This window comes from Barbus barbus, assembly GCF_936440315.1.
Source record: "Barbus barbus genome assembly, chromosome: 24".
NCBI lineage: Eukaryota > Metazoa > Chordata > Actinopteri > Cypriniformes > Cyprinidae > Barbus > Barbus barbus.
In genome coordinates, this window is record NC_136752.1 from 8,262,136 (window position 1) to 8,377,982 (window position 115,847).

Sequence of the window (115,847 nt, forward strand, 5' to 3'; positions counted from 1 at the left end):
TTAATCAAGCCAAAACAAACATTAAATATAGCAGATATGATTTATATTAGCTAGTATTAACCACAACCTCCCTTAAATGCAACTAACACAGTCATCATTGCTGTTCATGGCATATTCTTATCAATTAACAAATATCATTTATTTCAGTGTCATGATCAATTGTCAAATCATTATTTATTTATTTTTTATAAAGAGTGGCCAAGAAAAATATGATTTTGATCACATACTTTACATGTAAATGAAAGAAATGCAACCCCTGGTCCCCACTTTACTTTATTTCTTCAATATTTTGTAAATTAAGTTAGTAAGTAAGTACTAATTAAGTAAGTAAGTTTAAAATGCCAAAAAAAAAAAAAATATCATTGATATACTAGCTTTTGGTAATATGTTTTATTATTATTATTATTATTTTCTGTATTCACTATAATTTTGGTTTAATATTTAGTAATTTTGTTTTGTTTAGTTTTATTTTATTTGGTTTTAGATATTATAGCCTACTTAACAAAATTGAGAAATGTTGCAATGACAAATAGATGAAATAAATGTTTTATTATTATTAGTAACAACAACAACAAAAACATATGATCCTCGATGTCAGAGTATTTTTAATAATATTAATACTATTTTAAGGGTGTCCCTTTTACTTTATACATTTGTTCACACATCTATTCCATTTTTTATTTTTTTTATATATATTAGTAAGTGATACAATGTTGGTATGTTCCCTGTCTTGCACTGTAAATAATAATAATAATAATAATTTACAATAAAATTAAGGTGTGTTGAACCCTCTTTATTAAAAAAAAAATGCATTTTGTAGGTTAAAAAGATAAATAGTAAAACAAACACATAAAAACAAACAAACAGCTTTAGTTGCATCATAAACTACATTACCCACAATCCCCACGCACTACATTTTTTCGTTTGTTTCCGGGCGCTTCGCTGTTTCAAAACTCATAATGGCTTTTTTTTCCATGGAAAAGTTTAATCTCAAAGCTCTCTGTATCATGTGTGCAATCGTTACGGAAGGGTGTCATTTATTATAGTTATATAACGATCGCATAACTCGTATAAGGGTTGTTTTGTGTCAATGGCAGGTAAGAAGTTACGGAGGACGGGCGACTCAAGCGCCATCAGCTGGAAACCTGCCAGGTGCGAGACATGGAATTTTGACATTGAAAACCTGAAATGGTATTTTCTTGTAAAACATAATCTAATAATTTTAGTTTGATTTACATTTCAAACAGACTTGTGCAATATTTGATTTAAGGGCTAATTTATTTTCCCTACACAAAGCTATTTTATGTATTCAAAAGACAAAATGTAGCACACAAGTACTTTTATGGTGCTTTTATGATGCTTTTTTTTAGCTTGATCAGTCCATAGTCACTAGTTAGTTTTTTTTTATATTTGGAAAAACAAAATTATATTTATATTTGTGTATGGCCATGTACACACTGCAAAGTTTTGGGAGTGACAACCACATTTAAATGCATTTTTTTTTTAAAGCAAATCTTGTTTAAACATTCTGACAGAAATAAAGTAAAACAGAACATTTAAGCTGCTCATTTTTTGAAAATAGGAGTTCAAATATATCTTTATCTTCATAACATTATAAAGGTTTGGAATGACATGAATGTGCATAAATGATGGAAATCATAATTTCTGGGTGAACTATCATGACATGTGTGTGTTGTTTGTCAGGTGACTGGCCCATCAGGCTGTGGAAAGACTCGGTTGTGTATAATGCTCAGTGTGTTGGCCACACTGCCAAGGAGTATGGGAGGTCTGGACAGTGGAGTCATCTACATCGACACAGAGTCAGCATTCTCTGCTGAAAGGTGAACGTTTGCTCACTCTCTCTCTCTCTCATGTGAACTTTTTGTGTTTCCTCTCAAATTAACAATCTACCTCTCTAAGATTGGTAGAAATGGCACAGGCCAGATTCCCAGGATTCGTCTCGGTGAAGCAACGTCTGCTGGAGATGGCGTCTCGTGTTCATCTCTTCAGGGAACTGACCTGTCAGGATGTCCTGAATAGGTTGGAACACTTTTATTTTGTATGCGATTGATCATGATTAATCGTTTGACAGCACTAATATGTATGTATATATATATATATATATATATATATATATATATATATATATATATATATATATATATATCTTGTGATGTCAAAGCATATTAGAATGATTTCTAATCAAAAAGCATTAAAAATACAAAACAATTATTTTAAATGGGACTAATATTATACAATATTAGTGTTTTTACTGTATTATGTGATATAGTACTAATATCACTGTACTTTACTGTACTAATATCAATAGAGTTGGTTTTGTTTCGTTTTTATCTGAATTATTCCAAACTTGTCACTGGTAGTGTATACCTTGAATACAGTTGAAGTCACTTTGGATTAAAAAAAAAAAAAAGAATCTGCTAAACATTTTTTTTTTTCTTGGTTTAAGTCTGTTAAGTATGTAAATTTAAATACAAAATGAAATGCAATGAATACAAGTCTTGAATTTAAATGGATTGACTATAGCGTTATTGCATAAATGAATATAACGGTCATGATAGTCTCTTTTGTATGCCAGGCTGTATTTAAGCTTGTGAACACATATTAGTGGGGCGTTTTATTGATGTTGCACAGGCTGGAGCGTCTGGAGGAAGACATAATTGCATGTCGAGCGGGGCTTCTTATTTTGGATTCTGTGGCTTCTGTTGTGAGGAAGGAGTTTGACATGTCACTCCCGGGAAATCTAACGATCAGGAGTAACTTACTGGGCCAGGAAGCCGCCGTACTGAAGTACCTCTCGCAAGCGTTCTGCATCCCAGTGAGTCTGTTTACATGGCTGTGTGCATATCTGACTTTTGCTGAAATCTGACACTTTTAGTACATCCGATTAACCACAAGGTGTCGCTACACATTTATGAGTTTCAGTGCTGTATTTTAGGTCAACTCTATACTTTAAACACCAGAGGGCAGCAGAGAGCCCATATGAATTAGAAAAACACACTAGGCCCATTCACACAAAACCTGCTCCTTTTCCATGTTATCTGATCTTGGGAATTTCCGCACTTGTCTAAGATGTTCAAAAATGCATGCGCGAGTCACGCCTTCACTCACCTCCTGCATCAGCAGCACTTTTATCTTGAAGAAAGGTAGGATTGCACCGGAATATGGTTTTCTGCTTCCTGCTTATAAAGAGTATAACAGCTAGAGGGCTGATCCTGGATCAGGTGTTGCTCTATCTACTCCTCTTATCCACTTATTAATGCATACAGTGGGGTCCAATTTTTATTTATTTATTTTTTAAATTTAATACATATTTTGAGCAAATTACATTTTAAGCATTTACATTTTAACATATAAAATAACAAAGAAAGTCATGTTAATTGCTGTTATGTTTCTATTTATTTTTGTTTATGTTCATTACATTTTTTTCCAGCAGATAATTAAACATTTAAGTTATTATTATTAAATAATATTATTATAACAACAATAATATTATTAATAATAATTATTATTGTTATTAAATTATTTAATAGTAATATTACTATTATATTTATAAATATTAATAAAATATAAATATTATTATACTTTAATAATAATAAATAATACTATAACAACAATAATAATAATAATATTATCATTACTGCTGTTTTTGTTGTTACAGAGAAACATAAAATGCTAAGAAATTCATGTTAATTCATTAATTGCTTTTGTGTTTCTGTTTATTTTTGTGTTTATTTAAAAATATATTATTTATTAATAAAAAGTATTATAGAGAAAGATATAAAATACTAAGAAATTCATAATTTTTAATTGATTCTATTTAATTTTGTTTGTATTTAATACTTATTTTCAGCAAACAACAATTTAAATATTTAAATTATTAATACTATTATAGAGAAACCTAAAATACTAAGGAATCCATGTAAATTTGTGCTTATATTTAGCCATTTTTTTTATTTAAAACATAATACATAATCATTACAGTTTTATTACAGAGTCAATAAATTATTAATAATAATTATGATACAATTTGCTGAAAAGGCAAAAGAATAGCAATTAACATAAGCTTTTTAGTATTTTGCATGTCTCCCTTTTGCTTTAATGGCAGCAGCATAACTTATTTACAGTATTTATCAAACTTTATTTTAAATTCCCGATTTTCAGACTTTGTTTGGACTCTGCTGTATAGACAAACAATGATTTATTATGTGTTGCATTACAAATACGGTTACAGGTCATGTTTATAATTACTTAAGGCAAACTAAAATGAATTTATCATTGTATTGACTATTTTCGTGCTTTGTTGATATTGGGATCAAGTTTAAATAGTGTGCTACTGTACAGCAAAATCCTGGGCATTCACTGATTTCAAAATAACTACTCGACTTCTCAGAGGACATCCTAGGCTGTAACCCCAAACTCATCTGATCTGCAGTTTGCCTGTGGTCCCCCTCCAGCCATGCTCAATTTAAAGATAGCTTTTGTGTTTTAAATCAGTGCAATAAATGTCTGCTTGACACTGCCAGTGGCCACAAGTGGGTTTTAATACAGCTTTCCACAGCAATAGAAATGGGCCTCAACATGAAACCACATGCTAGATAACTCCTAGAGGTAGGTAACTATGTTATAGCCCCCTTACACACATAAAAGCTCATAACCATAAAATAGGTCAACCCACTACCTTTCCAAAATAAAACCTTACACTTTAGCACCTGGAGCCAAACCGTAATGAGGTTATTAAGTTTGTTCTCCCAAGCCTTATACATATAAAGGAATGTTGAAATGTTTTAGGTTTTGGCTGGCTGTTTTTATTTGTGTATTTTTGAGAAAGAGAGCTATGTAAGATATACACCAGTGCAAGTGCTGCGTTTAATCAAATCAGAACATTGACCTAGTTACAACAATCTTCGCTCTATCTTTTAGTCTTTTTCAGTGCAAGCTTAAGTACTGTGAATGACATACTGCTATATTTTAATTAACTCCATAATTAATAGTTAAAATAGATCATATTATAAGCAACAGTCTGTAGCCCTTGTGCATATTTCTGGAAAAGCCTCTGAAAATCATGCAATTAATAAATTATATTTATTACAATGTAAATACATGAGGAGACATTTGTACTTTCATATTAAAACATTTTAATTATTTTTGTATATATATATATATATATATATATATATATATATATATATATATATATATATATATATATATATATATATATTTAGTGAGGAAAAGAACTACAATTTTGAAAGCTAAATCTTGCGATTATGGAAAGGGGCGTTACATTTCCGACGCGGCTTATGGTGTTCGGCCAATCACAATGCACTGTGTCAGCTGGCCAATCAGAGCAGACTGTGATTGTCGGAAGGAGGGACTTTGTAGAAAACGAAGCCTTTGAGAGAGGCGGGGCATAGAGGACTTACAATAATGTACAGTATTTGAAAAATTATGTGTTTTTTGAACAATAAAACATGTCTACATAATCTGTTACACCAAATACACAAACTAATGATCTTTAAAAAAGCATCATATGACCTCTTTAAGCAAACGTTTGGTTTAGTTTACAGTTCCTGGTTCACTTGCAAAAAGGGCAGTGTGAACGCGAACCACACCAAACTAAATAAAAAAACAAAAAATTGAACATTGTATTTGGTCCGGACCAAAGCAAGTGAACTAGCAGACTTTCCTGGTGTGAATACGCCCTAAGTTGAATTAATGTGAACAGATGGGTCCGACAAAAACATATACTATTGATTAACAACCTTAAAGCTCACAACAGGTCTGTTTTTAAAGGTTTATCAGTTATTGTTCAAATCTATTTCCCTATGGAGAAAATGAATAGCCGGTTTACTTCCGGAACGCAACTGTTGCGCTCTATAAAGGCCAGTTCTTTCTGCACCAACAGATGCAGACAAACAGCAACGGGCACATTTGTTGGGTTTTGTTGAATCAATGTGTTACCCCTGTTGGTGTTTGCCGGCGATTGATTGAACATGTTGAATCGCATTTGGCGGGTCGTATAATATCTGAGAAGTGACGTACTGTCCTTGGTTGGCTGTCGACGTTGACCTTAAAGGATTAGTTCACTTATAGAGTAAAATTTCCTGAAAATTTACTCACCCATATCACCCAAGATATTCATATCTTTCTTTCTTCAGTTGAAAATAAATTAAAGTTTTGGAGGAAAATATTCCAGTATTTTTCTCCATATTGTGGACTTCAATGGCAGCCATTGGGTTGAAGGCCCAAATTGCTTTTTCAATGCAGCTTCAAAGGGCTCTACACTATCCTATCGTCTTATCTACTGAAACGCCATTTTTGGTCAAAAAAAAAAAAAGGATGTACTTTTTAACCTCAAATGCTCATCTTACACTATAGCTCTGTGATGAGCCTGCATGACTTCACGCATTACGTTGGAAAGGACAAGTGTTATTAGTTTTTCGTCTGTGTACTTTGGTGAAAAAAGTACACAGACGAAAATCTAATTTTCTCCTCAAACTTCAAAATCATCCAACATTTTTGTTTTACCTTCTTTTGTAAGGGTGTTTGACTTTCTTTGCGAATACGCAACTACGTAATGTCGAGCAAGTGCAAGACAAGCATTTGTGGTTAAAATGTATTCAAGTTTTAATTGTATTTTTTTTAGAAAATGACAGATCGTTTCACTTGCCCATTGAAGCTGCATTGAAACTGCAATTTGGACCTTCAACCCGTTGGCTGCCATCTAAGTCTACTATATGGAGAAAAATCCTGGAATGTTTTCCTCAAATTCTTGTCTACGGAAAAAGAAAGACATGAACATCTTGGATGACACCTTAAAATCCTTTAAGTTCAAGTTTATTTGTATAACGCTTTTTACGATACAAATCGTTGCAAAGCAGCTCTACAGGAAATTAAGTTTCCACAATATATTTATACCTTAATATATTTAACTTATGGCAAAATTTTTCAATTCTGTATGTTGTCTGAGCGTTGGCATCCTCTGAGGTCCTCTGAGGGGTTGGCATCATCTTTTCTCAGGTGTTCGTTCATCTCAGATCATTTAAGGGTTGGATCCAGACTGAAGCTTCTGTCATTCCTAGTTTCCGCGGGATGTTAATCAGAAACAGAGAAACAAATAGAGACATAATTAGCGTAGCTGCTGTTCCATCTAAGCAAAACTGATTTGTTCAACCCAAGCTAAAGAATAATAATAATGTACATTTGATCAGATATAACTGCAGTACAAGATTATAAGATGCATTATGTGAATGCTTTGCTAAAGAGATGTCTTTAATCTAGATTTAAACAGAGAGAGTGTGTCTGAACCCCGAACGTTGTCAGGAAGGCTATTCCAGAGTTTGGGAGCCAAATGTAAAAAAAGCTCTACCTCCTTTATTGGACTTTGCTATCCTAGGTACTACCAAAAGTCCAGAGTTTTGTGACCTTAGGGAGCGGGTTGGATTGTAGCGTGGTAGAAGACGAGTTAGGTACACAGGAGCTAAACCATTTAGGGCCTTATAGGCAAGTAATAATATTTTGTAAATGATACGGAACTGAATAGGTAGCCAGTGCAGAGACTGTAAAATTGGGGTAATATGATCATATTTTCTTGACCTGGTAAGAACTCTAGCCGATGCATTTTGGATTATCTGTAGCTTGTTTATTGAAGATGCAGGACAACCAGCTAGCAGTGCATTACAATAGTCCAGTCTAGAGGTCATGAATGCATGAACTAGCTCGAAGCTTGGCAATGTTTCTAAGATGGAAGAATGCTGTTTTTGTTACATGGGAAATATGATTTTCAAAGGACAGGTGATAAGGTGTGAATACACATTTAAGGTGATGCGTGTTAAAATAATGATCATGCTGGAGGCCCTGCTAGAATGTGTTTGCCTGTTCTTTACTCGCATGTATATACCATGAGTGATGTCAACAGTTGTTAAGTATTGTGATTACAGCAGACTGTTTATGCTCATCTTTGTGTGATCCATTCAAACTGAACTGAACTCAAGTACAGATGTTTCCCTTCTGTCTCCCTCAGGTGGTTTTAACTAACCAGATCACCACACATGTGGGCGAGAAGGTTCACTGTCCTCAGTGGAATCAGGCAGATGGTAAGAACAGACTTCCATCGTCTACTGGAGTCTACACTGATTTTTGTGGAGAATGTTTTTGTGTAAAAGGGGTTCGATGGTGGAAATTTAAACCAGATATGAGGCTCTTCTGTTTCACCCCTCCCTGATGAGCTGTTCTCTGATCTCGCTAATGGAAGCCATCATTCCAAGCCTTTCTGAGATGGTATGTGGGACAAATGAGCATCAGTTATGACCTTCCACACAAGCAGCTGTTATAGGTTCTTTGAAACTACATCATTGACCTTGGAGAAGATGGTATTACTCTAACCAGGGGGCTGAAACTGCAATCCTCCCGCTCTACAAACCTGTCTGGGCCTTATGCGAATCCCACGAGATTCCATGGCTGTGCAGCGACCTGTGTCTTCTATCACTGTATATATGGACATGAGCAAGTATCCTATGGCGTACAACCAGGTGTACAGTGGGAAAGGGTCTTGTTTTGGGGCAAAGCTTTGAGGAAAGAGATACAGGCTCTGTTCTCATGTTATCTAACAGGCACATGTTTGTGGCCTGTAACTTTACCCCCAGACACCTCTTTCTTTACATCTCACTGTTCCACTCGGCAAGGTGGGGTTACCAGTAACTCTTTCTCCCACTCACTCTCTGTATCTTTCTCTCACACATGCACACAATCTCTGTTTTTCTATCCCTTGGGATTATGTGGGGAAAGAATGGCCCTTATACAGCCTCACCCTGTTTATCTCTTCTTTCTGCCTTTCTCTCTCCATCCTTGGTCTTATCTGAAGCTTAAAGCGATAGTTTACCCAGAAATGAAAACATTGTCATCATTTATTCACCCTTATGTTGTTTCAAATTCATATGAAAAGAAAGAAGAAATTCTTTCTTTTGTATGAACACAGAGTCAGATGTTTGAATGTTCATGCTGCCCTTTTCTATACAATGACTGTGGATGGTGTCAAGTTATGTAAAAACCAGATAATATTGCAAATAATTTATTGCCATCTTGATTTGTCACAAGACATAGGAGAACCAATAACTTGAGTATCTTTGAGATGCCATATTTGAATGGGCACAAGTGAGAATCTTGAAATGAAATAAATGCTTTTTGGGAATTTTTTAAAACATAGCTACTCAAATTTTGTGTCTGCTCTATTATGATATCTCATGGATTAAAGATATCATGGACTAAAAAGACATGAAATAAAGCATAAAAGTCAATATGGACTACATTTATGGTGCTCTTTTATCATTTCTGGAGCTTCACAGTCGATATTATTTATAGAAATTTTGAAAAGAAAAATCCCGCCATAAAATCACGTTAATTCACGTTAACAACATTAATGTAATATCCATAGAAAAGAAATGAATAACTACACTATAATTCATGTTAACAATGTGATTTATATTTGACATTAAGAAAAAATGCATGATAAATAAGTCCAATGCTGTGATTCATGTTAACAGTAATATTATTATAATGTCTATAGAAACTTTGAAAGAAAAACGTCATGATAACTAAATCCAATGCTATGATTCACATTAAAATATCGTAATAACAATATATAGAACTTTTAATAAAATGCCATGGTAACTAAGTATAATGCTCTGAATGACGTTAACAATATTATCACGAATTTTGAAAAGAAAAAAATACCATGATAACAAAATCCAAAGCTATAATTTAAATTAACACTATTATTACAATACCTATAGAAATTTTGAAATAAAAATGGCATAATAACAATATCTGATGCTATGACTCATATTAAAGGGTTAGTTCAGCCCAAAATGAAAATTCTGTCATTAATTACTCAACCTCATGTCGTTCCAAACCCGTAAGACCTTCGTTAATCTTCGGAACACAAAATATAATGTTTTTGATGAAATCGGAGAGCTGTCTGACCCTCCATAGACAGCAACACAACTGAAATGTTCCCAGGTCCAGAAACGTAGTAAACACAACGGTAAAACATGTGACATCAGTGGCTCAACTTCAGTTTTGCGACGCTACGAGAATACTTTTTTTTTGCGCAAAGAAAACAAAAATAACATAATTTACTCAACCATTCTTCTCCCACGAGTTACGTCATCCGCCAATTTGGAGAGTACCGAAGAACGTATTTGACGTAATCAGCATTGTTTACGTTTGTGTGGAAAACGCGCGCATGAATGTAATCTTCGTATTAAGCATGGTTTACGCTCAGGCGAAAGCGTGCGAATGCATTGTGATACTCTCTAAAATGGCGGACGACGTAACTCGGGGGAGAAGAATGTTTGAGTAAATTGTTATTTTTGTTTTCTTTGCGCAAAAAAAGTATTCTCATAGCGTCGCAAAAATGAAGTTGAGCCGCTGATGTCACGTGGACGTTTCTGGACCTGGGAACATTTCAGTTGTGTTGCTGTCTATGGAGGGGCAGATAGCTCTCCGATTTCATCAGAAAAATCTTAATTTGTGTTCTGAAGATGAACGAAGGTCTTGCGGGTTTGGAACCACATAAGGGTGAGTAATTAATGACAGAATTTTCATTTTGGGGTGAACTATCCCTTTAACAATATCATAACAATGTCTATAGAAATTTATAGAAGAAAAAGCCATGATAACGAAGTCTAATGCTCTGAGTGATGTTAATAATATTATCGCTATATCTATAGATATTTTGAAAAGAAAAAATGGCATGATAAAATCGAACGCTATGATTCACTTTAACAAATATTATTGCCATATTTATAGAAATTTTGAATAGAAAAATGTCATGATAACCAAATCCAATGTTATGATTCATGTTAACAGCGGTATCACAATGTCTATAGAAATTTTGAAAAAGAAAAAAATACCGCAGTTGTCACTATATTGGAACGTCCCTACTTCAGAGTCTCTGTTTTTTGTTTCACAAAAGAAAGTCATGTTTTCTTTTGTAGCTGAGGGTAAATAAATGATGGCAGAAAAAATATTTTTGAGTCAACACCTACTTTAAATGTTTACATTTGCATAATATTGTAAAATTAGTTTATAAATACTGATTGCAACTTGGACGTCTCTTAGCACCTCAAATAAGGATGTCTGCTTTTCAAGCTGCTGTTGTATTTTGTAGCTAAGAGGAACTGATTAAGACTTATTGTTGGTTTTATTGGTTCTCAGCCAGCCAGTTATTGAGAAAATGTGTTTTTCTTTGGCCTTGGGAATGGAAACTCCCTTTGAGGTCTTTTGTTGAAGTTGTAGACAAGAGACCACACCTTACCAGTTTGTATCTGCTTGCATCCTTGAATCTGAGATGTTGACTATGGTCCAGAATAGTACAGTAGTTGCTCTTCACGCTTGTTATTTATATAATGCCATTACACATAAATCATAACAGATCAGCAGATTTACTGACCATTTCCTCTTTGGATCTAATACCATTTTTTTTCTCCATTAGACATCAGCTACTGGGTTTAGATTCATGTGTTTTCTTTCGGGGTCAGATGTGATTCGATTGCTTGTAGTGTGAGCAGACAGTAGTTCAGTGGTGGGTCCCTGGGCTCTCCCACTGTCTGTGTGTAAAAGAGGTCACAGTGACTCACTTCTGAGCTCTGAACATTGATAAGATGGCTATTTTGTGTAGCTTACTAACAAAAAAGCAAGGCTTTGTTTCACTTCACAACGTGAAGTCGTATTTATTTTTAACGTGCGAAAATTTCGGACTCTAAAAGTCATAGTTAATGGTTTGTTAATGCCGAGAATTGGAAAAAAAAAAAAGTCTGACCAATATTTTTTTTCTAGGTATTTTCTCATTGTTTTTAAATTATGAAGATGCTTTATGAACATATCACAAATCAGAGGTTTAAAAGTTGTGGTAAATTTAGGTTAGGTTTATTCTGCAAGTAGCTACGGTGTAAAAATATCCTGTTAAATTTACCATAAAAACAGCTGCTGTGGTTGCCAGAAATTCACCATAAATAATACAAAATGACAGTGTTTCGGAATATGACATGATGATAAGATATTGATACCTAATATATTTAAATGACCAATTTACTTAAACTACCAAAATTTATATTTTACCTTAAAATGTACTGATGAACACCATAATGATACAGTAGAAAACAACAATGAATCAGATTTCATCGTAAGTAGCCTGTCTATAAATCATAGCTAATACTTATATAGTGCACAGGGTCAAATGACAGACAAAACACCATCAGATCCTAGACACTAAAATAATGCAAAAATATTAACTAAATAACAGAAAATGTAACAAAATGTACATTACTGATAACAAAAATGAAAAGAAACAACATTATTTATATAAAACGTGTTATGCGGGGATTTTTTGGTGAATTGCAGCTTTCATATTTCATGTTTATTTGTAAAACCCACAGATTTGACAATAGTGAACAGTAAAATTGCATCTATTGTTTAACGATGTTAAAATGTTTTTCACCATATATTATTAGGTATCTTTTTAAAAACATGTTACTGTATAAATTGGCATATGTAAGTAGCCCTTTTGCAATGAGGAAAGTAACTAGATTATGCACTGCAGGGTTTTGACGTGACTGTATCGCATAAACGATAATTTACGACTCTTTCTACCCCTATCCAATGCAAACTGACGATTGTGCAAAGTTTAAAGCCGTTTTTAAACACAAAAATGAATCATCTGTGATCACCCCCTGAAAAACGCATCTGATCAATGTGCTGGACCTGACCTTAAATCAGTGTAATTACATAGGCCTTCTTAAACCCGACTAGTCATTCAGACAACCCACTGATGAAAGCATAGTGTTTTGCACATTCTACTTGTGACTAAGAAGTAGAGTATGAGTAAAACAAATCAGCAAGTGAGCTTTACAACATCAATGAGACATTCATAAATATTTTCCCAGATGATGGAGAGTTATTCGAGAGAAGATTGTTGGAAAAACTGCACGTCTGCATGATTATTTGCTCAATTCATTTGCCAAACACTACAGCCTTTCAAACCAAATCAGCCCAGAGGACAACAAACTCTCCAAATTTTGTAACCACATTATTTTTGAATCTGCATCAGTACATGAGAGCCACTCCCTTGTCTATATCCAGTCCAAGTCAACAACTTTCCCATTCCCCTGTTTGACAGTTCATCAATAAAAATATTTGGCCATGCTGAATTTGGTGCAAACAAGAATCGGATCCTATAATAACTGATTTGTGGGTTATTAAAAAGACAGCTGATTGAAGTCTGTGAATAGCCCTGCTGTCACGCAGTGTGGGAAAGCACCCATCGCTTCTGTAGGGATCGGAGAGTGTAGGCGGATTCTTCTGGAACCCAGAGCATTGATTTAAGAAGCTGGGTCTTAACAGGGCGTCACATTTTTTTTTTTAGTCTGGCCCTCTCCAACCTTATTACCATGAACCCGCATTAAAACGCATGCTCATTAGTCTGTGTTTCTTTCAGACATCAGAATGAGTTGTGCCTGTTGATAGTGCTGTTTATTTGCACACGGTTTTAAGGCCTGAGTCTCTATAGTAATTATGCAAATAAGGTAACAGCACAGACGTGCCCACAAAAAAAAGGTGAATGCAATTCACACGGTGCAGTTCCTCATCTTGCTGGTTAAGGATCCAGCACACTACTGCTATCTGGTGTATTTTACTTGCACTTGTTTCTTTAAAATGTTTGAAAAAAAAGTTGGGCAAATTTAAAAGTTTAAGGCAACCAGCGTCTTCGTTAACAAGACAAGACGGGACTAGAATGTTATTTGAGGACCACCGAACATTCAAAATACATCCTATAAGTTAACTATCTTGTCTTTCAAAATGAGCATCCCTGTCATTGGATTGCAATTGGATGAGGGGCGTTCGCATATCTAGTGTCAGTAGCTATGGGAGCTATCGCAACGGACAGATAGGCTACCAAAACGCGAACTAGTGATCTGAAACAATGGCCTCAGCACCTGAAGGGTTAGTGATTTGGTGACCAGATGTCCCGTTTTTCCCAGGAGTCACAATTCGTTGTCTAAGGCATGATTAAGTTAAGGCGCGATAGGTGAAATCGTGCTGATAGAAGTGCTCTCTCGCACTCACGCTCCACTTCTTCAGTTCTCACACAGCGCGCGATCAGTTCTCAGTGCTCAAATACACACACAGCAGTCCAAATGTGTCTCGTGTAGAGCAGTGGTTCCCAACCTGAGGGTCGCTAAAGATTTACAAGGGGTCGCCAAGCTCACTCTAGTTTGACCACAAGATGAAATTCCCGACAGTTAGTGCTACCGTTCAATATTCTGTATTATGATTAAAACCATTTGGATTTTTAAAAACTCACCTAAATACTGTCCAACATGCTGCGACTGTGCAATCTCACACAGTCGCAGCATGCAGCGTAGGTTTCGTTTTGTTTGAAAATATGGCGGAAAGCAGTGAAAGGTTTTACAGAGGGAAATTAGTATATGAATTAAAATATAAATGAATTAGGGGTGTGTAATATGACGATTTTTGATCGTGGACGATAAAATCTCTCCACGATCTGCTTTTGACGAAATATCGTAGTATCGTGCTACGGAAAATATTTCAAATACAGTTCTGGCGCCGCCGTCTCTATGTTCTACAACACGACATACAGTGGTAGAGTTACTCTGATATGACACTGCACTTATTCACAATCGCAAAAGTACATTATTTGCATACAAGCCTTGTCGGTTAAATGTTTAATTTGCGCGCTTCTGACGTATGCGCACTAAAACCCAAACAGCGCCTGATTACTGAACTAAGTTATCGTTTGCGCTAATACTGTCAAAACACACAAGGTTTACATACAGACTCGGTTATGTCTAAAATGAAAGTAAACTGTTGAGAGAAAAATGGATGTGTGTCTGTAGATGCGTGCAGGTCTTAAAGGGACAGTACTAAACATGCTGTCATTAGAGATAGTTAACCCTACAATTAATTCTGTCATAATTTACTCACTCACATGTTGTCCCAAACCAGTATTAATTTATTTCTTGTGCTGAACACAAAATAATATATTTTGAAGAATGAGGGTAACCAAACAGTTGCTGGTCCACATTGAATTTGATAATAGGAAAAAATCCTATGGAAGTCACTGTGGACCAGCAACTGTTTGGTTTTCCACGTTCTTCACAATAGCATTTATGTTCAGCAGAAGAAAGAAACTCAATCAGGTTTAAAACAACTTTGGAGTAAATGATGGTATAAAAATAAAACATGACAGAATTTTTATTTTTGGGGGAACTATTCCTTTAACGTTAATAAAACAACTCACTACTCTTGACTGAAAAACTTGAACACAGTTGCTTTAGGAATCAGTCTATATAGTTGTTGTTCATTTGTTCATTCAGTTTCTTGAATGCCCCTGCTAAATAAAGCACTGTTTGTTTTATTTATATATTATATGTATTTGTAATGTGCATCTTTGTTCTTAGTTTTTAATAAGAAAGATAAAATAATGACAAAGATTTTTATCTTCGCCCACTTTGGCCTGTCTCCCGTTATTGTTCAAATCAACGCAAAAATCTGAACAAATTTTTTTATGCACAGTTGTAAATTTTAACTGGTTGATGAAAATTACCTAATGTTCTAAAAATCTGATAAAATAATGCAATCACCTATAATCATTCATCATTTTGACTCATCTCTTTTCTAATAAATGGTATGAAATGTAAGGTTTATCATTTTAAAACTTTTTTGTCAAAACTTTATTTTAATATGTCATACATGTTAGTAGTTAACATGTTGTGCTGTAGTCATCCAACCAATATTTTTTTGTTTATTTAATGTATGATATATATATATATATATATATATATATATATATATATATATATATATTTATGTTTTTTTTTTTTTTTCATTTTGTGTCTTTAGACACAAATGGAGACTTGGGTAACACTTTATTTTAAGGTCTCTTAACTAGTTGCTTATTAGTAGGGATGGGTATCGTTAAGGTTTTAACGGTATTACTACTCTTACAGATACTGCTTAACGATCCGGTACTTTAATGGGATTCTTATCGGTACTTTCTGTTTTATATAATATATATATATATATATATATATATATATATATGACAGATTAGGAGCTGAATTAACATTGCTTTATATTCTGGAATGTAAAATACATTTTTAATTAAATGAATATAAAACCTCAATTTTAAATGCACCAGTGTGCAGGCATTTTTAGTGTTTTATATACATAAGATAAGATACAGTAAGAACATGAACAAAGAAACAAAGTAAAACAAACTGACAAATACAATAAAACAAATATACAAATGAAATGAAATAAACAGTGCTTTAATTTTTCCATGAAGGTCTACTAACGTTAATGTTCAGGTAAGTAATAGCTACAAAAGAAATCTAAAAGTAATCAAATGTAAATGAACACCGCATAGTTTTCACTGTATGTATTGATAGATTAATGCATACTAAAGCTATAATGTTATTCAGATTAAGAGCTGTGGGTGATTTGCTCTTTGCATTTTGTTCTTTGATTAACATTGATGGCTCAAGCTCCAGTCTGTCACTTTAAGACAATATACTGACACACATCGGATTTTCTCCCAACTGTTCTTATCCACTTAAAACATAAACTGTGTTTAAGTGAATACTCTCGTAGCCGGCCATTTTGGCATATTTTGTGTGTATTTTTTGACATATTTTTGTGTGTTATTTCGACGCGCCCAAAGCTCAAAGTGTACTTTGCTTGTCCATTTTGGACGCACATTTCAGCCTGGGGAACAGCGTCACTTGTGTGGATTGTACTTTCAATGTTTTATTATCAAACATGTCCCGCAATTTTTAACAGTAAAGGCATTTTACAACAATCACCGATTGCGCTGATTCAGACGTTAAGATTTGGTTAGGGAGGAATGAATGCGCGCCGCTTTGAAGGGAAGGAAGTTGTGCTAGAAGAAATGCGGCTATAATCTTAGAAGCCAAAATCTAAAAAAAACAAAAAAAAAATAACTTGGCTTAATATAAAGGCCTTTCCACACTGAGCGCGATACGAAAAGGCGAGGCGAATTGCCCGCGAATGTTGCTTTCACACCGAGTGCGAAACGATCGTTCGCCTTCTGCTAATTCACGCCTGCACGCTAGGGGGCGCCGACCAAAAATGTTTTTTTTCTTCATGTAGCGTATGTATCTCATGTGGTTTACATCGTCCGCTGCTCAATATACAGCATTAAGTTAAGATAAATAACTTGCGTTTCTTCATCAGAAACACAAAATATCCATAATGCTTACAAGAATACATCTGAAATAATTAGAGGTACAATTAGCATCGCGCTACATTGAAAATGTATGTAATTATTAACGTTTTTGCTCAAAACCCACTTTAAATAATCATCGAGGGCTTGTAATAACTTCCGATTCCGATCTATAATAGGCAGACATGCACTCTTTGCACGTTTTATAATGGACTGATCGCATGTCATGTGCCATAAACATCCTTTATTGTTAAAATAAATACCACAAACTGCATAAAAACGTACAGAAAACCTTCACAATTATAGGTCTATTTGCTTTTATACTTCATGTGTAGAAAAATATTTATCATTTTTTATATACAGAAGGGCAAGAGATACGATTACATGATTGACAGGACTAGATGAACGAGCTTTGACTCATAAACACTCGCGCTGGTGGAAGAAAACATGATTCCGTAGAGAATTAATATGTTATTCTGTATAAAAAACGTGAGAATAGTCTGTTCCTAAATACCAACAATAACAAGAACTCGGCATTCTCTCTTCTCGCTTGTGGAAAAAGTGTTTTTACGCTCGTGCTCAATACAGTCTTCTGAGCTTTTAGCGCCACCGCGTCGACCTTTTGGGTAACAGCAGTTGCTCTGGTCATGTGATGTAATGCTCAAATCTTATTGGACGGCCCGTGTTTTCGATTTGCGAAGCTCAAAAGATTCGTCGGACTGGACGGAAAAAAAACTTTTGCATTTTCGGTGCGCGAATGTTCGTGGTCTATGTGGAAGCATCCATAGGAAGCTGTTGTTTTATTCCCACGCGTCATCGCGTGCAAAATTCGTTTAGCTTTTTCGCGCTCAGTGAGGAAAGGCCTTTACAGCCACAGGCCTAAAGCATAAGCAGATATTTGAATAGTTAGTTATCTCTTCTGTCATAATTAAACAGGGCTTTCAGGTTGCCCGTGCTGAAGCTCCTCCGCATGAGCGCAATCTCGCTTCGAATTGCGAATAGCAAAAATGCATCATAGACAAATGTTTGAATATTATTGCACATAAAAACAGCTGGCGAGATTATGTATATATAGCAACAATAAATGTATGTGTGCTTTCTTAATTTCTCCTACCGACAGCAGAACCGATAACGTCCGATCTTATCGATACTCCGGTCTTTCCTAATTTAGCCCCGAGACCGATTTAATACAGAGTTTCGGTACCCATCCCTACTTATTAGCATGCATATTACTAGAATATTAGCCATTTATTATTATTATTAAGCACATATCAATGCCTTATTTTACATTACCTTATTCTACAACCCTAATCCTACTCAATGCCTAAACTTAACAACTATCTTGCTAACTAACTTCAAAAAGTTCATAAAATACGCAATCCACATGCAAGTCTTTGATCAATGCACATACATACAGCACGACAAACATGGTAAATGGAAACTCAACCGAACTTGCTTGATGTGAGCAAAATACTTATTTTCTTCGCATCAAACAAGTAGCTTCTGTTAACCATATTTGATGTGCTCTACAGTAAGTACATTCATCAATGTTTAAAGGTAAACAAAGCCTAATATTAAATCTGTTCATCATGTAATCAATAGTGTCTCTTCAGAAGACAGATTAAACCACTCGATTTATATGGATTCCTTTTTCAGTGTTTTAATAAAACTTTTGAAGCGTCAAAGTTTTGTGAAATATAGGCTTTCAGTGGAAGTGTAGAAATTTCTCAGGGTTCATTAAAAATATCTTAATTTGTGGTTTAAATATGAACTAAAGTCTTACAGGTGTGGAACGACATTAGGGTGAGAAAATGATAACAGAATTTCCATTTATGTCTAAACTATCTCTTTAAATTAGCGCTAATTTGAGTTGCACTGAAAGAGCGGTCTGGTAGACATGGACAACGGTGAATATTATGAAACTGATTGCAGAATGCCATGATTCACCAATAAGAAGGAAGTTTACTAGAGAGTTGTATAAGTTGAAATGTTATAACACTATTTTCATTTGACGACTTATTTGATGAATAGAGAATATACAGAATTTTTTTTATTAAATTTTAAAATGGTAATTCGACTTGTTTTGAAGAATAATATCAGTTTTTATTTAAATACTCTCAGCGCAGTGCTATTTCAGTCTAGTTAGCACCTGGTTAAGCAGGATTGCGTGTGTTTAGTAAATAAAGTGTGATTGTGCGGTGAAATTCTGTGTGAAAACTGGCACTGTTTAGTAAAGTAGCCCTTTTTATCTGTTGATGTGAAACAGAGCTCAACCTGATCTGGAGCTCTAAAGTGGTTGCCTATTGTTTCCAGATTTTTTAGGTTTTTTTGAGGATGTTGTTTTTTCAGAGGAGGGTCCTTCCAGGCATCCAGTTCACTGACATTCTGTGCCAGCCTTTTCAGGTTTCTCTCGCACTCGACTTTCCACAGGAAATGTTTTGAGGAAGTGAGAGTTGCTGATGTGACAGTTGTGAATGGTATCCTCAGATTACAGCATGGTGCCTAAATGTTACACAACAAAGAATCATGAGAAAGGCCCTCAGACCGTGACCTCAGAGGCCCTGACTGTTTCTGGTTGCGGCACAGCAGGCGAATAAAAACACGCAGGTGTGTTTACAAAGCAGCTCGAAGAAGACCCAGATGAGTGTTGTCAGTAGTATCATTGGTAACTTCCTCAGGTGTGTGACCTAAAAAGTGTTTCCTTTGTTTCTCGGGCTTATCATCTGCTCTGCACTCAGTCCTTAAACCACAAGAATGACTCAAGTTTTCAAGTGATTCACAGTGGATGAGTGAGTTATGGCAATTGGGAAATGGAGCAATATACAGTTGTAATACAAAATTAACCTCCAAGTGTCGGGTGAAATGAGAAATGAAAATGTATTTCTGATTATGAAACTGTATTAAATATTTCATTTCGTTTAGCACAACTACATACAGCATTGATAATAATGATAACTGTTTCTTGAGCAGCAAATCAGCCTATTGGAATGATTTCTTAAGGATCATGGGACACAAGACTGGCGTAATGATGCAGCTTTGCATAACAGGAATGAATTACTTTTTAAAATACATGCACCCTCAGATTCCAGATTTTCAAATAGTCCTATCATCATAAACCATACATCAATGAAAAGCTTATTTATTCAGATGATGAAAAATTGATGACATCATCTTGCACCACACCATTTTTTGTCCAATTAGGTTCTCTCTAGAATGATAATGTCCCTCCCCCAATACCTGAAACTGATTAGCAACTTGCAAATCATGATTTTGCTGTTATATTAAATTTTTAAAAAAAAGGACAGTAGCTTCAATATGTCCCACCTAAACTTCCTGCTTCCAGGAAATACGTCAGCACAGGGAATAAAACTGCACTCATCTGTTGATTTCATCTTTAATGCAAGCTTAAAAAGAAAGAAAATTGCTAACTCCACCAACCCTCTCATTGTTTAGGCCTTCCCTACTTGTTTTCATACCTCATTGCCCCTGCACCCTTAGAGCCCTGGGGACTTTGTTTTTCTCTTTTCCGACTGAGCTCCCACCTAAAGAAAAGCGCTCTGATAGAGAGGCATTGGTGCAAAACTGCTGGTACACAAGGAAGGCAATGGTGCCTGGCTCTTTTGTGCGGTTCAGTAGCTCTGGCAAGGCCACTTCAGTAAAAAAAAAAAAAAAACCCTCAGAAACTCCCTGCTTTTCAGCCATTTACTGAGGAATTTATCCATTAGAGGTAAAGTCATGCGACTTCCTTACGTGAAAGATTTGGGTTAAAGTAAAGAGAACAGAACTGGGCTGGTTTGGGTGACCAGAAAGCTTTGTGTTTGTGTGTCATGGTGCGTCAGTAAGGAACTGCATTCACACAAAGCAGCTGGCAGCAGGATTGTAAACACTAACTCATTCTTAACCACAGGTAACTGGATATCTCTGCAAATGTGCCGGTTTATTGTTATACAAATAAGCCTAGAGTGACGCTTGCTGTTGGTGGATGGTTCACTTGAGACAAAAAAGCATGTCATGAAGTCACAGCAGTCATATTAAGCAGAAGTCACAAAAGCTTTGTTTGTTTACTTATGTTTGGGAGTCTGAATCATTTCCGACATGTGTTTACGCAACAGTTAGCAGACAGTTGCCTCCTTCATCTTGCTACCGTTTCCTCTTTTTGAGTTTGATGAGTAAGTTTTTTACTAAGGTGTCTCATTATGAACATGCCACACCCCAGTGCAGGGTTTCCATATTAGAGGCTGATGACAAAAAGAGTTCTGTAGATTCTCAAGAATCTCTAATAGGCAGTGACGCAGGTTGCCTGCAGACTGTGCTGAGTCTGGTAACTCAATGCTGCTGCTTTCCTACAGGCTGTTTTCCAGGATCCTTTCCTTGCTTTTACGCCCATTGACGTAGCAGCCACATAAATGCCTTTATTTGTTGCCTGGGGGGAAAGAGTTCAGTCATGTGAAAAATTGATATCCAAGTAATATTAGGGTTGTTAATTTAGTCTACTAAATAATAGTAATATATTATAATACATTGTAGATATTTAAAATAATAATATAATATTTAATATAATAAGTAAATAAAACAACTTCAGTGTCTCTGACTTGTACATCAATTTTGTGGTTATTTATTTATTTATTTAAAAATAAAAATGTAAACAGTGGTCTCATTTATTTATTTAAAATATAAAAATGTAATCAAAATAAAGAATACGTTATCTTTTAAAGTCCATTTTTAAATATCTTCATTTGGGCTCTTTGTGTGTTTGTACACTACTGTGCAAAATTTTTGGTCAGTTTTTTAAATGTATTTATTTATTTTTTATAATTCATAGCTATCCAGTAGGGGTTGCATTAAATTTATCAGTAAAGACTTACAGTTTAAAAAATAAATAAATAAATAAATGTTGTTATTTTGAACTTTTATTCATCAAAAAAAGAAAATGAAAAAAAATCAGTTTCCTCAAAAATATGCAATGAAAATGTTTCTTGAGCAGCAAATCAGCATATTAGAATGATTTCTAAAGGATCATGTGACACTGAAGACTGGAGCAATGATGCTAAAAATTCAGCTTTGCATCACAGAAATAAATTATATTTTAAAAAATATATTAACATGAACATGAACAATTTCCTGTCTTTTTGATAGCATAAATGCATCCCTGGTGAGAGACTTCTTCTTTCAAATGTAAAATATTAGCCAAAATTTAGCTTTGACATCACAAAAATAAATACATTTTAAAATATTTTTTTATTATTTAATTTTTATTTGTAATAATATTTCACAGTATCACAGTTTTACTAAATGCAGTATGAATATTCATTAAAAAAAATTTATATAATTATATATTAATATATTATAATACCGAGTCGGGCTGAAACGATTCCTCGAGTAACCCGAGTAATTCCAATACAAAAAATCATGGAGGCAAATTATGTGCTTCGAAGAATCGTTTTGTCCATTCCTAGGGATGCACTGAATTTTCGGCCGCAATAACTCATATTGCACGATCATATCTCTGTATGAATGAATGGCAGAGACGTGCGTTTTCCTTTACCACACACACACACACTGAAGTGCGTGGCACGTGACGCTCGCGGTGATTTCAGGACGGCAACCCATCAAAATAAAAGTCCGGTTTAATTTGAAGACATTGCAGCAGAAATATATTTGTTCATCAGAATGTACATACATCAGGAATGATCACACAACATTTCTTCCATGTTTTAATTTTAATAGTAAATCCCCTTTGTTTGCCAAAAAGTTTAATTTTCAATAATATAAAGATAAATGAAATGAATGTTTTATGCCTTCATTTGAGAACCAGATACACAACACATAATTTCTGAGGAAAAACAAAACATAAGGCTATTTTACGAATAAATGACAATAAAACAACAGGTGAGAAAATAAAACATAACTTTATATTTGTCATTTTCTTTAATCATAGCTATACATATTATAACACCTAAAATATGTTGCGTGTAAAAAGTGTTTGTTTCAGCCAGTTGAGTACATTGTGTGCACATGATCAGGATGGTACCACCCCCACCGCATTTTGAGAAAGGACAAACCGTTGGCAGGACTATACATTATTTGGATAATTAGTCAAAAACAACAACAGTTATGTCCAGTTTTCTTTAAATAAAAGTGTGGTTATTTTATTGGCTTTTTAAATTCCGTGCCATTAAAATTGAGTTAAATTAAAAAGTTACTTTGTATTATTTAATAAAATAAATAATTATTACAAAGCCTTTTCGGTTTCGGTTTTCGACCAAGCACATCCAGAATTCTGAGTTTCGGCCCAGAAATTTCATTTCGGTGCATCCCTACCATTTACTGTAACTGCATACAGAGCACTGTGCTTACTACATGCTCCTTTAAAGGATTACACACACCAGTATGCAGAGAGACATTTAAGAGGGTTCATTCTCCACAAAACTTTAAATTCATGTTGCTGAAAAATGTGTTAAGAAATTGAATGTGTATGGACTGTATGCCCACTAATTTCTGCCTCTTACAAAAGCCACAAAGCCTTCTAAGAAGACAGTAAAGGCTTATGTCATGCCTGAGCTATAGTTAGCCTGAAACTTGAAAGTTAAGTTGCACATTGTTTAGGTTTTATTATTATTATTTTATTACTATTATTTAGATTTATGTCGAGTTTTAGGTTGTACAATGTTTACCTTTTTTGAAGTAATTTGAAATAAATTTTTATATATTTGTATTTGCATTTTGAATGTAATATGGCAATTAACTTTCACAGTTATTAATTATGCAATTTCAGCAATAAAAAATTTAATTTGTCTAAAAAAGGAAACAAATGACTTGTTCATTTAAAGAGACCTGTCTTATTTTCTCTTGTATATTTAGTATTGCTCTTTAGTAAAGAAAAAGTACTTATCCGATTAATCGATTGATTTTTCGGTAGAATAATCGATTACTAAAATATTCGATAGCTACAGCCCTAAATGAGTCCATTGTGCACCTTAGTTATTAGCTATTAAAGTTTGACCTTATATTGATATCGTGGCCTTAAAGTGTCGCTGAGCACTTCCCTTACTCATTCTGAATCTCTTCTTCTTTCTTGTTTTAAGATTGTCATAGCCAAATCACCCGTGGCCCCTTTTGCCATGCTGAGCTACACCGTTCAGAAGGAGGGCATCCGTCTTGAGGGTGAGTGTCCTAGATAGACAGCATACTGACAAAATACTGAACCTCACGAACCCATGCCCATGTAATCGCCTGAAATAATCACAGTATGTCATGCTAAAACATGACACCGATGTTAGGCAGGTAAGTACAGGTTTAAGTACCAGTGGATGTGAAAATTATTCTTAAGAAGCAATCATGATATCACACAGAAACTGTATAGGCGACATTCATTCGGTATATTGAAATGTTTAAGGAATTTTTTGTTGATCTAGGTCATTCTAGCCCATAAACTTTATGTATAATATCGTTTAAGGTTAAGTTTTGTTTTAGTCATGCAAGATTTCAGTTGTTGCAGGCTAATCCAGATTTTAGTAACTGAAAGTGACTACTCAAATCTGATATTTATTTTTTTACTGAGTGTCAGTAATCTGAATCATAAAAAAATACCACGGTTGGTTTGAAAAACGCTAATAGGACAAATACACTCAGTTTTGTGTGCGGTTTTAAACCTTCTGGGTCAGAACTTCTGCCCACTGCATTTTAACGTCCAGGACCTCTGGCTGTCCTGTCAGGACCATTTGTATTCATCCGTGGGCTTCACAGCTTACCTCGCGGCGGTTTGTGTGGATTCCCAACACCACAAAACTTTAATGGGAAACAGGATATCAGAGGGAAAACATAGTGGGAATGTTTTGGCTCTTCGGCAGAGGTTTATGGCGGTGTATGTGTGGTGGACTTTTAACAGCACTTGGAAGAAAATTCAAAAGTAATTCACCTTGATGTACCCGACTTCATTTTGGGGTTTGGAATTGAAGTCGTTTGCTTATGCATTTTTACAGAAAGCTATGATTGATATGAGTGGTATCAGTTCAGCATAATTTAATAACAAAGAATAGTCAAACAGCTCACACTTCCTGTTAATGTCTGTGCCACAGCTGATATGAGCTCACATTCAGGAGCTTGTTCTTGTTTTAGTTGGGTTTTATTAGAGGAAGCAAGTACTAAATTATTCAGTGCTTTTGTTTAGATGTTGTAGATTGAACAAAAAAAAGTTGGCACGAAAATTTCTGAGATGCAACTAACAATTATTTTGATAATGTGTTAATTTTTTAATCATTTTGTTGATTAATTGGATATTCAACATGAAATCAGCTCGCATTTGAAAAGTCAGAGAAAAAAAATAAAAATCTCACCTCAGCGACAGGCGCTAGTCAAACAAGCGTGGAATAATACAGGCGACAAGAAAGTGCAAAATAAACTATGAGCATGCAATGTTGTAGATATGTTGTCAATTAAGTCGTTAAGTTACCAAAAAGGCGATTAAAGCTGCCTTACAAATGTGCATGCAGATAAGTATATATGTTAAGTATATGTTATATAGGAGTCACTTTTAAGAATGTGTGTCAGATCCACGTCTCGTTCAGCAGCGGCAGCTCTTAAAGTAATAGCAGCCAAATAACCAGCTGCTGTGATGTCTGTTCATCAAAGAACAAAAGAAAAAAGAGGAAATCAATAGCTTTAAGGATTCATCTATATTTAATTTAGAATTTAGTGTTTGATAACTTTATTCAATTTCTGTATATTTCCTACTTGCTGAAGGGCACGGGTAGCTAAATATGACATTTATTATAATTATTGTAATAATGTGAACATTTTTAAGTTCACTTAAACAAAACGCAATTTTTTTAAGTCTAATAAATGTTAAAATTGATAGCTCTCAATTATAATGCAGTGTTGAATGGCGAAAGTCAATGGTTAAATATTAGGGAAATGTTTTCAAAGTCTTTTATGCTCACCAAGGCTGCATTTACTTGATCAAAAATACAGTAAAAACAACAATACTGTGAAATATTAATGCAATTAAAATGTATTTTGCTTTTATTTTGATATATTTTCAAATGTCATTTCTGTGAGGGCAAAGTGTCACATGATCCTTCAAAATACATTTATTTAACAGCTGCGCTGCATAAGTTTGTAGAAACGTTGATACAGTATTTTACTGTACTTTGATTACAGTAAAAAAAAAATACAATCAAAAATATCAATCAATCGGTATGTACCCCAGACATTTGGGTTATTATTTTAAATAAGTACATTAAAAATCCTTTGTTATGTAATTTATAGGCTACAAATGTGCTTACATCAATAATTACATATAATACGTATAGTACATATAACATATAGGTGTGCAATATTTAACAAATATTATCCAATATTATGGTAGTACATTCACCTAAAGGATGAATAAGTGAAAGTGTAATGTAATATTATTTAGAATTTGCTTACTACACCTAACTTAATAATTTTTCCTTCGATTTCTGGCCCAATGTGTCCTGAATTTTCAGTTTTGGCCAAGAATTTTGACTTTGATGCATAACAATTCTCTATTTCTGTATTTTGCTGACAACTTCTCTATGAAGTGTTTGTGTGTCAGAGAGTGAGAGAGTCTTATGTGTGTCCAGTTCAATCCCGCTATTGAATAGTTTTGCTGTGGTCTGGCTCTCTGCATCAGTTGTGTTAATCAGTCTCTCTCTCTCTCTCTCTCTCAACAAGTGCATCGTTGATGTGTGGCGCGCAAGGCCTGCCAGCTTCAAATAAAGCCCCTGTATGAGAAGGGCCTTTGAAACACTATTCACACACTTCTCTCTGAGCTCTTTACACATTGTCCTCAAGTCAATCGCACACGCATACACTAATGCTTCCTGCCAATATCTGATCCCAACACATCTCTGTACTTCACTATAATCCAGAAATAATTATGGTTGGTTACTGGTGTATGGGTGACACCACACATGCTATTGCAAATAAGTGAAATAATAGAAACCTCAACTTCCTCCAATATTAAATATTATTTTTTTTTTTAATTATGTGGGTTGCATTCTTGTATTCAAAACAGCTGGATGGAGTGGAACAGATTTTTAAGTTATGTTTACTGTTTTCATCATGACACAACAAGATGTCTCTCATTTTGAATGATGGAAAAGCATGCGCTGGAATAAATATTTGTCCCTTAACCTTTGAATGTTTACTATGACATACTGTACCATACCAGTCAATGCGGCCTCATCTCGATAAATGATCTCATTATTTTTAACTCATTCTGTATTGCTCTCATCCCTCTAGTTGCATAACTTCCTTTTCCATAAGTGTCATGAGACATTTTTATGTGATTTTGCAGGAAGTTGTGAGATGGTTAGTTAATCTCAGCATTTAAACTTTCCAATAGGCCTAAAGTTAAAGTTCCTGGCAAGAAACAAAACCACGGGCCTTCTTACATCAGTCTTTGTCAAAAAAATGAGAAGACAAACAATTTTCACCATCTGTCATATTTCACATAGTGTTGAAATATTTGCAGTCAGTAAGTTTTTTTTCTTTTTTTTTTCTTCAGAAATCATTCTGATATGTTTCAACATTTATTCCCACATATCAGAATGATTTCTAAAGGACACTGAAGACTGGATTAATGATGCTAAAAATTCATCTTTAGGAAAAATTACATTTTAAAATATATTAAGATTTTGAATTGGAATAATATTCTACAATATTACTGTTCTTACTGTAGTAATTATTGTGCTGTAGTTATTATTATTCAAATAAATGCAGTTTTGGTGAGCTTCTTTTTTGCATTTAAAGTATTAAACATATTTCTGACCCCAAACATTTGAACGGTAGTGTAATTTTTTTTTCCTTTATTCTTTCATGTTTTACTTTGTTTGGGTTCATTGCAAGGTGTAGACTGTGTGTAAATAAGCAATTTATAAGTCATATTTATAAGTCATTTATTTGTTAACTAAGGAAAAAATATGATATGCAGTTGGTCCATACAAATGATTATGCATTTATGTAAATTCTATTAATGAAAACAAATTGATTGTAATATTAGGATAAATAATTGATAATTGTCGTCATAATCATGCAGTGCTAATACAAGGCAGAATGGAGAGGAGAGAAAGGAACAAAAGAGATATTACCCAAGATTTCAAATGTCTGGGCTTTCACTTATGGATACAGGATTGTTTAAAAGCCTGCTGGGACTCACCATGGAGCACATATGGAACATGCTGTTACTGCAGAATAGAAAAGCTGGACAGCACTGTGTGTGTTTGTGTCTGCCTGTCTATCTGTCTGTCTGTCTCCATATGGTCCCCTTTTCATCTCACCATGAGCGAGAAGTGACTCAAACCTGCTTACAGTAAACGCCGTAGCACCAGATGATAGGAGCATGCTGACATTAATCATGAATATGTCTCTCAGTCTTACTCAGCACACGCTGATTCATTTAACTGAGCTTAGAGCTTCATGCCTAAATAAATATCAGGAGCATTCATTTAATAACTCAGCACATATGAGCTCTAAAGACTCTCAAAACACCTATATCAATGTGTTAGTAAAGGTGTGTGCAAATGTATCACCATGAATAATGCAGGTCATAATGCTGATAGTAATACAATGTATAGTACTATACACATATTCTTAAAAGAACAAAAGGTAAGAACAAACTTATGCCTCATATGTCTTATCAACTAATCACAAACGAGCCTTTTCATAATGGTAACAGATTTGCCACTGCAACTCTTGAGCTTTATTTATCTAACAAAGCCTAACTAGTTCAGGGTCTACCCTTAAGTCTAAAGTATATAGAAATCTTTGTTTGAATGAGGTCAGTGGGAAGTGGGCTGAGAAAGATGCATGTGTGAAATAGTGCTAAAGATTTTTGCTTTAAAGCTAATTTTTTAAAATTTTTTTGCAGTGTTGGATCAGTTACTACAGACTCGAGTCAGAGATATTACTCAAACAAAATGAGGTGAGGTATTTTATTACCATTTCCACTGTATGAATTTCTGAATTGTTATCCAGTCTGAGGGATTGTAAAACATATTTCTGCAATGGGGCTTCTTGATTTTAATGCCGTTCGCTTCCTCCTTTGTTACTTGCGGATTATCATAGTTTGCTTTTTATTAATGTTTTCAAAGTAAGAACTAAGCATGTGCATAAGAAGAATTCTACAAAGGAATCCAGTATATTTCAATCAAAAGTTGTGCTTGCATCCAGCTAAGGCCCAAGGCCAAGTCATTAGAGAATGACTTGTGTATTGGTTTAGTACTGTAACAGTTCTCTGGTAGAATTGCCATTTGGCAAAGAGGACATGTTGTGGTGTACCACTCATGTCTTGCCGGGAAACTTGAACTAGTCATTTGAATATATGAGTACAGCGTTCTGTACAACATGATGATGAATGTTGTGCAACTTGCTGAAGTTGATCTTTTTTTGAAGTCCAGCTTGGTCTCATTCTTATCAAATTGAAATGATTGAATATCTAAAACAGATGGTATAGCCTACAAAGGAAGTTTTATGGACAAACTTTCTGTAGCCTATTTGGAAGAAACTCGTGTGCAAATCTTATTGAGGCGTGCTAGATTTCCTGTATGTTCATTGCCAGTGGCATAACCCGGTCAATCCATGAGATGGATATGAATGTAGCTTTTCTTTGTGGCAGCACTACTGGGTATCATGTGGCAATCCACCACCACAGAGACTGACCCTGGCACCCCTTCTAAATCCATGCGGATTGTCTTTAAATGGCTTATTATTATTGGGCAGCACCACCAGGACATTTAGAAATGGTTCCCATGGACTATTTCATGGACCATCAACACCTGCTCTTTGTGTTGAAGGCAATCCTGTTCATTTGTAAATAAACAGCCAAGAGACATCTTCTGAAATGGACTGCTATATCAGCTCCCTCAACCTGGAGCAGGTTTCCTTAGCATTAGCTTTCCTCCACTCCAATTTTAAAATTGACTAGCCAATGTTAAAGTACACACGCGAAAAGTACACACGTTTAAAAATCAGGTGGTACAGAACGAGCGTACTATTCTGGTAATGAAATTTGCGTCACGCACACTGTATGCCGAGAACCCTCGCATATATTCTGGGCTTAATCCGAGTGGGGCATCACAGGCTGGAAGTCCTCACCTAGAGCCTTAGCAATACTTTGCACAGGTTTTAATGATGTGTGAAGCCTTCTTCCAAACTACCCTGATTAAAAATAAATAAGTAAATATCTTGACGATCATGTCCTTGAGGTTTAGTATTTGAAGTAGTACCTGAATTCTATGATGAAAATAAAGCTCCTTATGCTCAAAGCGTGATTCAGGGTAGGTTGCAGTGTGAGCCTGCGATAAACTGGGGTTGTCATGAGGTTAGTCATACACCGCTCTGTACCTAAGAGATGAGTGTTGGTGTATATGCACTTTAATGATTAACCTTTACACCAGTGTTAGTGAGGTCACAGATGGCAGCTTCTGGTGTCGGTCAGAACACAACAGCTGCTTCTAGGGATTAGCTGTCTATTTCTCCCTTTTAGATATCTCTCTCTCATTCTGTTTCTCACTATCTCAACACATGTCCTCATAATTTTGCCCAAAGTTTAGTTTTGGATTGCCTTCTAATATACAGCATTGCTCAGGTAAAATTGTATGTGCACCTCTCAGCCCTCATTCTGTAAACATGAATTGTACTGTACCCTCTCTATACCAGATTCACAGCCCTTTGCTCTTGGTATGATGTTGCATTTGAATATTGCACTCTAGCTGAACTCTTAGCAAATAGCTGATTCGAAACATCTAAACAGTGCTATTCATTGTATATAATTGTTTCTCTTGACCTGTTGCTCAGAGCAAAGATTTACGTTTTTTAAGCTTTGTTCAGCAGGAGCTAAGTGGTTCCGTTGATGTGATGTAGCTCACTTATGGTGTGTTCACACCAAACGCGAATATGCGCATTGCATCACTCGCTCTAGATTACTCGCAGGATGTTTTTCGCGTAACGCGCGCAAATAAAAACATTGTGCGAACAACAATGGTGGAGATAACTACGATCAATGCTTTGTCCCAAATACACCGGAAAGCCAAACACAGACGTGTCTTGAGTTCACAGCACCATCCAGAGGCGAATGAATATTAATCCTCCTTTAATGTGTATTACATTTTACTACTGTATAAACACTGACATTATTTTTCTTATTGATAGCAGCATCTCTGTAGCCATGCTAATAAAATAAAACTACCGCTACAACTGATTTTAATTGTTTTCTATCCTCCAGATACCGATATCATAAATTTCAGGGTGCCTAGACTACGACAATAACGCTCTCTTCCATTTTCTGGTACAACCGGATGTGTCAATAAGCTCTTCGCTGATTGGCTTGCACAAGAATGCGTCATGCGAATTTTCCGCTCGTTGAAATTTTTCAACTTGCTCGAAAGACACAATTGAAGTGAATATCGTGTGTTTGAGTCAAATGCTATTCGAGCGAATAATTAAATTTGCCTTTAGTGTGAACACACCATTACAGCTCTGAATTTAATTATTTAAAATTGTAATAAAGTTTATTATTGTTATTATTATTACTAATTAATTCTGTTGTCTAAATAAAAATAAAAAACACAAATGCTATATGTTTAGGAATCACAAAATTGTGTAGTGTAGTTTATTCTTGTGATTCTTGCTAAATTTTCTGCAGGCATCGCTCCAGCTGCACTAAGACTTGGCCTCGCTGAAAAAAGTTATGTTTCCAAAGAAGTTGAACTTAGCTGTACTGGCACAGCTAAAACAGTGGGACTTTATAATTGTCCTTAGCCCCGCCTATGCTCTATTAGGTTCTGTTGGAAAATTGTTATGTAATACATCTAAATGACAGTAGTGTTGGTCCAACCTCATTGGATTGTGGTTAGACTGACAGAACTTTCTTTCCGTAATGGGCAGGGAAAGGCAGATCTGGGATAATGCTGCTCCAGTTTCTACACTACAGCTTAAGACTGTGCCTTTAATGAGAGGGGTAACAGGCCTAGATGGCTGGAGGCAAAAGGAAGCCTTTGGGAACGGCAATATCCTCTTGGAATTAAATTGCCAAGTTCAGCTTTGATCCTTTGGAGAGGAGATTTTATTTAGTCCAGCATTGGTTTTGCCCATCCACCCACCCACCCTCCCTCTCTCTCTCTCAACTGCTCCTGTTTTTTTATTCCCAGCAACTGGGTAGAGAGCGGTGCAGTTGTTGAAGAGGGGAGTGTATAAGAATATATGGATAGGTGGCTCGAGAATGAGTAGGCTACTATATTTGTGGCCTCAGGGAGTGGTCAACCCCAATGATGTGCTGCTCTCTCTTCATTATCTCATTTTCCCTCTCTCTGTGTTAGGTGTAAACACACAGAATCATAGAGGGAGCTAGGGTGGGCCCGTCAAAATAGGGGTTGTCTTCTGTAGCTGACAGATCTGTGTGTGGTCTTCCAGGATTTGGGAAACAGACCTAATCAAAGAGGTCAGTAACCATGACCATCAAGCGTGGATCAACAAATCAAGCTTTGCCCAAGACACTCTGCAAGACTGTCTGCAGAAATTACTTATGCTTTCTATGCAGATCGGATGTTGTTACCTAAAATTAGATCATTCAGAACAATTTCCATTATCAGGCCGAACGGGTGCTGTTTTTGAAAAAACCCTTCTTACTCCCAACTCGTTTGGTCAAGAAGCCTTGGAGTCACTTTTTAATGCAGGGTACTCTGTTGGCTTTCATTTGTTTGCCTTATGTGTCAGATCAGGACTCATTTATTCTTTGTATGCATTTGTAAAACTAGAAAAGGTTTTGCAGTATATACATTTATACTTTATAAATTATAGATATTTTGGACCACCTAACCTCACCCCCGCACTTAACCTACCCACTTCTCAACAACGGCTGCATATTGACGCCAAAGGTTTCTTATTGAAGCAATGGAGTAATCTGCACTTCAGAAAATTATGCTAAAGGGGTACCCTGCGCATTAAAAAGAGACACCAAAGGGACCTGACCAAGCATCAAAATGTGACAAGTTGTCAGTGCCGATACCCTTTTGGGCAGTGCACCGACATACAGCATGCTTCGGGTGTCCCAAGTTTGAGCCCTGGATTTCATGATGCCGTCCCCCTCTTTCTCTCCCACTTTGCTTCCTGTCTACTCACTATCCGATCGTAATAAAGGCAAAAATTACAATTAAAAAAAAAATTAATTACTTACAAAAATGCGACGAGTTGGGAGTGAGAATGTGTTGTTTCTGAATGTTGTCATTCTGTACTGTTCCAGGATGTTTGTTATGGCTGTATTTATTTTATTTATTAATTTTGTATTATAGAGCTTTAAAGTCAGGTTTAAAATTAGTGGTTGACCGATATATCGCCAAGACCAATATATCGGCCGATATTTGGCATTTTTCAAATATCGGCATCGGTTGATAAGTTTTTCTGTTTGGCCAATGTGTTCAAGGCGGGACTTTTATTTTGACGGTGCTGAGAGCAGCAGCGCTTGAGCACACAGTGCTCACATTCTCCCTCTTGTTCGCTGTTGTCATTCTGTCTAATACGGATAGAAGTCTGTCAAATAATCAGATAGAACTGTTAAACAAAGGAATTAATGTATACAAAAAGTATTATAACGATTGCTTTTATATTATTAGTAATAGAAAGGCAAACATTATAATACTTTCTTGTTTACCGCCAGTACTAAGCAAATACGCATTTATATAATTTAAACAAATCTTTGAATGACTAATGAACATTTAATTTCACAAATCTTGCAAACTTAGTCGAATCCAGCTGTGTGATCTTGTGAAGTGTGCATTTTTGTCCATGTGAAGTGTGCATTTTTATATTTTATGATCGCGTGCGCGCTGCGTGACGGTCGGTCTGTGCGAATTGAATGCTTTAAACTTTAAACTCGTGATTTCAAATTATGCTGCGCTTTATGCATTTGCTCACTGTCATATTCATGTCATTTTCACTGTGTGCTGTATGTAAAATGAGTGTTACCTTGGCTTTATTTGAACAATATGATTCCCAATGCACACAATCTTCCCAGAATACGGAGTGCCCTATTGGTTACAGTGTTTACTTCCATTTGAATTATATTTTTATTAAATATGTATTTATTTGTGAAAAATACTTTGTCTTCTGAAGTATGTTTATTTTACACATTTATTTTATAATCCATTGTCAATGATTTCAAATTTCTTAAATATTAATAATAAAAAACAATTATATCGGCTGTCAGCCCTCCTGTTTTCCAAGATATCGGCATTGGCTGCCAAAAAAACAATATCGGTCGACCACTAATTAAAATGTATTTGACCAATTCAGAGTCGCCACATCACTATTTCACCAAACACTTTCACCAAAGGCTTTCCTGTACTGATTGTGGTTGGCTAACCCTGCTGAGAAATCTGAGCATGAAATAGTTTGTATTTGCGCTGTACTGAACGGCTTTCTAATGAAAATGGTGCTATTATTCATCAAGCTTAGAACTGTTTGGCCTGATGGTGAAAAAGCATTTTAGTTTATGCTTAATTGTTGGTTAAATATAAAATATTGTTTTAAATGTACTATGATCTTAATACAAATACACTAAGTATATTTATTATTAGCTTATTACCTTGTTTATACAAGTTTTCTTTCTTCCTTCATAGTTTTATATTTATCAAAAAATCTCCAGAAAGAAATTTTGCAACCACATTCTCAAAAATCTTCCCTTTTTTACAGACCAACCAAAAATTGTGTCCTCCAGGTAAATTTCATAAAGTTCTTCCCTAAACATGCTTTGGCATGTTTTGAGTTGTTCTAACAAATTTCCTCATTAAATACTTCTAGTTTCAGATGAAATGCGTGTGAAGTTTCACCTCAGATCTGCCTTTGTGAACCTAAAGAATATCCAGTGCTGGGAATCCCCAGTGTAATCGCTTCAGGCCGAATTAGTCTGGATTTAGAGCAGTCTGACGCCGCAAAACACTAAGCAAAGTCAATGAATGACTGTAAAGCAATCACCAGGAACTACAGAATCTGTAGTTGGTTCTTTTGGCAAGGTCATAACTAAACTGTTTTACTTGCATAACATTCACTTACTGGATAATTATAAAGGAAAATATTTCAGGTTCAAGGCCAGTTGATGCGAGCCGATGGACAGTGAAGGGTTAAGTGTGTTTCCTGCAGGAGAATAAATTAAATGCGGCCATAATCACATTGCAGGAATGCAGTCAGTGTACTCTTGTGAAACACCCCCTAAGCCCTGGCTCTGCTCCACTCTCTCAGCGCCTCACACAAAGATGGCTTTGTTCTCTCCCCCTCTCCCTTTTCTCTTTCTCTTTCTCGACTTCTCATTTCTTTGCCTCCTTCTAACTCTCATTTGCACTCCTCTATCCCAGTTTTACTTTCCCTCTCTCAGTCATTCAGCGTTCCTCTTTTCCACTTTTACTTTCTCTCTTTTTCATGGATTCTGGGTTATTCCCATACCTTCCCCTACTTTTATTTTGTTTGGAAGATCATATTTCTGGACTGCCATGTTTAATTTTGTTCATGTTGTGTAATTGCTTGTTTTCTCTAGAAGAAAATCTGTATGATTTATAAAGAAAATAAGTTGCTGAAAGCAGCAACACAAGAAATCATCCTGTTTTACATTGCCCAACCAAACCCTAAAACCTCACACAGCCCCATATCATGCTGAAACTTTGGAAAACAATACCTATAATGTGCTATTTGTGTTTCTCATATGGAATAATTAAAAATATCAATAGGTTATCAAATAAACATTAATGCAAAATTGTGTTTTGCATTATACTGATGACCAACTTAGAACAAACCTGTTTGCAAAACCTTGAGAAGCTAGAACCTGACCAAATGTTCCCCAAGCTTATGTTAGAGAGTCATTGGAGGAATTGTCCTGCTGAGAGGCGGTTCATTTTCGGTTAGTTATTTACCCAGGTGTTGGGTAATTTCTGGAAATTTGTTCCTCCTTGCCTGATCAATTGGTGAAAAGACGGGTTTTCTTCTAGGAACCGTCATCTGCTCACATCCCGGACTGCAGCTGCTGCTCTGTATTCCAGCCACACGTGCATCTATGTGAATATGGAAGTACCAAACGAAAGTCTCTGCATTGGCCATGTTGCCCTTAAGATTCATTCGTTTCACCAGGTGCTGGTGCTTTACCAGTGCTCATTGAGTGTATGTGAGTGAGTGTGTGTGTGTGTGTGTGTGTGCACAAGCACATGTGCAGATTTTTGTCTGACTTGTGTGTCCATGTCATTGTTGAACAGAAACCCCCTTCTATTTAAGTGCTAAACAAAATGACTCACCCTGTCACAGCTGCAAATGTCGTACTCCCAGGACTCAGTGTTCCTCTTTCGGCAGAGGGCATTGCATACATGGGTACCAAAACTCCTGAAAGTAAAACTGGCTGTGCAGTAACTTTCAGTCAAACCCAGACAGAGCCCTGTCAGTTGGATTCGTCTTCCTGAGCCCTGAGGCCAAGCCTATAAAGAATGAGGTTAAGTTGAGCTACATGAACTACCTTGACCCTACATCCAATGAAAAACAAGCCTGCAAACAATGGTGTTTACTGTCAATGGTGGTTATCATCCAGTTCATTAAATTTATATTGAGATTATGTAAGGGCAATTACACAACTGCAATCCCCCTTTCTGTTCTTCATATTTTGGCTCTGTTGAAAAGCCGCAGTGTCCTCAAATCTCCACAGAGGAAATGGAGCATTTCTGAATCAGAACATTTTTGCTGATGTCCCCAGCCTTGGCTCACAAAGGACAAAACAAGGCTCTTATTAAACTGCACCTTTGCCAGGCCAAATGGAGGATTTGCGAGTTCAGTTGGATCTGCAGGAACAACAAGGGAACAACGAAACTCTTCATCCTATCAGAAAAGCATGGCAGAGGATCCTGGTCCTACGGCCTGTTTTCAACTTATTTGAAGCCTGTGCAACATGAAAGTACCATTTTTTTACCCAGCGTGTCTAAGCTGAAGCCTCACATTATTTTCACACAGATAAACTTGAAACAAAAGGCCTTGACTGACTCAATGTTTCCAGCAGGGTGAGGAGTAGAGGGATTTTACAGAGCTGTACCATGTGTCTTGGCCAGTACCACACTGACTCATTATTAGCAATCAGTGTTGGATCTGGATGCCTTTAGCTGCTGTGGTTCTGTGCTCCCATGATTGTGAGATGTTTTTCGAGTTGCTCATCTCTGTAATTTAGCAATTCGGTTTGATTATTGTGGGGGTTTTGTTTCGACCGAACCCAGAATAGCTCAGGGGTTTACTAATCATTTCTGTTTAATAAGACATGCTACTCAAGTGCAAAAACAGATTCTGATGGGGCTGACAGGTTCTCCGCAGCTCTGGTTTCTCAGTGCCCGGACTGATGTGTCCCCTAATGAGAAATTTTCTGGACTGCGGTTCTCCAGGTGAAGGGGCCCTTTCTGTTACCTTATACAGCAGCAGGTTTCACTGAGGTGTTCATTTCATGAAACCTTTTATCTCCTCCTCCCAGCCCTCCAGACTCCATCTGAGCTTCATAAATCAAAGAGGTAGAGTCGCAGGGGTCGACACGAGAGCCCTCAAGAGGAGTCGTCTCTTGTTCGCTCAGTGCTTGTCCTGGTTCAACAACTTGGGCCTTTTACATCTGTACTACTTTATGCTACTACTGAGTTCTCAAAGCACTTATGCCATTTCCAAAAGGGCAGCATGAAGAACGGTGACCGTCAGGCCATGTACACCCCTCCTGAGCTACAGGCTTCCATTCGCTATTTCCTGTCTCGCCACTCTTGCAAGGACTTGCCCCATGTGTTCTGCTTTATGAAGTAATAAAAAAGCGTAATAGCTCTCATCCATTCTTGTTAACAGCACAGTGTGAGTTTGTATGAGTGTGACAAAGGGTGAGAGAAAGACTGGGTATGAACTGAATTTGGAGCGGCCCCCTTGAAGGCATATGTAAACATTTACGGTTTGTCTCAAGCTGCTGGTGTGATTACAGAGGCCGTACTGTACAGAGGCAGTCAAATGGAAAATGCAGAGCACATGAGTATGAGTGGCCTACTTGCTGGAGAGCATTTCCCAACTACTATGCTTCACGGTATTAGCAGGGCGCTGCCTCTCGAAACTAATGTGTTGCGTATGATACAGAGGCTTGTTAGGAGATCCAGTCAACATCCATCTACACTCTGTTCAAGTATGTTTACGGGTTTGCTTATCTCCAGATTGAATAGATGCCGTAGTATAGGGAGGGGATCAGACTTGGCGGCGTAAAGTGACGCAATGGAAACGCAACCAGATGAAGTAAATAATTATGTTTGTAAGCAGCATGTTCACGCTTAGAACATTGGAATACCAGCCATGTGAAATCAGCAGTCCGTTCTGAAGGATTCATCCAATACAAACCCTCTTGTTATGATGTGTCATGTGTTTTACCGGTTGTTATTGTTACGGGGAACTGGAGAAATCAGTCATGCCTGTTATTACTCCAAGCATGGAAGCTGCCAGTGTGTGGGATGCTAATATCACTCAAAGGTTGTACATGGGTTTTAAAGACGTTCTCACTGATAGTGCGATGTCAAACCGACAGACATCATTCTATTTCAGTGAATGCGCAAGTAACGGAGATTGTTGCTGATGCAACAGCTTTATACAAATAGGCTAAGCAATTCAGGGAGTGCCTACTGTGATCTTCCAACTGATACAGATTAGGGCTGGGTATCGTTCAAAAATGTTCGATATCGATACCGATACCTTGAGTTCGATACCGGTTCCTGAACGATAATTTTTTCGATACCAATTTTATGAAAACAGTTTTAACAAGATTACATTATCTCAAAAAACTACTTAGTTTATTCAAATTTATTCTTAAAACAGCCTTATGAAATGTTTTCTTTTTCCTCAGAAATTCTGTGTTCTGTATCTGGTTTTCAAATGAAGGCATAAAACATTCATTTCATTTTTCTTTTAAATTATTAAAAATAAAACTTTATTTATTTTGGCAAACAAAATTTTACTATTAAAATTAAAACATGGAAGAAATGTTGTGTGATCATTAATTAAAAAATAAGAGTTTTAATAATTTTAATAGTAGCCTAGTAGTAGCAGTATGTACACTCTGCTGAACAATATTAATTTATTTCTGCCGCAGTGTCTTCCAGGTTAAACCGAACGTTTATTTTGACGGGTTTCCGGGAATACCTTTACAGTTCTGTGTGTCTATGATATGACGCAAGTTTTACTCAAATCAAATGGTAAAATGCTCATGAAGTGACTCTCAGAGCAGTTCTAGAGCTGTTGTATCATGTGTTTATGTCCTCATTTAGTGAGACGGCAGATGCTGAAATGTCACGCGAGCTTCAGTCTGTGTCAAGTAAGCGAAACTGCGCGATATAGAGAGCAGACTGCTCCGTACGCTTTCGAATTGCTCTCGCGGAGGTCAAACACTGATCAATCAGCACCGCGTCACTTCTAGTCAAACACATCTAGTGCTGCAGGCTTATTGGCTCACTGACGTTAATGAGATTAACCCCTTAGGTATCGAAATTTGGTACCGAACGACAAGACGTTTTTCGATACTCGGTGGTATCGAGGCAATTCGGTCGGTGCCTAAAAAGTATCGAACTCGATACCCAGCCCTAATGCAGATTTTTAGCGCTGCCAGTAGAAATGGGGCTTCACTGGAAGTTTGGTGTTCATGTATTTGCCTTCTATTCTAGGGCCCCATCATGAGGTTTGGACTGAAAATGAAACAAGACTAGCACCCAGCCTCATGGGAGACGTTTTTCTCATGAAAAACCAGAGCTTGGGCATCAAGAGGTTTCATAATGAGCATCACAGCCACAGGAATGACAGTAGCAAAACATAGCTGGATGTGTACTTAGCCATGTTCTACATTGTCGTCCCCCACAAACCTGGCCACATTAAATTTGGCATTCATTTCCCTCAGCTGCTCACTAGGAGTATGTTTGCTTGGGTTTTATGGGAATTCATATTGGACGTTTAATCGCTTCGGTTCCTTACCAAGACTCAAAGCACCATAGATTACAATGGGGGACCAAACCTAACGGCTCTGTGGAGGCCTTATTTCCTCCCGCAAACTTTCCCTCAAATTGATGTCTGTGTGTGTATACTGTATATATGAGTATAATACCTTCATGATGTCAGTCTGTGCCAAAGTAAAACCAACCCCTATTTTTCTTGTCATGTCTGTTTTGTAGTCTTTTTTGTAGCATTTACCAGAAACATGAGCCACTTAAATCTAATAAGGTAAACTAGGGAGACAGTGGTCAGCACTAAAGGGTTGCACATAGGTCAAATAAAGGTATAAAGAGAAATCTTGCAGATGCCAAGTTTTAGAAATCACTTGCATTCATGTTGTATTTATACTTTAAAAAGTACTTATAATTAAAATAATAATATTACTTTTACGATCAGGGGTCCTCTGTGATTATATATCTTAGGGTTGTAACAGTTCACAAAATGTGCGGTTCGGATCGATACGACACGACACAGTGGTGTCACGGTTCAGTACGTTTTTGACACTGGGGGCAGTGTAATTGGTTACGGCGCAATGTTAGAAATATTTCTGTTTTAAACCATGAAGACGAGCCAATGGATATCACACAAGCAACGTGCAAACTTTGTGCAAGGGTTTTGCCGGTGAACGTCTTAATCTCAGTCAATTCACTATGAAGAAAGTGAAAGTAAAAACGGAATGATGGAGTAATGGCAGAGCTTTTGGCATTTGACGCCGCATATTCTCTCAGAGACAACAAGAGACGAATCAATCTACTTATGCTGATAAAGGTATAACTGTTTTAATTTATTCCCTTAATATTTCTCTTGTGGCCCGTATATAGTGAAAACAAATGAGAAGAAACTTATTTTGTGAAAAGACCTTTCGAGGAGTAAATAGCCTTGTATAGTTATGTGGTAATTATTGTGGGGCAATAATAAAAGTAACTTCATAATAATAATAGGCCTAATAAAATAAGAATGTAACCGGCCTACATTAATTGAAAATGCCAAATGGCGCCACTGGTGCAATACGTTGTCTGTTACGTCGTTTGGGCTGTTTTGTTGAACGCAGTGGCACTGAGAAAATTCTATTTCACACAATTTAAGTTCTTTTATTTTCCAAATGTAATAGGATTAGTCCAACGAATCGTTCGGTTTGTAATATGTATCGAACCGAAAGCCTTGTACTGAACGGTTCAATACCAATATGTGTATCGTTACACCCCTAAATATATTTATATACAGTCCCCTCCATAAGTATTGGAACAGTAAAGACAAAATTGCTCTGTTGGCTGTGGAGTCAGGACATTTGCAAATATGATTAAAAGATGAATATGAGAAAAAAATACAGAATGTCACATTTTATTATTAGCCATTTCAACACATACATGTTTTACCAAATAAAAAGAACGGCACTTTTAGAGTTCATCCCACTCATTGATGTGAGCATAAGTATTGGGACAGTTGAACATAAGGCATATATAAAAGATTAAGGCCCGGTTTCATAGACAGGGCTTAGCCTAAACCAGGATTAGGCCATAGTTGAATTAGGACATTTAAGTAATTTTTATAAACATGCCTTAGAAAAAAACATTACTGGTGTGCATCTTAAGACAAAACAAAGGCACTGACATGTTTTAAGATCAATCAGTGCAAGTTTCTTTCAGTTGAAGCGGCTCAGAGTTACATTTTAGTCTAAGACTAGGCTTAAGTCTTGTCTGTGAAACCGGGGGTAAAAGCTATTATTTAGTCGCAGATCCCTTAAGCACAATCACAGCAGTGAGTCTGTGACCCATAGACATCACCAGACTCTTCGTCTCATCCTTTGAAATACTTTTCCCAGCTTTTAATGCAGCCAATTCCAATTGTTGTTTATTTTGGGGAGTTTCTGCTTTACTTTCCTCTTCAGCTGGTGAAATTCATGTTCAATCAGATTTAAATCTGGAGATTGACTTGGGCAAGACTTTCCATTTCGTTGCCCTTATAAACTCCTTGACTGAACTGGCAGGGTGTTTTGGGTCATTGTCCTGATGCAATATGAAGCACTTCCCAATGAATCTGGTCGCATTTTCTTGAATATTGATAGGCAAGATGGTTTTGTATCCTTCCAAGTTCATTCTGCTACTGTCATCATACATTAAGTCATCAGTAAAGTTGAGAGGGCCTGTTCCAGAGGCAGCCATGCATGCCCATGCCATGACACCACCTCCACCATGCTTGACAGATGAGGCTGTATGCTTGGGATTATTTGCAGTTCCCTTTTTTTTCTCCACATTTTTGCTTTTCCATCACTTAGATAAAGGTTAATCTTTGTCTCATCGGTCCATAAACACAGTTCCAAAACTCTTCTGGCTCACCTTTGTGCTTTTTTGCAAACTCTAATCTTGTCTTTCTATTTTTGGTGCTGGTTTGCATCTTGCTGTGTAGCAGCTGTAATTCTGTGTCAAAGTCTCCTGAGGACAGTAGATTGTCAGAGCATCACCCCAGCTTTCTGGAAGTTGTTGGTGACTTTTAAGGTTCATTTTCACAACTTTTATGATTTGTCTGTCATCAACTACTTTTGTTTTCTCAGCCGATCAGGTCGTTGTTGATTGCTGGTGTCGCTGGTGGTTTCCAAACTCTTGATTTCTCCATGCCCTTTGTTTTTGCTAGAGCTCTAACTGACTTCCTCTTTTCTTTTAGCATCCAAATTGCTTGCTTTTCTCTCAAAGTCAGCTCCCTCATCTTCATCCTGGTTTGTGTGTGCCATCTAGGGCTGTCACTAACGACTATTTTTATTTCGATTAATCTATCGACTAATTTATCGATTAATCTAAACGATTAATTTCCCACAAAAAAATCTACAATTTTACTTAAGAATATTTTATTAAACCAAATGAAATCCAAATTTCTATGAAATCCTAAAGCAAAAGTAAAGTGCAACATAGAGTGCAAGACAGGGTGGTGATGGCGCAGTGGATAAGACACATGCCGTTGGTGTGAGAGACCCGGGTTCGAATCCACTGTGAGACACCAATGTGTCCCTGAGCAAGACACTTAACCCCCTAGTTGCTCCAGAGGCGTGTGACCTCTGACATATATAGCAATTGTAAGTCGCTTTGGATAAAAGCGTCAGCTAAATGAATAAATGTAAATGTAAATAATAGCAGTGATGCAATAATAATTAGTTCAAATAAAGTATCAAAAGCAAGAAATCATATGGTTTTATTGAACAAAACTGTTAAAATATAAACAATAGAGCTAATGTAGATTACGCATAACAGCAAAGGCCTGCAGGGGCGCTGACGGCCTGATGATTATTTTTACACATTACTGTGCGATCTAATCCTTGTTTAATATTGACCAAACACCATTTAATTAAAATGTCCACTTAATCTTTAATATTTGGCCATTTCTTTAGGACAGAAATGCTATAGCCACTGTAATTAAATTACTATGTGGACATCAAAACGTGTAAACTCAGAGTGAGGGTTTGAGCTTTTATTTTGAAATTGCGATGTATTCTCCTGTGTTTGCGTAGATTTATAAATGATTTACCTTATAAATCTGATGAAATGGCGCACGTTGAGTTCCCAGATGAACGTTATACTAAACCCAAACTCACAAAAACATGCAGAGATGCAGTGTGAGACGCTCCACACATGTAAATGATAAGTTTCTGTGGACGCACGTACTTAACCTACACACATGTAAATAATTAAAGCGCATATACTGTATTAGAACGGCATCACATATAATTATTGAATTAAATCATAGTGTTTGTGAATTCACAATTATGCTTAATAATGGGTTTAATATATCATGCAGCCTTGGAAAATAGTCTAATAATGTGTTTTATGGATTCTCGTCTGTGAAATGCGACACTTCCGGTATTTTGCCGGTTAGTCGACGCGAGCAAAATTAAGTCGACAATTTTTAAAAATCGACTAGTCGACTAAAATAGACTAATCGCGACAGCCCTAGTGTCATCATCAAATGCAAGATTCAGAATGCAGAAGTAATGGATATAACTGATACGACACATTCCCTGCTTTTAATATCTGAAGAATTAATGCAACAGGACACAGCTGATCACTTAGAAAGACCTGCGAGGCACTGCTCCAATACTTATGCTCACATCAGGTAGAGATGAAACTCTAAAAGTGCTGATCTTTTAGCTGGTAAAACATGTATGTGTTGAATCAACGAATAATAAAATGTGACATTCTGTAGTTTTGTCTCATATTCATCTTTTAATCATATTTGTAAATGTCTTGACTCCACAGCCAACAGAGCAATTTTGTCTTTACTGTTCCAATATATATATATATATATATTGGAACAGTAAAGACAAAACTGCACACTCCACACAAACTGGCTATTTGAAGTTTGAAGGCAATCTGTGATTATGAACAAGATATTGCGTTGCTTGTCAGTGATCTGCAGCTCTGTGTATTAAATGCCGCTCCATCTAAATGCACGTGATGGAGATTTGCTACTAATCACAGAACCGGCTTTACTGATGAGATGCGCATGATAATCGCATGTGATATATCGTGCAGCCCTATCTTAGATGCTTTAATGGTTAAAATATCAAAATTCATTTTTATGCTTTTATGTTTTCTAGGTAATGAAGACCCAGAAAGTGTTTTAAACCAAGGAACAGATCCAGGGCTTCAGCCAATCAGAGTGAGGATGGGGCTCATCTACAACCTTTCTTTGGCTGCAGAACGCAGTGGCTGTTATTGCCCTATTTAAAGGCCAGTAAACAAATGTGAAGTGACTAATGTTTTCTATGTCAGTTAAACTCTCAATGCTGTCCATTATCTGAAGATAACGACGTTTGATGATGCATTTGAACATCAAGGTTATTCCGACGGTCATTTGATGACTATAGTGACTACCATGAGGTATACACAATTTAATATTTATCATCCACCATAGCTATTCCTAACACCACGACTGCTCTATAATTTCTTTCAGGTTCAAGCCATGGTTAAACATTGCAGGAACATGTGGTGGACAGATACAAAGCAGACGGATTGGACTTCGTAGAATATTACCTCAGTTTTCATCCAGTTAGAAAACTGCAGCATCAGTCAGCTATTGATTGACAGATGTATTTTTCCTCTTGCTGGTCGTGTGATAAGAGCAGTCTTGGACAAACGCTTCTTGACCCTGACTGGCCGTTGCCATGGCTTCTATTCCCATGACTCCTGTTCCCATAGTTCCTCTGCCTTAAAGGGAAGTTTGTCTGATTAGATGAACAATGGTGTTATTTTGGGTGGTTCCTCATTTTTCGCCTTGTTTTGCTTTTGGTGGTATATGTGCACAGATATGCATAGACACATTCTTTGTATTTATGTTTATGACCTGTTCCTTCCTAGTACAGCTTTTATAGAGTTCTAACATTAATAAATGCAAACTCAAGGTCTTCCAGACTCAAATTATTTTGATTTTATTAGCAGATTCTGCTGAGAGTGCAGACGACGGTGACATCTTTAGCTCTCGGCCAGCAGATAAAGTCAATTGTGACAACCAAACACGCAATGCTGAGTAGGTGTTCTTTCTTTCTGTCTTTCTCTTTCATCCTCTTTCTGTATATCTCTCCTCCCTTCCCCCATAAGTTGGCTGATTGGCTGAGAGTTGACATGTTTTGACAGATCTTTTAATGGTCGACCTGTGGCGATATCGCTGCCTGTGCCTGTACCGAAGGGAGGAAAACTCTCCTTCCTTCCAAAGAAACTCCTTCCTCCCCTGCAAAACAGAAAGCTCTGGAGAAAAAAATGTTCATGTAAAAATCAGAGCAGAGAGTGGGTGCAAAGTCCACAGCGATCTGTGCTCATGCTTCACATCAGACTTCGTCACAATACAAACCACCCACAGAAAAAGATCATGCACACATCTGCTTGGGGCTTGATTTGAATATCAGTAGATTTCAATTAGCCTTGATTCTTTTTTGTTTGTTTTTGAATGCTTGTGACCTCAAGTCAATTCTGTTTTGTTTTGTTCTGCTTTCTGAGGCTTATTTAGTTATTGCACTGACTTGAGGTTAAACCAACAACCACACGTTCCCTAAACTTGAAACTCCCCAAAATGCCCGTTTTAGTGCAAATCATTTCAATCTTCTAATCCTGTGAACTCGAGAGCAGAGCTCTTTTTTGTTTATTCATTTCTCTCTTAAACACTCAGAGGAACAAAAAGAGCTGATAGAGGAATTACAAAGTCTATGCGAGTATTGCTCAACTGTGACTTTGGCCTTATTCCTCATGTCTGTTTTAAAGGCTCAGTGACCCACAGCCCTGGTGCAAATGGACACGAACTGTCAAGTGTGTGTTCTTGACCGAATAACTAACAATTACAGCAATTTTTTTGTAAAATGACCAACACAAAAACTGGATTGCTGTTATGCTTTGCTACGCAATGTTTTAAAGGGTTGCCTCACCTAAAAAATATATGTCATTGTTAACTTCCTCATGAAAAAGAGATCCAATGACAATTATATAAAAATCAATTATATATTTTTATGACTAGACTTTAATAAGCATCATTACTCCAGTCTTCAGTGTCACATGATACTTCAGAAATCATTCTAATATGCTGATTTGCTGCTCATAAAACATGTCTTATGATCAGTGTTGGAAACATGTGCTTCTTAATTGTGTGTTGAAACTGTGATACACTTTGATGATTGGAAAGTTCAAAAGAACAGCATTTATTTTAAATATATATAATTTTGTAAAAAGTCTTTACTGTTACTTTACATCCATTTAATTGTATTTATTTTTTTTAAAATCTTTCTGACCCCAAACTTTTAAACCCTAATGTCATATCTAATTTTTATAAACACAAAATAATAAAATTTGGTTAGTAAATGACAACAGGATTTTCCATTTTGGGTGAAATATTTCTTTAAAGACCAAAGGCTAAAGCGGTGAAACTGCTGAACTTTGTACTACTCAGATGGCCATCTGGCTCCTATCTTCTATGATTGTATTCATGATCACAGCTTTCCTCAGGAATTCTCTCTTCAAGGGAAATTAAACTAAAACCAAGCAAAGACTGACAGTGCTTGCAGAGCACGGATGCTTGTTCAGTGACGTAGGGAGCAAACATGCACTGTAGATTGCTAGTCCCAGCACAAGACCCCTCCTGACTGTTACTACAGTAACAACCAGTCTGTTCTCAAGGGGCCTGTGCTTTCTATCTAGTAGTCCCATCATTGCCAGTGCTTTTGAATGAGACATCTGTGCCAGGAAAATACATAGTTCAGGGGATTTTCACATCCTTACTATTGGGCCGGGACAGAATTTTGATTTCCTGGGTTTGAGCACTTTTCCTGGAAAACAGTTTGAGCTTTTTAGCTGGTTCATTAACAGCCCCCCGTCTCATAGCGTTCAGCTGTATTGGGATCAGTGTGGAATGCAAGTTTGTGGACGAATAAGAATTTATCCAAGGAGAATGTCAAAATATGGCATGAAATAATAAGCACAGCTGTTTGCATTAGAGTTGAGTATCAGAGCCAGTGGCCTTGCTATGCTGAACTTACAAAAAACAACTTTTTGAAACAGTTTTGAGCCAAAAAAAAAAAAAAAAAAGACAAGGTCAGTTTGCTTATAAATAGGTATTTTATTGATTTAAACTGCAATCTGTCGGTACAATAGAAACATATTGATGTGAACAGCAGTAGCTGCTAACATAGGACACATTCAGCTGTAGCTCTCTCAATGGCAATCCTGTCAACCTCGAATTTCAACTAAAATCAATATAACGACTCTGGATTACAATGCTAAAAGGTTCAAGACTCTTGGAATGTACTGTTAGGCACTTAGCAAGTAGAAGTGGTCCGAAATCTGTAAATAAATAAGAATTTTGAGTCATAACAAATTAAAACAACACATGCTGGCTGGTGTACATAACATGGTTTCAAAACGGGCAAAATAAATACACAAATGCATATTTAACAATTCCCTTATTAACCGTCCATTTAGATCAAAATGCTGCGATCAGAGGTTCAGACCACAGCGAGGGTCATGAGACTATAATGCATTTATTGTCTATGATTTGGTCATACCAAAAGGAGTCTTAATGAGAGGATCCCAGTCTAAACATCAGATTTCTAAAATCACAGGCACAGGACTGTTATTGTCAAGACAACTCAGTTTACATTCTAGACGGTCGGAGCCAAATAATAAAGGATTATAGAGGCATAAACATCCTGAAACTGCAGTCCAACATTAGGGAGAAAAATAATAAATAAAATGCAAAACAATCCTCTTTGCGTTCTCATTTTAAATTAAGTTTCACTTTAAAAAATAAATCAAAATGTAGTTACAAAATGTCATTGCAGTATAATATATTAACTGTTGAAACTTAAGGAAAAAAGGTCTTCACAATCTTACGATTAATACGGAAGATCATAATTTAACAAAGTAAAATATATTCTATTGTTTCATTATCCAGATAAATACAAACAAAATAAAAAAAATGCTTACAATCAGCAATAAATACATTTTGATAAGTTAAATAAGCACTGACAAGCAAAACGTTCAGTTTGAAAGTTCTCGTTTCCAAACAGAAAATACCAACAATAATTGTAATGATGCAATAATAACTATATTATAACAATAATAGGGGAAATACGATATTGAATTAATGATAGAACATTTCAACGATCTGTTTGCAACGAAACAATTAGTGGCCAATGAAGTCACATCTTTAGTGGTAACATGAACAGGAAGGACATCTTCTCTCACACATCTTCTCTCTTACATAATCCAACAACCAGAACACACTATTTTAGCGCAAGGGATCACATGTTCTAGGGATAATTACCACGGTGACAGCACATTTAGCACCACTAGATGTACAAATATCTTTCAGAATGATTCATACAAATCTAAGAAGGGTTTGATTCTTTTTCTTGAAACCTTTTCTACCCCAGATCTCCGAAAATCAATGTGATTGAACAAGTAGGAAACGAATAGTTTGATAGGCACTTAAAGTCCCAAGGATCTACCGGCGAGGGTCTTCCGCAAGAAAAGTGGCACTTCCAGGTCTGTAAAGCACGTCGTTGCTATAATATTCAGTAGATTCTTCGAAAAAAAAGGTCCTTGAACAATTTTGAAAACTCTGCTTTTTAGTTCGAACACTATGAACTAATTATGGATTTGTTTAACATGTTCCAGTGAGGATTTCGAGACCTCAACGTTTAAGTGGGCCTTGAGGGAAACAGTTCGTTGTTTTTGCATTACGTCAGGCATGTTAAAGATGTCTAGGGAGGCTTGGGAATACGCTGAAGGTTGATGCTACAGGGTAGTACACTTTCTGATTTGACTCGGTGGCTACGAGAACACTGTACTTTAGTTCACTTCTCTGCTGTAAACAAAGCAAGGACAGGAAGGGATTGCTAGGAGGAAAATTACTCTCTTTCTCGCCAGCTCTCTCTGTGCCTTCTCTCTCACGCCTGAAACCCCTGAGGGCAGGTTTTAATCATCAGAGATGGAGAGTCTGCTGAAGATGGGGAGGCGACGTGCCGCGTCCAGCACAGGTGACTCGGATCCACTCTGGCTGCCCAGGCTGCTCTGGTAACCCTCCTGGTCAGAGAGGGAATCCGGAGGGCTTGGGGGCGACTCGGACATTGGCCTGAAGAAGGAGGGTGCGGTGGGAGAACGAGGACCCGGCATATCAGGAACAGTGGTGCCACCTAAACTGGGCGCAAACAAGTTGGCAAGCTCTTGACTGGAGTAAGTGAAGGGGTTACTGGGCCACTCGTTGATGTCTTCGGTGGAAAATATGGGTGGAGGTGTGACAGAGGTCGGGCTGTCCTGGGAGCCACCTGAGCTTGAGAAACCGGCAAAACTATAGCTGTGATGAAGGCGGGGGCGCTCCATCTTGTTGAAGGTGGAGAGAGGAGGGGGTCCGCGGCGCTCCTCTGCGTTGTGGATGAAGTGGCAGCGTGGCCCGTATGGGCAGTAACCAATGCTGTGGAAGGTGCGACAGAGCTCGGTCTTGTACTTGGGATGGCGATTTAGACTACGAAGCTCGTGCATCCCATGGGCAAACTGGCACTTGTCACCGTATTTACAAGTGCCGTTCTCCTCAAAGGGTCTGCAGAGTTCGGTCTTATAGCGGCTTGAGTTGACCTGGCTGTTTCCGTTGGCACTAATGCACGTGATGTTGCTCGGCCTTAGACGCTCCCCGTTCTCAGAGTAGGACCGGTCGCGGAAGCGGTTCTCCTTGTTGTTGCTGTTCCCGTTCATGGAAGCCGAGCCGTCCATCTTGAGGCTGTTAATAAATTGGTTCTGCGTTGATTTGGAACTGGTAATGGACACGGAGTGGCGGCGCTGGTAGAGTCCCACTGAAGGGGTACCCACCACCTTCCTGTCCAGCAGGGACCCAGTGGGGGTAAAGGGGGTATTGGCACCGGTGGTGGGCACAGACTGTAAATGGGGACTGGAGAGGGGGCTGTTGTAGCTCATCACCTTATTGTTCTGAAAGTGAAGTAAACAAAACAATGTCTCAAAAATGTGGCACAACTATGACTCCCTTTGCTCCAGATACCACCAGTGGGAGTTTATTACATGTTGATGGTATTTTCTGTCTTAAGGTCAGGTCTAGGGCCTGGATTTAATTCTGTTTTAAGGCTTATATTTTGAAGAGATAGAACTAACGACCCTGGACTTTTAACCTACCCAGCAATCTCTTAAAAAGTGAAAGGTTTATTAAGTCATAAAAGATGAAAACGCACAAGACTCATGCATCATCTCCAGTAACTGCACAAATTGTGCGCAATACTATGATTTATTGCACAACCAAGTGTTTTTCTACAGTATTAAAGTTACAAATCCTCATAAAGTCTTTGTATAAATATATGTATTGGGGAAAAGAACAACTTGTTTTATGATGGCCAACATATGTCTGTTGGACAGCTCTGGCCATTGTGTTGTATTTTACTTTTTTATATATATATCTTGCTCAATGAGTGTCAGGTGACTTGTGAAGTTGCATGCCAATAGTTCAGCCAAAACAATTTTGTCATTTATTTGCCCAATGAAATTCCATGCTGAATAGTGAGCAATATTCCAGTTCTATTTAGGTCAAATAACAGCACTTTGTGAGGAATTAAAGTCATAATTGACTGATAATATTCCCATCAGTAATAGCTCTCAAAGATGATTAGCAGTTGATTCTATTAAAATATGGAGGGTCATTCTAGGGTTGATATATCACTGATGCCAAACACTATTGGTTCTCGTATGTCACGTGATAGAGACGCGATGTTTGAAATTAATAACCTTTAAGAGCAACAGCAGAGGATAAGATTAATAGCAGCAATGACAGGTTTTAGCCCCTTCCTCATACAAAGCTAGCATATGGTGGAATAGATCTTCACACATAGCTATATATATATATATATATATATATATATATATTTTTTTTTTTTTTTAGGCTATTCATTATCATCAAAATGCAATTTCCTTTGTGTGTTTTCTGGAAGAAAGAAACAACACTTCACTGGAATAGCATTGGTGAGTAAACTGTTGCAAACAATCCCTTTATCGATGGTTTAAATGTTAAAAGCGCGTTTTGCGCCTTGTGTTCAGTTTCATTCCGTCTAGCGTTCAAAAGAGCTGCATGTTCACACGGTACAATGTTGCATTGCTTACAGATACCTTTATATGCTCAAAACTGACCAATAGATTATTTTAAAAGAAACATGTAAGTAAACTGATAAGTCAAATATCAACCACAATTGCTGGTTAAATGCTACAGTGGTTAAGAAAGGTTACTTATTAAAATTTGAACTCTTACTCAAACATGTTGTGCATAATTAATTCAAATGCAAACTAGACTTGTGGCCTGTTGCGTTTAATCGAATCCAGAGCAAATAATGCACAACTTTATGTGACGCATACGTTGACTGATAACGCATAAACGCGGATGAATTTAACTATTCTAATATATTAGCCCTCCTTATTCCTTCCTAATCGATTAGTAATCGATAACTGCTGATCATGAGATGCACCAGACTAGATAAAAGTGCACATGCAAGATTCTCGTCCTACTCTTAGCGCACGCGCACATACAAGCCAGAAAAGTTTGGCATCGGGATAGAAAACAGCATCTCAGACAATTGCTACATTTTGTGTATTACTATTATGAGATATCGATCTGTTACTCACTCACTTAAACTGTTAAAACGACTTCCCAAAAATATAAATTACCTTATTCGTCACTTCGTAGTCGAAGAAGGATACAACAGTCGCAGTCATTGTCGAATCGGGGGTTGTTGAAAATACTTTAAAGTTGGTTTAAAGATGGTTTGTTAAGGCACGGTGTGAGTATTCCTGTGTTTGACGGGTCTTTGATATAGTTCTGCCCCGCAGAGAGCCCCCTCTGTCCTGCCAAAACTTGCGCGCATATCCTTTATAAAAACTCGCGCAGTCTTCCTGACAGAGTGGGCGGGGTTATCGTGTTTGGTCACGCCCCTTTTTCGCACGTCTCTCTGACGTGATGTGTGGCACTACTTTAACTCTTGATTACGAAATTTCATTTACCATGAATTTACTCACAGCCTGGTGTTCCTCTTGAGCATAATTAACCAATTCAGTGCATTTCATTTCTAACTATTATATAAGTTCACACACACGAGTGAATTTTTAAATAACACAAATATGAGTTATTATTTTAAAGTGAAGCCTGAGAGGTGAGTTTATTAAGTCATAGTATCATATGGAATATTTTTTCATAAATGAGTTGTCTATTGTAATGCATAGTGGGTCTCAGTGTAATCAAAAGAGCTGTGCTGTATATTGCAAACTCATATTATTGCTTATATTATTAATATATAAATCCAGTACATTGTTGTTAGTCTTAATATGTGTGTATATTTTTAGACAATTAGTTTGCATCTACACTGATTTTGTATTAATAATTTATTTAAAGGCACAAAATAGAAACAATATTTAAACATGATCATAAAATGATTTTTTTTAAACATAATTAGCCATAAATTTATAGTCATAATTGTTTTTTCTTATCATTTTAAATCATTTTGCATTGTTTGGCTTTCTATGTAATCTCATTCAGTTTTATTTTATTTTATTTATTTATATGAGACAACCACAATCGAAGACATTAATAGGTAAACAGGACATACAGTGACTAAAAGAGAGAGGAGAGTAAACTGGAAATGACTTCAGCATACATGGTGCCAGCATATTCTCCTTCACTGTTTCCAGGGTCTTAAAGCCAGCCACTGGCATATTTGCTCTGCCAGTTTCTGGTTTCCTTTGTGCTGTTTTCTCCAAACATTACCCAAAAATAGTTTCTGCAGATTCAGCTGACCCATGGACTGTGTAATAGCCTCCTGTCCTCAGTGCAACATCCCCAGCCAAAGACCCTGACCTGCAGTTTCAATTTTTATCAAAATTTCAGCTGGATCCAAAGTATTCACAGAAGTGCTTTTCAAAGACTATTTCAGAATGTCTTGTATATCACAGGCCCGTAGACAAGAGGGACGAGTTCCCCCAATAACCAAAAATGGTCCCTACTGATATTCTTGATACTGCTCTGACTGTTGTCTGGATGAAAAAAGGTTTAAAAATGCAAAGTCTGGCAAGCCTCGCCAGTCTAACAGCACTTGAGACTAATCAAATCAAATATGATTTACTATTATTTATTCAGAAGTTCTTAATGGTGAAAGAGTGTGAGGTAAGAAGTTAGTTAATATTTGACAGCAGTTATACATGATCAACAGTAATATCCGGTGACGCAACCTACTTATGTCAAATTTAGCTTTTTTTTGCAAATGTAACTTTAACCCTACATGACAAGAAACATTTTGTTTTACTTTACAAATAAGAGTGAATGTCTTTATATTTTAAAATGAAGATATTGCTAAATTCTTAGCAAAAAGTATATTTAATAGTTAAGTTGTTTGGATCCCTGTTCCTCAGAAGAAAGAAATCATGCATGTATTTTTTTTTTACATAAGTAAAAGCATATTTCTTTAGAATAAAGTGAATAATTCACCCCAAAATTTAAATGGTGTATTTTTTTTAGTCACTCTCATGATTTCAAAATAACAAAATTAGCCTAAGTGTTAATTTGGGTTGTCAAAACACAATTACACTGTAAAAAAAAAATGTTGAGTCAACTTAAAATAATTTCTCACCCGTCTGCCTTAAAATTTTAAGTTTAGTCAACTCAAATAAGTTTAGTCAACTTGAAATGTTAAGTTGTACTAAGTGACAACTTAGATATTTGTGTTGACTAAACTTAAAATTTTAAGACAGCCAGGTAACAAATTATTTTAAGTTGAAACCACTTTTATTTTTTACAGTGTAAAGTATCAAAAAAGAAACTGTAACGCCTTACTGGAGGCAAATATTTAAAATAGCAAACCATGTTTCCTCTGTGGTATCTGTGAAGGCCAATATTCAAGTATTCTCTATTCAAGAGATTCAAGAGTCGTGGGTTTATTTTGGACTTCTGAAAGGTTTATTCATGAAAAAAAAAAAAAATCCCTCAGCTGAAGGCCTTGAAAACCATAATCTTTGCTCGATTGAGTCCTTTCAATTACCCAATATCCCATGTGTTGTTTTTGATGCATTTTCACGCCAATAAAATGATGTGTTCTGGATGTGACTGAATTAACAGAACAAAAGGTCATTCTTGAGCAAAACTGCCAACAAACTCAGACCTGAACCGGTACAAACGGCCAAATCGAATTAATTTTTGTTTGTCTTTTGGGTGGGTGACCGCAGGGACTAGTCCTGTTATAGCCCCACTCGTGACCATAGGTCAAGTTTTGCTTCCTATTCCATTTATGACATTAACTCCTAGATTAATTGCTGTAATTATTCAGTGAAGTCAGCAGAATGTAAGTCAGATATGATTGTTCATGTGAGAGCAGGACTTGGAAAATAAAACCAAAAGCAAGGTGGTGACATTCCCTGGCTCCAAGTCTGGATGTGATTAGCCTGTAATGCACAACATATGGGATCAAGACAAGAAAAGAGATGGATGGATCCTTTGTACAGACGTTCTCTAATGTGAAGATGCACACATTTCCATCTCTCCTGTCTCCGAAGCGTAAAAGTTATCAGAGTAAATGGAAAGGTTTGTGGCGCCTGAGTGTCGTTTAGAGATGTTGCGGTTTAGCTGTGTAACTCCATGATGCAGTCTGACATGAAAATGCCTGTTTCAGGTTATGGCCTTATTTCAGAGCTGTGTGCTAATGTGAAACAGCATTTATATTCAAACTCTGTGAGAAAGGACTTTCACTTATGTTTATGCATTGATATGAAACAGGAGAACTTGTCCCCAGGTGGCTGTCGCTTATAGCCTATGCTTATTATCATCTGCCGTGTCCTTATTTACCTCAGTGTGGGCATCTGGGGCCACAGCCTTGAAGATGACCTGAAATCACACTTACATGATACCGATTCCCTGTATCCTCGGACATATCCCAGCAGGCTGCATTCACACGTGACTCAGCCTAAAATCATCATGCCTAAAAATGTGTAATAGCACCAAAACCATGCCTGTCTTTACTCATAGTGAGTCACTCAAAAACTCACTATATATTTTAATCCAAATTAATCAGAACCATTTCCCTCGGCTTTTAATGAAGGCAGTACAATGAGTTGATCATCAACGTCATAGCAGCTCTATCTGGATGATGCACGTTGTATTTTTGCACGTTGGTGAACTTTTATACCAGGAATTTATCATCTGATGCTTATTCTTAACAGATTTCTCTACTCAAATCCTGGTGCCACTGAGTTCATGTTTGCAGTGGATTTATTAAAGTTAATTCTAAAAGCCTTTTGAATTAACTGCTTATTTGCTTCAGACGGATTAAGTTGCAGTTTGTCTTTCTTTTTTCCATTCAACAGATCTAAAAGTGTTGTTGCTGTCCAAGAGTTTGTACACTGAAGGTCCACCCCTAAACCTAACCCTCAGTGGGAGGTAAGCAGATTGGTTGAATGGCATATGTTGGTTGAACATATGAATGACAAATTTGTACAAAATGTAAAATAGTTACGATTTGTCACAAGAGTGTGATCTAAAATTGTATTCGTTCAATGATTCATTGATTGAATCATTGAATGTTTGATTGATTCATTCATTCATTTCTGGCCTGACAGCTCTCTGAGAGTTAAGCATAATATACATACAATGTTAAGGTGTTTATTCTTGGTGGAATAGATCTTCTACGCTGCTGTGACAGAATAAATACTGAGATTTGTTACTGCCAATCCATCCACAGACATGCTGCTGTGAGCATGTAAGATATACTGCTGCTGGTGATTCCACAATCAATAAACATATTGATTGTGGAATCAATCCTGGGAATCAAACCCATGACCTTGAGGTTGTTTGCTCTGTGATCTAATGTTTGTTAATGCAAATAAATTCACTGCTGTAAAAAAATATATATTAAACAAAATGTTGTGGTAATAGTATTTGACACATTTGACATGCTTTTATATTAACATTATTTGAATTAAAATGGATTAACCCTTTCGTTTTGAACACATTTAATTTATTTTTCAATATTTAGTTATCTAACTAAAAAAGGACTTTGTGCCCGGTTGTACCTTGCATGAGAGCCCAGAGACCTTGGCAGGAACTGTAGTTTGCCCCAGACTGATGATGTGTTTTGTTATTGAAAGTGAGTTGGTTTAATTCTCAGCAGTGTTTTTTTTTTATACAAGAATGTTGCAACATGTTGCCTCTCATTGCTGTTATGCTATTGTAGACATTCCCATGTATGATAAAGGGGGAATGAGAGAGACAGCGAAAGCGAAAAAATCAAGGGGGAAAGGGAGTGCTGTGATTTATTTTGGTTCACACACTGCGGTATGTTATTTCACAAGAGGCCCTTGGCCAGATAAGGGCTTTGTGTTTTAAAATATGATTGATTGTGGAATTCTGCTCTGTGATTCTGATGGAGAGCTTACGACTGTTACGCTCATATATTTTTCTGCCTTCATTTTATGTAACACAGCAAGGAGATAAAAGACATAATTTCACAAGAAAATCTAGCACATTGTCATACACAACATTCTTGTACAAAATCGCAGTGCCAAAGTTGTTGTGTCTAGAGACGCCACAACATCTGGGAGGTTTAAGGAACTGGAACAGATACACAGACACATCTGGAGTGATTTGTGTAGGCCAGAAATGTTCGTTAAAGCTAGAAGAAATCAGGCATGTTTGATAAACAAAAAAAGACACTGTACACACAAGGTTACCTGTAGTTAGGTCAACAACAACTTTTACCAAAATTACCAAAAAAAAAAAAAAAAATCCATTCTATGTATCACACAAATAATGTATTTTGAGGAATATTTTTGTCCAAAACCACATTTGACCCCACTGACTTTAATTGTACGGACACACTCTGAGACGTTACTCAAAATAACTTTGCTCTTAAACAAATTCAGTATTTCAGTGAAGCAACAGATTTCAAATGCACGTCTCTGAGCTGCAAAAATAGTATTTGAGCCTCTGTTTGATCTTGGAATACAAGTTAAATCTTCATCAAACATTCCAAGTTTTATATCACTACACAAGAGTGTTCTGGAGTCTCCGATGAACTCACTGACACCCAGGCCAAAGCCGAGAGCTGTTTCTCTGCAAAGCTGTTTATCTGTGTTAGATTATTGCCTTAAACATGAAGCAAAAGGGAAGAACTAGAGACAGCCCGTGATGTAGCTGAAAATGGATGAGGACCTTATTCAGAGACAGAAGAATGGAAAGGACAACAGTAGTTAATTCGTAAGGAGTGAAAGTAAGAGTGGAGTGGGAGGAGTGTGCATTGTCACGCCGCTGGAATGTTGTGGGGCGCTCGCCGGTGTGACTAAAATTTCTCACAGATGTAATCTGAAGAGGCCGACTTCAGTGTTAGCTTGGTGATGGAGATCCAGGATGTGGGCGTTTTGGTTTGATACTCTAGCTACATTTTCTTTTTTTCAGAGGGGACAGTAAACAAAGTAGTACTATATGCGACTAAAATGTGATGAAATGTGGCCTGAAATTACCCTGTCCATTCTGTGGAGCTCAGCACAGAGTTTTCTGAATCCATGAATTAATTCAAAACATGAATTCAGATTTTTAACATTATTTATGAGTATTAATAAAACACTTCACTCCATATCGAAAATGCTGGTTTAGCCTATTTACTCACCCTCATGTTGCTCCAAACCCATATTTCAGTTTCTTTCATATGTGGAATGCAAAAAGCACATTTTATAAGAAAGTCCTGGCCGCTGTTTTCAATATGATGAAAGTAGAACTGGACTAAAAGTTCACTAAATAATAGTTGTGCTACTTTATTTTTTATTTATTTATTTGTGCGCTATATTCAATGTCTTCTGAAGCCTTACGATAGTTTGTTTTGATGAACAGAATGAAGTAAAGTGACATATGGCCAAGTATGGTGACCCATACTCGGAATTTGTGCTCTGCATTTAACCCATCCAAGTGCACACACACAGCAGTGAACACACACCCGGAGCAGTGGGCAGCCATATTTTGGGCCTTGCTCAAGGGTCTCACCTCAGTTGTGGTATTGAGGAAGAGAGCGCTGGCTAGTCACTCCCCCCACCGACAATTCCTGCCAGACCTGAGACTTGAACCCTTTTGGGCTACAAGTCTGACATTAGGCCACGACTGCCCCTTGATAAAATATAAGTCATCAATCTGAATCAACTGAAATCATACCTGTTGTTCTCATTAGAACTGTCTCTATCAATGTCATGCTGGCAGTGAAGTAACAACTGCTTATTAATAGGTGAGAGACCGAATTAATGTCAGATTATTGCTGTAAATAATGAACATAGCATGTAAGAGTACTTTGCTTTATATATAAATTTATAAATATGTGTGTGTGTGTGTATATTAATTATATATCAAATTATATTTCATATTAACAATAAACAATGCTTCCAACTACAGGCCGGAGATGTAGTTGAGCCACCTAACTTTATGATGTTTATAAATGTTCATTAGAACTATGGTTTTGGGAAACAGTGAATTGTTAGTAATAACAGAAATTGCGATCATATTTGGCTAATATTGCCTTCTCATTGCGTGAACAGAATCATAAAATCCACAGACATCCAGGCAAATCACAGGATTTCCGGATTACGAAATATATTGCATTTAAGATCTGATCTGTTTTTGAAATCTGTTTTGCATTTAGCTGTTAGGTGTTTTAGTGAGAAAATATCTGACAGGTGAACATATGCAAATGCAGTATTCAGTCACGACATTCTCTGACTGTGTAATGCTAGTAATGCCACGTCTTGTGTCTGAACACTATGTTCTGGTTGATAAACAATGACACATAGTAGTAAGAAAGCAGTACCGTTTGTTACCTTTGGATCATGAAGTGATCACAGTACAGTGAGCTGAAAATATACTTTTATTCTCTGAATGCTACAAATTTAAGGAAAGAATTATGCACAAAGGTCAAACAAACAAAACCCCTGACCACAAAATGTCCACTGCATTTTTATACACAGCTAACTGTATTTTGTGGCTCCATTTGAAGACTTTGTGGTAAAATTGAGCATTCTGGGTTATTTTCCACCACGGATAATAGCATAAAAGTTAAAGGGTTAGTTCACCCAAAAATGAAAATGGTCATCAATTATTCACTCTCGTTTGGTTCCAAACCCATAAGACTGTAGATATCTTCAATTAAAGATATTTCTGCCCCTCAATTGAAAGTCCATTCTACTAAAGCTTTGATGCTTCATAAATTTCATAATGACATTTTAAAAGTATGAACCGTATAGAACCGATATGAACTGAGAGATTTTATCCATTTTGGCCTTTATTCACATATAAACATTGATCAAGACACACATTGCATGTCAAACATGGTAAACAGATGCCACTTGGCCTCATTGGTTCTTGCACGTCAACCAAACACGTATGAGCTTGATTTGTATGGATTACTTTACAACAGCATGACAGAATTTTTACTTTTGTGTGAACTAACCCTTTAACTGAATAAATAAATGAAACGGATATGTGCTTGTTAAATGACATTGTTTGCTATTACTAGAAGCTCTGAATGACTTCTAACCATTTTCCTTACTTCCTTTATTTCTTTACTTCCTTTAAGACTTGTACTTTTTTGATGTTAACCAGTAAGCAACCATTCAGCTCAAGTCACCCAGAGCCCCTAGCAAACACATAGCAGATCTATAAAAAACAAAAACTACTCCAAACACCAAGAAACTGTAGTTTAAAACATACTTTTAAATCAAAATCATCATTGTTTCTTAAATAAGCAAGTGACTCTGTGATCAATACAGGTTAAATGTATCTAGCGCTCTATGCTAAAGTTATGTTTTGTTGTATCCTCAGGGCCTTTCCCACTGCAGTATCAGCTGACAGTACCTATGCATTTAGGTCACTGGCTCTTTCCAGGGGATGGTTTTGTGGTATTTAACAATCACCATTGTTCAGCTGCAGCTCCCGTCACTGTCCAGAGGGTGAAACGAGAGGTGAAATCAACACATGAGGTGGCGGATCGTCTATGATAGTAGGAAAAGGTGGGGATTCGTTGTGCCTCGGGCTGCACCCGGACTCCACGAGATCTAGTATGTCACCTCACATGAAAGAGAAGCCTCTCTTTGTGGCTGTGATATTATCCCTATTTATTCCCATTCCTGAAATGCAATCCTTACAGGACAAGCGCAGCGAGATAAAGCTAGACAATGAATGACGCAGATTTGTCCTTTCTCTTAGTCTCGATCTGCCCCCATTCAATTATTTTTAGGATGTTTAAATTAGTAGACTTGACCTGTTGTTTAACAGTGACTTAAGAGCTAACTTGTATAACTTAGTAATGTGTAAGTTTTAGCTAACTTAAAACATAGTCAATTCTAGCTGTCTAGGTTGGATTTTTATAAGTGACTGAATTTGAACGATCTACCTAGACAACAACTGTGCGCAGTGTACTGATGTTTAACAACATGCCAGTTAGCTCACAAATTACTTTCCGAAAACCATTCGGTGAACAATAGCTCCATAAAACAGTTTTGAAAATGACATGTGATCTATGCTTTACACAGTGCATGCCATTGGAGGTCGTAACTGTCTTGCTCACAGTAATATTTACATAATTTACCTCTGTAGCCTTGGGCAGTCCATATTATTAGTTATGTTCACTCCAAAAGTAATGGCATGGTCATGTGTCCTGTTGTAAATGGGCAGCCATTCATTCATTATTAATGCATACTACCATGGTCAAAAAGCAATAATCTGGATGCCTATGAGAGGCTCCCAGCAATGCACTAAGGCATGTGCCTAGTCTGGCTCCAAAGAATGAACCTATGGTGTCTTTAAAGAAATATTCTGGGTTCAGTTAAACTCAATCAACAGTATTTGTGGCAAAATGTTGATTAGCACAAAGAATTGTGACATTTTACTCAAAAAAATCAAGATTACAGTAAGGCATGCATCACAGAAGTGAACAGGGCAAATTCTTATATTTTAGAGGATTTAAAGGCTGAAATGTAAAGCTTGTTTTAGTAAATTATTATTTTTTTTTTACTTCACATAAAAAATAACACGTGCTATTTATTGATCTGTCTTGTCTGTACTCTTAAATTAGTATGTTAGTGATGATGAATTTGCTCCATTCACTTCCATTGTAAGTGCCTCACTGTAATACCCAGACATTTACTTTTTTAGAGAAAAGTAACGGTTAGTGGATTATTTTTTTCTTTTTTTTTTTGGTAATAAACATTATTCTACAAAACAAATTTTGTTGATTGATTATAATGGGATAGTTCACTTAAAAATGAAAATTCTTTCATCATTTACTCACCCCCAAGTTGTTCCAGACCTGTATGAGAAGTTGAGAACATGCATGTTCTTTCTTCTGTTGAATAGAAAAGAAGATATTTTGAAAAATGTTCATAACCAAAAAAAATAAAAAATTAATTACAGTAGCCATTGACTTCCATAGTATTTTTTCCATACTATGGAAGTCAATGGCTACCATCAATCTGAGGGTGAGTAAATGATGACAGAATTTTCATTTTTGGGTAAACTATTCCTTTAACTTGCACTAAGCCCGGAATATTCCTTTAAATTCTTTCTAGATAGGCAGCACTCTATTTTGGACGGAGCTAATGTGTGAAACGAATGAATTATCACTGATTGTTTTGACAAAGAAACCTTATTCCCCATGGGATCATGAGGGAATTTCCCAGCATGCTTACATTTTGGCAGCCTATGTCCCCACTACCACACCACTTCAGAGTGAGTCGGTGAACCTTGCACTGTTGAACGGCTACCAAATTCAACAGCGTGTGGTTTTGCAACGCCTCCGTCACCCTGATAAACCACACTTCACTTTACATCTACATTTATGCCTAAAGTTATTTGTTTACTACTGTATGTCAGCTATGAAGAACCTCAGCACTGCTTAACTAGTTATTGCTACAGTTAACTTTAACAGCACTGTACTGTCTGATGCAAATAACAAAAGAAGCTGCTTATCTTTCTGGCCTGTATCCAAAAAACCTATGGTGGCACAAGGTCATTGTTGTCGATGACCTAAGCTCAGTGGTTTACACATAACCTGAGGCAAGAAGATGTCATCTTTTGTCTATTTGAAGCTTCTGAAGGATGACATAAGTCAAAGTCTCACAGGAAACGGTAAAGCTATTCATGTCTTCGTGCCGTCTTCATAGACTTTTCTCATTCCTGTACAGTTTAAAGTTCTGTGCTTGCTATCTCCTACTCTGTTCTTGCAGAGACACATGACACATCGCCAGACGCGTTCATGAGCTGATAAGAGTTCTAAAGCAATCAAGACTTTATGGTTATTACATCTATTCAAGATAAAACAAACACTGAGCTTTGAGCAAGTCAGACAGTGGCTGTGGAATTGGATCGGTTGCGCACACAAAGCTGCACATGGTTGCTGTGTGAAGCTGGAGGGTGTGGGACAGTCGTGGAAGAACTGGGTCAGTATATATCTGGGACTTTGTTGTTTCTCCGATACACAGAGCACCTGTCTTACCTGCTGAGCTTGTGGCAGTGTCAGATTCACCTGGTTTCCCGCCTGAATTTCTCAGAACTGGAGGAAACCTTCCCTCTGTGAGCACGTACACACGCTATTTACCCACAAGCCGTGTGTCTTTTGTACTCCAGTACGTCTTATTTCCCACCAGTGTGCGTAGTTGAAATTGGATAACAGAATTCTCTGTATCTCGGGGTATTTTGTGATTGGGTTCTGTCATGTTTGAGATAAGAACAAACTAATCGATCTATCCAAATAGAGGTGGGGAAGCGCTGGCCAATGCGAGCCACAGGTGAGGGCAAAGACAGTCACTGCCCAGAGAGTCCACAGAGCAAACACATGTTAAGTGGGCCAGGGTTCACAAGGGAAGGAGAAAAGCAGGACAAACAGCAATGTCTGCCACGCTATTTGCCAACCCAGTTTTTTCATCACTTTTTTTTATCAGTAGTACTCAGAAACTCAAAGTCATACAACCATAGTGAATGCAGAGGGCAAAGAAACACAAACAAATAGATCAATATTATTTCAAAAAATATATTATTGACATATGACAAAAAGGAAGGAGAACAACAAATTATTTCCAGTAGCATTTGTGTTTGCTAAGGAAAATCAGAAGAATAAGAGAGGAAAGAGCAGAAAATGTTTGGAACAAATCAACTCAGTTTTTGAACACTTGACTGATTTAACTGAAAATAAGGAATTTCACATTTTAAATAGTTAGAGGGATAGTTCACCCAAAAATGAAAACTGTCATTAATTACTTGCCCTCATGTCATTCCAAACTAAATGTAAGTCCTTCTTTCATCTTCAGAACAGAAATTAAGATATTTTTGATGAAATCTTAGAGCTTTCTGGCCCCGACAGCAAAGAAACTGACACGTTCAAGGCCCAGAAACAATGTAAGGACATTGGTAAAATAGTCCATGTGACATCAGTGGTTCCATTGAATCCTACGGTGGGAGTCGGAGTCGACTCCAAAAAAAACCTGGAATCGAACACCCCTATGTGGAAGCATCTGTTGTTTTTCGGTTTCTTCTTCGCTTGTGTTTTGAAAATTCTGTACAGAAGATGTGTAATAGCGCCCCCTGCTATATAACAATGAAATCATTCTCGGAGCACAAGTATAGCTCAAAATAAATTTAGACTTTTTCAAAGTATAAATCACTTTAAGTATATTTCTGAGAAGTACATAAAAAGTAGACAAAGTATACTTTCCTATTTTTAGTTTAAAAGAAGTATACTAATAGCACACTTGAATAAACGCCCCCCTTAAATTTGCTACCTCAACACAAAAACATATAGTATGTTGTATGTATGTACAATCTAAGTGTGCACTTGCAATGCATTGGCCAGACAGTTAGGTCTGAGTTTGCGTACGTGCACAGGATGTGTTTCTGACCTTCAGTAGCTTGCCATCTGTGAATGCTAGCCAGTGTTAATCAGTAACCCTTCTGATCTTACTATGTACTGACCTCTCTTCAGAGTTTGACCTAGAAAAGACCTGCAAAGAATTATATAGTGCAAACACACACCCTTAAAAGAGATTAGTCATGATCCCTTTTGTTTGTATCTTGAGGCCTCATGGCCGCATTACCAATAGCTAATTTAAATGCGATTGTTAGCTAACGTAATTTAAAACCTAATAAAACCTAGCAGTCTACTATGAAATGAAACTTTGCACCAAAGAAATTGCACTCCCCATAGGAGACCTGATAGAGTTCAATGTTAGCATATTGCTAAGCTAATGTTGAGATAATCTATGATTGTTTTGTGGTATTGAATTAAATATACTGTATAAACTTGCCTTTTTGGATGAATGATTTTAGTTTTTGCAATGCATTTGTGGATCAGAGTTTGACCCAAAACAGACATGCAAATAACAAGATCCCCTTTATTTGTATCTTGTGGCTACCACTACCCTGGTAAAAACTGCTGTTATGTGCGCTAACCCAAAGACCAGACAGAAGAATGCATGTTTACATTAAAACATTATGTATGCTATATGTTGTTTACATCCGTATTACTTCTTGACGCTGATGTCAAATCAGACAATAGTTCCTTTATATAAATGTTTATCAGGCAAATACGGTAAATGTCACAGTGGCCTAAAATTCCCATGTTTTATATTTTGATTACCATTGCTTGTTTGGACAATCATGCAGGCCTTAAGCAAAATGTTAGCGTCAACAGGTTAATGGGAGGTGAAAAGTATGCTGGAATGACTTCAAGTGGGCCTAGATTCATAAAATGGAGCTGTCAAATATGAAATAAACTTTCATTTTGCCCAATATCCCTCGACACAGCAGTATTGTCACTTTGAGGGTTTGTCTTAGTTCAGCAGGCAGCTAAAAACGCAAATCAATTACTGTCAAAAACATTCAAAAATGCACACTCTGTCATAGTTTGCCAAAAACATCCACTTTAATGTAGACATGGGATTGGCTTCTTGGCAGTGTCGACGAGAAATGTCTTCGAAAATCAAGCTTAGTGGAGCAGGAATGCTTGCTTTGAGCATGTTACAGCATTCTGCCTGTCCACAAACCACAGGATAAGGATTTATTGCCAAGTGCTCTCCCTGAAATTGTTGTTGAACCCACCGCATAGAATCACACCAGAAATTATAATGAAATCACAGACATTAGCATCGTGACGGATTACAAAAGCAGCATGACTTTGGAAGTTTCTTTAGGACTTTTGGACAAGTACCAGTAGTTGAGTAGAGATGGTGCGAGCACTCCAACAAACTTTTGGAAATTTGTTGTTGACTTCTTTTACTTGGAAAATGTGAACACCGCTTACTCTGTGCCATTTCATCCACCTTATAACAATCAACACAGGTACACACAGTATTTAGAGAGAAATGAGATCCGGTGTGTAAGTAGGTAGTCATTTAACAGTTACAAACATTCATCAGCAGATGTCATTTCCGATAATCAAGTCTGAGTATGAATCAGCCAACCGTTGACAGGGGGAAGTTTCCTGTAACCTTAAGAACACTCGAAAAACCAAGGCTAGCAGACAAACATACAATCTCCAAACACAACTGTTCTCCTTGGCTCAACCCTACTTCACTCCAGATGCTGTATTCCCACCCCCACATAGGAGAGGGGAGTTGTGTTTTCCAATGGCTTCCACATGTGGAGAGGAGACATGGCTGAGTGATTCGCCTCCATCCAGGGACTCATCAGAGAGGAATATTATGTGCCAGGGGTGACGGTTAACAAGTGGGAATTGATCTTTGTTCTCCCAGACACCAAGCTACAGTTTTCTCTCTCCCACCTCATTTCCCCTCACCAATAAGCTCTTGAAGACTGCTTATCATTTCAAGTTGACAACAAAAGATCTATGGTCTTAGGGTTCTTGAATGCAACCTTAACATTCTTTTCCCATATTACAACTTAGGATGGGTGATTTTATCCAGTCATGCAAGTTCTCAACTGAGTTCTTAACTTTTTCAGCATACAACCTTATCATTTTAAACATGAGAAATTTGGGATCCATGTTTTCAACGGGTACAAATAGCACAAGAATTCCTGTCAGAACTTGCCAGGCCGTTCAGTCGTATCCTATACCACTCTACAACAAGGATTGCCAAACCTGCTCCTGGAACTCTACCATCCTGCAGAGTTCAGATCCAGCGTTAATCAAAATCATCTGAACCAGCTAATCAATGTGTTCAGGATTACTTGAAAACAACAGGCAGATGTGTTTGGAGCAGAAGTCTGCCAGAATGTACACTTTCAGGAGCACGATTGGCTACCCCCTGCTCTAAGGTTATCTGATTTGTTACTTGTGCAAGGGCTCGCAAACCTCCTTATTGTTGTAACGCACACCCTTAAGTCAGGCTCACACTACAGGGGTTTTAGTGTCAATTATCCCCGATTTCCCCTCTTGAGAATCGGAGAAAAAATCTTGTTGAGGACCTCGGTTGGTTCCAATGTTCAGCGGGGATTATCTGGTAATGTGAGGCATTTACAGAACGAATTTTGCACCTCCCGATATGCTCGCACACAAATCGGGGCCGCCCCAATCATATCAAACATGTTCGATATTTAGGCTTTCAAATCGGGATCATACAATTGCCAGTGCGCAACCGCAAAACAAGCTGCTGTATGGATCCATATGATAGTGGAGATGGAGGAAACTGCTTGTGGAAGTATTGCAATATCACGACTGTCTGTATAATGTGTCAAAAACGCACCACAACCATAAGGACAAAATTAAGCACTGGGGTGAAATCACAGCTGATTTGAATGTTACCCGGTTTGCGTAGAAAGCTGTGAACACGCTAGATAACATATGCAAACATTAGTTGCTGAAATGCCAGTTATGATCTGCTGTGTGAGATCACATGAGGTGCCCTCATCTCTCTTGCATGATAATCTTAAAAGTGTCTTGTATTGTGTGATGCACCACGATTTTCAAATCTTGTGTGCACGTTTACGATTTGAGGGAAGACAATTTGTCAAGATTCTCCTTAAGTATGGATTGTCCATGCATCCATTTTCCAAACTGCTTGGACCATGTTGGGTCACAAGGATGCCAGAGCCTGTCCTAGCATCTCAGGCCATAGGCAGGGAAACATCCAGGGCTGTGTTTCCCAAAAGCATTGTAAGCCTAAGTTGATCGTAGAACCATTGTCACCAATGGAGCTAAGATCAACTTAGGCTTACAATGCTTTTGGGAAATGCAGCCCTGGCCTGTCCATTGCAGGACTAACACACATACATCTCCAATGAGTCTCCAATTTACCTATGATGCATTGTCTTTGGAACCAGAACACCCAGAGAAAGAAGGGCAGACATTTTGTGGGGCAGTAGTGAAACTTCACGTGGGGCAGATATCGCTTGGCTGAAATCATGTTCAGTGAAATTTAAGCACAGGTTTCAGTAACCTTCAATAACATGGGAAAAATCCCACAATGCTCTTTGTACCCTGCCCAGGGAGTAAAGAACCATGTCAAGGGTTGCGTCTGCAACTTCATTAAATATTTCTTAGTACTTTTAGACACACACACAATATTACAACAAATTATTCAAGTCATCTATCTCTTGTAAACAATTCTTTTTGGGCCTCAATTCAGTAACTTAAGGAAGATTCCCACAAGGCTCTTTCATCCCTGTCCAGTCAGCTGCAACCTTATTAAATATAACTGAACATGTGCACACACACACATATACACACATTATGACAAAATTCTTGAAGTGAGTCATCTGTTTTAAACCGTTTTTGTTTATTGAAATGACCACTAATTGCACTTACTTACTGTCTATCTTTCTCTTACACACTGTGTATGATCTTCCCTAGAGAAGAGTGCAGCACAATACTCTACTCTACTGTAATCTTGTGTTTTACAGCAGAGAGGGTTTATGTAACTAATTTCATTCTCAGGGTTCAGCAGGACAAAGGATGAACAAATACATTTTCCTGGTAGAGGGTGCGGCCCACATGAATTAATTCAGTGTTTATTTGTTGGCTCCTAAAAGAATAACAGGGTTCAATCAATATATATAACCATTCAACCCTGTTATATGCGAATAACAGGGTTGAATGAACCCAGCACTACAATATGTGAACAATTTGGAAAATAAAATAATGATTATTTACTTGTCTTGCTTAAGAAAGGACCCTAAAGATGTTACCTCTTTGTTGCCAAAATTGTAAGAAATATTTTTTTTTTTTAAGGAAATGAGGTAACAGGGTTGCACACAGTATAAAGATATTTAGCACAGCTAAATAGCATGTCATTAAAGTTAATATTTAAAATATTTTTTATAATGCCACAGTGAACTGCATATGGAGAATATAATAGTGCATATGGACTAATAATTATGTCAGAATTGTGATGTTGTTAATGGTTGGGTACACATTCAAGAGGGACAGGCCAAAATGACTAAAATACATGTAAAATCTTCATTCACCATTCATTTGATGTGTTTTTAACTACCTACTTTTCATGCTCGATTAAAGTTATATTGATAGTGGTTTATATACCATATTTACAAGTTAAAGGAAGTAATCTGTCTTTGAGAAAGCAATGAGACACAAATTTGTGCCCCATTCATGCTGCCTCAATTAAGCTGACTTTATCTTTTGAATGCTCATGCTGACTCAAGAAGTTTGTTCTTTGATGTAACATACAGCCTTAACCACAGAAGTGACCCCACCTATTTGTGTATGTGTAAAGGGAAAGGAGGAGGATGTTTTGTTTATATAGAGGAGATGAACTGTGAGAGGTGTGTGTACGTGATTGTGTGTGTCGTGATTGTGGAGACTCCTAGAGGTTATACATTAGTCTCAAATGGGCCTCAGACAGGGCCTAGAACAATACGCACTGTTATATAACAACTTCCATAGGAGTGCTTTGCACACAGAGCCCCTGGTACACATCAAGATGCCATTCAATTTCCTGTCTCTATTCTTTTCTCTCTCTCTCTCTCTCTCTCTCTCTCTCTCTCGCACATGAATTTGATCTGAAAAAGACTAGGTATGTTGTTATTGTTTATTACTTGGTATAAAGTGTTCCGTTAAGACAAAGTTGGCATGACTTTGAAAGACCTTGAGGAATTATATTGTCTCCGTTTTGCGTCACTGAATGCTTGGCCTATACAAATGTTTTGGGATGTTTATAATGAGTCTAGGACTTAAAATAGTACATGATAGAGGACTGCAATTGAAAAAGCAAGAGTTGAGAGGCCTAAATAATTGGATGAAAGAAAAACAAGACTACAGCACAAACTGTTCCTCACACGCTACCTGCACAAGTCTAATTGGACTCCAGAATGATGTCTATAATCATTTCCATTCTTAAATCTAAGCTGACATTTTTATGCATAGTCTACTTCAGACAACATACAACATTCATGAATCTGAATATTTTCTTATGGTGTTTTGCGTGTGAAGAGACTTTTTAGCATTCGCACTGCTGTTGCTCAGTATCAAATTCTCTATATGTTTAACCAACAGGCATCTGGACGCTTCACCTGGCTTTGATGCCATGGGAACGTGCCTTGCGGTACATATGTGGTTTTTTTGAGCAGTAAATGTTTGCTTTTATTAGCAAACTCCAAAGTTGGCATTTCTGAATCAAGTTTTAGATTAATTTGTTCTCCAAACCTATGCAAAAATACAGTAACGGGTGGGTAGCAGTCATATTGGGTGATATTTCCATAATAATTACACCTCAATTTGTTTTTGTGCTCATGCATAGAAATGCAAGGATAACTGCAGCCGATCATGCAAAACGAAGATTTTAAAGTCAACATGAAATGAAAAAAAAATACAGAACATTCTATGCATTTTCTGGGAACGTTAGAGGAACATTCTTCAAACTCACAAGGAACAATCTATTTACATAAAGAAAACTTTCCGGCCTAACCAACAGTGAATAATCAAACGTCTGTTTTGGTAACATTCTGTAAACCACAAATTGCACAAGAAGCTACACGTGTGCTAATCCCATTGGCTAGTGCTTACCTTTCACCATCCATGTTTGGTTTTCAGCAAATGAACAAATGCAGACACTGTTTTTAATATTCCTTAATATTCATATTGACGTGAGCAAGAGAAAACATCTTTGAGAGTAAGTTGATGTAAAAAAAACAAAAAAACAAATTGTGTTCTTATTCTCAGAACTTATGTTTAGTTTCCTTTTTTTCCACAGAAATGCTTAAAGGGATAATTCACCCAAAAATGTAAATTCTGTCCTAAGTTTATTCACAATCATGACAGGCGATCTGAGCAATCATAATGCCGAATCTGCCATTTTGTCCGACAAGCAAATCAGACAGGAGAGTAGATTAACTTCGGTGGACTTAAACTCGAAAAAGTGTGTGTATTGATGTCTTTCTGTGGTTGAAATAAAATACCTTCTGATGTTCATTCATGTTTATTTCTTAAAAAATTACCAAATTTGAAAGCTGAAGCCTTGTCTCTGTCTTGTCCGTTGGCATGTGAAAAATACATTGTGGAGCAAAGAGAAACCTGACAACGCACCAACAGTCAAGACAGAGCAGGTTACTTCTGGTATGAAACAATATCAAAATATCTAATTGTGCCTTTTTTGATTAATTCAAACAATAAATAGTTTTGTGGCTCTTTAATGTGTGACTGATCGCTGTAGGGGGAGGTGATGGCGCAGTGGATAAGACATATGCCTTTGGTGTGAGAGACCCGGGTTCGAATCCACTGTGAGACACCAATGTGTCCCTGAGCAAGACACTTAACCCCTAGTTGCTCCAGAGGCGTGCGACCTCTGACATATATAGCAATTGTAAGTCGCTTTGGATAAAAGCGTCAGCTAAATGAATAAATGTAAATGTAGCACCTCAGTTAACCGATCGTCTTTTCATATTTACTTTACTAAAGCACAAAATAAACATGAATGAACATCAGAACGTATTTTATTTCAACCGCAGAAAGACATCAATACACTCCATTTTTCAAGTTTAAGTCCACCGAAGTTAATCTACTCTCCTGTCTGATTTGTTTGTTGGACAAAATGGCAGATTCGGCATTATGATTGGTCAGATCGCCTGTCAATCAAGCACTTTGGGTCAATTGAGGGATAGAAACCTCTCAACTTTCATTCTTAATTAGTGTTCCATCAAAGTCTTGTGGGATTGGGACATAAACTATGACAGAATTTCCCATTTTGTGTCAACTGCCACTTTAATTATCCATAATGCGAGCAACACAACAAGATTCATTTTCATTCATACAAGTTTACAACAACATTTAAGTTCCAAAATTCTAAACAAATTCTTGACTGATGTTTCTTGAACCTCTTCAAGTTGTTATGCTTCCAAATGAAATCCCATAATATATGTTGCTAAAAAGCCAGCAAGTTCATACGGCCCTGTACAGTAAACATTTAATCTAGAAGGAGTTAAGAGGATACCGTGTCAGATCTGAAAAGTATGCACTAATTGCACCCAATGGGCTCAAACAGCTTCTATGACCAGGCCAAAGTTCGCACCCCACCTCTGGGTATATGGCTACTCTGTTGAGTAAACTTTACTGAACCCTCTGACCTGCTGTGGGGTCTGAGGCTGAAGGACAGAAGCCAGTGTTGGCTGCCCTCCACAGGCTGGGAGGTCTGGCCTGTGCCGTGGTGAAGTCTTGCCGTCTGTTGGCAGTTCTCGTGCCTTGTGGGTAACCCATCCTGTTTGTTTAGCAATATCAAACCATGGGTTTACAGAAACCCCATGGCAATGCTCAAATATTATTCCACACCTTCCCATGTACGAGAGAATCAAGTGAAGCTAGGCTCTATTCAAACCGAGCAGAACAACATAGAGTTAGAATCATGCGAAGACAAGGCCGAGGAGCTGTGGGAGCGATCTTGCAGAAGAGATTCTTTGGACTCTCACTGCTCCTAAACACTTGTATTTTTGGCCCTACTAAGGGTCAGACTAAATTAGCCATTATGTGTCAACATTATTTTAGACAGTGGGAATTTTCCATTGTGGTTGAGGGCCAAATTGCTCGTATCCTGTGCACTAAGCCTGACAGGCATCACATGAAAGCTATGAAAAACAAACATTTATGAAATTACAAATACTTAATTTTTTTGTGTTATATAACTTTATTGTATGTATGAAACACATTTTTTTTTAAAATGGAAACATATATCTTATAAAGAAAAGCTAAACTCTTCGTTTGGTTTGATATTTTCATCTAAGGTGTTTCTAATTTACAAACACAGGAGGACTGTTTCAAACCATTCACACTTTTGTAATGAACTCCAAAAGTTAGTTAGTGGCGCCACCTATTGGTAAAAATACTGAACTTAATATATTTTAAGTTGTTTGGTGTTATTACTGTTAACTAAAACTATTACATATTTAATAACTATTAAAATGTTTTTGTCAATAGAAATAAATCTGAAATAAAATATCAAATACATAGATGAAAATGGAAATAAGTTGTAGCACACAAATATAATTAATAAAAATAATGGTTTAAATTTATTTGAAATAACTAATAAAACTGCAAAAAGCACATGACAAAATGACAAAAAAATTATAATAATAATTAATAGACTAAAAAATGAAAATATACATAAAAATCTTATTCAAAATAATAATAAAACTACAAAAGTACCAACAACAACACTGGGTTGTATTTAATAAAATGGCAAATAATTTTGTAATCTCTCCGGTTTGGTTTGGTTTGGTTTATTTATTTACTTTCTGACATTTCTGTTCCAGAACCAAAGCTCCATATAGTCTACATAAGTGCAGAGTCCACAGGTCTCTATAAATGAATGGAAACTGACAGGGAAAGAAATGATCAGGAATTCTTTACTACTTTCACAATATTATACAAAAGGAATAGAGATAAAAATGTATGCTTACCTATAGGCATTGTGATGGAATAACTATAATCCCATATAAGTGTGACTGCTGAATAGGGAGATAAGATGTGTTTCCCCCAGTGCTTTGATCTATCACCACTATCCCATCTCTGTAAGGACATTCCCATCATGAATATGGAAACTGGCCAGATCATATTAAGTCAAATCCAGTGTATCAGAGACTCACCTCTCCCAGTCGGTGTAGTAAAAGTGGCTGTCATAGATGGCCAGACTGAACGGGTAATTCAAAGCATCCTGGAACACATGTCTCTCAGTCCCATCAGGAGATATGCACTCCAGTTTCTTTGTGCCTGGTGATTTAGTAGAATTTTATCTTAAATTTGTACTGCAGATATGTGAGATGCTATATTTTGTGGAAACTTTTACCTGCATCTGCCCAGCACAGGTGATTTGTGTCAAAGTCCAGTGTCAAGGCATTGGGCAACATGAGACCCACTTGCACCAGTACTTTCCTCTTGTGTCCCTCCAGTGATGAACTCTCTATTTTGGGAGCATCACGGTTCCAGTCGGTCCAATATAAGGTTCTGAAGGGCATGTGCAGTAGAAACACTTCAGAACACTTTCACAGAAAACAATTGCACCATATAAATAAATATACTGATGTTTATTACAGGAATACATAAAGCTGTCAGTGTATATAATATATATATATATTTATACAGTGTGTGTGTGTGTCCTTCCACAGAATTTTTTTCAAAAACTTACTGACCCTTACTGATCCTAAAATTTGAAATGTAGTGATTATAATTTATATACCTATATTTAACTTTAGTAAAAACAAAACATACTAGTTTCTGCTTCCAACCTATATTTATTTGTTTTATGTTGGCTTGAAAGAATTCATGTATGCATAATGGTAAATATAATAATGCACAGACAGCAAATGAAGGATTTAGATAATATCTCACTGACCCACTCTTAGCGTCCACCACGATGGCTCTGGGATTCACCAAATCAGAATCAATCAGCACTTTTCTGTTCCTGCCATCTAGATCAGATGTCTCGATCCTGTCTTTCCCACTGTCTACCCAGAACAACTTCCTGTGCACAGCAGCTACCGCAATTCCCTCCGGCTGGGCCAAGCCTGGAATTTCACATTGCATAATTTGAGAATATGGAGAGAATATGTTGGTGATGCAACCATCATAATTCCCTATAATAATTCCCCATAATTAAAATGGGACAGACGGGGAGACAGAATAGACAGACAGACAGATAGATAGATAGATACATACATGCATACATACATACAGTACATACATACAGACAGACAGATAGATACATACATACATGCATAGACAGCTAGAGAGAGAGATACAACCCGAATTACGGAAATGTTGGGACGTTTTTTAAAATTTGAATAAAATGAAAATAAAAGAATTTCAAATCACATTAGCCAATATTTTATTCACAATAGAGATAACATAACTAATGTTTAAACTGAGAAATTTTACACTTGCACAAAGTGCACAAAATGAGCTCATTTCAAATTTGATGGCTGCTACAGGTCTTAACATAGTTGGGATGGGGGCATGTTTACCATGGTGTAGCATCTCCTCTTCTTTTCAAAACAGTTTGAAGACGTCTGAGCATCGAGGTTATGTGTTTCTGGAGTTTTGGTGTTGGAATTTGATCCCATTCTTGCCTGATATAGGTTTCCAGCTGCTGAAGAGTTTGTGGTCATCTTTGACATATTTTTTATTTAATGATGCCAAATGTTTTCTATAGGTGAAAGATCTGGACTGCAGGCATACCATCAGAGATGCTGGCTTTTGAACTGAATGCTGATAACACGCTGGAAGGTCTCTCTCCTCTTTAGCCCACAGGACACAACGCCGCTTCTGGACCATGTTCACATATGGCTTCCTTTTTGCATGATAGTGCTTCAGTTCGCATCTGCAGATGGCACAGTGGATTGATTTTACTGACAGTGGTTTCTGGAAGTATTCCTGGGCCCATTTAGTAATGTCAATGACAGAAGCATGCCAATCAGTGATGCAGTGTCGTCTGAGGGCCCGAAGACCACAGGCATCCAACAAAGGTCTTCGACCTTGTGCCTTACGCACAGAGTCAAGTCAAGTCAAGTCACCTTTATTTATATAGCGCTTTTAACAATGTCACAGATTGGAGAGCCTCTGCCCATCTTTACTTCTGAGATACTCTGCCTCTCTAAGACTTCCCTTTTATAGCTAATCATGTTACAGACCTGATGTCACTTAACTTAATTAGTTGCTAGATGTTCTCCCAGCTGAATCTTTTCAAAATTTCTTGCTTTTTCAGCCTTATGTTGCCCCCGTGCCAACTTTTTTGAGACCTGTAGCAGGCATCAAATTTGAAATGTGCTCATTTAGTGGATAAAAGTGTAAAATATCTCTGTTTAAATATTTGTTAGGTTCTCTATGCTCTATTGTCAATAAAATATTGGCTCGTGTGATTTGAAAGTCTTTTAGTTTTTATTTTATTCATATTTAAAAATCGTCTCAACATTTCTGGAATTCAGGTTGTAGGTAGGTTTGTAGATAGATAGATAGATAGATAACCTTGGTTGATAATAGCCTCTGGCTCAGACCCAAATTCTAAGAGTGCTCTGTTAATGGTATGTCGTCCAAAATCTGTCCAATACAACATGTTCTCCTGACAGTCATAGTCGATTCCAATCACAATGGAGTCCTGCAATGATGATCAAGCATTATTATGTTTGCTTAATCAGACAACATGTTTTGGATTTGATTTGAGTTATGAGGGTCTACCTTTAAGGCCAGTAAAACAGTGGACTTTTCTTGAACTGGTTCTGTTTCATCGAGAGGAATGACTCCAATCTGTGAGGCTTGTGTGTAAACGATAGCAGGCCCTGAAGGGGAGGAGCTTATGACAGGATACATGGCGGTGCATCACCTGAGATACCTGACAGGTAAAAAGAACAGACATAATGACATGCGCTCACGAGAGAGTGGCTCCAGTAAACAAAACTTTGTTCTCGTGAGACTAGCATATTTTCAACGCTATGCCTACGTCCTACATCATCTGCTGGAATACCATTCTCTAGTGAATGCACGTATGACAGCTAGCGGAAGCTAACTGAAATTACAGTTTAAAAGTTTTAAATATGGATATTTTTCTTACAAAAACACATTGATTCACTTCAGAAGGCCTTTATTAACCCCCCCAGATCCATGTGGAGCACTTTTTTATGATGGATTGGCACGGTTTACTGGACTTTTATTGATCATATTGAACATCACCCATTCACTGCCATTATAAAGCTTGGAAGAGCTAACTCCGATTGTATTCGTCTGAAAGAAGAAAGTCATATACGCACAGGATGGCTTGAGAGTGAGTAAATTATGGGGTTAGTTTCTTTTTTGGGTGAACTATCCCTTTATAAACTGAAAAAGCTGTTTTATTTTAGTTAGCCCAGGTCACCCCTTCTTAGGGGCCGCCATTTTGAAATCAATTAATACTGTTCAATTTGTCTGAACATAAAAGTATTCTGTCAGACATAAAAATCAGACATTTGTATTGTTGAAAACAATCATAGGGGGGAGAGTGGGGTAATGTGAGACATCGGGTAATGTGAGACACCCCCTGTATCTAGGCAATGGAACACATTTGTGGTCATGTGACCATTATGTTTTCAAGCCCCTCCCATTTCACCTTGGCCATGAAGGAGTGGACCTCATGGTGCTGTGGTAAGCATGTTTTTTTCACACAAATATTTTTTTTGCATGTAAAAGTAAACTTTCTTGCTGTCAACTTAATCAACTGTTGTGCCAAAGCAAATTGATTCAGGTAGAAAAACTTATATCATACATGTTGATGAACTACCAACATATAAAACCATGTGATGATGCTAGCTGAAGATTACCCTAAATTGGTAAGAGAGATTGTTTTTTTCTAAAATGTGGCGGTGGGGTAAAGTGAGACAAATGCTATGGGGTAAAGTGAGACATGAGGCACAAGTTAAGTTTAGTCTTAAACATATTTTAATGTAATATTACATTACATATGTTTTATTTTTAATGTCATAAACATTGTAGAAAAGCCATCATGCCAAGGCAATACACCAGGAAGACAACCTGGGGCAAAACACCCCTCAAGGAGATGGAGAGTGCAGCCGCTGAGGTCAAGGAAGGAAAGAAGTCTATAAGAGCAGCTGCAAGGGACAGAAATATTGACAAGTCAAGCCTCCTAAGATTCATAAAGAAAAAAGAGAAAGGGGAAGTAAAATCAGTAGCCTGGGGTGCAGTAGCTGAGGCAAAGAGAATATTCACAGACAAGAAGGAGGAGGAGCTTGCCAAACACTTGAAACAACTAGCTGAACAGTTCCATGGCCTTCCTCCAGTTAAGTGCCATCAACTGGCATTTGAATACGCAGAGAAAAACAATATCCCTGTCCCCAATTGGACAAAGACACAATGTGCAGGACTTGTGAATGAGGCCTTCATGTCAGCAGTGACACAACGCAACATCACTTCTGGATTTAGGTCCTCTGGGATTTTCCCATATAACCGAGAAATTTTCCCTGATGAAGCGTTTGCACCGTCCATTGTGTCAGACCGGCCAAACCCTGAGCTGCAGCCAGCCAATGCAGATGATCCGGATGGTCCACCCCCTGCAGATGAACCACCCGCAGCAGATAATGCACTCGCTGATGCTAATCCATCCACTGCGCATGGTCCACATGGATGTGCCTCGCCAGCTGACTCAGATGTGCCACGTGTTCCCAGCCGACCTGGATATGTGTGAAAATCCTACCACTCGTGAAATCCTACCACTTCCCAAATGTCCCCCCAGAACACAAACCAAACGAAAGGGTGTGAAGACAGCCATCCTAACTGATACTCCTGAGAAGCAGGCAATTGAAAAGGCTTATAAAGAAAGACAAAAGAAACTGGCAGGGAAAAAGCAAAAAAAATAGCAAAGGAAAGGGAAAACCGAAAAAGAAAGCAACCAAAAAGAATATCATAGTTAGCAGCTCTGAGGAGAGTGATGTCCCTGTCTCAATTGATAATGTCTCTGACGAAGAGGATGAGAGAAGTGATCAAGGAAACACAGATCTGTCCGTGGGTGACTTTGTCATAGTTAACTTTGCAACCAAACACAGGAGCGTCCGTTACATTGGCATGGTTAAGAAAATTGAGGATGACTTAATTGACCAATCCCCATGATTCTTTCACTAGTCAGACATTAGTTCTGGAATGTGTGGTTGTCAAGCTAGCTGTCAGGATTCTAACTGTTACAACATGTGCTGTTATGGTAGTTTCAGAGTGGAAATTGTAAGTGGATCAGTTTACCCCCAGCTGGTTCACTTTACCCCCTTGATTTCTCTGGTGTGCCTCAGTTTACCCCTAAGCTGGGGTAAAGTGAGACACAAGACGACTTTTTTAAAAACACTCATATTTTCACTGACCTTCGTCCTGAATACATTCTGATAATTTCCATTGCTAGGAAACATCCTGAATTAATGGGAAATATGTCAATTTTACTGATATATCATTTTAGCTCGCTTAGAGGGGAGCAAATGTAAAAAATGTCTCACTTTACCCCACTCTCCCCTATATGACAAATATTCTTGCAAATAGAATAGTTGTACATTAGCTGTAACTTGATACTGGATCCACACCACTAGGTGTCAGTATGAAGTCAAAGAACATTTTTGTATCAAGCTGTGAAACATAAACAAAAAAATGCTTTGTGTACTTTGATAACACAGCTTAGTTTAATGTCCAGTAACTCTGTGATTCTGCAATCATTTTGACTGACGTATCATTTCTTTTCAATCTTTTCAATACAAAATGTGCATCCAAAATAATTCACAGGGGGGCTTTACATCTTCGTAACGCCGTGTTCCAATGATTTCTATTCCTTGGTGGTCCACACACCAGCAGAAACTGCTGTTGCCGTAACATTGCATAGGCAGGAAGTTCCCGTGAGCGTCACACAGGGGCATGTAGTCCTGAGAGGACGGCTGACCATTATAGTGAGTCATGAGTGAAAGCCTCCAGCGTTCACACACAGTCTCCGCACGGGGAAGAAGGGCCGCTGAGTAAGAGACACAGCACACACTGTCTTTTCGAAAAAATGCAATTTTTCATAAAATTTTTCAAATCTCTGACCATTGACCACATCCATATATCTTGCCTCAATGAATGACTGCGTGAGCGTTAATTACAGTTAGGCCATCTCACGAGGGATAATTATGTCATATATAGTTGGAAATGAAGACCACTCCCACAACACACACAGTAAACAGTAGGAACAGGAAGTGTGTCCCTGTGTTTTAAATGCCTTGGATTTGGCAGCATATTGCTGATCTTTTGTATTTTACAACAACCTAAATGGGACCAAGATATTTCAGGAGATTAAAACTTATAAAAACTAAAAGAATAAAGCAGAAATATAAAAATGGTAGACAGAAAAATGACCCTCATGTTCTGTTGAGAGTTATGTTATGTATATAATATTATGTTATAATAATAATAAGGAAAAATTTGGTGTTCAGACATTTTACTGAGTAAAAAAATACAAGATTAATACATAATATTGTTAAAAAGTTTGGGGTCAGTAAGTTTTCTTTCTTTTTTTTAAAGAAATTAATAGTTTATTATTAAATAAGAAATATAGTATGTCAGAATGATTTATGAAAGATCACGTGACTCTGAAGACCAGTGTTATAGTTTTTGTTAATATTTTGAATTAGATTTTAATTTTATATTTTCTGATTTTGTGTTCATTTTAGTTAAAGTTTTAGTAATGTTGCTGTGTTTTGCCTTCTTATGTATTTTTGTTGTACTTTGTCTATATATTTTTTATTATTTTTAGTTCAGTTTTAGTTTGTTTTATACATCAAGTTAGATGAAAATGACTAAAAAACTAGCTACAAGAAAATAAGTTTTATTTATTTATTTATTCACTTCAAGTAATGGATTTTTTTTCTTATTTTTTAAGTTAACTTTAATAACTCTGGTAAAGACTACAGGAAGCTTTGCCATCACAAATTCCCTTTTAAAATATAAAATAGTATTACATTAAAATAATATTCCCCCAAATTACTGCTGTTATTGTATTTTTGATTGAATAAATGCGTCCTTGATAAGAGGCTCCTTTAAAAAAATAAGTGTATATCTGACCAAATCAAAAGTTAGTAAGCAATAGCTGCAGAAAGTGAGGGCATAAATCCATACCTGGTTGATCACAGTTGGCATACGCAGTGCCAGGCATTGTCCTGGTGCCCACTCTCTCCTGCCCTCTACTGTCCACACACCAGCAGTGTCCAGAGGTGCCCAGGCACCGCAGGGGTTTGTACTGCCCTTTCTCATCACACTGAGGAATGAAGGCCTCCAGGCCGGGGTAGATGCTTAGACTCTCCTGCAGACTTTCTTTGTGCTGCTGGCACACAGTTAAGGGGGGTTTGGGCCTCTCTAGCAGAGAACCCCCCCCCAAAAAACAAGGACCAGCGAACATTTAAATACATTACATTTTCAGTATCCACGAAATGGCATGGTGTGATTAAACCAAGTCCTGGAACAAAGGATGTTGTTCCGGGAACATGTTCTACTTGTTTCAAGTACGTTATGAATGAATAAACAACTCATTTGTGTTTGATTGATTTATAATACACAGCTGAACATAATATTTGACTTGATTGTTGGACTGTGTTATAAGCAAAGAGAACAGCCTGTTACTGAGCTGACAGGGCGAAAGCATTGTGTTGCTTGATAAATGTTGTGGTTTACGTGGTGGTTGGCAGAGGAAGCCGTCGCCCTTGTATTCAGGCCAGCACCGGCAGTGGAAGGAGCCCTGGGTGTTGAAGCAGGAAGCAAACGGGTGACAGAGCTGAAGAAAACACTCATCAATATCTGTAATAGAGAATGATGGGCCTCCTGTGAAATACAACTCTTGAATGTGTACCACATGTGTGGTTACGTAAATTACACATGTGATTGAAGAGCGTTAGTGGGCCTCATGCATGACATGTTTAATAAATGTCTGCGTTGAATGAGCATGATTCATGAATGACCGTAAATTGTGCATAAAATAATTCTTACAGAAATTGTTGATATGAACTGAATTTATGTACGTCTTTTTACAAATGATCTACACAGACATTGTTAGCCAAATATTTAATTGTCCATCCAGCACTTCTTTGTAAGAAACAAAGCAACACCATGCAGTATGTAAATATATTCAAATGTAATGTGCAACAGTAAGGTCATTGAATTTGATCGGTCGAACAGTGTTCTAAAAGTGCTGATATTGAGGTTGCCAGTCTGTATATTAATGGAAGGATTTTTAATTGGCCCTTTCTACAGAAAACATCATTACACCAGTGGGTGGCGAACTTCATATGATTGAGTCATCGAATCATTTACTCGATTTGTTAAAAAAACACAGATTCATTCAGAAATGCTGTTTTGCTTAGAGATGCCCAACGGTCGCTCAATATTTATGTCTTGTTTATTTAACAGTTCTATATAAGCAATAGTGATGGGAGCTTTGCAAAACTCTGAATCAACTGAACTAGTTGCTTTGACGAAATGATTCACGAATCACTGTGGTGTAAATGCCACAACAGCACAAATAATTAAACTATAATTAAACTAATGTTTTCATGAAAGTATACTCTAAATAGACTTCTTTTTTTTTTGCCTGATTCAGTTTGAAATGATGTCACACCAGTTTATTTGATTTCGCTTGAATTATAACCAGGACCTCACAAGCACTGGTGGTCTGACTATTACGACTATGATTAACTGATATAAAAAGGCTCCCATGACCTAAAAAATGTTTACTGATTTGGAAAGAAAAAAGGACTGATTTGAATTATGTATTTTATATTAGGAATCATCTACTCACAACACCCAGATTCTCATACACATATTACAATATACTGAACACTTACCCTCACACACATTCAAATCAAGATCAAACTCATAGCCAGATTTACAGTTGCAGTGATGGCCACCCGGCATGTTCACACACTCGGAGTGAGGACCGCAGGAACTGAGCCCCTCAGCGCACTCGTCTACATCTGGATTATAGATTCAAAACCCAAGAGAGCCATTTGGAACTTTAACTAAGGCAGTAACTCAATTAAGGCATGAGAAGATGACACAGCCTCTAAGTGAACTCTCAAAGTAGCAGTCATAGCAAGCACTTGGCTTGATGTCAAAATATGATATAGTTGAACACTAAAATACTTGTACCATAGCAGTTGCGTCCATCTCCCTGGAAGCCCATGGCACACTGACAATGGTAATGAGTGCCATCTCCTGGCAGGCAGAGAGCCATGGGGTCACAATGGTGCTTCCCAGTTGAACAGGGGTTCAATTCTACAAGCCCCAGTAGCTCACCTGATAACATAAAGAATTTCCACAACCAGATCCAAAATGTTACGAAACAGAACTAATAATTACCCATATTGTAGAATGGTTTGGTTATCAGTATGTTCTTACCTCCTACAGGTCCCACTTTGTTGGTTATGGCATATCTAAAGGGTGGTTCCTTCTGTGAACATGACCATCAGATGCTTCACATTCACCTGCTCAAAGTCTGGTACGGTCCATGGGCTGTGCTCGCAGCTACGGAAACTCACGTTCTGTTGTAGCATGTAGGAGAATGTCTCAGATCCACCATTTTCTGACACCACCATGTACTCTCGCAGTGAAGATGATGTCACAACTGAGCCAGACACAAATTACATTACCCATAATGCCCAAAGAACACGTTTTAAAAGCATTAACTTTGGACTTCAGTGGCTTCTTGGCTTTTGAAACATGCAAAAGCACTATCGATAAAAGACATGAATGTTCAGTAAAGAGTTACATTTATTATTAATTATTATTGGAATAAACTGTTTTTGAGCTAATCAGAAGATCTCATTTAGCTTCGCAAGTTTGATTGGCTGAGGGTGTTGATGTTTAGTCCAAAAACACTGGGATATTTCTCAAATCACTCTGTTTATGGAAGCCCATTTACACAATATAATGAAATACTTTGGTGAATCATAATAATGATTTAAAACGTCATAATTATGACACAAACATTCAAAAAGATGACATACTGAGTCATAATTATGAGATGAAATCTGAAATAATGATAAAAGTACATAATTTACTTTTTATCCCATCATTTCTACATAAGAAATTATAATTATTACAATATATCTACTTATTTTTTTCTCATAATTTCTACATTTTCTGTGATAATTATGACTGTTTATCTAATAATTTTGACTTTTCCCTCTCATAATTAAAACGTAGTATCTCATAATGTTGACTTTATCTCATGATTTAGTATCTCATATTTTCGACTTTGTCATGACAGTCTCATAATCTCAAGACTTAGTATCTCATCATTTCAGCTTTATCTCATAACTTAGTATCTCATAATTTCAACTTTATCTTAGGACTTAGGATATCATAATTTTGACTTTATTTCAAATTAGTATAACATTAATTTTGACTTTATCTCAAGACTTAAGACCAATTTATACTTCTGTGTCGAACCTACGCCGTAGCCTACACAGAGACGCACAGGCCTGCGCCATAACCTACGCCGTACCTGACGTGCATCTCTCCAAAAATCTAACAGCGTGTCAATTCTACGCTGAACACAAGCGCTATGATTGGTCTGCTAGAACCCCTCCCTCCGTATGTACTTGAGTTTTGTGTGCGTTTGAGCACTGTAATATAGTTTAATGTTACACCTTATTTAAAATAAAACAAAGCAAAGGACAAGTGTCTTATCATTTATTATACTACATAGCACTATACATCAGTAGTTGTCCTTGACAAACAATGTTGATCTGCCGTGGTGCACGTCCTTGTGGAGATTGATAAAATGTAATCTTATCTGTTCCGTTGTTGTCTCCTTTTTGTAGTTTTAAATAATGATTTAATTATTTGATATTTATTTGCAACCATCACAGCTATAATGCTTCTCTGACGAGCCGCTTCTTCTTTGGCATTTGCCGTGGTACTTTCCTCTTTGGCATTTGCCGTGGTACTGCGGGTTACACAAGCAACATGCCTGTGGACACTGAAGACTAGCGGTCCGCATGTTTACTTCACTTCGATGCGGACGACGACACGGACGATGACGCAGAAGTATAAATGAAAATCGATGCACAGCTTACGGCGTAGAGGCTACGGCGTAGGTCGGAAGCAGAAGTATAAATTGGGCTTTAGTATCTCATAATTTCAGCTTTATCTTAAGACTTAGTATCTCATAATTTCATGTTTATCTCATGACTTAGTATCTCATAATTTCGACTTTATCTTATGACTTAGTGGCTCGTAATTTCAGTTTTTTCTCATGACACAGTATCCCATAATTTTGACTTTGTCTCATTATGAGTATCTCATAATTTCAACATTTTATGGCATAATTTAGCATTTCATCCTGTGACATAGTATCTCATAATTACAATGTTTTTTTTTGTTGTTTTTTTTTTACCCCATTTCTCTCTGTTATCACGTTCCATACAGAATATCTGTGGTGAAGTTGCAGGTTACTTTGTTATCATTATAATTTGACTTCCTTTGGAACTATTTTCTTTGGTGGAGCATAAACAGAAATAGTGACTTGATATGATGTGTCTAAAATTTAAGTTACTCAGTAATGAACAATGTGAAATAATGTGGAATTACTTGAAAACTAACTCAAGTCATTACCCTCCAAGATTATTTACAAGAATTACCTGATTGGTTGTATTGATAGGTCTCTTTAAATGGCAGAATATGGACTTTAGCACCACTGGGAATGCTAGGTAAATCTCCATTGATCCTAATGTCAAAATTCAAGTGGTTGAATGAATCCATTCCTTGAGCCTCTTGAATAATGGTAACACGCTGACCTTGTGGGCTGAAGACCAGCTCTGCCTGATGAGAAAGCACCTGGAGAAAATAATTTTTTACTTCATTAGACTTCTTCGTGATCTGTGTGACATAAAATAATGAAGCTTCATATAAGGAAAAATAGTCACACCAGTTATGCTGAAGCCATTCAGATGGTTCTGGAGCTCAAGAGCAAACAGCCAGCCAGATGTGGAGACCAATGGGCTCACAGCCATCAGAGCCCAGCCCGCCTTAGCTGGGACAGGACTGACGGAGATGTATACACGACCTTCTCCCACCACAGCAAATCCATGGATGTCCACATTGTTTAGCTGAACTTTAGTGTCTCCAAAAGAAACAAGGCCACTCAACTTTCCACTTAAAGGCTGAGAAATACCTGCAAAATCAGATTTATCTTTCACAGTTTTATTAGAAACTAATGTTAAAGGGATAGTTCACCAAAAAAATTTTATTATGTCATTAATTACTCACCCTCATGTCGTTCCAAACCCATAAGACCTTCGTTCATCTTTGGGACACAAATGAAGATCTTTTTGATGAAATCCGAGAGCTTTCTGACCCTTAGAAAGCAACAAAACTGGCACATTCAAGGCCCAGAAAGGTAGTATGAACATCATTAAAATAGTCCATGTGACATCAGTGTTTTAACTGTAATGTTATGAGATTACGAGAATACTTTTTATGCGCAAAGAAAACAAAAATAACAACTTTATTCAACAATTCCTTCTCTTCTGTGCCAATCTTTGTTTTGGCGATGTCCTTACTACGTTTCTGGACCTTGAACGTGTCAGTTGCGTTGCTGTCTATCTATGGTCAGAAAGCCGTAAGATTTCATCAAAAATATCTTAATTTGTGTTCCGAAGATGAGCAAAGGTCTTTCAGGTTTGGAATGTCATGAGGGTGAAGAATTAATGACAGAATTTGTTTTTTTTTGTGTGAACTATCCCTTAAAAGGTATCAAATGACACACCAAGAAAATACTATAAAAAATACTACTATACTCACCCATGGGTAAACATTGTCTGCCATTGCCATAGTAACCAGAACGGCAATGACAGCAAGGACCAGTTGTATAGTCTGTGCAGTAACCATCCTGAGAGCAGAATTTCAGATACAGGCCACACATTTTGTTCACATTATTTGAAGTAGCTTCTTGGTTTGGTTTTGGGGGCTATTGAACAGGTGAACCTGGGATGTCCATTTGGGCCTTAGAAGTAGATTTATCTGCAGGCATGTTTGATTCTACTGTAATGTATAAATTTTCATCTGTGGTGCTGCGCAAGCTACCAAAACCCATTGAATCAGACTTGGGAACAGAAGCAGGAACTACCTTCTGGAATGGGAACCGGCTGGATCCGATGTGGAAAATCCACAGTCCATTTACCCCAGTCTTCCCTGCCCTGAGAGTTGCGTAAGTAACACTATCATGTTTTATATCACTGTATACAATTTTACACAAATAACTGTACATAAATAATAGATCTATAATACTGCATTTAATAATTAATGTTAACAAACTGAAACTTATATTGACATACTGTGTGATTTCAAGATGCAGAAAGCTACTTGCAAAAGGCCTGAAATGGATAAAAGAAAAGAAAAAAGTTGAATGCACTTACTTATAGAGGTTCTTGCTGGTCTCATTATAGCCAAACAGACTGTAGAAGAGCTCTTCTGTAGCAGATGTATCACCTCTATTAAAACCAGCCTGAGGTTTAGCTTGTCTTTTTGTCATGTTTGTATGATTGTAACTGATATTTAACATCTTCTGCTCATCCTCTGGATACAGGAACAAGGCATATGTATCTGATTTATTGCCGGCCAACACAACCTGGAAACTGGTTACCTACATGGTAAACACAGCAAAGCTAATATTGATAATAATAACTTTACAAATCAAAATATTACTTTATTTTAAATATTTACACTATGAATAAAATGCAGGATAAAGGAATAAAAAAAAAAAAAAAAAAAACGATATTACACAAGATGTAAATGGGATCTGGAGCCCTTCCTCTTCACAGACAACATTGTCCCATGTGGCGATGACTGTGTGGCTGGACTTAAATGCAGAACCAGTAAAGCCTTGCTGCACCATTTCAGAAGCTCGGATTAATACATCTAACGAATCCTCTGCATGGTAAAACACAGATCCTTTCCCCCGTCCTGAACTAATGTCTGTCATGAAAGGTGCGATGGTAGAGAAGCTGAGAGGAATCATGTTTCTTAAATACTGACTCTCTTCAGGTGGAGGTTGAAGGGACAAGAACCCATTTGTGGAAACCTAAGAAATTACATTTTAAGCTTCAGACTTCACATGCTCAGTAAATATGGTTGCATTCGTAACTTTATTGATTTTATTTTAGTTATTTATTTGTATATGTACAGTAAGAAAATCAGCACAAAACTAAAAATAAAAATGCATTTTTACATAGAGATTCCTGCACATGCTGCAACATACTAATGATGAAATAATAAAGAAATATTTTATATATTTCAATTTGACTTTTTTTTAAAGTGTAATGAAAACAGTGGCTTACATAGAGAACGTTGAACTGGACGTCGTAGAACTGTAATGGCTTTTTTGTCTTCAGGGCTTCAGACACTTCATCATCACCATCCTGAAGAACTGAATCCCCTTCAGAAAATCCAAAAGGGAAAAATTTGTCCTTTTGAATCGCATTCATAAAACAAACATTTGTAAAAAGCAAAGCAAACACCCAGCAGTTCTTCATTTCGAGAGGGAGCAGCTTCGATCTGGAGCATTTAAAATATAATTGTCCCTGTAGAAGTTCATGAGATGTGACGATGTGGTTACTTAAAATGAAAGGATGCCTTAACCACAATCCACATAGTTACCAAAATGTCGATGGGAGGGTTTTGGGAGGCGAGTGCAAAGCATCCAATGCACATACGTTCATCAAATTTGAATAGAAAATCATTTGTACAAACAAACAAATGCTTAAAAAAATCTGCATTTTAAATATTCGGTAACACTTTATTTTAAGGTCTCTTAACTAGTTGCTTAGCATGCATATTACTAGAATATTAGCCATTTATTAGTATTAATTAAGCACATATTAATGCCTTATTCTACATCCCTAATCCTACCTAATACCTAAACTTAACAACTATCTTACTAACTATTAATAAGCAGCAAATTAGGAATTTATTGAGGGAAAAGTCATAGTTAATAGTGAATAAGTCTTCCCTATTCTAAAGTGTTACCAAATATTCATGTTACTTATAGTCAGTATAGGATGTCTGTTGGGGGACCATCAAAATAAAGTGTTAGAAAATAATAAGCAAACCGTCTCCTATTCTAATGACTGCTAGTTGGCATGTAGTTCTAAAGCTACTTATAGTTAATCAAATGTCTAAAGTGGGCTATCAAAATAAAGTGTTACCTTAAAAGAGACAGTTCATGAATTTCTTTTTTTCTGACAGAATTGTCATCTTTGGGTCCTTTAAGTACTTACAATTCAGGAAATGCGGATCACTTCCAGGATTCTTGGAATCCTTGGAATTCCCTAAAAACATCCTTTAGACATTACAGAAAAAGCCTAATTAATGAGCATAAGTATATATATATATATATATATATATATATATATATATATATATATATATATATATATATTGAACTTCAAATCATGCTGCTGTGACCTACATACATTTGTGGTGCTAGTAAAAGAACACAAATTCCAAGCATTTTCCTGAACATAAATTTTTATCATATTTTGTTTTGGGGTTAAATGTCTCTGAGTTACAAAAATGTACTTATAATTTAACTTAATTTCATTTTAAAATGCATTGTACTGCATTGCAAACATGGAGTACACAGAATACCAGAGTTTCACAGGGGCTCATTCCTGGTCTCATCTGATCGATTTGTTTCTTACAAACATGCAGCTTTTCACCTAACAATATGTTAATTGATGGACTGGAGTGGTGTGGATTACTTGTGTTTTATTTATTGAGATAATTTTATCAGCTGTTTGGATTCTCTGATGGCACCCATTCACTGCAAAGGATTTGTTGGTGAACAAATTTGTTCTGATGAAAAAACTCATCTAAATCTTGAATGCCCTGAGGGTGAGTAAAGTTTTGGGTGAACTACTCTTTTAAGGATTCTTTCATCTTTCATTCTTGCTTTAGCATGCTGTACCAGTGAGACTTCACTCTCTGTGTTGCATTTTTCATAATTTAAATAACTTCAAAATCGCTTTCAAAGCAACATGACCAGTACAACACAACATTGGCTTTACCAACAGTGTGAGTTTGGGATGTAACTGTCTGACCAATGGCAGACTGAGAACAGTCATTAGTTTGATCATTAAAAAAAAATCTATAGTGAATCTAATTTTCGTTGTAAATTTGATTATATCATGTACAATGACGATAAAGCATCTTATGCCTTATGTCTTATTATAAATCTACTAGTTTCTGTAAAGCTGCGTTGAACATAGCTGTTATTTCTGTGAGCTCTTTAGTCTTCAGATCTAGATCCATGATATTGCATCCTAATGATTGAGAAGTAAGCATAGGGTTGGGCTCACAATGATGACTGAATGAATAGTGATAAGCGTAACTGATTAACTCCGAGAGAGGCTAATATTTTAATTTTCCCTAAATGACTGCATGAAATCTAAATAGCTTTTCCATTAGATTATTGTAACTCTGATGCTCTCCCTAATGGAAATAGTGGGTACATCATCAAATTTCTCACAGCTCCATTAAAGGGATAGTCAGCCCAAAAATTAAAATTCCGTCATCATTTACTCACTAAACTGTTTCTGGTTTGACTTCTATTGTATGGACGAAAATACAATGGAATTCAACCACATGTTAAGTCAACCATAAAAAAGTCAAACTGTTTCGTTAGCAACATTGGTAAAACTTTTTTTAAGGAGCAATTCTTACTATGAACTAGTTGCTTATTAGCTTGTGTATTACTAATGTATTGGCTGTTTAGTAGTACTGATGGAGAGACTTTTGACTGTCAGGATCTGATTTGTAATTGGATGAGTGAACCCACTGGGTGCCGGTTAGAGCACAATATTATATAAGGATGAGGAGACAGGTGATTGGGTTTAGATGATGTATAGATAGGATATTATCGATTTTCAGGCAGTAGAGTCCTTAGTCTGGAATACAAGAAATACAATAAACAAACATGAATAAGAATAATTAAGCATATACACAATAATAAACATCCATTGGTATATAAAGGCAGCCAAAGTAAACTAATTCCTCATCTGTAACCTTCCTCAGTCAAAGTCTCCATATATGGCTATAATCACGACACATCAAAATGTGTTCACTAGTTTGGTATAAACAGCTCAAAATAATCAATATCACGTCACCGAAGTATCATCGAAAACAAAACAGTGATAAACATCAATAAAGAAGAAATAATCACATCTCGAGCGGCATCATTAAGCTAGATTAACAGAAACAATGACTGCAGGCACCGGTCTGGTATAGATATGATCCTTGATCTGAACATCTGCTGATCTAATGTGGCCATCGGGACTGAGGTGGGTCTGAATGACTTTACCTACAGGCCATAATCCTCAGAGCAACTGAGGATCGACAATCATGACGTAGGTGTGCTCTCGGAGGGCAGGAGGTGAGGCTTGCCATTTCTGCCTGGTCTGCAGGCTAGGAAGGTAATCACGGATGAATCGAGACCAGAATCGATCGGCCAGGATCCGGGAATATCTCCATCTTCTGCGGCTTAACATCTCTGATTCTGGGTAAATGACTTGAGGCAAAGATCCATCAGGCCGCCCCATTAGGAGACTACTGGGTGTCATTGGGTCAGCATCCGCCATGTCGGAGGATACGTAACCCAAAAGTTTTGAGTTAAAGACAGCCTCAACAAGACCGTCATCAGGACCTCCTCAGGAACCGACTGGGAACCCAAAACTGTGTACAAGGCTGACTTGACAGATCTCACCTCCCTCTCCCAAACTCCACCAAAGTGATGGGCTGATGGGGATTGAAGAAGAAGCTGATCTTTTGGCGCGCAAGATGACGCTGCAGATCAGGAACTAAGGCGGCATATAAGGCCTGCTCGCCTCCACGGAAGTTGGTCCCTCGATCTGACCATAACTGCGCTGGGGTGCCTCTCCTAGAAATGAACCTCCAAAGGGCCATAAGAAAGGAATCAGTGCTTAGACTAGGAAGCAAGTCTAAGTGTACGGCTCTCGTGGTGAGACACTTAAAGAGAACACCCCAGCGCTTCTCTGTAAGTCTGCCAATCTTGATTAGGAAAGGACCAAAGCAATCCATCTGCGACATTCCAGACAGGTATGCTGAAACCGCCGAACAGCTTCACGGCCTCGAAGGATCCAGTAATGCCTCCTTATCTCAGCAAACAGCTGCTCTGATCCAGGATGATGCAACTGGTTGTCGTAATGGTGGATTATCAGGCGAGTAACTGGATGCCTAGAGTCTAGGACTACAGGATGGACAACAGAATCTGCAAGGTCAGTCGCTCTCCTCAAACGACCACCCACTCTAATCAAGCCGTTAGAAGGATCCATCTCAGGGGCCAAGGCAACTAGACGGCTACTAGGTTTCACTGTCTTCCCGGATTCCAACAGGTGGTAATCTTCAGGGAAGGAATCCAGTTGTACGTGTTTGAGGGCATGGACTTCTGCTCGTTGATAATCTGTGGCTTCAGGAACAGTGTCAGGATCTGAGTCACCTCATAGGTCTTGTGCACTGGCATCCAGCAGGTCTACCCAGGTAGGGTAACTGCATTTATCGGGGTGGCTAGAGGTTGTTGGCGAGGTAACAACTCCACAGAAGGTGGACTTTCGCAACTCAGCTGGATTGTCATTAGGCTCAGAAGCAGGAAGGACAGGCCATTCTTGAGGGTCAAGGAGAAGGATAGAGGGTCCTCGGCACCAACGGTTCGGGGAGGTAAGGTAGGAAAGAGATTTCCCCTTGGTGAGGTCATCGGCAGGGTTATCTGCAGAACCAACATAATGCCACGAGCACTGATCAGTAAGCTCCTGGATCTCGGCAACCCTATTTCCAACAAAGACCTGGTAACGGCAGGACTCAGACTTCAGCCACTGAAGGACCGTAGTAGAATCTGTCCACAGCACAGTAGAATGGATAGTGTCCATTCTAGATTTTCGTAGAAGATTTCGGGGTGGGTGAAAAAACTTCGGGACGGGAGGAAAAAATATTTTTAAAATCTTTTGCGTTCTCTCGCAAAACTTTTGCGTTCCCTCGCAAAACTTTGCGTTCTCTTTGCGTCAAAAGTTTTGCGAGGGAACGCAAACATCTTTGCGAGAGAACGCAAAAGATTTTACAAATATGTTTTCCTCCCACCCCAAATTTTTTTCACCCACCCCGAAATCTTTCCACCACCATGAGCTTTTAGGGGCTCCGTAGACATGTCCTTTCAGCGATCGACTCGACAGAGGTAAACTTCAGCAGGCAACAGCTGCTTAACTAGACTGCTCATACGATGTCAGAATAAAAGCCTTCTCTTAAAGGAGCCTTTACAACAAGTACTTATAAAGCACATATTGACTCCTTATTCTGCATGATCATATTTTAAAGCCGTTAATCCCCATACCTACACTTAACAACTATGTACTTAACCATTAATAAACAGCAAATTAGTTTATTGAGGCAAAGGTCGTAATAATTAATAGTTAGTAGTGAGAATTGGACCCTGAACTCTAAATGTTCTAAATACATATAGGTTTGAAACTACATTAGAGGGACTAAAAGATGACAACATTTTCAGTCCTAGTATCCCTTTAAATGCACAGAACTTTAAAATAGTTTTAATTTCATTTAAGTAAGAAAAAATGACACAATCCCAGAAGTTCTCTAGACAATGTCCTTTATTTCTAATACATAAATGAACACATAAATGATACAGTCACTGCAAGACACTGAAAATCTTTTCTGTAGGTGCATGGGTCACTGGCATCAGTTTTTCTACCAGTATTCTGGATTTCTTCAGGAAACTGCATGCCTTGACTGTGGTATGTAAGGTGCAAACAACAGGTCGCTGTTAAGGCTCTTAGCTGTCTGGCTGAGTTGGTTGAGTTTGTCTATTGAAATGACAAGGTCTTGGCAATGGGTGGTACTTGGCTAGGATGAAAAGCTTCTCTGTTTTCAATAAATTCAAACGATTCAGACAGAAATGTTTGCTAGACATGCCATGAAACCTGTTTGTCAAAGGGCAGAATTAGAGATTTAATGAAGTATCATTTGCATGAGCATGATAGAGAAAGCCATTAGATTTGATATCTTTGCTTGTGATTTGATGTAAAGAGAAATTAAAAGTGGCCCTAGTACTGATCCCTGTGGAACTCCAGTTGATGTGAAGATAAAGTGGATTATTTAAATTATTATACTATGATGATAAATGAACACATGGCCCAACATATAAAAGAGCACACTCGGTTACACTTTATTTTAAGATGTCCTTGTTACAGTGCAATTATACATTATAGTATTGAGAAATATTACATGTATTTACTGTATGGTTGGTGTAAGGATGAGGGTTTGATTTAGGGTTAGCTGCATGTAATTAAGCATAATTAATTGTTATTATAATAGTAAGTACATGTAACGTGTAACAAGGACACCATAAGCACACTCTTTTAGTTTATGATCTCAAATTGAAAAAAATATGTGATTGACTAGTTCCCATTTCTAATAAAAGTCTTGTATTTAAAATATATTTATTTTAATAATTCTTAATTGTAATATGACCTTTTATAAAGTTTTTAACTGGAGGGCTATTATATTTGACCTTTTATTTTGACCTTTAATTGTTTTGTAATTATGCTTGGTCCAACAAATCCCTATATCAGCCTCGGTCTCTCCTAAAGCTCGTCTGTGTTTTGAATATTCTCCACAGGGAGGCGTCATGATGCCACAAAACAAAATGTTATTTAATAACCTATATAATGCATTGTTTGTATTAGAAATGTATGAATATTACAATTCTAAACAATGTAGCTATTTATTTTTAAGCAGCATGAAAAAGTAAAAAACAAAAATAAACAGATCCAAATCATGCTTTAAATAATTCGATCGCATTTTAACTCTACTTAGATGTGGTGACTCATTAGCTGTTGACATCAGAGCACGCTCTACTGAAACTCCACCTCACTTTCTGCTTATGGTCGTTTGGAAGTTTATGGGCTGTGCGTAAAAGTGCGACTTCACTATAAGTATGGATCCTAATTCTTCTCTGCTATGATATTTCGTTTTCTTTCAATTCAAATTTACCACAAACTGGATAATACAGTAAAAAAGTAGTTTTTTTATGGCGCTAAGCCTGAAAAACGAAAGTTCTTGCCGCGAGCAGCCCACGGTCTCTGGTAGATCTCCTACAACATCTGCGATTATGTTTTCCGCCGGCGTCCTTGGGAACGTAGTCGCCCTAATTCTCTTGGAAATACGGCGGAGGAAGCAACCCGCATCTTTGTTCCAAGTCCTAGTCACATCTTTGGTGTTCACAGATTTGCTGGGAACCTTCTCCGTCAGTCCTCTGGTTTTAACCTCGTACCTGAGGAATGAATCTTTGATTGGGATGAGTGAAAACAGATTGGTTTGCGGACACTTTGGATACGCCATGACTTTTTTCAGTATGGTCACTCTCGCCATTCTTCTCTCCATGGCAGTGGAGCGCTGGCTCTCCATCGGACATCCTTACTGTTACGAGAAGCGCATGAGTAAACGCTGTGGGTACATCTCCATCGCGCTCATATACCTGCTGTGCGCTCTTTTCAGCGTCTCACCTTTCCTCGGTTTTGGGGAGTATGTTCAGTACTGTCCCGGAACGTGGTGCTTCATTAACATGCACCCGTCTGAGAGCAAGCACAAAGTGTTTAATATCATCTACGCGTCTTGTTTGCTCACCATGATAGTGTGTACGGTTTTGTGCAACGTGTCCGTGATCTATCACCTTTCACTCATGTATGGAAGACGCAAAGTGCACCGGAGCTCTGTCCGACGGCAGCGAGGGCACAAGAGGCATCGGTCCATCGCGAAGGAGGTTGAACATCTTGTGCTGCTCGGGTGCATGACAATAGCATTCGTCATCTGCTCTCTTCCTCTTGTGGTAAGGCTTGTCAAAACCCTTTCAAACTTTACTTTACTAATTATATTTAAGTGCTCACATGAGTTGACTAGAAGTAACGTCCTGTTCCTGTATTTTCAAAGACATTACAGCGTCCATATTACAGATAGTAATGAAGTCGCTTTGGATAAAAGCGTCTGCAAAATGACTAAATGTAAATTTAGAAGTTTAAAGTTTTTAAGTTCAAGTTTATTTGTTTATGCACATGAATGGATATTAGCCTGTAAATGTGCCACAATTAGCCAAAAGGTTATTTTTCATCTATAGACCATTTTTTTAAAAGACACCCTAAAAATCAAACAAATCATACAATACAACAACAAATCTCTCTATTCGAATTCTATTCTTAAAAATGGCCCCTTTTAGACCTTTTATTTATTATACAATTAACAAAAAGCAAAAAAGGCCTCTAACACTAGCTTGCTCTATTCTTTTTCTATTCTATCTGTTTTCTTTTTATTTATTATATAATTAAAAAAAAAAAAACCTTGCTATGTGTACTGTGTCAGGCTAACTGAGACTTGTAATAGCACTTGCATACCATTGCTCTTTTGTTGATTTTGATTGCCTCCATTGACCTCATTTGTAAGTCGCTTTAAAGCGTCTGCTAAATGACTAAATGTAAATAAGTATACATGCATTGCATTAGTGTGCATTCTAATTGTTACTAGTAACATTTTACATACTACTAACTTCAAATTAGTCATTCATAATAGTAATTACTAGTCGCATCACGTTAAAAAAAATAGTAAAAAAAAATAGCCCATTGAATGGCAAATGTGACCCTGGACCACAAAACCAATCATAAGTGTCAATTTTTCAAAATTGAGATTTATACATCATCTGAAAGCTGAATAAATAAGCTTTCCATCGATGAATGGTTTGTTATGATATGACAATGTCTGGCTGAGATACAACTATTTGAAAATCTAGAGTCTCAGGGTGCAAAAAAATCTAAATATTGAGAAAATCGCCTTTAAAGTTGACCAAATGAAGTTCTTAGCAATGCATATTACTAATCACAAATGAAGTTTATATATATTTACAGTAAGAAATTTGCTAAATATCTTCATGGAATATGATCTTTACTTAATATCCTAATGATTTTTGGCATAAAAGAAAAATCAATAATTTTGAACCATACAATGTATTTTTGGCTATTGCTACAAATATATCCCAGCGACTTAAGACTGGTTTTGTGGTCCAGGGTCACAAATATGCATGTAGCAATAAAATAGCTACTTGTCACTACTGAGTTAGTGACAAGTAGCAAATTAATACGTACCTAGTAGTAGGAAATGAATAAATTCTACTAGTGAATAATTGATTACGTACTAGTTTCTATTGGAAAAGAAACTATATCTAATGAATTGAAAAAGATACTTGCAACTTTTGGATTACTTAGTATTGACTTAAAAGTAGGTAGGCCTACTAGTAATGTAAAATTGATAATAGTTTAGAGGAATCAATATTTAAATGGTTTGTTATATACAGTAGCCCTAAATGTATTTTTACACCGATGTTTTAAAATGTCATTGCATTTATAAATAAGATGCATTTATAATTAAGACAGAAATTCCAGAAAAAGTAGTTTGTAAGGTGTTCATTTATTATTCAAAGCACTATTCAAAATGTATTTCTTGCAGCTTCACAAAATGTTCACACTGTAACATAAACATTCTAATGGAGCATATTTTTATTTTATACTTTTGATTTACTGTTTATGCACAACATACAGTTCACACTGTGCTCTTGTCTCCACAGATTCAAGTGTACCTCAACACTTGTTGCATCCAAGGTTGTCACAATGATCTCATTCCCCTTCTTTTACTATCGGCCAACCCCATCATAGACCCCTGGGTCTTCATCATCCTCAGTCCCCCAGTACCTCGTCTGCTTTGGGAAAAGATGTGCAAGACAGCAAAGTTTAAACCCACGCAGGAGAAGGTCCGTAGCATACATCCAATCCTGTATCAGTCAAAGCCACCTGGAGATCCAGAAGGAGGCAGTGTGATGAAAGTCTACACAGGAATTCCTGGAACTGCTGGCTCCTGATCTCTAAAACCTCTTTTGTGGAGTGATTGCTCACTCGTATAATGAAAATAACAGACTGAAGATCGAAGTCACCGGATAACTGAACAGATGTATCTAAGACCTGAGGATGAAAAAGATGGGCGGTGTTGCACCTATAATATAATGGAGAATATAAAAGAATATAGCAAAGTAAACTTATTTATTGCCTTTATTTATGGAGAGTAAAACATTTTCGTACACTGGAAGGAAAATTAAGTTTATTTATCAGCAGGAAATCGAATGGTAAATATAAATAAACATTTACAGGCTGAAATGAAGAGCTGTATTTCCTGTTTCAACTGCATAGGGAATGAGGTTGTGTGACTTCACGCTTCATCGGTGTTGTCTTTTACGTTCTGTTGCAAATATATGCAGGAGCGAATCATGTCATAGCAAGCCAGTTCATTGTGAAAGAGCCAAACAGCTTGACTAAACTGTGAAACAGTCCCATGACTGAAGTAGTCATTTGGAGGGAAGGTGAAGCAGGCTAAACTGAGGAAAAATAAAAGTTTGTCCAAAAAAGAATTGTTTTGGTCTGTCTGTTTAACAATCTCCTGATATTACTTGATATTTACACAGTGAATGAATTGAGGTTACAAGATTTAAACATATTTTTAAATTATGTTACAGTCAGGAAATCTCAGTATTGGTAAAATCATATTTTGCATATTACACAACACAGACTTTGTTTTCGTGGTGTTGCTAGAGTTACATTTACATTTATGCATTTGGCAAATGCTTTCATTCAAAGAGGCACAACAGCAATTTGTCAAAGAGCCAACAACATTTATAATATACCTATCCCTTTAAATGCATTGTGGTGGTTGTTTCTGATTCATATTAAAGTGCAAATGTTTAAATCCATAGAAGTAATGGGCTTATTTAGTCCCACACTCCAGAACTGTTTTATGTTCCCTGAAGAAACAGTTAATAAAATACTAATTTATTTAATTAATTAAAAACACAACATTTTAATAATCTGAAGAACCTTTTCCCACAATAAAGAACTCTGAAAGATTTCATGAATGTTAAAAGTTCTTCATGGAACCATCAATGCCAACAAAGAACCTTTATTTTTAAGAGTGGATGTCTCAAGAATACTTGAATAAACATACCTGTAAAAAGCTGTGATATTTATCGGCAGGATCACTGGACATGTTCATTCTGCATCTTGAGCAACATTTTATTACACTCTTTATGATCCCTAATCTGATGATTTTACAGTTCTGACTCAGAGTCGAGTCTAGCAGACTAGAGAGAGTTCTTATAAAAGGTCATCAGACATGACTTTTCACAGTATAACTTGACAGAATGTCAGTTTAATGGCAGTGATTGATTCTTTCCATCAGTTGACTTCCTCTTGTGGTTTTGGTTTTACAGCTTCACATGCAGAACTTGGTATTCAGCTCAAGAACTATGACAGATTTTCTTTGGAAAGGGACTTTCTAGTTTATGAGAATTAATTCCATTACAGTGACAGAATCAAACTTACACATCTGAAATTTTACAGCCACTGTTATGCACTGTAGATTGAATACAGATCTGGGAAAAACAAAGCTTGCTTAAGCGGTTGTGTTGTTTCCCACAATACACATCAGCTTGCGTGTAAAACACATGTTTTTCATTGCAGGTAATTTCCTGATCTGCATCTAATCTTTTCCTTAACGGTCTACATGTTGTTTTTTGTTTCATTTTTAAGTGCACAGCAAATAGTGACTCTTAGACTAATGAAAAAGTAATGGATGTCCTGTTGTTCGCCTTTACAGGCAGATACTCTGACAGGGTCCATGTGTTTATTTAATGTGTTCCTTTAATTAGACATTTGAAGAAGGAAAGAGAGCGATCCTTATAAGGAAAGACTGCAGGGAAACATTTATCTGTCAATCCGGCCATATATTACAGTTCATTGTGTGGTCGCTGTAATGTAGCCTGCACAGGCCCAAGAGATGTTATTTCTTTGATAAAGTCAAAGTATTCCAGAAATCAGTGTTTTCTTATTTAACTTTTGCCGCAATTTGTCACAGATGGATTATGGGCACCTGATCTGAAGGGGCTATCTGTCGTGTGTATTTTCTTTTGTTGAATTAGTGCTGTAATGGCTGTATTTACCTCCTTCCCTACAGGATAAAGAACCAGCTTTGAACCTGAGATCCTTTTCAGCACTGGATCTTTTTCAAATGCCACAAAAGTTGATTTTTTTCCTGTATTTTGTGGATTATTCTCCTGCGCAAGCTAAATCTGTGTACAAATGAGTACAAATTTACCACGAGAAATTGAATGCACTAACAAACTCACCACTAAAGCACACCCCTTACCAAAAAGTAGTATACTTCAAGTTTATTTAAGTATACTTAAGTAAAATTCAAGTATATTTTTAAGTATACTTTATATAGTAATTATACATTATCATTGTACTAGTAGTATTCTTGTAAGTGTACTATTTCAATACTCCTTGGGACTAAATTGGCGCACTTTCTAGTATATAAAAGTATACTTTTACGTGTACTTTAAGTATACAGTAGTAAACTTTGAGTACACAACTAGTTTATATCAATGTTTTTAGCTTGTACTGCAACTATACTAAAAGTGAACTTATAGGTATACTGATATTTACTAATTAAATACTTGTAGTAGCATTTTTAGTACACTTTTATTGGTTTATGTCTGATGATTGTGTTAGATTACATGTGGAAGTATCTGTTGTTTAGGTTTCTTCTTCACTTGTGTATTTTTGCAAATTCTGTACAGAAGATGTGTACTAGCGCCCCCTACCGTATAATAATGAAAACACACATTATAGGAGCAAGTATAGCTCAAATATATTTAGATTTTTTTTTGTCAAGTATAGTTAAATGTCATTTTAAGTATATTTCTGCGTACATAAAGCCCATTTCTGAGAAGTACATAAAAAGTAGACTAAAATTATACTTTCCTATTTTTTTTTGTTTAAAAGAAGTATACTAATAGCACACTTGAATAAACGTATTTTTCCGTAAGGGACTAGATGTGTGCAATTATTATTATTTTTTTTAAACATGAATGGTACAATTATTCTAAAAGCCCAAATTTGTTGCTTCACCATACACCATACAGGTACTCTTATAACATGGTGAAATAATGGTGACTATTTTTATATTATTAGCAATAGTTTTTGTTTTCTTTCCTTTTTGACCTGGTCTTTCTCTCTGTGTGGCTCCAAAAGTCATTAACATCCTCCAGTGCACTGCGATCAGTGCACTCAGACAGGGCTAATGTTCTGAAGAGCATGTGCATGTGTGTGTTGACATTAACTGAGGAAATGTCACCGGTTGCACCTGGAACGCTTGGACTCACATCAACACCTTAAACTGCAAAAACAACACTGATGACAGGTTGCATAACAGCAGCTTTAATGACTATCCTGAAATGACTCAACAACAGTAGGAGTTTCTTCTTAAGAAAGATTTAATAGAAATTACTCTGTTTATTTACTGAGAAACCTCAGTACCTGTTGAAGCAGTCCTCACAATATTCTAATACACATTCTCACAGGTGTTGAGAATACTATTAAATGTGGTATGCACCCTTCGAATGAGACCTCCGGGGGACGCAGCCTTCTAAATGAGACACAGCTGTTGTTTACTCTTTGATCTGAAGGTAAACAATAACTACACGTACATATGTTGAATTATTCTCGTAGCTCCGTAAAATTACGGTTGAACCACTGTTATCACAGATTTTTAATATTGAAATATGAAATTCACCATTAAAATTAAACATTAAAATATAATTATACAGTATAAAATCAATATTTGTAATTTGAAAATTATTTCTATGATTGCCTTTTTTTCCAAGAATTATAACTGTCACACAATAATGGGTCAAAAAAAATCTTGAGACATTTGTTTGATATATTATAGTTTGAAATACAAAAAGTCTCCTTATATTTAACAATTGCTTCATAAAATAATAATAATAATAATACAACACATAAAAATACTGTTGTCCTCCTCTCCCATTATGTAGTCAATCATTTTGATGATGATTTAGCTGTCATGACAGGAGAATAAATAATCACACATCTAGCTAGAGTTTCCTCAGAGCTCACTGCTTTGATGTTCCAAGCAACCTCAGTATTACTGGATGCACATTGTGGTCATACATTTAATTTGAAACATAACTTCTTTGTTTCTTCTTTCTTTGAAACAGATGTTGTCATTTTTATGTGAAGGAGATAAATTTAGACAGATGCTTTGACCACTGAGAAATTGCATCCCTTTGTTTAGTGAAAAGTGAGAAACAAATCTCAAAAGCTTCTTTCAAAGAGGATACAAATTATGGTTTGTCATTGCTGGCTCAACACTGTAAACATGCTCCTTTACTCTCATTAAACCTAATATACGGCATCCGTGCAAAATGCTTTCCAGCAAACAGTCCAGTCTCTCATTTCAAATAGATAAACAAAACACAAGTCATTTTGCAGTTCATAAGATAAGATAACCCAAATAATAACAGAACTTTATGCATCACATGGTTCATTGGAACGGAAGTGTGAAATCTGGAATATGTCAATCGGCCAGTTTGTGCTCAGAATGCTGCCTAATGCACTTTCCTTTATGGCTTCATCAGCAAAGCCACAAACTGTGATTAACTCAGGCATTGCAGACTGTCAAAACAAAACAGAGCCATGCGTTCTTGGAGCCTTCCATCACTGGAACTGCAGGGCATTATAACATGGACAACATCACAATCGTTTTATTTAAAGCACATTTTTTTGTCTTATTGTGTGTGATTTGTTTGCCTGCTCTATTCTAAACAAAAGATTAGCCAACAATGAAAATTTGCTGTCCATTTACTGACCTTCAGGCCATCCAAGATGTAGATGCCTTTTTTTCTTCAGTAGAACCGTAAAGATTTTTATGTGAAACCATTTTCCTTGGCAGTTCATAAACTGTCCTCCTAGCCTCTCACGTTTCTTTTTCTCCCAGTCACCTTGGAGGAAGAGATGGTAAAATCGCGAGGCTGGGCGTTCAGGCTTGAGTGATTTTTCGCGCCGGCATAGCCCCACGTGTTTCACTCTGCATACAGCACTTTGATATGCCATCGCTGTTTTAATTATGAAAGCGTCAGTCTGTCCCTGCCGCGCTCACTGTCCCCCTTCTTCAATGAAGGTGGCCCCTCCCCTCATCCGCTACGAGCGGATCTGAGAGGATGCGTGCAGCACTTATGATCTGCCAATGTGTTTGCACAATGATAATAATACCCCTCTTCTAATGAGCGGTTAGATCCTTTTAGGCAGATCAAAAGAAAAGGCTGTCACTATGACAGCTTCAGACTCCTGACGCTTCTGGGCCGTACCCACGGGGGCTTAATGCTCTCGTTACAAAAGCATCGAGTCTAGCGCCCCCAAACGGCCTCTGTCACGCCTCCAAGCACCCTGTTCAGTTCTGGTTGCCGACGGTAATGAGTCAATTTCGCCAAGAGCACGCTGTCCTCCAGCCAGCGAATATCATTCCTGGGAACAGTTCTCGACTCAGCTCAAATGAGAGCTGTAGTTGCGCCAGATCATGCTCTGACCATGCGAAAAACTCACAGCCTCCTTTGAGATCGGGGCCGCTCTCCTTGCGCAGGTTTCCACCTCTAACCATGGTGATAATATCTGGACCTTACATATAGTTGAAGTCTGACGACGATGGGGCATCTATCAACGGGAGCAGGTTTGAATAGACTGGGAGCTCCTAGTCAGAACCCTGCACGGCAGCGGCACAGGGTATTTGGTCGTTATCAACTGGGTTTGAGTGGCAGCTGTTTCGGAAGACCCCTGTGCGACTGAGCAGCCCTATTTAGGGACCGCACTGCTCACCTCAATTGGGGAAGGGCCTAGAAAAGGTGGCCTAAAAATTGCCCATTCAATCACTAACCTGGATAGGTTACCGCGCCTATCGGGTTATTCCACTTCTGTGGTCGAAATAAGGAAAATAAGAAACGATACAGTATAAAACTGGCAACATGGAATGTAAGGACTCTCCTGGACCTGCATGGTACCTCTGATAGACCTCACCGGAGAACAGCCCTGATCGCTGCTGAGTTGAGCCGTTACAACATCGATATTGCGGCCCTGAGTGAGACCAGGCTTCTGGATGAAGGTTTCAATGCTCGGGTCAGACAGAACAATAGAATATGGAGTGGAGTACTAGGCAGGCATGAATGAAAATGGCATGAGACTATTGACTCTTTGCTGTGAGCATAACCTTACCATAACCAATACCATCTTCCAGCAGAAGGCAAAGTATAAGACCTTGTGGATGCTCTAAACACTGGCACATGATTGATTTTATCATTGTGCGGTGTAATGACATCAAGGATGTTCTCATCACTCGTGCCATGAGAGGTGCAGAGTGCTGGACAGACCATCGTATGATTGTGGCCAAGCTCTATATGAAAGTGTACCCTCCCCCCTTGCGGCTACAAAAGCCCAACAAAAAGAAGCTAAATTGTAACCGCTTGGGAAACACAGAAGCAAGAAATTAGTTTTGACGTCTCCTAGATGAGAAACTAAGGAAGTCGGAACCTTGTCTGAGCTCAGAAAACACCATGGAACAACAGTGGACCTATATCAGCTCTGTGCTTTACGACGCAGCAGCCCAATCCATCAGCTATAAGAGCAGGAACAACCAAGACTGGTTTGACGATATTTCAGACGCCATCCATAACTTGCTTAAGGATATGCACAAAGCACACCGAGCAACTTTAAAAAACCCTTCATCCACTAAGACCAGACAGCATTTGCAGGAAATCTGGGGGAAAATGCAAAGGGAAACACGCGCCATGTAGAATGAATGGTGGATTGAAAAGGCGCATGAAATCCAGTCTTTTTCACAATAAAAATTACATGCATAACTTTTATTATGCTATCAAAACCATCTACGGATCAACAAATCGCTGCATCACTTATCTGAAAACAGCAGATGGACTAACACTTCTGAAGGACCAAGATAGTATCCTGTTGAGGTGGACTGAACATTTTGACACCCTGCTTAATCAGGATTCTGATGTGGACCCCACCATTCTGGAAGAACTGCCTAAACTTCCTCCCATCCACAATCTCAGCCTACCACCAACCTTTCAGGAGGTTCAATCATCTATGCATTCCCTTAAGAACAACAAGTCCACTGGCACTGATAATATCCCTGCAGAGCTACTGAAGGAAGGGGGGTATATATGTACGCGCACCCTCTACCGGTACATCACCCAGGCCTGGAATGATGAGAATATCCCACAGCAATGGAGATATGCAAATATTGCTGTTATCTATAAGAACAAGGGTCAACAAGGCCATCTGCGGCAATAGTAGGAGCATATCACTCCTTTCTGTGGGTGGTAAGGTCCTGGCCAAGGTGATGCTTCAGAGACTCATTAACAACATCACTGAGTCAATGCTGCCTGAATCGCAGTGTGGATTTAGGGAGAATAGGAGCACTATCGACATGATTTTCACAACCCGGCAGCTTCAGGAAAAATGCCGGGAGCAACATCAGGACATGTTTATGGCCTTTGTCGATCTCTCTAAAGCATTTGACACTGTGCAAAGAGAGCTGTTAAGGGATGTACTCCTCAGGTTTGGCTGTCCCAATAAATTTGTTAACATCCTCCACCAGTTCCATGATGGGATGACTGCTCGGGTGTCCGAGCAAGAGTCTGAGCCCTTCCTTGTGCGCACAGGGGTGAGGCAGGGGTGTGTGCTAGCACCAGTACTCTTTAACATCTTCCTCCTATGTGTCATCAAGCTTCTCCACAACGAGATTGAAAATAGCAGTGGCATAGCAGTAGACTTCAGATTAGATGGCAACCTCTTTAATATTAGGAGGCTACAGGCAACCAAAAAACTCTGTAGAGAGCAGGTCCTGGAGCTGCAGTATGCAGATGACTGTGCTTTTGTGGCCAATACTCCAGAGGATCTTCAAACTGTTCTTGCTGTGGCGGTTAGGGCATACAGCAGGATGGGGATGACTGTCAACACCACCAAGACAAAAGTGGTTTGCCAATGGAGTACCAATGTCCCACCCACACTACCTGCCTTCACTGTTGGGGATGAACAGCTTTCAGTAGTACCATCTTTTAAATATCTGGGGAGTATTCTTGCTGAGGACTGTGGCATCGACAACAAAGTTCAGAGCCGCATCAAACAGGCATCAGTTGTATTTGGGAGACTTCGGCGTAAAGTCTTTCACAACATGAATCTTAATCCTTCCACAAAAGTTGACGTATACCAAGCGGTCTGTGTCACCACCCTCCTTTATAGCTGTGAAGCTTAGGTAACCTACAGCTGTCACATCAGGTCCTTAGAGCTCTTCCATATAAGCTGCCTTCAGCACATTCTGGGAGTTACCTGGCGGGATCATGTGCCTCACACTGAAATACTTAAAAAGACCAACTGTAGAAGTATTGAGGCCATGATCACCCAGCGCCAGCTGCAGTGGTTGGGGCTCGTGATAAGGATGCCCCCATGTCGATTGCCCCGCAGAGTGCTCTACGGCCAGCTACATCATGGTCGACGCTCAGCTGGGTGGCCGAAGAAGTGATATAAGGATCAGATGAAGAACGTCTTGAAGAAGCGTAAGATCAGACCTGAGGATCTGGAGGATGTTGCTGCTGACCGTACCATCTGGCAAAAGCTGTGTAGAGATGGGGTTCATACGCTCGAGATGGAGAGGAAAACCATGAGACAGCAGAAGCGAGCGAGGAGAAATACAGCCATGGCTGCCACCACTACTACTACCATATAATACATATGCGCCACCTGCAATAGAGATTGAGGGTCCAGAATAGGACTGTTTAGTCATAAAAAGTCTCACCGCTAAAGGCGTGGACGTCGTTATCGGATTTCGATGGACAACCGAAGAAGAAAAAGAAGAATCAACGCATATCTAGGCATTAACAACGCACAAACAATGTATCCTCGACATGTTGTTTACATGTTAAAATTTGCACATTTTTGACCTCCATGGCTTTCTATACAGAATAGTATGCGTATACTAAAAGTCGCAGCACCATTGTGTTGCAGCTTGTTTACTTTGTGTTGCAGTTTGTATCCATTTTGCTGTGGCTTGTTTCCATTGTGTTGCAGCTTGTTTCGCTTGTTTTCATTGTGTTGCAACTTGTTTCCATTGTTTTGCGGCTTGTTTCCATTGTGTTTCGATTTGTTTTGCTTTTTTCCATTGTGCTGTGTCTTATTTCCATTGTGTTGCGACTTTTTTTCCATTGTGTTGTGATTTGTTTCGCTTGTTTCCATTGTGTTGCGGCTTGTTTCCATTGTGCTGTGGTTTGTTTCCATTGTGTTGCGATTTGTTTCCATTGTGCTGTGGATTGTTTCCATTGTGCTGTGGCTTGTTTCCATTGTGTTGCAGTTTGTTTCCGTTGAGCTGTGGCTTGTTTCCATTGTGTTGCAGCTTGTTTCTGTAGCAAATTAGCTCAAAAGGGAAATATTTATAATTAAGAATAACTGGTTATAATTAATCATGAAAATTTAGATCTTAGATCAGATCTTAGAATTAACTGTAGCAGAATAAATGTTACAATGAATTAATCTGTTCATCCACCAACAGTATGATCATTTATCAATTGTAGGAAAGATTATTTTCCTGGCCAAGAAAGAATAACTTTCCTACTTCATACAGTACAAGCATTAACTTATCATGTAGCAAGATCAACATTCAGTGACTCCGAATTGTGAGCAGCACACAGAGGCAATCAATTGTGAATATAATTAATTGAATAAATGAAACTACAGCTAACATACAACTAGACTAAGCAAAACACATATCTACAGAATGAAGGAAAGTAAGGAAAGAGAGAGAGAGAAGGAACAAAGAATGGCAGTATTTAGCATCAATCAACCACAACCTAGTGAGAATCATCAGAGAAAAAAAAAATCACTTTAACAAAGGGGCCCAAACTTAGACCAGCATCTAACTAGTTGGAAACGGTTACTTGCAATGGCTTTGTTGCTGAACAAGAGTCCGGATGCGGTAGACAACAGAGGATCTTGATGAGTTCAGTAGGAGCTAGCTGGAGGCTTTTGTTGGGTTCTTCTGAAGATCGGAGAGTCCACAGCAAATTGACAAACTTACTTGAGGATAAAAACTGCCAGAAGGTCCGACTCAAGGGTGATGAGTCTTGGAAAGTGTGTCTCAAAGGGAATGAGCGATGATGGGCTTGGGTTAGGGCCTTTTAACTGTCCCTGGTCACACCCATCTTTGGCAGATTGACCAATGTAGAGGTGTGAATTTTGAGCAGGAGAGGTGTCTTTGTCTCACTCAACACCTTATTTGCATGGCTTATGGTGGTCTGGAGGATTTGTCCAATATTAAGCCAAAGTATGGTAAAATAGAGTATGGTGCAAGTTATGGTGACATAATATACAACATTAATCTGGGAATCAGAAGACAATCATTTTGATACCTAATATGCAAGGGTTTGGAAACATTAAAGCAGTGATACAGTCATATGTCTAGATCCAAGTAATTGGAGCTTCACTACAGTACTACAGAGTTGTAACTAAGCTACAATAACATAGGATGCATGCATACAACACAGGAATACACTATATACATTTTGGAACAGATTGATTGTGGATAAATGGAGCCAATGTCCTTTCCTATGTGTATTGCAGCTTTTGAGTGTGTCTGGGCCACGGGTAGTGGCTCCTTAAGCTCAAAGAGAAAGTTGACAACTGTCTCTGATAGCGTTGGAGGTGATAACGCCCTTTGAACCAGAGGTGATAACGCCCTTTGAACCAGAGGTGGACGTTAGACATGCATCTGTAATTTGTAATTTCATTACAACAAGGGAGGAGGGAAGGTTATGATGCCTAAAACCTGATCGAACATCTTAATTGCATTCAAATGCTACATTTCCGTTGTGTTGCAGCTTGTTTCCGTTGTGCTGTGGCTTGTTTCCATTGTGTTATGACTTGTTTCCATTGTGTTGCTACTTGTTTCCATTGTGTTGTGCTAATTTCTTTGTGTTGTGGCTTGTTTCCATTGTGCTGTGATTTGTTTCGCTTGTTTCTATTGTATTGCAACTTGTTTCCATTGTGTTGCAACTTGTTTCCATTGTGCTGTGGCTTGTTTCCATTGTGTTGCAGCTTGTTTCCGTTGTGCTGTGGCTTGTTTCCATTGTGTTGCAGTTTGTTTCCGTTGTGCTGTGGCTTGTTTCCATTGTGTTGCAGCTTGTTTCTGTAGCAAATTAGCTCAAAAGGGAAATATTTATAATTAAGAATAACTGGTTATAATTAATCATGAAAATTTAGATCTTAGATCAGATCTTAGAATTAGTTGTGTTGTGCTAATTTCTTTGTGCTGCGATTTGTTTCCATTGTGCTGTCTTGTTTCCATTGTGTTGCGACTTGTTTCCATTGTGTTGCAACTTGTTTACATTGTGTTGCGGCTTGTTTCCATTGTGTTTTAATTTGTTTTGCTTGTTTCCATTGTGTTGCGGCTTGTTTCCATTGTGTTGCGGCTTGTTTACTTTGTGTTGCAGCTTGTTTCCATTGTGTTGTGATTTGTTTCCATTGTGTTGTGGCTTGTTTCCGTTGTGATGTGGCTTGTTTCCACTGTGTTGCAGCTTGTTTCCGTTGTGCGGTGGCTTGTTTCCATTGTGTTGCAGCTTGTTTCCGTTGTGTTGCAGCTTGTTTCCGTTGTGCTGTGGCTTGTTTCCATTATGCTGTGACTTGTTTCACTCGTTTCCATTGTGTTGCGATTTGTTTCGCTTGTTTCCATTGTGCTGTGTCTTGTTTCCATTGTGTTGCGACTTGTTTCCATTGTGTTGCTGCTTGTTTCAATTGTGTTGTGGTTTGTTTCCTTTGTGTTGTTTCACTTGTTTCCATTGTGCTCTGTCTTGTTTCCATTGTGTTGCTGCTTGTTTCCATTGTGTTGCTGCTTGTTTCCATTGTGTTGCGGTTTGTTTCCTTTGTGTGGTGGCTTATTTCCATTGTGCTGTGGTTTGTTTCCATTGTGTTGCGGTTTGTTTCCATAGTGTTGTGATTTGTTTAGCTTGTTTCCATTGTGTTGCAGCTTGTTTCCATTGTGCTGTGTCTTGTTTCCATTGTGTTTCAGCTTGTTTCCAATGTGTTGAGGCTTGTTTACTTTGTGTTGCCGCTTGTTTCCATTGTGTTGCAGCTTGTTTCCATTGTGCTGTGGGTTGTTTCCATTGTGTTGCGATTTGTTTCCATTGCGTTGCAGCTTGTTTCCAATGTGCTGAGGCTTGTTTCCATTGTGTTACAGCTTGTTTCCGTTGTGTTGTGATACTTTATTTGTGTTGCGACTTGTTTCCATTGTGTTGTGGCTTGTTTCCGTTGTGCTGTGACTTGTTTCACTTGTTTTGATTGTGTTGTGTCTTGTTTCCATTGTGTTGCAACTTGTTTCCATTGTGTTGTGGCTTGTTTATATTGTGTTTTAATTTGTTTTGCTTGTTTCCATTGTGTTGTGGCTTGTTTACTTTGTGTTGCAACTTGTTTCCATTGTGTTGCGGCTTGTTTCCGTTGTGTTGCAGCTTGTTTCCGTTGTGTTGCGGCTTGTTTCCATTGTGTTGCGGCTTGTTTCCGTTGTGCTGCTGCTTGTTTCCGTTGTGTTGCGGCTTGTTTCCGTTGTGTTTCAGCTTGTTTCCAATGTGTTGAGGCTTGTTTACTTTGTGTTGCGGCTTGTTTCCATTGTGTTGCAGCTTGTTTCCGTTGTGTTGCGGCTTGTTTCCATTGTGTTGCGGCTTGTTTCCGTTGTGCTGCTGCTTGTTTCCGTTGTGTTGCGGCTTGTTTCCGTTGTGCTGTGGCTTGTTTCCGTTGTGCTATGTCTTGTTTCTATTGTGTTGCGACTTGTTTCCATTGTGTTGCGGCTTGTTTCCGTTGTGCTGCGGCTTGTTTCCATTGTGTTGAGACTTTTTTCCATTGTGCTGTGGCTTGTTTCCACTGTGTTGCAGCTTGTTTCCATTGTGCTGTGGCTTGTTTCTATTGTGTTGCGGCTTGTTTCCATTGTGTTGTTGTTTTGCTTCATAGGACCTCAATGTTATAGAGATGAGAATCCAGAAATAAAATAGATGTTAATGGAACTTTATGTTGACTTTATACATGATTACATAATGTAGTTTCAGGATTGTGGACTGTCTTGTGTGTATTTTGCTCCCCTGTGACCCAGTTTTTCCCGCATGTTGATTGTGTTAATTTGATTCCAGGTGTGTCTCGTCATCTTCCCCTATTATCCTATGTTTAAAAGCCCCAGTCCTTCTGTGAATGTTTGTCGGTTCTGAACGTCATTCCTTGTGTTTCCTGTGCCTCCTATGCTCCCTGTTGGATTATTAAAGACTCCGTGCTTGCGTGTTCCATTGGAGTGTGACAGGTAGGGGAAGGGCTATCAGACAAAATGACAAAATAACCATGTATAATTCATACAGTAGATGGTTGAGTACATAGAATAAAGTGTATAGTAGTGTATTATTTGGGACCAGATGCAGATACAGAGTCTGTATTGGCTGTGCATTTTTTAATTAAATTATATATTTTTAATTTTATTTATTTTATTTTACTCTAGTTATTTTACAATATAATATAAAACAATTCACAGTTTGTTTCCGTTGTGCTGTGGCTTGTTTCCATTGTGTTGCAGCTTGTTTCTGTAGCAAATTAGCTCAAAAGGGAAATATTTATAATTAAGAATAACTGGTTATAATTAATCATGAAAATTTAGATCTTAGATCAGATCTTAGAATTAGTTGTGTTGTGCTAATTTCTTTGTGCTGCGATTTTGTTTAGCTTGTTTCCATTTGTGCTGTCTTGTTTCCTTTTGTGTTGCGGCTTGTTTCCATTGTGTTTTAATTTGTTTTGCTTGTTTCTGTTGTGCTGTGGCATGTTTCCATTGTGCTGCGACTTGTTTCACTCGTTTCCATTGTGTTGCAGCTTGTTTCCATTGTGCTGCTGCTTGTTTCCGTTGTGCTAATTTCTTTGTGTTGCGGCTTGTTTCCCTTGTGTTGCGGCTTGTTTCCCTTGTGTTGCGGCTTGTTTCCATTGTGCTGTGGCATGTTTCCATTGTGCTGCGACTTGTTTCACTCGTTTCCATTGTGTTGCAGCTTGTTTCCATTGTGTTGCGGCTTGTTTCCATTGTGTTGCGGCTTGTTTCCGTTGTGCAGCTGCTTGTTTCCGTTGTGTTGCGGCTTGTTTCCGTTGTGTTGCGGCTTGTTTCCGTTGTGCAGCTGCTTGTTTCCTTTGTGCGGTCGCTTATTTCCAATGTGCTGTGGCTTGTTTCCGTTGTGTTGTGCTAATTTCTTTGTGCTGCGGCTTGTTTCCGTTGTCCTGTGCTAATTTCTTTGTGCTGCGGCTTGTTTCCGTTGTCCTGCGGCTTGTTTCCGTTGTGTTGCGGCTTGTTTCCGTTGTGTTGCGGCTTGTTTCCGTTGTGTTGCGGCTTGTTTCCGTTGTGCAGCTGCTTGTTTCCTTTGTGCGGTCGCTTATTTCCAATGTGCTGTGGCTTGTTTCCGTTGTGTTGTGCTAATTTCTTTGTGCTGCGGCTTGTTTCCGTTGTGTTGCGGCTTGTTTCCGTTGTGCTGTGGTTTGTTTCCAATGTGCTGTGGCTTGTTTCCGTTGTGTTGCTGCTTGTTTCCGTTGTGCTGGTTGTGCTGGCTTGTTTCCGTTGTGTTTTAATTTGTTTTGCTTGTTTCCGTTGTGTTGCGGCTTGTTTCCGTTTTGCTGGTTGTGCTGGCTTGTTTCCGTTGTGTTTTAATTTGTTTTGCTTGTTTCCGTTGTGTTGCGGCTTGTTTCCGTTTTGCTGGTTGTGCTGGCTTGTTTCCGTTGTGCTGTGGCTTGTTTCGCTTGTTTCCGTTGTGCTGCGGCTTGTTTTCGTTGTGCTGCGGCTTGTTTCGCTTGTTTCCGTTGTGCTGTGGCTTGTTTCCGTTGTGTTGCTGCTTGTTTCCGTTGGGTTGCGGCTTGTTTCGCTTGTTTCCGTTGTGCTGCGGCTTGTTTCGCTTGTTTCCGTTGTGTTGCTGCTTGTTTCCGTTGTGCTGCTGCTTGTTTCCGTTGTGCTGCGGCTTGTTTCGCTTGTTTCCGTTGTGCTGTGGCTTGTTTCCGTTGTGTTGCTGCTTGTTTCCGTTGTGCTGCGGCTTGTTTCCGTTGTGTTGCAGCTTGTTTCCATTGTGCTGCTGCTTGTTTCCGTTGTGCTAATTTCTTTGTGTTGCGGCTTGTTTCCATTGTGTTGTGGCTTGTTTCCATTGTGTTGCGGCTTGTTTCCGTTGTGCTGGCTTGTTTCCGTTGTGTTGCGGCTTGTTTCCGTTGTGCTGTGGCTTGTTTCCGTTGTGCTATGTCTTGTTTCCATTGTGTTGCGGCTTGTTTCCATTGTGTTGCGGCTTGTTTCCGTTGTGCTGGTTGTGCTGGCTTGTTTCCGTTGTGTTATGTCTTGTTTCTATTGTGTTGCGTCTTGTTTCTATTGTGTTGCGGCTTGTTTCCGTTGTGCTGCGGCTTGCTTCCGTTGTGCTGCGGCTTGTTTCGCTTGTTTGTGTTGCGGCTTGTTTCGCTTATTTCCGTTGTGTTGCGGCTTGTTTCCGTTGTGCTGGCTTGTTTCCGTTGTGCTGGCTTGTTTCCGTTGTGCTGGCTTGTTTCCGTTGTGCAGCTGCTTGTTTCCTTTGTGCGGTCGCTTATTTCCAATGTGCTGTGGCTTGTTTCCGTTGTGTTGTGCTAATTTCTTTGTGCTGCGGCTTGTTTCCGTTGTCCTGCGGCTTGTTTCCGTTGTCCTGCGGCTTGTTTCCATTGTGCGGTCGCTTATTTCCAATGTGCTGTGGCTTGTTTCCGTTGTGTTGTGCTAATTTCTTTGTGCTGCGGCTTGTTTCCGTTGTGTTGCGGCTTGTTTCCGTTGTGCTGTGGTTTGTTTCCAATGTGCTGTGGCTTGTTTCCGTTGTGTTGTGCTAATTTCTTTGTGCTGCGGCTTGTTTCGCTTGTTTCCGTTGTGCTGGCTTGTTTCCGTTGTGTTGCGGCTTGTTTCCGTTGTGCTGGTTGTGCTGGCTTGTTTCCGTTGTGTTTTAATTTGTTTTGCTTGTTTCCGATGTGCTGCGGCTTGTTTTCGTTGTGCTGCGGCTTGTTTTCGTTGTGCTGCGGCTTGTTTCGCTTGTTTCCGTTGTGCTGGCTTGTTTCCGTTGTGTTGCGGCTTGTTTCCGTTGTGCTGGTTGTGCTGGCTTGTTTCCGTTGTGTTTTAATTTGTTTTGCTTGTTTCCGATGTGCTGCGGCTTGTTTTCGTTGTGCTGCGGCTTGTTTTCGTTGTGCTGCGGCTTGTTTCGCTTGTTTCCGTTGTGCTGTGGCTTGTTTCCGTTGTGTTGCTGCTTGTTTCCGTTGGGTTGCGGCTTGTTTCGCTTGTTTCCGTTGTGCTGCGGCTTGTTTCGCTTGTTTCCGTTGTGTTGCTGCTTGTTTCCGTTGTGCTGCGGCTTGTTTCGCTTGTTTCCGTTGTGCTGTGGCTTGTTTCCGTTGTGCTGCGGCTTGTTTCGCTTGTTTCCGTTGTGTTGCTGCTTGTTTCCGTTGTGCTGCGGCTTGTTTCCGTTGTGTTGCTGCTTGTTTCCGTTGTGTTGCGGCTTGTGTCCTTTGTGTGGTCGCTTATTTCCGTTGTGCTGTGACTTTTCACTTGTTTCCATTGTGCTGTGGCTTGTTTCTATTGTGTTGCGGCTTGTTTCTATTGTGTTGCGGCCTGTTTCCGCTGTGCTGCGGCTTGTTTCCGTTGGGTTGCGGCTTGTTTCCATTGGGTTGCGGCTTGTTTCCGTTGTGCTGCGGCTTGTTTTGCTTGTTTCCGTTGTGTTGCGGCTTGTTTCCATTGTGCTGTGGCTTGTTTCTATTGTGTTGCGGCTTGTTTCTGCTGTGCTGCGGCTTGTTTCCGTTGTGTTGCGGCTTGTTTCCGTTGGGTTGCGGCTTGTTTCCGTTGTGCTGCGGCTTGTTTCGCTTGTTTCCATTGTGCTGCTGCTTGTTTCCATTGTGCTGCTGCTTGTTTCCGTTGTGCTGCTGCTTGTTTCCGTTGTGCTGCTGCTTGTTTCCGTTGTGCTGCTGCTTGTTTCCGTTGTGCTGCTGCTTGTTCCTGTTGTGCTGTGACTTGTTTCCGTTGTGTTGCGGCTTGTTTCCTTTGTGCGGTCGCTTATTTCCATTGTGCGGTCGCTTATTTCCAATGTGCTGCGGCTTGTTTCCGTTGTCCTGCGGCTTGTTTCCGTTGTCCTGCGGCTTGTTTCCATTGTGCGGTCGCTTATTTCCAATGTGCTGTGGCTTGTTTCCGTTGTGTTGTGCTAATTTCTTTGTGCTGCGGCTTGTTTCCGTTGTGTTGCGGCTTGTTTCCGTTGTGCTGTGGTTTGTTTCCAATGTGCTGTGGCTTGTTTCCGTTGTGTTGTGCTAATTTCTTTGTGCTGCGGCTTGTTTCGCTTGTTTCCGTTGTGCTGGCTTGTTTCCGTTGTGTTGCGGCTTGTTTCCGTTGTGCTGGTTGTGCTGGCTTGTTTCCGTTGTGTTTTAATTTGTTTTGCTTGTTTCCGATGTGCTGCGGCTTGTTTTCGTTGTGCTGCGGCTTGTTTCGCTTGTTTCCGTTGTGCTGGCTTGTTTCCGTTGTGTTGCGGCTTGTTTCCGTTGTGCTGGTTGTGCTGGCTTGTTTCCGATGTGCTGCGGCTTGTTTTCGTTGTGCTGCGGCTTGTTTTCGTTGTGCTGCGGCTTGTTTTCGTTGTGCTGCGGCTTGTTTTCGTTGTGCTGCGGCTTGTTTCGCTTGTTTCCGTTGTGCTGTGGCTTGTTTCCGTTGTGTTGCTGCTTGTTTCCGTTGGGTTGCGGCTTGTTTCGCTTGTTTCCGTTGTGCTGCGGCTTGTTTCGCTTGTTTCCGTTGTGTTGCTGCTTGTTTCCGTTGTGCTGCTGCTTGTTTCCGTTGTGCTGCGGCTTGTTTCGCTTGTTTCCGTTGTGCTGTGGCTTGTTTCCGTTGTGCTGCGGCTTGTTTCGCTTGTTTCCGTTGTGTTGCTGCTTGTTTCCGTTGTGCTGCGGCTTGTTTCCGTTGTGCTGCGGCTTGTTTCCGTTGTGTTGCTGCTTGTTTCCGTTGTGTTGCGGCTTGTGTCCTTTG

General features: G+C 37.9%; 3 protein-coding genes and 1 pseudogene across 12 annotated transcripts; 2 read left to right on the plus strand and 2 right to left on the minus strand.

Moving 5' to 3' along the window:
- Positions 1 to 926: 926 nt before the first annotated feature.
- On the plus strand, positions 927 to 45,826 carry LOC306844234 (DNA repair protein RAD51 homolog 2-like). 8 transcript variants are annotated; one of them, XR_013781901.1, is made up of 9 exons: positions 933 to 1,152; positions 1,705 to 1,841; positions 1,921 to 2,040; positions 2,653 to 2,836; positions 8,045 to 8,117; positions 24,370 to 24,448; positions 29,178 to 29,231; positions 44,898 to 45,030; positions 45,254 to 45,704. XR_013781901.1 is itself a non-coding variant. In XM_079376207.1 (7 exons), the coding sequence occupies exons 2-6, from the start codon at positions 1,747 to 1,749 to the stop codon at positions 29,228 to 29,230; spliced, it is 531 nt and encodes a 176-aa protein (XP_079232333.1). In that variant the 5' UTR covers positions 933 to 1,152; positions 1,705 to 1,746; the 3' UTR covers position 29,231; positions 44,898 to 45,704. The 8 variants fall into 8 exon arrangements, 3 of the variants coding, with proteins under 3 accessions (XP_079232333.1, XP_079232332.1, XP_079232331.1); XR_013781899.1 differs by having other exon boundaries at positions 927 to 1,152; positions 44,898 to 45,704; XR_013781900.1 differs by lacking the exon at positions 29,178 to 29,231 and having other exon boundaries at positions 45,254 to 45,826.
- A 2,123-nt stretch (positions 45,827 to 47,949) lies between these two features.
- LOC306844235 (mRNA decay activator protein ZFP36L1-like) lies at positions 47,950 to 52,694 on the minus strand. Its single transcript, XM_079376208.1, has 2 exons — positions 52,498 to 52,694; positions 47,950 to 50,763 (listed from the first exon to the last, which is right to left on the minus strand). The coding sequence occupies exons 1-2, from the start codon at positions 52,543 to 52,545 to the stop codon at positions 49,759 to 49,761; spliced, it is 1,053 nt and encodes a 350-aa protein (XP_079232334.1). The 5' UTR covers positions 52,546 to 52,694; the 3' UTR covers positions 47,950 to 49,758.
- A 20,999-nt stretch (positions 52,695 to 73,693) lies between these two features.
- Positions 73,694 to 88,306, minus strand: LOC306843852 (nidogen-2-like; annotated as a pseudogene). Its single transcript has 18 exons — positions 88,112 to 88,306; positions 87,580 to 87,855; positions 87,191 to 87,417; positions 86,577 to 86,971; positions 85,700 to 85,947; positions 85,415 to 85,610; positions 83,169 to 83,394; positions 82,920 to 83,066; positions 82,616 to 82,744; positions 81,450 to 81,572; positions 80,898 to 81,134; positions 79,531 to 79,755; positions 76,464 to 76,617; positions 76,254 to 76,383; positions 74,626 to 74,797; positions 74,080 to 74,237; positions 73,880 to 74,003; positions 73,694 to 73,802 (listed from the first exon to the last, which is right to left on the minus strand). The product of its transcript is annotated as a nidogen-2-like (transcript).
- Positions 88,307 to 94,733: 6,427 nt separating this feature from the next.
- Positions 94,734 to 98,289, plus strand: LOC306843644 (prostaglandin E2 receptor EP2 subtype-like). 2 transcript variants are annotated; one of them, XM_079375234.1, is made up of 3 exons: positions 94,734 to 95,682; positions 97,465 to 97,498; positions 98,089 to 98,289. In XM_079375234.1, the coding sequence occupies exons 1-3, from the start codon at positions 94,885 to 94,887 to the stop codon at positions 98,211 to 98,213; spliced, it is 957 nt and encodes a 318-aa protein (XP_079231360.1). In that variant the 5' UTR covers positions 94,734 to 94,884; the 3' UTR covers positions 98,214 to 98,289. The 2 variants fall into 2 exon arrangements, with proteins under 2 accessions (XP_079231360.1, XP_079231359.1); XM_079375233.1 differs by having other exon boundaries at positions 94,843 to 95,682; positions 97,465 to 98,283.
- Positions 98,290 to 115,847: the final 17,558 nt, after the last annotated feature.

What these genes read in the sequence shown, in the direction of transcription:
- LOC306843644 (XM_079375233.1), top strand. Translation starts at nt 94,885, where the DNA reads ATGGCGCTAAGCCTGAAAAACGAAAGTTCTTGCCGCGAGCAGCCCACG. An exon ending in TCTGCTCTCTTCCTCTTGTG is followed by an intron (nt 95,683 to 97,464) that starts GTAAGGCTTGTC and finishes TTGTCTCCACAG; the next exon opens with ATTCAAGTGTACCTCAACAC.
- LOC306844234 (XM_079376206.1), top strand. Translation starts at nt 1,747, where the DNA reads ATGCTCAGTGTGTTGGCCACACTGCCAAGGAGTATGGGAGGTCTGGAC. An exon ending in CGCAAGCGTTCTGCATCCCA is followed by an intron (nt 2,837 to 24,369) that starts GTGAGTCTGTTT and finishes TCTTGTTTTAAG; the next exon opens with ATTGTCATAGCCAAATCACC. An exon ending in GGAGGGCATCCGTCTTGAGG is followed by an intron (nt 24,449 to 44,897) that starts GTGAGTGTCCTA and finishes TATGTTTTCTAG; the next exon opens with GTAATGAAGACCCAGAAAGT.
- LOC306844235 (XM_079376208.1), bottom strand. Translation starts at nt 52,545, where the DNA reads ATGACTGCGACTGTTGTATCCTTCTTCGACTACGAAGTGACGAATAAG. An exon ending in ACTACGAAGTGACGAATAAG is followed by an intron (nt 50,764 to 52,497) that starts GTAATTTATATT and finishes CTTCACTTTCAG; the next exon opens with AACAATAAGGTGATGAGCTA.